Below are 136,058 nucleotides of genomic sequence, written 5' to 3'. Positions count from 1 at the left end.
AATTTAAATCTATTGAAAATATCGCAGTGTTAATTTTGACAGCAAATTCTGATTCAGTCTTTTGAATAACACCATTTAGCTTGAGTCCTATTTAGTCACCAGAAATAGTTTGTTTAGTCTTAGCCTAGTCTTAGTTGACTAAATATCATATCTTAGTCTTTTACTCTTTTAGTCTTTTTTTCTCTTAGTCTTTGCATGTTTTAGTCTTAGTCATGCCAGTGTTCATCTTGACAGCAAATTCTGATTTATTCTTTTGAATAACACACCATTTAGTTTAGTTTCCTATTTAATCATAATGAATATGAATTGTTTAGTTTTGGTCAACACAATTCACACCGAAGTATTGAAATGTATTGAAATCTGTCTTCAAAGCCACTGAAAGTATCACTGTACTGAAATAAAGTATTGGCATCTATTGAAAACTATTGCAATGTACTCTATTCAAATCTACTGCAATTTATTGATGCTTTGAATATGACTGGAATCTATTTAAAGTATTGAAATCTACACACTTCTATTTAAAAGTAGTCAAATCTCTAGATGCATTTGAAGTCAACTTAAATCTATTCAAATCTATCTCCAAATGTCCGCCTATCATGACGTGCCGAGAGTTGGGACTTAAGGGTTTAGGGTTCAAGAAGTGTTTCATTGTACTTTAAAGGACAACTTTTGTTTTGTTCAACCACGGTTAATGTTTTAGGTTCCTATTAGAGAAAGTAAAAGATGAGGCCAGATGTAATTTCATGGGGTCTAGTAGGACTATAGACTAGTAAATATTAATAAAGAAATCGCCGTAAAATGTTGTAAAAAAATTACATATTCAGCCCCATGTTTGAATGTCCCCGGCCCACCTGTCAAAAATAGCTAAAATCGCTAAAACGAAAGAAAGCAGCAAATGAAAAAAAAATAACACTCACCTGAACCTTGGTTGAAAAAAAGTCCAGATGTTGATTGAAACATGAGTCCAGATGTTGATTGAAACGTGAGTCCAAGATGTTGATTGAAACGTGAGTCCAGATGTTGATCGAAAGATGTCTCTGTAGGAGGAAGAGGGGCCTGAAGGAGAGGAAGAGTGCAGGAAGCTGGAAGACCTTCTTCGCCATCGGGAGGTCGACCCGTAAGCCAATGAGGATCAGCTCCCTGTTCCAGCCCACCATGTCCAACGCTGGTACGTAACGCAAACCCAGGGACGTGCAGAGAGTGTTACACAGAGGCAGGGGCTGAAATCCCGTAAGAGGGCACTTTTGGACAAAAATATCTAAAATCAGCTTGTATAGATCAGCTATTTTCGGTGCGCAAACCCAGCAGAGATGCAGGGCGTACGACATGGATTTAGAAACAATTTAGTTTCAACGCGAAATGCTGCTTATGTGCGTTCAAGTTCAGGAGACTTGGGGCTGTATAAAGCAATTCTCCTGCTGCCTTCTTCCAGTATGGTGTGGCATTTGCATTTCTTTCACCATCAGTAAATGCTGCCTTCGTGGTCTGGAAAGGGCAGTTGTTTTACAGACGGGTAAAAAGGGCAGGGGCTGAAGCCCCCTTTGATGTCTTATGTGTTCACGTGCCTGGCGTAATCTGTTCTGTTCGCGTGTCAAGTCACATGTCGCTAACCTGTATTCCATACCGTTGCTGTCTGAGCTGAAATCTCGTACCTCGTATCTCGTATCTCGTTTTTTTTTAAATAAATTACATAAATGCATTCCCTACTACTTCGTCATACTAACACTACAGTGTCAAAAGTCCCAGTTTCGGTTTCCATTTCAGAGAATGTTGAAATGAATCTCTTTTTCTTAACCAAGTTTCTGCTCTATTACAACTTAAAAGTTGAATTTCGAATCAAAACCCTTCTGGGTTCATTTTTACATCGCACGTCGCGTTGTCTTTTGAGCCTGTAGATCTGGTACGTTTGCATCTAATGCATTTTTATCCTGAAAAGTAACATTTTCCACCTGAACAAATATAACATAAATAACTCCTTATCTCCCTTTCCCGCTTGTGTGTGTGTGCCAGGTTGTCACGTGGACAGTGTGACTCTCAGGTCAGCTAAGAGTGAGGAGAGTTTGTCTTCTCAGCACAGTGGGCCAGGTTAGTATCACATTACCATAATCTAATGATGACATGTCATAAATCAACGATCATTATTATCACCCAGTTATTCGTTGTCGGGTTATCCCATCGCGGACCCAGGGTTGCTACAGAGCTATGATGAATCTCCAAGTGATAATGTGTTCTTCACAAACCCAAAGCTACAACCACATGAGCCTTCAGTAGACAAGCAGTGTTTTTGCGCCAGCTTGCTTGGAACCTTGCCAGAGATATATATAATAATAATACAAAATAAGTCCACCAGAGGTGGAGAAACCAAAGTAGGCGAAAAGACAACAAGAAAATAGTATAGATGCACAATATAATCGGTGGCGTATCGAAACCGGACGAAAAATGCCATATAACGGCATCGAACCGATCTCAAAATGATCCTGGTTATTTTCACCGATATTGATAATGTAGTGATAATGTGACCGTCAATGGCTTTGTACTCGCAGAGCAGCCAGTCAGCTGTCTACTTTCACCAGCAAAACAAAACATTCATATAAATATAACACGAGTTCAATATGAATATAATATACCGGTAATAATATAATATATAATATAAATATAGTCATATATCGGCATCGGCCAATATGACCCTGCAAATAATCGGAGATCGGGTTTCAGTCATAATTTCAAATCCGTGCACCTCTAGAAGAAAATCGAACACATTGCAGCACATGGTGTCACATTAACATACTGTTACCGGCCCTAGGGCTGATATGGCTTGTCGCCCTCTCTGTCATTGTATCACGCTCCCCAACCAGGGCAAATATGTGTGTGTGATTATATTGAATAACACACAGCTATATGATTACAGAATATATTTGGCTTACTGCTCCCTTCTTCGGTCTCTCCTCTCTCTCTCTCTCTCTCTCTCTCTCTCTCTCTCTCTCTCTCTCTGTGTCTCTCTCTGTGTCTCTCTAGCACCAGGGGAGGTCCAGCGGTTGCGCCGGCCTCGATCCAGTAGCGATGGCCTGTCATTGGCTGCTGCCATGGAAACCCATCTCCACGCGCACCGCCCCCCGTCGCGCCTGCCCTCCTCCCGCTCCTATGACAGCCTGTTGCCAGGGGAACAGCGCCACGACAACCGCGACGAGGAGGTAAACCACGTTTTTTAAATCTTGTGTTCCTTCTTCGTCGAGATGAAATTGTCGAGTTCAACGTCTTCCGACTCTGAGAGAATGTCTCTTTTGAATTTCTCTGTACACTCTCTAAAACACATGAACCGTTTGAACACACTTGTTTAATGTAGTTAAACAAGTTAATGTTGTTAAAATTAGGGATGCACCGATGTGTTTTAGTTTTTGAGTGGTGCAACCACTCCAAGGAACAGCAATGTCCGTGTACACACCTACCTATGTGGCCATGAGCACGAGAATGACTATTAGTACCAGTAGGGGCGCTGTTTGCCAGAAACGGAGAGAGAGATAGTGCTGCACTGTTGCCTGCTAATGAGACAGAGAGAGAGAGAGGAGGGGGAGAAGGGAGTTGCACCACTCAGTTCACACGGGTGTGATTTCATTTTATTTTTTACTCTATGGCTTACCATAAGCTTACCATAATCACGGTAAACATTATCATGTCATTTTTTACTAACTTTCAGTTCAGCACAGCTGAGGTGTGTGTGTGTGTGTGTGTGTGTGTGTGTGTGTGTGTGTAACTGGCACACCCTATGCCAGTATGCATGCACATGCTCAACCGTTTCTTAATGTGCTGCAGTGCTGCTGATCCTAGGTCAGCGTATATATCCTCACACGAGTTACACAGCACTTCGTGCTCCTCTCTCCCGATCAGCAGTGCTTCTCTGAGTCTTCTCGGATCCACTCTCTATCCGCTCTACTCTGCTAGCGATTCGATAAATAGACCCAGAACTCGAGGTATTAGGATATAACCCGATTGACCGTAATGAAACAGACCCGACCTGTGCGGCTCTCGGATATGTTCGGTTCGGGGAGACCCGGGAAGACCTCTTGAGCAAGAAGAATGAGGAAGTAACGCGTTTTCCACTATTGGTTGCCATGCGGGCAAGCAATAGTTCCAAACACTATTGTATAGTTCCAAACACTACTGTATAGTTCCAAACACTACTGTATAGTTCCAAACACTACTGTATAGTTCCAAACACTACTGTATAGTTCCAAACACTACTGTATAGTTCCAAACACTACTGTATAGTTCCAAACACTATTGTATAGTTCCAAACACTACTGTATAGTTCCAAACACTATTGTATAGTTCCAAACACTACTGTATAGTTCCAAACACTACTGTATAGTTCCAAACACTACTGTATAGTTCCAAACACTACTGTATAGTTCCAAACACTACTGTATAGTTCCAAACACTACTGTATAGTTCCAAACACACACTACTGTATAGTTCCAAACACTACTGTATAGTTCCAAACACTACTGTATAGTTCCAAACACACACTACTGTATAGTTCCAAACACTACTGTATAGTTCCAAACACACACTACTGTATAGTTCCAAACACTACTGTATAGTTCCAAACACTACTGTATAGTTCCAAACACACACTACTGTATAGTTCCAAACACTACTGTATAGTTCCAAACACACACTACTGTATAGTTCCAAACACTACTGTATAGTTCCAAACACTACTGTATAGTTCCAAACACTACTGTATAGTTCCAAACACTACTGTATAGTTCCAAACACTATTGTATAGTTCCAAACACTACTGTATAGTTCCAAACACTACTGTATAGTTCCAAACACTACTGTATAGTTCCAAACACTACTGTATAGTTCCAAACACTATTGTATAGTTCCAAACACTACTGTATAGTTCCAAACACTACTGTATAGTTCCAAACACTATTGTATAGTTCCAAACACTACTGTATAGTTCCAAACACTACTGTATAGTTCCAAACACAAACACTACTGTATAGTTCCAAACACTATTGCATAGTTCCAAACACTACTGTATAGTTCCAAACACTATTGTATAGTTCCAAACACTACTGTATAGTTCCAAACACTACTGTATAGTTCCAAACACTACTGTATAGTTCCAAACAGTGAATGCTCGTAATGGGTGTTGATTAAGGGTTCTCCAACCTGCAGAGGTAGTTGGGTGAACTGTTTAAATGTGTTTGTTGCGGCTCAGGAGGATGACGGCGATGGAGATGAGGAAGACGAGGACGAGGATGGAGACGGCGTTTACATGATGCCAGATTTCTCCAATCAGGAGCCAGCGTCTTCCTGGATGGCCGAGGACGTCATCGACTTTAGCCCCACCTTCCTGGAGGACGGGCCAATCGGACTGGGCAGTGCTCGGGACTCTCCTCCCGCGGGCAGCCCTCCGGCCTATCACTGCCTCAACCACCAAGTCCAGCGTCCAATCACGGAGGATCCAGACTCGGTGCTCAACCAGTCGGAAGCTGTTGCCCGGCGGAGTTTGATCCTGGCTGCCACGGCGCCGCCACAGCAGGTGTTCTGTCAGCACCGGCCATCCAATAGCAGCCCAGAGCAAGGCGAGGCAGCGAGTCAGAATGCTTCTCAAATTGCTTTCCCCGCCCCGGAGAGGCGGTCCTTCACTAAGAAGGTGGGACTTCTTTAACGTGTTTGGAATATATATTATACTGTATATATGCACATACAATATACAGTATATACTTATACTATTTCCGCTGGCTTACAGTATGTCATGTTGTCTCCTATGTAGATGGTCCATGCTTTGTCTTCTAAACCTCCACCCAAGGCACCAACAATGGACATCTCTCAACCAATCGCCATCAGCGTCCCTGCCAAGGTCAGTATGCAACATGTGTTTGTCAATGGGTTAATCACTAATTGCATTGTATTGAAATTAAACTGTGACAACAATGTTGACTTCCACACGTTTATTACTGCTTATTAGTCAATATTATGGTGTTAAACCACTCGTCTAGATCCTGTAAACTCACTCTGACCTCTCAGTTGATTTCTCTACACTCTCCCATAATATCCATAATAGCTCTCCATTTCTGCCCCGGCCAATCAACTTGTCTTCCTTTCGCGTCCTGTCAGGTTTTAGAGATGATTGGCCGACCGTCGGGCGAATCGCAGCAGCCCGCTGCCCATGGTGGCTCGGGCCCGCCCCCTCAGATGATCTCCATGTTGCTGAGGTCATGTGACTTCCAGCTGAGTGACAGCTGCCAGCAGGAGCTCCACAGCAAACTGGGGACGTCCGTGCCCGGGTCTGTCAAAGGTGAGAGAGAATGGCCTGGCGTTGCCAGACTGATATCACTGCATAGATATTAGTCTGGAAGCTCTGTGTATAACCTGCAGTTCCAAGGGGGCGAATTAAAAACATACCTCTGGTGGTTTGCTTACTGGGTCCTGATTGGTGCCCCGCAACTTCGAGCGCAGGCAAATCCAATCACAACCAAGCAATCCAATCACAACCACGCAGGGCTCAGACCAAATCGGCAGAGGACAATTTTGTTTTGCACTGACCGATTCGTCTGGTTTCCAGGCTAAGCAATTGCAGGAGACAAAATATTACATTTTGCTTGTGTTGATCTTATTTTTCTCTAGTCTCAGTGTTTTCTGTTGAACGTTTCAGTACAACATTTTTGGATCTCATTATTGTGTGTGAATAAATCACCGTAATACACGCCACACAGTTCCTGCCGAAGCTCAGCCACACGCGCTACTTTTAAATGGTTTTGAATATTGGGAAGAAGTAGTAGCTGGAGACGGTCTAACAAAACACGGAGGAAAATGTGAAAAGAAAGAGAATGTTTTACAACGAAGGTATTGTAAATAACACCTGTGACACTATAATAAGTGTTACGTATAGTTACATGATGCACTGTTGTGACGAGAAGAGAGTTGAGCCAGAAGGCAAAGCTCTCTGTCTACCGAGCAATCTTCGTTCCTACTCTCACCTATATGGTCATGAAGTGTGGGTTCATGAGAATAAGGCCGCGAATACAAGCGGCCAAAATGAGTTTTCTTTCGACGGGCGGCCGGCATCTCCCTTTCAAGTTCAGTCACGAGAGAGACTCGGAGTAGAGTCGCTGCTTTTTTCGCCTGGAAAAGGAGCCAGCTTAGGTGGTTCGGGGCATCTGGTTTTAGGATGCCTCTCGGGCGTCTCCCTAGGGAGGTCCTCGAGGCACGTCCCACTGGGAGGAGTCCCCGGGGGCAGAGACCAAGGCGCAGTTGGAGGAAACGCATCCACTCACTGGCCTTGGAGTGTCTCTGTTCAGCCTGTCTAAACGTGTTATTTAACGTGCTGTGGTAAGTGTCAGTAGTCATGTATGTCTGTCCATGTCTGTCTGTTTTGTCAAAGTATATATTCCTTGTGTTTATGAACTGTCTCTCCCTCTCTCTGTCTCGCTGTCTGTCTGTCTCTCTCTCTCTCTCTCTCTCCAGGTATACCAGGACCCACCGGAGCCCCTCTGCCCCCCCAGCAGCCACCCCCACCCCCTCCTAAAAACCCTGCCCGCCTCATGGCTCTGGTCCTGGCAGAAAGCGCCAACCGTGCCCTCCGTCAGGGCTCCTCCCCGCCCTACCACCCCAGCAGCAAGGTAACGTTCCCCCCCTCCCTCCCTCCCTCCATGACATATTCAATTCAAACCTCCATTGTCCCACAGGAAACTAGAGTTCTCAACGGGTCCGGAAATGTAGGCTCTAGTCCCTCATCAAACCCTGTACACTCAAGACACTGCCTCCCTTAGATCTCTATATATGCAGCTGACCTGTTCTGACATTCCATATGTTGATCTGACCACATCAAACCCTGTACACTCAAGACACGCTCCATGCAGTATATGGCCAGTAAAGAATTCATTCCATATGTCGATCTGACCCCCCCCCCCCCCCATGCGTCTCGTTCTGCCATCCTCAGGCCGACAGAGACTCTCTCCACCAGCTCTCTCTGTCAGCTGATGCTGAACCCACCGTGTACTCCTCTGTGGTGCAGCGCCCCCTCTCTGCCTGGATGAGCAATAACGCTGCAGAAAGCACGCCGCCGGGCCAGGCCACCAGGACACACACACAGGTGTGTTAAATAATAGGAAATTACATCTCGATTGTGCAAATTTACCAGGTGTTAAGTTATGTTAAGATATTATAAAATGTGTTTTTTGAGGGGGCGCTAGACCTTTCCGACGTCTGGCTTTCGGGAAATCACGTCTTATGGCAGCCAAGTCTATGGACTTTTAATGAAGTAAAGAAAAAAAACAGATGTCATGTGGCAGAGAAATCGATGGAGTTTTATCGAGTGTGATTTATTTTTGAGCAGTGCCTCCACTCCAATACGCAGCAATGCGTGTCCCCCTATGTTTGTCTGTATGTCTGAGCACGGACAGCAGCAACACCTAAAGTGGCCAGTAGAGTACAGCACAGAGTAAAGTGGCACAGAGTACACTACTATACAGTCCGGGGAACCCCACACGGACCGCCACACCGTTTCGGACGCCGGGCGGCTCGCCGGAACCGGTCCGGCCCCCTGGGGTCGCCCCGTACACTACAATGCCGTACAGAGCACAGTACAGTACAGTAACTATATAACATTAAATGTATAGTTGCACCACTCAGTTCACACTAGGTGTGATTGTTTGTTTGATGAGGGAGTGTAGGCTTGATTCAGTGGTTTCTGAGACGGTAACTTTGCGTTAACACCGTGAGACCATCAGGAGACAATAAATTCAGCACTTGGGTGGCGCAGTGGTAAAGTGCCTGGCTTTGGCTTTGTCAAGTGTCCATACAAACACAATTGGCCTGTGTTTGGGGGAGGGTCATATTTGTCACTGCACTGTATTGACCCAAAGTGTTTTCACACATAAGCCTCTAGTTTGAGGAGGAACCTACTTTAGATGTATATAGGCCTATGCCAAGTTTAAAAAAATGTGGTAAAGTCACACACACACACACACACACACACACACACACACACACACACATACACTGTGGAGTCTCAGTGGTCAAGGAGCAGGCGGAACAGGGGATTGCAGCAGTTTCAAACGGCTCTTTATTTGTTTAGCAGCAAAGTATACAGAATGCATGCAGGAGAAACCCCACGTAGGTTCAGCATAAATTATATTCCATACAATTTAAGTTTCACAGGCGTCGTCGCCAGCCTGGAGAGGATGAGAACAGAAGATTAGATTTCAACTCAGGTTTGTACAGTCTCTGATAGCTCGCTCCTCACTGGAGGGCTGTGGTTTTAATAACGATAAGAGGTGACGGCGCTGCCTTGCTTCGTGACGTCATCGGTCTTTATCTTTAACTGTAGCGGGTCTTCTCCCCTAGCGGGTTCCAGCTCCAAGAGAGCACTAGCCGTTTTGCCACCCTGGCGTATATAATGAGCGCCTGTTCGCTAGACAGGCCTCAATAGTAGACTCAAGAATTATAGGTTTCTTTCCGACCTTATTTTGGGTAGTGTCCTTGTCGCTGTCACTGTGGCGGGGCTGCCACCCTCCCGCCGCGCGATATGCGGACTTGGAACTCCCGTCTCTATATTTTACTCATACAGTCCGAGTGTCTCTGTCCCTCGGACATTCCCTGGACCGTTCCTAAAAGCCTGTGATGAGAGGAGAATGACAGTTAAGACATGCAGAGCTATTCACATGAATGTGTGTTCGGTGGAGGTGTGTGTGTCGTCTTACCCCCCGACGGTGTGCCGTGCGTGCCTCCGTGAGCATGTGTGTGTGAACCAGCCGCTGTCAGACGTAGACTGAGTCTTCCTTTTTATATGACGGGTGTGGCCGCTTGCTGATTTGGGTGCGGTCGATCCATCAGCTCCAGCTGGCGGAGGAGGAGATTCGGGACGTATATATTCCCTATCACACGGCCGAGGGCGTTCCTAACGGCCCGAGGCTTCTTCTGTCTGACAGCGTGTCTGGTTGCCCTGGCAACGCACTTACCATCGCGGGGTGTCGCTCTCGAGACCCCACAACACACACACACACATACACACACACACACACACATACACACACACACACACACACACACACACACACACACACACACACACTTATTTAAAGGGTGACTTTGTCAAGTCACCCTTTAAATAGCGCGCCACCGAGTGGCGCGCTACGAGCTTGTAGGTCTGCTGTTTTTGAAAAATCGAAGAACGACTGACATTTTTTTAAATCTGATCTCAGGTCAGAATGGGTTAATCAGACCAGTGTGTGTCCAGTGGAAACCTGGTATGAATCTGATCTCAGGTCAGAATGGGTTAAAGCCAGAGAGCATTCCGTTGCACTTTTCGCGAGGTGCGCTAGCAATTTCCGGCAAGTGACGCCAACCTTACCATTACAACGGGGGGTATAAATTGACAGCTATAGGAAGCATCCCCTAATCAAAGAATCCATAAAGTTTGAATAAATAGCACTTTCATTTAAAAGCACCAATGAGAACGGTATAGATTAAAGGACCACGTTGTTTTTGTTTTTCAACCGAGATTCGTGTTTTTGGTTGTTATTGGTTGTTAATTTCGATTTTAGCTATTTTTGAAAGGGGGGGCATGGGGGGGGCATTCGAACAATTGCATAGCGCCTGTCACAGACGTGCGCAGAGCAAGTTCTCAGTCCAGGAAACTCAGTGCAGTTTGCCGGCGGCCGTTCATTGCGGGGACGCCTGACCTCGGCGTCACGTTCTCGCTCACATGATTCACCTCATTCAATCACACCATCTTCATATTACCGGCTGGTATCATCCTGCTTGCTTGCTGCTCACCCTCCTCCACCCCAGCTACCACCTGTCTCACCCTCCTCCACCCCAGCTACCACCTGTCGTTTTGGATCTGCTGTTTCGGTACGCGGGGGATTCGGAGTCCCTATATGGTTGGGGGACTGATGCGCTTGATCAGAGTACCTAAAAAAGCAGATCCAATTTATCGCCAAACCATAATAAATATATATATATATGGTCATTTTATATTCAATAAATCTATATTCCATTCATGAGTTGTCCTGACTGAAGTGGCAAAATATGTCTTTTTTTTGTTTGATCTCAGATTTGTTTCCTTACTGTTTTCTTATTTTTGCCATGGCACCGTTGAAATGACATGTAAATCCAAATGTACCTCATTCCCACTCTTAATACTGTTTAGTAGCCAAAAACGTCAAGACGTCAATCAGACGTCTTGACGTAATGGATGCCACGGGCGTCAAGACGTCTCTCCCTTGGGAATTAAAAAAATATATATTAAAAAAAATATTTAGAAAATTCCTCTAATCTGGTGTACAGGTGATGACATGCACATTACATGCATAATAGAATTACAAATTCTTTCTTTCTTTATAATGGGCACTCGGAGCCTAAACTGGTGACCACCAGGTGGCGCTTAAAGAGTTTTAACACGTGCGTTTGTTTACGTGCATCTTCCAGGACACCGGCACCCTGTCCTCCGAGACGTCCGTCTCCGACTCCGTGGCCACCGACCAGTCGGGCGGCAGCTGCTCCTCGGGAGACGAACACACCCCCAGCCCCGTCTACACCAATCAGAGCCACCACGGGGGGGGCGGCTCCAGGCGAAGCCCCCCCTCCTCCGACGCGCCGCGGCCGGACAGGCGGAAGCCTCCCGCGTACGGCCGCCAGCTCTCCGCCCCTCACCTGCACCAGAAGACCACCACGACCACGACGACCACAACCGCCTCTTCTCACGCCTCCTCCGCCGCCCTCACCACGGTGTCTGCCTCCGTCTCCACCCAGAACATCTCGGTGTTGGCGCTGGCGGCCCAGCAGCCTCAGCTGCAGCACTCCCAGCACTCCCAGTCGCAGTCCATGGCGTATCCCCAGTCCTCCCAGTCCTCCCAGCTCCACATGCACCACTCCAGGTTAGTCACCGTCATACACATTTAGTGTATTCTAGGGAATTAAGCAAACTAGTCGTCGACTAGTAAATCCACTAGTCGACCTTGTTGGTACGAGTTGCCTAGTTGATAAGAAAAATAAATAAAAAGTTTATTTCACCGATTTTGTAGGCCTCAAGATCAGATAGTCACCAATGTACACATTTTTTAAATGTACAAATATATATATATTTTTTTAATTTTTACATAATAGGTAGTTGACTAGAAGTGAATGCCCTAGTGTAGTCTGTAGTGGTTCTATTAATGTACTTAAAATATCAAATATTATTTTCTGAAAAACCCATGTTTTTCTATGTCGAGGACCCCCAGAATTATCTCTATTGGGCCACGGACGTCGGACGCCCATCTCAAAATATGTAGTTCCAGGCAGGCCCCCCCCCCCCCAGAAGCCAATATTTTAGTTAAAAAAACATTTTCGGTAGCATAATCGGAATAGGCCATATCGGCCATAAAAATGCCATATCGGTATGAATGGTCTCAAAATGATAGATTATGTGATCGTTTTTTTACCAGCAAAAAATAAATAAAAAAATCTACATTTAATTTGTGTACTTGTCTCATTCAGTAGGCATTCAGTTGTGAAAACAGACACAGTGCAGTATTATGCTATTTATCAATTGATTGAATACTTTATTTTACAGGCTTCGGGCCCTATAGGGCCTAGACTTGTTTCCATTGTGGTCCTCTGTATAATATCGGATTCGGTCAGAATCGGTATCAGCAGATATGACCCTGCAAATAACCGGATATCGGTCATAATTTCATAATTGTGCCCCCCTAATTATGACAATAATAAATGTGATTCTCTCTCTCTCTCAAATAACAACTGTGACAACCCTCAACTCCAGGTCCGAGAGCTCTCCGCTGTCCCAGGCCATCGCTCATCAGCCCGGGAGACCCAAGGTGCCGCCCAAACCCCTGGACCTGGTGGCGCCGCCCCAGCGGGACCGAGACGTCCCCCTGACGACGTCCCAGAGGAACAGAGACTCCCTGGCTCTCCAGGTGGCCCCCGGGGGGCCCCCCAGGGGGGAGCATCATAGCCGCGACCACCACCACAACCCTCTGACCCGGTCGGAGCTGCGGCGCTCCCTGGACGCCGACAGGGTGCGTCGCCTGGTGGGGGAGCCGCCGGGCGGCGGCGGCGGCCAGCAGCAGCCGCCCCCGCTGGCCCGGGCCTTCTCCGAGCGTCTGAGCGGAGCTCCGGACAGGCTGGCGCGGTACCACGCTGCCCGGGCCGCTAGCCAGCCGGTCCCCGCCTGCCCTCCGCCGCCCGCCTCCGCCATGGTACAGTGTATACACACAGTACATATACAACAATCAATTTGAAGCTATGATTCCCTTTGTTTTCAAATGACATGAAAAAACGAAAATTAAAGGTATATTCAGTGATTTCACTTAATTCAAATATCACTTTATTTTTTTGTTTTGTTGTGATAATCCTCTCTACTACCATATAAGGAGTTCCTCCCTGTCCCCAGTTAACCCCTGGGGGGGTCAAAAAACCTTAGGTTTCGTTTTTTTGGTTCTCTATCCTGATTGGATGAAAGCTTGGGTCCCAAGGCAAAAACGAAACCTACGGTTTTTTTGAGTGAAATCACTGAATATACCTTTAAAAAAACCCCAATGGCAGTCACCTCAGTCAAATGTAGTCACATATTGTAACGTTCCAATGTTCATTTTTGTATAACGGTGACCTCCTGTTCCTCTTCTCCCCCCGTGTAGGCTCACCCCCTGGCCTCCTCCTTCCCCGCTGACGACCAGGGGAAGATGGAGAACTTCTACTACGAGATCGGGGCCCCCCGGGGGGGGGGCGACCCCCACCCCTCCCCCTCCGGCCCGCCCAGCTACGCCCGCCACGCCTACCTCAACATGAGGTCAGAGGACTTCCTGTGCGGCGAGCGCCCCGGCGGCAGACCCCTGTCCCGCGGCGGCGGCGGACCGGCTTACCATGGCTACCCGGGGGGCGGGGCGGACGGCGGCGGCGGGAGGCGGGGCGGCCAGCTGTGGTCGTCGGACGCCACCAGAGCCTGGGCCGCCTCCCGCTCCCTGCGTTGCCACGACGACGGCGGCGGCGGCGGCAACAACAGGCCCCGCCTCCAGCGGCTGCCGCCGGCGGCGCGCAACGAGATGCACCCGCTGGCCAACGCCTCCTTCTCCCCGCTCGTCTCCAACAACAACAACGCCGCCGCGCTGCTGGCCCCCCCCGGGGGCAACGCCGCCGTTGCGCCCCCCCCGGCCCACCCCGCCCCCCTCCACCCGTACTTCCAGAACGGCCGGGTGTACTACCGCTCGCAGCCGGACGAGGCGCCCGCCGCCTCTGCCGCCGCCGCCGCCGCGGGGGGGCAGCACGGCGGCGGCAGCGACCGCCCGGAACCCGTCTACGTCAACTACCCGTTCGCCTCCTCCTCCTCCGCCCCTCTCCCTCCCCCTCCCCCGTACGTCTCCTCCTCCTCCTCCTCCTCTGCTCCCGCGAGTCGCGGCTGGGCCACCAGCGACCTGGACCCTCCCCCTCCCCCTCCCCATCCCCCGTCCTCCCCTCTCCTCCTCTCCCCGCTGCTCCTCACGCCCCCCGGCGGCGACCACCGGGACCACCCGAGGAGAGACTCCTCCTCCTCCTCCTCCTCTCCCTCGCCGCCGTCTCTCAGCCCCTCCCCCACGGCTCCCGAACCACCCGCCACCACGCCGGACTCGGACGGAGGAGACGCGGCCGCCGGCCGCCGCAGCGGCCACGGAACGGACGGCGGGACGGACGAACGAGAACGAGGAGAGAGGAGGGAGGACGGAGGAGGAGGAGGAGGAGGAGGAGGAGGAGGAGGAGGAGCCATGGACGGGAGAGGAGAGTGGCGGTCGGGGGAAAAAAGCCCCCCCGAGGGGTCGTCGCGGGGTCGCGACGTCACCCCTCCCCCCCCTCCTCCCCCTCCCCCCGCCGTCATGTCCGGCCACGACATCGCCGCTCTGCTGATGGAGAAGATGACGCAGGAGGAGAGAGAGGAGACCGCCGCCGCCGCCTCCCCGCCGCACGCACTGCACCCCCCCAACCCCTACGCCCCCGCTCCCCCTCCCCCGCCCTACCACCACCAGGCGGCGCAGCGCGGGGAGGCGTGGTGGCGCGCCGCCTCGGCGGGCGGCCAGCGCTACCGGCAGGTACGGGCGCTAGCTGCTTGTGTGTGTGTGTGTGTGTGTTTGTGTGTGTGTGTGTGCGTGTGTGCGTGTGTGCGTGTGTGTGCGTGTGCGCGTGTGTGATATGAAGTGTGAGCTTACCATAATCACAGTAATCCCATATTCCATCATATTCAAGGGCTTTTGGTTAGAAAGTAGACAGACTCCATAAAGCACGGCAGAGGGGAGGTGTGTGTGTGTGTGTGTGTGTGCTTATCGATTATTAATCGATAATGTTGTCACCTAATCAATTGTTGAATTAATGGTCCCTCCTCCCGGCAGGTGTTTGACGTCCTGCCCTCCGGCGACCAGGTCCTGAGGTTCCACCGCTCGGAGGAGGAGGCGTCCACCGCCCCCGCCGCCGCTGCCGAGCACAGCCCCTTCCCGGCCCGCTCCGGGTACCAGGAACCCCCCTACCCCCACCACCGCTCCTCGTACCCCTCCCACCAGCCCTCCTCGGCTCCCTTCGGGGGTCCCATGAGGGGGAACGTATACCCGCCGCCGCCCGGCGCTCAGAGCCAACCGCAGCACCACACGAGTCACGTATACCCTCCGCCGCCACCGCAGCCCCTCTACCCGCCCCGGAGGGAGATGATCCCCGACCCCGGGGCGGCCATGAGGGGTCAGAGAGGCCTGGTCCGACAGGGCAGTCTGCCCGGAGCCCCCTGGAGCCAAACCAGGTCCTACTGCTAAGGACCACGACTCCTTTAAAAAAAACTAAATCTAAACGTAAAAAAGAAACGAGGCAGGTCTTTTTTTTTAAAGGCGTTCCGGCATTGTTAAGACGGCACAGTTGAGAGACGGGGGGGGGGACGGGGGACGGGGGACGTCAAAAGCCCAGATTTTGAACCCGCGATGTTTTTTACGACGATGTCTGTGCCTGCGGAGATACAGTCTGAGCCCATCAGGGAACTGATCTCAGATCAGTATAGGAGGGGCGTGGAGTGCTAATGCCCTGCTCTCCCCTGTTGCTCTATAGTTAGTTTGATAACACAACCTTATACCCCTGTACAAACGCACTGCATCGACGATAGCTAGTATGTTGCACCTTCGACTGTGTCGTCGCGGGACCGATATAAACATGTTCATATCGTACATCGGCGGTGTCCAAACGACGTGTCATGAAGGGACCGAGGTTTTACAGTGAAACAAAACACTTAACGCGATATCATTTCACAAAAAAACTTTAACCAACGACGCTGTGGGGGGGGGGATAATTATTAGTGAATTAATCAGCTGATATGTAGTGTTTGATTGGGATTTTAAAAAACCTGTACGCACCCTCCATGGCATAATGAGTGGACACCACCACAGCCTTAGACTGATAGCTCAGAGCGGAGTGGGGTATATGTTCAGCGGGGGGATTCATGGAACACACTGCAGCACGTCACAGGCATATAGTTCTGTGTCTGTATAGTTCCCATGCCAAACCTCAGTTTATACCCCACATGAGGGAGAAGGCTGCAGGGTGGGGAGGAGACGTTAGTGGTTCTGTAGTGCAGAACAGCCCCTCGGAGAAGAGTGTGACACTTCGACCGAATCCGCTCAGTCTGCAGTGCTGCTGTAATTCGCTCTGGAAATTAGACCCTGAAATGTTCATCGCGGAGATACGGTATAGAGCTTCATCGGGAAGGTGTATACACTCTCTTTGAGACGGAGCATTCTCGAGGCTTACCCGTCACCCGTCTCGACTCTGTTGTTACTTTAGCTGCCGCTCGCCGTCGCTCGAAACGACGATTTTGCGAAGTGTCAAACGAGCCTGTAAAGAGGCTGTTGTGGGGCTTCTGCTATACAGGGAGACTATGATTATCAACACAAGCACATGTATACTGGTTGTAGTCGGCGACCGCCAAGGGACCAGGCTGTCAACCAGCCAATCAACTCAGCACACCACTAACAGCTGGACCAATGAGGAGACGGAGAGAGAGCCAGACGAGGGCGGTACAATCACGGAGAAGGAGGAAGTGTCTTATGGGAGAACGGAACCGGCTTTGGTTTGACTTATAATGGGCTGGTTTTGACCGATACCATTTGCGATCCACATGGAATGTCCAGGATAAAGGACGTGGAATGCAATTGCGGATGGGAGCTCTGAGGACTGGGTAGAGAACAGGGCTGTAAGGACCTAGTGGACTGGATTTAACTGGAATGGACCAGAACAGGACTGCCTCAGTAGTATGTGTACATAGAGTGTGTGTGTGTGTGTGTGTGTGTGTGTGTGTGTGTGTGTGTGTGTGTGTGTGTGTGTGTGAGAGAGAGAGTGTGTGAGAGAGAGAGACTACAAAAAGTGTCTGGCTCACCTATGACGTATTAGTGAGGAGACGGACATGTAGAGTTTAAAATTAGCAAAGGCATCATTTTTAAGTTTAAGTTTAGTTTTTTGTTGGATTAATTCTTTGTATTTATTTAGTTTGAGCCCTGTTTTCCAGCAATGTCGGGACGGATACAACAGTATAGCTGGGTTTCTTTAGTCTGAGCTGCCAATGATTGTGCTGGTGTGTGTGTGTGTGTGTGTGTGCGTGCATGCGTGTTTGCACGTTGTGAGGTGTACAGTAACACTGCCTTCTCATTTAATAAGTGGCCTGTCTGTCTGTACCTGTCCCTCTGTGTGTGTGTGTGTGTGTGTGTGTGTGTGTGTGCGCGCGCGCGCGCGCGCACGTGAGTGTGTGCATGTGTGTGTGTGTCAGGCTGTTCTGCTCAGATATTAGCCATAAGGATTATTATGCCTCTATGCAACGTAATATATTCGTGTTAGGCTCCGCAGATGTATACTTCGATGACCTGTCGTCGTTTCAGTCACACAGATACATAATACTGTAATCTTGTCTTCTCTCCATAAACACTTGAGGAGGTCTGAAAGGTGTCGACTCACAGGGAGAACCGTTGCTCCTCCTCGGAGGCACGGTTCTGGAGTGTCGACTGACCGGTGACGAGAGGAGAAACAAAAAAAACAAAAAACTCTCAAAGTCCCAGACAGACAGCAGCTCGGTAAAATACCGACTGTGTGTCACTTAATGGCAACGACAAGAACAGATTTTCAGGCTTCAAGATTGAAAATCGTGTCTTTTTTTTTCTCCATGTGACTCCAGGCCTTTCAGACCCCCCCTCCCCTGTGATCGGAAAACAATGTAACCGCTATACATTCCACTCCATGCTGATATAAAAGCACATTATACAGTAGGCACTGGTCCTGCACTACAGTCTGTATGTATGTATTAAGCTGTGAAGTTTGTCCACAGCGACATTCCCCCTACTTTCACCATTGTGTCTTAATGCTTATACCTCTGTTCTATAACCTGCTAGACTCACATACGTACACAACGGTCTGTCTGTCTGTCTGTCTGTCTGTCTGTGTGTGTGTGTGTGTTTTAGTGTGCAGTCTGTCTAACTGGACTCATAGTTGACAGTTTAGTCGTATACAGTATGCCTCAAGCATTTGAGATGATCAGTCAGGATGCCATGGAACTACTAAATGGTGCATTTAGAATGTAGTGTAAACGGCTTCGACAGAGGTATACAGTTCTGTGTTGTTCAAAATGTAATACTGGGAGTCCATGACGTCACGGTCAACGTATAAACCCCAGTATAGGCCTATACTCCCAGTGTGATGAAACCACTAGAGAAGTACTGCATGCCTGCCTGCCGGTGGCATTCTGACCTCTACGGCGGGACGGGGGGAGTATAGCTCGTCTTCGCCTCGATTTAAGTCGCCGTGCGACGGGTGTCGCGCGCCGAAAATAACCGACCTATAAGCTCGCAAAACGCAAAGCATCCGCGATGTGTTGAGAGCGTATCATGGTTTGCCTGTTTTCGGCGCGCGGACCCCGCGACACGCGACGGAGCATGCGTTAAGCGTTACAAGGTACGTTTGGTTAAAACGAATAGCGGCCGCATGTTTCGATGTTTAATCGGTACACATTTTATTTGACATAGTTTCTTTTGTCGTCTTCCTGTACTCCACCTCAGTTTTCAGTACATGTAAGAGACTTTTTCTGTTTTAACGTTTATAACTGGACTGTTAACTAAGCCAAACATAATTCTATTCCGTGTGAGCTGAGCCGTGGATGTCGGAGCTATAAACGCGCCACCCATGAGCCATAGCTTGGCTCACACTGCGATAAATTAGGCTTTTAGAAACTTTTAATTTGATCCTGCATCAGTTCATATCATTTTTTTTATAGAGCAGCCAGCTGTGATGCGCGGCAGAGGTCGTTCCACTTTTTACACACAAAATGGGGAATTCAGTGTGACACCCACCCCGGGTTAGGGTCAACACAATTATGCTTCTATGATGATGTTTTACACTATATGTTTACATTGTGTGTGTGTGTGTGTGTGTGTGTGTGTGTGTGTGTGTGTGTGTGAGTGAGAGAGATACCTGTTCTTTTCATATCTATGCAGTGACATATAAGTCAGTGAAAGTTAGAAACACTTCGTGACTGTAGGCCTACTCTGTGTGTGTGTGTGTGTGTGTGTGTGTGTGTGTGTGTGTGTTAACCCCAGTGTATGATAGACTTTGGATCTTGCAGCATTTGTGTTCAGGCAGTGGTGTTGATATTTTGTCAGAATTCTGAGGTGTGAATAAAAGATGCTGGCTCAACAGGAAACAACGAGTGCTGCTTTAACCCATTTTTTACCTGAGATCAGATTCTAAAAAATGTTCTTCTACATCCTGACAGTTTTCTGGAAAAGCTATGTTTCTATATGTCGGTCATTCTTCGATTTTTCAAAAATAGCAGACCTACAAGCTCGTATAGCTCGCCGCTCGTCTGGCGCGCTATGAGCTTGTAGATCTTCTATTTTTCAATAGCTAAAGCATAACATGATGCTAATACCAAAATGGGTAAAAAAAACAAACATTAGTGTCCACTTATATGTAGGCCTACCATATATTTCAACCAAACACTGACTAATACTATCCTGGCCTGGGCCGGCATAGCGGTCCAGGCACCTAGCCAGAGTGAGTGTCGCGTGTTCGAGTCCCAATCCCGATGAACTTTTCTGTGTGTCCCCATCTCTCTCCCTGTTTCCTGTCAACTTATTGTGTATATATTATCAATAAAGGCAAAATACTAACCTACACCTAATTAAACTACCCCCTTTATCTGGCTGAAGGTCATAACTAGCCCCAGGTTTCCTTTATCTGGTTGAAGGTCAGAACTACATATTTGAAGGAATCAAGTAATAAAACAAGTCCCTTGTCATCCTTATTGACATTGTTATGTTTATCCATTATCAACCAAAGAGTTTGTCATCCTCATTGCCTATATATAAAACCAGGTATATTTCTCTTATCTGGAACAAGTGCAAAAACAACACATCTTTTGAATTCCATTCCTTAGTCCTAACAGGAAATGTGACTTGTTGAATAACTATGTTGCTCATCAGGACATGAATGAGTGCAGTTTCTCTTTCAGGCCACCAGGTGGTGGAAATAACAGCCATAAAACAGTGAACATTCACCAACAAAGAAGAATATGTATGCCACCGGAATCTACGTAAGATATTATAAAAAAAAATCACACACACACACCAAAAGGGTTCTGGATAATTATATAACAGGTCCTCAACTACCAGACGTCGTCAACTACGCCATATAATGCATTCTTGTGAATGTTTATGTATCAGTCACAAAGCTTAGCCATAACTCTATGAGCTTAGCCCCCGAGGCAGTTTTAGTGAACGATGAGAGAAGCTTTTATTTTGGAAACTGTACCGGAAGTCTTATTTTTTATTGTGGAGCACTTGACAGAACGCTAGTTTTGTAACTGGCTTCTGTCAGTGTCCTGTCAGACATCATGATATGATATTAAACCCACTAAGGTAAGGTCACCTCTTATCATTATTATGTGTGCCGTTTAAAAAGACACCGTTCTTATTGGCGTTTGTAGCGTTTGTTCATGTAATACGTCTTAAGAATAATTAAGAATAGTCCTTCAGTGTTGTCGCCGTAACCATTTCACTTTAGAGAGTAGGTCGGCGGGGGTTTCAAATGATGAGCTGTGGTGTGTGGACTGTTGACATGATCACTGATCATGTCAACAGACAGTCCACACATCATTGATCAGGGTGGAAACTGGAAAGTAGGCTAACTACATACCCTTTTAAAGATGGTCTGTAACTCTGAGTGGTCCATTTGGTTCCATTTGGTATACCTAAGGTTACATAGCCTTCTACTACCCTCAGTCAGAGTTATATGAGGGTCCTTGAAATTTAAGAAGTTGAATTGATTGATGTATTTATTAACAGACTGGAGAATTACAGTACATGTCAAGCACAACTCAATACAAAACTGTTACCTGTGGACGACACCATAAGCATTAGACTTGTTTACAATAGGGCCCACCATGTTCAATTCATCATAACATTTAGAGACGTACAAATATACACTTCTATATAGCCAAAAACAGGAAATCATCATAGTAAAAAGGGAAGACAACATATACAGGGGGGGGGGGGGGGGGGGGGGGATTCAGATTTTACGGTGGGCCAGTTTCGAATTGCAGCCGTCCGTAGGTGCCCTTTGAGAGCGGTTTTGAAGGAGTCAAGGGATTCACATGTCTTAATGACTGTTGGTAGGGCCTTCCACATTTTGGTGGCATAGGAGCGAAATTAATTTAGTCCCTTGGTTGTGCCAAATCTGGGTTGCACATGGTTTGTTGAGCTCCCTCTGGCGTCGTGGGTGTGGACTGTGAATGAGAACCACTGCCTGCTCAGCGGTTTGTTTCATGTCTTTATGATGGTGCTTAAAGAGGAAACAGTCACACTACTATGTGGCTCGGGAGGTAGACCAGGTCGTCCAATGATCCCTGGGTCGGCGGTTCGAATCCCGGCTCCTCCTCCTGTCCACATGTCGAAGTGTCCTTGGGCACGACACTGAACCCTACATTGCCTCCAATGAGTTGGTCGGTGTGAGCTTGCCAGTTGCCACCATTGGTTTGGGGAGTGAGGACTCTGGCGTCGACTGTTCGCCACTTCACCTCCCAATGTATGAATGAATGAACTTTGAGCACTTGGAAAAGCGCTATAAAAATGCAATTCATCGAGGGTTCTGATTCTATTCCAAACCCTGGTCACTTCTATCAGGGTGTCGCTCTCTCCCTAACTTTAATATTTCCATAAACATGCTTATCTGAGCCATCATGTTTTACACTGCAGTACAGTTTAGTACTACAGTACAGAGACGGAATAAAACAGATAAAATAACTGCCTGCCTCTTATCAACAGACCTCGCCCCCACAGCACACACAACCCAGCCCTACCCCAGCACACACTCACACACACACACACACACACACACACAAAAACAAGGCGTCTAAATAATAAACACTCTTCTTCGTGTGTAAAGTTGGTTTCACATGTTCTGGGGGTCCCCAAATATTGTGTTTTGTATTTGTTTTGAGCGGGATATCTCACAACATATTGTAATAATAATAATATCTGGGACTTATATAGCGCTTTTCTAATACCCAAAGATGCTTTACATGTGTGGGAGGCGGGGGGGCATATAAGAAAAGGACTTTCAGTGATGTAAATAGGTTTTCAATGTAATGAGTCCCGGGATGCAGGGATGGTCTTTTAGATGAGTCCCAGGGACATATTCTGAGTCCCTCTCCAACGAGATTAGGGGAATAGGAGTCATGTTCTTTTTACATATTGCAGCATTTAACTCCCATTTCATTTTATATGGTTATAATGTGGTTATATTAATGTAGAAAACAGAATAAGAAATTATTATTATAACTAAAGCTAGCAAAATAAACTGAAATAAAATGACAGCTGAGGGTGTCAGGGAGGGGCGGAGACCAGCGATGTTTTTGAGGTGAAAGAATGCCGTTTTTGTGATGTGGTTTACATGGGGGAGGTACATGGGGGAGGAATGAGAGGGTAGGGTCAAAGATGACACCTAGGTTGCGGATGCGTGTGGAGGTTGTGATTGTGCTGGGAATTGAGATAATCCTCTGCACTACAGTACTTGGCACTTATAGTGTGTGTGTGTGTTTGTGTGTGTGTGTAGTGAATGAAGACAGTAGCTGTGTTAGGAGGGGGGATCGGGGGGTTGGCGGCATCTTACTACCTCACCAAGAGCCCCCACGTTACCAAGGTAACACACACACACACACACACACCCACAGACTTTGCTGATACATTTTTGTTAACTTGTTTGTACTGATGTTTTTTCAAGTACAGCCATACAGTTGTACAGTCTTCTTGTTCCAACGTATAGTAGACTACTGCTAAAAAATGGCGTTTGTTTCTCCTGCCAGGTCATCCTGTGTGAGTCCAGCGGGCGATTCGGGGGCTGGTTGTGGTCGACCCGGAGGTCAGATGGGGCGGTGTTTGAACATGGACCCAGAGGGATACGACCCGCGGGGGCGGTGGGACAGAACACGCTCAACATGGTACTGTTAGTCAGCGTTGTTGTTGTTGTTGTTGTTGATTCTTTGGCACAGCACATTTTGATTTTAGTCATAGTCTCTTCAATTGTTTTCATTTGGTTTCGGTCACATTTTAGTCACCTGGGATGTTAGTCTAGTTTTAGTCGACTAAATATCTTAAGATTATAGTCGACTAAATCCACGGTTGATTTAGTCGACTAAGATGTATTTAAAGGTAGAGTAAGTGATTTCACTCAAAAAACCTTAGGTTTCGTTTTTTGGCTGTGGGACCTAAGCCTTCGTCCAATCAGGATAGAGAGTCAAAAATGAAACCTAAGGTTCTTTGACCCCCCCAGGGGTTAACTGGGGACAGGGAGGAACTCCTTATATGGTCAGCACACTCTATAGTAGAGAGGATTATCACAACAAAACAAAAAAAGAAGTGATATTTGAATTAAGTGAAATCACTTACTCTACCTTTAATGCCGTCGTGATGGCTGGTTTTACAACGCGACGCATTGTGAGCTTGTACGTAGATCGGCTATTTCCACCATGCAACCAAGTGTAAAATGACTTATACTGGATCTCTTGTCCACTACTAGTCCCTTCCTAACATTTTTGTCTAGTTTTTATTTGCTGACAGAATTGTCAGTATATTTAGTCTCAGTTTTAGTCATCGTAGCTTAGTTTTCATTTAGTTTTCGCCAGTGATATTGTGAATCATGTGAAATATTATTATTTTGTTACCACATTTTTGTGGGGGGATTGTGCAGCTTGTTACTATGTCACTGCAACATTTTGTTAATATATTATTACTCCTACAAATTTTGTCCAAACATGACGCAAATAGGTACACATTATCTAATTCATTATTTTTTACACACACTGACACACACACACACACACACATTATCTCTATAGTCAAGTCAAGTGATCAAGACGGATCCGTTAGATTTTTTATATTCCAACCTGAATATCAATGAACCTCATTGACAAATAAACCAGTCATGACATGACTCTAACGTCAGAAGAGAACTTATTAAATGGTAGCATTATTCCCGTCTGTCTGTCTTCCTTTTGCAGGTGGAGGACCTGGGTCTCCAGGGGGAGGTGTTGCCGGTCACCTACAGTCACGTTGCCTCCAAGAACAGGTATCTGTACGTGGGTGGAGAACTGCACCGCATGCCGTCTGGGATCAGGTGAGACAGCCTTGGGCCGTGGAGGAGGTTCAACTCACTGTTTGTTTGTTTGTTAAGCGTTATTCATAGTCTGGATCTTCGGGGGTGAGGTGACCGACCGAACTATGACATGATGTCACGAGCCGCGGTGAAGAGCAAACCACCGCCCACAGCCCTATCTCTCTGTTTTCACTCACCACCGCTCAACGTTACTTCAGCTCCGGTGGTCACCTCACCACCGGAGCGGTGGTCACCTCACCACCGAAGATCCAGACTATGAATGAGCCTTTATACAGTACAGTGGTAGTTTGAATTGGAATTGAACCACCCCCCCTCTCTCTCTCTCTCTCTCTCCCTCCCTCCCTCCAGTGGAGTGGTCCAGACGGTTCCTCCCTTCTCTCGTCCCATCCTGCTCAGTGTGGCCAGGGAGCTGCTGGTGAGGAGGGGCAAGGAGGAAGACGAGTCCATTCACTCCTTCGTCTCCAGGAGGCTGGGGGAGGAGGTGTGTGTGTGTGTGTGTGTGTGTGTGTGTGTGTGTGTGTGTCTCTTTACCAAAAATAGCTGATCTGCAAGCTCACAACGTGTTGCAACACTACATGTTGTGAGCTTTTGAATTGGCTACTTCAAAGAATGCTTGCTGTGAATGTTCTTCTAGCACTGTCTATACCATACAAATAAATTAACCGGTTTTTTCCCCTTTTAATTGTGCGTGCGCGTGTGTGTGTGTGCGTGTGTGTGTGTGTGTGTGTGTGTGCGTCCGTGTGTGCGTGCGTGTGCGCGCAGCTGGCAAACATAGCCATTGACAGTTTATGCCGTGGTGTGTTCGCGGGGGACTGCAGGAAGTTGAGCGTGCGCTCCTGTTTCCCTGTCCTGTACAACGCTGAGCAGCAAAGAGGTTCCATAGTGCTGGGCATGCTGCTGGGAACGCCGGGTAATGGTAATTACATGAAAGATACACCCCTTTTATCAGTGTTATAGCGACATTAAACGTTATACTGTAAACACTTGGAATGACAAAAAACAGCCTCCCCCTGTCGTCTTCCTCCAGACTCTGGTCCCCAGGTCGTTGTTCCAGGTGAACTGGCCCAGAGGTCCAGGCGGGAGGCGTGGGCTCAGTGGTCGCTACGGAGAGGCATGGAGTCTCTCCCCGAGGCCATGGCTGATTGGCTGAGGGCACAGAGCGGGAGGGGGGTCCAGCTCCACCCGCATGCCTCTGTCAAACAGATCCGCCCCTCGGCGTCAGGCTGGGAGGTCAGTGAGTGAAACGATAATCGGAACGCACCCAACCTGGTTTTTAACCCATTTTGGGAGGGAACCCCTTTTGGTGTTAGCATCATGCTATGCTTTAGCTATTGAAAAATAGCAGAGTGGCGCGCTACGAGCTTGTAGGTCTGCTATTTTTGAAAGATCGAAGAACGACTGACATAGAAACATAGCTTTTCGACTGACATAGAAACATAGCTTTTTCAGAAAACTGTCAGGATGTAGAAGACACTTTTAGAATCTGATCTCAGGTCAAAATGGTTAATTCTCTTGGCATTTCCCCCCTACACCCCCAGGCTTAATCTGTACACATACAGTACTAATGTAACACATGTGTAACCCGACTCTGTAAAGCAGCTCATCTTGCATATGACTTGACAGTTGAGGAGAATTAATAGAGTGGATATATAATATCCAATATAATATAATATATAATAGTATTGATAAGCCAGTAGAGAAAACTGTGTGTGTGTGTGTGTGTGTGTGTGTGTGTGTGTGTGTGTGTGTGTGTGTGTGTGTGTGTGTGTGTGTGTGTGTGTGTGTGTGTGTGTGTGTGTGTGTGTGTGTGTGTGTGTGTGTGTGTGTGTGTGTGTGTGTGTGTGTGTGTGTGTGTGTGTGTGTGTGCGCGCGCATGTAGATCCAGTTGGAGGACGGAACCATATCTGCTGACCACATAATCTCTGCTCTGCCGGCCAAAGGTAAATACTGTCCGGGGACCCAAAACCAGTGAAAATAGCAGATCTACAAGCACACGACGCCACCCTTTTGCGCTGCGTTGCGAGCTTGTAGATCGGCTATTTTGACTTAGACCACTGTGACCTCACCTTTTAACCCATTTTGGGGCGGAAACCCCTTTTGGTGTTATAGCATTATGTTATGCTTTAGCTATTGGAAAAATAGCAGATCTACAAGCTCGTAGCGCGGCACCGAGTGCCGCGCTACGAGCTTGTAGGTCTGTGTTTGAAGACAGAAGTCTGTCTCTCTCGGCAGCTCTGTCGGCCGTCCTTCCGTCCTCACTGCAGACGCTCGCCCAGCAGCTCCAGGACATCGTCACGGTAACGGTCGCCGTGGTCAACCTGGAGTACAGAGGTTCCGTCCTCCCTGTGACGGTAAGGGGGCTTTAACCCATTCTGACCTGAGATCAGATTCACACGAGGACACACACTGGTCTGATTATAACCCATTCTGACCCGAGATCAGATTCTAAAAAATGTCAGTCGTTCTTCGATTTTTCAAAAAATAGCAGACCTACAAGCTCGTAGCGCACCACTCGGTGGCGCGCTATGAGCTTGTAGATCTGCTATTTTTCAATAGCTAAAGCATAAGCTTAGTTAAACAACTAGTCGACTAGTAAACTAGGCGACTAGTAAAAAATCACTAGAAGTGAAAGCCCTATATAGTCTCCATAGAAAACCTAGACGACTCATTCGCCATTCCTGTTCATTGGAGCGATCTGTATCGCGGGGGAATAAGGCGGAAGGAAGTGCGGAAGGCATGCTGCCACTCAAGTGGCTACTGGCTACTATACTGGCCAATCACAGCGTGTCTTTTCCGGGACGTATACATTTCAATTGAGAGGTGCTTTAATCATGGCATGAGGAACCAAACATTTACATTGCCAAATGCCAAAGTGCCTCTGGGAAAGAGGGAGTCCAGCCTCTGTTTTGGCCTAACCGAACGTCCACTCTGGCCCCTTTTTTCCACCGGGGTTGAACCGGTTCGGTTCTTTCTTCCCGCTAAATATTGAACCAGTTCAGAGTGTTTCCACTGAAAATGAGTTGGTTCCGAACCATAAACGTTCGTTCCCAATGTGAACCACAAAACGGTGGTTCAGCTTTGTAATTGCACGCAGCGCTTTGTGAACCGAGACGATATAAGTGGGTGTGTCAGTAGGTTGGAACTTGTCAGTGGGTTGGAACTTGGGAGGTTGCAGACACAGTGACACACGCAACAGATATTCGATGCGATCAACCATCTTTGAACAAAAATACGTTTACATTAATTGCCAACGAAAACATGAAACGATCCAAACGTATTACGGATGCATCGCGATCCAGAATCCAGCTGAGACTTGCGGGGCGTTATAATAACTTGTAACCTTGACATCACGACCTCGTGGATACTGTTTACATCGGTTTGTGTTGTGCAACACCCTCGGGGGCCGGGGCGTCTGCGGGCATGCCAGATCCTTCTTTTTCAACATTTTGTGTTTAGGTTATAGGTATAATAGCGCCACCAAATGAACCGGCCGTCAATCTGGTGGAAATGCAGCCGGTTCGCGACCGGTTCGCAAAAAGCACCAAGGTTCGGAACGGCACTGGTTCTGAACCGAAGTTATTTTGGTCGAAAAGGGGCCTCTGTGACGCACACGAATGCTGCCTTCCCTGTCTGATGGCGCCTGAGATACAGTCGCCCCAGAGCCGAAGGAGGCGTCTAGACACCTTTCTACGTCTATGGTAGTCTCTAACCACTGTTGGGACTACTGGAGTTGGTAACAGGAGGAGATAAAAAAGTACGGTCGTTTCTGTTGAATTCATTAACATTCACACAATCGTGCGAGGGGTCGGTTCTGTGTGGCATTTCTCTGCTTCTAAAAATGCAGGTTGAAAATGAGAACGGGTCAGGCGCTTGTATTCAAAGGAAGGTCCCCCGTGGAGATGACGCTAATAAAGGTTTCGCTCAATTGTTCATTTATATTCGAATAATTAAACTTCTGGTCTACTTATTCATCGAAGTAGTCCATGTGGTCTGGATGAAAATATCACAGAACGGCTGTTCCAGATGATTAGATTGTTCCTCGCACCCAGCCAAAATATTTAATGCACCACACAAAAGGTATACAGTATACTGTACTTTATAGTGAAAATAGCCCATCTCCAAGTTGATAACGTGTCTCAATGCAACACGCAGTGAACTTGTAGACCCTCTATTTTCTCTATTGCTTTTGAACATTTTTGAAAATGTTCACCTGTGTGTGTGTGTGTGTGTGTGTGTGTGTGTGTGTGTGTGTGTGTGTGTGTGTGTGTGTGTGTGTGTGTGTGTGTGTGTGTGTGTGTGTGTGTGTGTGTGTGTGTCCGTCCCTTCCTCCCTCCCCAGGGTTTCGGTCACCTCGTGCCATCGTCAGAAGATCGAGGTGTATTAGGAGTCGTGTATGACTCAGTTCCCTTCCCTGAACACAACAGTTCCAATGGAGATACAACACGACTGACGGTACGCACATACTCGCATGCACACACACACACACACACACACACACACACACACATTTTGTTCTGTGATCCACAGGACCTGCAAATACACAGATGGTAGTTATCATACATCCAAAACAGCTACTTAACTTAATATAATTATAGTTGGGGATGGAGCTCGTTAATTTCGTCCGAGGAAGGCCTTCGGAAGGAAACGTCCGTATGTTTGCCTGCTGCTGGCGGAACGCTGAGAAAATAAAAACAATAATCCTACTGCTGGATACGACGTGAGTGCTGCTGGTATTCTTTTCTATGGACTGATTCTACAAATGCCTTCTAAATTTGTAGTTCCCAAACTTTTTGGGAACTTTGGATACGGAATATGCACAAGCTCGCGGCGTGGCACGATCTGCTATTTCAAAAATAATCTAGAATGACGCAGATGCTTTCCCGGTTTTAAAATACAAAATTGAGCGCTCCGGTTCTCGTCGTGGGTCTTTCAGAAGTGGCGTCATCTCTTTTTTATGAATGGATCATTAACCCATTCTGACCTGAGATCAGATTCATACGAGGTTTCCACTGGACACACACTGGTCTGATGAACCCATTCTGACCTGAGATCAGATTCTAAAAATGTCAGTCGTTCTTCGATTTTTCAAAAATAGCAGACCTACAAGCTCGTAGCGCGCCACTCGGTGGCGTGCTATGAGCTTGTAGATCTGCTATTTTTCAATAGCTAAAGCATGACATGATGCTAACACCAAAACGGGTTCCCGTTCAGAATGGGTTAAAACATAATTAGATATCCTACGCTACCGAGTATCTTCTTGAGTGCTGTCGTATTCCAAATCTATCCGTGATTATTAATCTCCAATGTCACCCATGGTGTCACTCGCCCTCTACAAACCCTCTGCATTGCACTGTGTTAAAGAAAAACCCCCACAGAACACACATTTCTTTAGCTGGTGTGTTGGAGTTGAACTTCATCTCGGAAAATATGAAATAATTGACGCACACTGCTCTTTGAAGTTAACGAGGCACTTTTATTAAATCTAACATTCTGGTCCAATGGTCCATACATCAGGTGGTGCTTATCGGTTTATTTGTTGTTATACCACAGGTCGTTTCGAGGACGCAATCCGATTGGTTGAAACGGCCTTCTAGCCGTGGGTTAAACCTCGTTCACCGCCTAATCAAAACAAAGAATTCAGCTGCTCTGTTCTCCCAGAGCGCTAGCAAACTCGGTGGCTAGGCTAGCTATTTTCTTGGGACATTTGTGGTCCTAGTGACTACATCTGTCATTAAAAATATATATTCTTTCGGCGATTTTCTTAGTTTTAAGGGTAACTGTTGTACAATTGCAATATTACACTTGAGGGTGTGGGTTAACGTGATTATTGCCACGACAGGGATGCGGTCAGGAACGAGACGAAGTCGAGTTCCGCAGGCATCACTGAAGTGTAATATTGCTTAAGTATCCCCATTAGCAGTGACATACAGTAAGCTGCTCCACCTCCTGGGATCTACATATAAATACAATGTTTTTATTTATTTCATTACATTTAAAAACATGTTTTTTCCAACGCAACACCGATTGATTAAGTGCTTACCGACACCCAGTTCAAGGTGCATGCCTCACCTCATCAATGACTTATTATTTATTGTTGTGTAAAGATTCAAATACAATTTCACTGAATAGACATTCAAAACTGAGCAGTGTGGGTTTGAAGCTCATGGCCCCCCCGCTCATCGTCGTGATTGGTTGCGTCTGCTTAGGTGATGATGGGCGGGGCCTGGTTCCAGGAAGTGTTTGGGAATCCAGAGGAAGTGACAGAGGGGCGTCTCCTAGCAACGGCCACTGAGGCCGTCCGCAGCCACCTAGGAGTTACCGTAGAGCCCAGCTGGAGCTGGGTGGCTCTGCACAGGGTAGGACACTGTGTGTGTGTGTGTGTGTGTGTGTGTGTGTGTGTGTGTGTGTGTGTGTGTGTGTGTAGCAGTGGCTGGGGGGGGGGAGGCGTTTCCAAGAACCCGAATCCGCGGAAGAAACCCTTTTAGCATGTGTCAGTGTCTGCAATAATTGGCAGTCGCCATATATGGAGAAGGCGATGCTTTCTGTACCCGTGTGTGTGTGTGTTGACCTGTTTGCACTGTCCTAGTATTCACATGAGTGATGTTGTGAATGAAATCAAATAATCTCATGTGTTTTTGTGTGTTTGTGTTGTCCCTAAGAAGATCTGCAGCCCGTAGCCACACATAGTAGTCTATTAATAATGTGTAATAAGCACAGAGAGCTCACACACAGAGATGACTAGTCTCTAGTCTGTTGTGTGCAGCAAATAACCGATCATTGCATCCGGTGAGAGTTAGTATTGGATATTCATGATATGCTGTCTTTTGTCTTCAGGACTGTATACCCCAGTACTATCTGGGACACTGGAGAAGGGTCGGTGAGTTTCCATGGATTCAGTGTTATATCAGTGTCATACTTTTGTAGTGATGTGAATGCGTATATAATATATCTGACTGTTTATCTTATAGATGTACATGTGTGATACCTTTTTTTTTTAATAGAAAATATTAAAAATCCAGGGCTTCTTCTTCTTGTGTAATGGAAACAAGCCACCCAGGGCTTTTATTGTGTAACACAATAAAAGCTCCTAACCGTTAGGGGCAGGGGTGCCCACACTTTGTACCTGGGGGGGCAATTTGTAATGCTACAGACGTTTGCGCACAGCAACAAAATTCTTGAAAACAAAATATTGCATTGCGAGTTTGAGCTTACACAGGCCCCTTTTGCCAATCAATCAATCAAGTCACCTTAAACTCAAGTGAAGTGGCAGATGCCAGAAATAGTTTTTTTTTATATATTTAAATTAAATATTCTTTAGGTATACAGTACATCTACCTCAGTGCACAGCCTTTGTGATCTACTGATTTTGGGCACCCCTGGACCGTTAAGGGTTAGCGGGACCCTTTTCTTCTCATCCTTTTAGCATAACATTTGACTGCACTACAGACTACATGTACTGTTATCAATCTTGTTAATGAACAATCAATCCATCAATCAATCAAACTGTGTGCGTGTGTCCCTCCCTATCCAGAGTCCATGCGTCGGTACATAAAGGAAAGGAACCTCCCCTTGTCCCTGATTGGCTCCTCCTACGACGGCGTCTCCGTCAACGATGTCATCTTCGGCGGACGCTCTTCTGCAGAGGCGCTGCTGGGAACTGGAGTATGACCGTATATATACCGACCAATCAGGACAGCCGGCCGGGGGGCTCTGACTGACAGACGGCCTGGGAAACGACCTGAACGGCTGATTTCTGCTCGTCCTCCAGTTTTCTGAAATACACATTTTTTTCACGACTTTTCAAAAAATAGCAGACCTACAAGCTCGTAGCGCGCCACTCGGTGGCGCGCCATGAGCTTGTAGATCTGCTATTTTTCAATTGACTGTGTCGCTGAGGACGGAGAGGGTCTGAAATTTGTCCTGAACCGCAACGGCCCGTTTACAACATGATGTATGCTCTATATACAGAACCAACTGGGTTCATTTTGTTGGTTTCGCTAAATGGGACTATAGGATCACAGATTTGAACAGTTCCCTGTGTGGCGCGTTAGGACACAGAAGCAGGTCACAAGATGTTCTGTGAACAACTTCAATATTGTTTTATTTAACATATTATTTGCTTAATGTCGTGGAAGATCGTTACAATAACACTGGCTGTTGTGCTTGTAAGTAAAAAATCCTCCATGTGTATTGCCTTTAAATGATGTCACTGACACCGGTGTTGGTAGTATTGGTACAATACTGTGTGTCCTTATACACCATATTAGCCTCAATCTGACACATGAATTCTCTGTCACTCTAAAAGCTTCCTGATTTGAACTACATGGTTACAGGGTTGTTTATGTGCCATCTGTAACGCCCAGGATTCTAACACGGGTCTGCCGCGTGGAAAAACCAAACGCGCACAAACACAGCCCACAAAGGGCTTTGACCAGGCCTAATAATAGGTTTATGAGAACCAAGCAGGGCTTACAGTTTGATAGAGTCTTCATGCAAGGAAGATTTCTGAACTGAAAAAAGATCTCGTTTTCCAGTGAACCTGCACAAGACCTTTATTGCATTTTTAAAAGTGTTTGTTTAACATTACAGGTCAGACATTTTCTAAACCCTATACAATATACTCGTTGACCAGAGTTAGCCTGGCATGGTATATGCCACTGGGTTGTTTCTTTTCTCCTTGGTTTCCAGGCTAGACACGAATCGCCGAGGGGTCAATACTATGCCCCACATAATGCATTGTGAGCTTTATAGATTTGTTATTTATGCTGGGTGTTCGCCCCCAAAATATGGGTTCAGGCGGTTAAAATGAAGCACACCAGCCCATATCAGTTTTAACTCATTTGCAGTAGCAGCTGCCTGCTGTCTGATTGGCCTATAGTCGACTCATAGTAGTCGAATCATGCACACAAAAAAAAACTTTTTTGTTTTGCATGATTTGACTGAGATTTGCAGTTGAATGAGTCTGATTGCATAACATAGGGGGTGCACTGCTCAATGTCTGCTTATTTGATTGGTTGCTTGGTTTCCTCAGCTTTCCGGCAGATTGCTAATGTTAGCTCAGAGCTGGGTGAGGTGTGGGACAGAATATCACTGGGAACTGTCTTCATAGCGTCGCCATGTACAGTATATGCTGGTGTATCACCATAACGAATACATTTTCCATTTAAACATGTTGTCTTCTAGTGTAACTGTTATATGAGCTTATGGGAATTTTGGTTTGTTTAACCAATTAAACCTTATTGTTGAGCAATGTTCTCTAGACAAGGCAGTTTTATTTGTAAAGCACATTTCAACAACGAGGCAATTCAAAGTGCGCTACACACAGAACAACATACAATTGCAGTGCAGAACGGCATGAAAAAAGAAAAGTACCTCAATCAAAAGGCAGCGCAAACAGAAGGTTGTGTTGTAGGGCTGATGGGATTCTCAGATTGTGTTGTAGGTCAGTAGTTCCCAAAGTGGGGTCCTTGAGGGAGGGAGTTCCAGGGGGTCCCCAGTCCATTTGTACACTCAGAGTTAAATTAACATTGATTTGACAATATAAATGTGGGGTCCCAGAGATAGAAATGCCATTAAATGGGGGTCCGTACTCCGTAGACTAATACATGTCAAACTGGGGGTCCTTGAAATTAAACGGGTTGAGAATCACTGCTAGAGCCGTACAAATATTCTCGTATGGGGGTCACTGGCACTGGCATATCTTTTTAAACACTTTGTTGTGTCAAATTCGGGAGTCCTTGGCAGGAAAAAGTTTGGGAACCACTGAACATATTGGTTTTTGGCGCTCTCTGGTGGCCACATAGGAGGTGGACATAAATGATGAATAGCAACGAGCAAAGCATCATGGGAACTTTCTCTACGGCCACATGGGCAGCCCGTGCGCATGCGCCGATCGAAGCTCCGGCTCTAACCCAGAAGAAGAAGTCGCAGAAACTACAGACGACACGACACACGAGCAGCGTGAAGAAGAGACGCTTCAGCAAAAACAAGAAATAATACTTTTCAACCCGCTTTGAACATGGTGCCAGGTACTGTTTAATTTATAATTACTCCTCGGTTGTTGTTATTCGCGCGTCTTTAATACGCTTGCAACAGTTCATTTTAGCGTTAACATTCGAAACGTTCTAAAACTCGGCCTGCTGCGCCATTGCTGCCCGACGGCAGCGTGTTTTCAAACTCCATTAAAGTGTTGCTCAGCTGTTTAGTGTTTATATAATAATTGTACCACACCGACCATATGCACTGTTGAATTGGACATGTTTGGTAGATGAAATTATCATATGACACCATTAAAGTCGTCTCTTGTTGGCTGCTAAGTGTTTCACTAATAGTAGTACTGTAACTCCACATGGTCGCACTGAACGCGACGACACACGTGTTGAGGTGGATGGTGGACTGACTCCATAGGTGCTCTTCCTGATCGGAGGAAATGCACAATTTTTATACCAATAGTCTTAAAGCATATTTGTATTGGTGTAGTTATACAGTTATCGATATCGTGGTTGCGGATAATGTACTTTTTTAATATGTGGGCAATAAGATAATTTTATGTTGTAGCGCCCACGCAGTGTTGGTTCCAACCTCATGTTGGAGCAAAGCTCAGCTTCCCAAGCCTTTAAATCTCGTATGTATTGTTTTGCTCTTGGTTTTTTTAGTTGAGCACTTTAATACAATGGATTGGAGTTTAATCTACTCGTCCTTTTGGGGGGGAATGTCTTGTGTATTCCAAAGCCCAAGATGAGTCAACTCTGTCCACAACCAAATGAACCCAAATACATTGAGTTTTAATACCATCGTAAAGGATCCAAGAAACCAGAAACGATACACATTTTCATTTAAGTCGACATTGGTATACTTTATCAGATCATTTTAAATTTGATTCAGAAAGAATTAATATATTATGAAAATAGTTGGTAATTACATCTCTACTTTAGACATGCCACCAGAAGCAACGGTTTTTATTAGAAACATTAACATTGCAACATGATATTGTTTGTCATGCCACACAAATGAAGCCATTTACAATGCCCATTTTTGGTTTAAACAGTGGTGTAGGTGCAATGCACGAAGAATCCACGGGGTGGCCTTTATTTATTTTAAAGATCTGTGTGCCTGAGTGTTGCATTTCCTTTGCTACACACAGAACAGAATGCAATCAGAGCTCTTGTAGTAAATACATGGTCATTATTTGAAATCAACGTTTAATGTCATATATATTGTATCGTGGTACATATCTATCGTGAGGTTGCAGGCAATACCCACCACATATACATACAAAGTCATCTTGGCCTCAAATGATTTGGGAACTCTGACCTCTCGACAATAATGTGAGTCACTAGCAACAAGTTCCAAGATGGTAAAATGTTAATTTAAATGGAGGGTATGCGCATGCATAAAGTGAGTGGCAAAGTGAGTTGTTAACATTGTTAGTACTTAAAATTAAAGAACTTTTCTCAGTAGGCATAACTTGCAAACTTCCTTTTATGATATCGTGTCACGTGCATACCCTCTCAGAGATTAAAATAGGGTGCATTTTGCATCCCAAAACGCCGTTTATAGTTGAGTGACGCAATAAAACAACGACCTCTGCATCCCAGGGATGCACTACTGTACTACTTCTATGCTAGTTTATTTCGATAGCTTTAGTTATAGTAATCATTTCTTCTTCTGCTTTCTACATGAACATAACCACATTGTACCATATAAGATTTAAATGCTGCAATTTGTAAAATTGCAAAATATGACTCCTAACGTCATTGAAGTGGGACTCATAACTCATCTTCTAAAAGACTATACCGGGACATTGAAATTTACAACTCTGTGGTATTTCAATCTAATCTAGTTTCTTATTCACCTGTCAGCAACAAGAGATGCATTTAAAGGCATGTTGACTTGAAAAAAAGACCTGGTGTTACTTACCTATACATTGTTTTACCTTAAATGCCGGCTGTGCCCTCTGTATTAAGCATCGACTGTAGAGCTATGTAAAGTATTTTTTTATAACGTCTACCATTGTTTCTCTGTTTGTCCTACAGGCTTTAGTCCCCGTGGAGGTGGGGATCGGGGGGGAAGAGGAGGATTCCGTGGAGGAAGAGGTGGTTTTGGTGGTGACCGGGGAGGAAGAGGAGGTTTTGGTGACCGGGGCGGAGGAAGAGGGGGCTTTGGTGGAGGAGGTGGCTTTGGTGACCGTGGAAGAGGGGGTTTCAGAGGACGAGGTGAGGACATGTACATCTGATGGCTGTTTAAAGTTTGATCTGTGATCACCTGATGGATGATGGTATTTTCACCCACGTTCCATTATCATCTGTCCATTATCAATATTCGTAATCAGATGTGTTTTTCAAACGGGTTGACTCCTTTATCTTCATAAGATGGAAATGGCTGTCTGAGTTTTTTTGGTCCATTATTAAGCTTTTGGCAGCTATTCTGCTGAGTAGAAATTCACAAACGCAAATATATGGTCAAAAATAAATTGTAAGTGATGCATTTTAGGATTAGGTAAACTACTGTAAATGGGAGATTGTTTGTGATATCAGTATTTCTATTTATGTATGTAGTCAAATGGCGTAAACGGTACTTTAACAGTGGTTTTGAATCTGTTCTTCCAGGTGGCGGAAGTTTCAGGTCACCAGAGGGTGGACGTGGGGGTTTTAGGGGACGTGGAGGTGATCGGGGGGGAAGGGGTACACCGAGGGGCAGAGGAGGAGGCAGGGGGGGCTTTGGTGCAGGAAGGAAGGTCATGGTGGAGCCACACAGACATGAAGGTTGGTATTGTCATTAATATCACCATTTGTGTTTTATACAAGAAATATATGTTCAGAATCTACAGCTTGGTAGGCTGCAAATAACCAACATAGCCAATGCAAAATGTATGCTTATCAACAGCATCCACACTGCATTGTGTGCTTGTTGATCAGCCATTTACAGAATATTCATAATTTGTTGCTCGATGGTTTCTTGTGTCTAAAGTGTTGGACCACGATTGTTACATTTACCATTCTCCTTTAGTAGGATTTTGGGGGGGGGGGTTCCTACCTGATTTAGTCTTGAGATTCTACCTATACAATATTCTGTTTAGGTAGTTATCTGAAACATTTTGGGTCCTGTACAAATAATAATAAAATATTGCATTGTACTGATTAATATTGTGGTATGGATATCATTCAGATTCAATGTATTGTCACTTAAATGCTCTTTATAGGTTGTGTGGAAAATATAAAGTTCCAATATAATAAAAGATGATGTATTGCTTCTTTCAGGAGTGTTCATCTGCAGAGGGAAGGAGGATGCTCTGGTCACGAGGAACATGGTGGTGGGAGAGTCCGTCTATGGAGAGAAGAGAATGAGTGTAGAGGTAAGATTACATAAAGGATAATGACCGCTGCTTCACAATCCATTTTCAATTTGGTGAAAATACTCTACAAGGTCGTGGCGAGGCATTGCGACCTTGTAGATTTTGTGTGGGATAATGGGAGGCCTATTATTGGGGCTGGGACTCAAAACTGGTTCTGTTTCAGACCCAAACTTGGAGTGAGACGGCCGGGCGTAGACAAGTGTAATAGCGAAAACGGCAGCATATCGAACAACCGCAGAAGTCCTCAGAAGTGTTGTTGGACTTTACCAGTGGGCGTAAAGGTGGTAGCATGTTGACTTTAAGGAAACCTCACCACAGAAACGCACGGTTACTCTTATCTAATCAATGTATCGTGTGTGTCAAGTCTCTGAAACTCTGTACCACCGCTGCTGCATCAGCAGCGTCGCACACTATCGAGCTGCTGTGGTGGGCACGAGCAAAAATGTGCTATAAGTTGCGTCCCAGATATAGCCAAAGGAACTGAAGTGCTGCCTGGGCTCGAGCTTTGCTCGGATGGGGATTAATGAAAAGAAACCCTGATGGTGAAAGGGCATGTGACATCAGTTGATTTACAGTGGCTTAATTTCCTGTCTTTTTTGTCTCAGGAGGGAGAAACGAAGATCGAGTACAGGGCATGGAACCCCTTCCGGTCCAAACTAGCGGCGGCCATCTTGGGAGGAGTAGACCAGATTCACATCAAGCCGGGTTCCAAAGTCATGTACCTGGGTGCAGCGTCTGGGACCACCGTGTCTCACGTCTCGGACATAGTTGGACCGGTCAGTACCATGTCAGTCCTAAGGGACATACAAGAAGGTGTTAAATTGAACCACTTTCAACCTGGAATCCCTATTTTGATGACACGTGATTGATTTATTCCAGACACAGTTGGTCCATAAGACTCCATATACCTTATACAGAAACAAGACACAATAAAAAACTAGTTTATGTAACTCCAAAAAGTATCAATTAAAAACGTATAAACACTGCCTCCAGTGTTTCCAGAAGCATGAGGAAAAGATTGTATCTCTCTGTGTGATCCCTGTTAAGGCCATAATTAATACATTAATTCCTCCCAGAACTCATAAACATTATTTTTCTGTAGCTTTTCAGCCAGAGTTTGCCCTCATGGCCTGTTCATTTATTTTGATATAGCGTAGAGAGCATATTTAAATCTAGCATTTGCATGCTTCTTGTGGTCACACAGGGCCATGCCTAAGTTTTCCTGCTGAGACCCAACATTTTAGAGCATCTTTAGCCTCTACATGTAGATCATGAACTTAAACATTCCATCCAGGTCTTTGTTAATGTAAGGATTGCTTCCATTAATTAAGTGAGCTTGTAGAAAATGTCTATTTTCACTGCCTGACAAGCATTTACACACAGCTTTTTCTACCAGCATCAAATGTAAAAAGTGAAATTAGAATTGCACATGTAACTAAGCTGACCTGAGATCTGAGCCTTCAACAAGGAGTTGAATGGTGAATCATAAGTGCTATGATTCACCATTCGGCTCCTTGCAACCAAATGATTGCGTGTAGCATGAAACCATTATCCCCAATGGCAGTTGCAAGGAGTTGCGTTGGTGTCCTTAAAACTGTTTCAAGGAAGGAGTTGGTGCGGTTTGGGTCTAAAAAGTAAACTTTGAGTTTCTACCTATTCTCCATTTATCTACAAGCCTCTGTAGTACGACACAAAAGGGTATATTAAGAATAAGATTCACTTCCTGTGTGTCCCTCCTTTGCTGTTTGTCTCAAATGGAGGCTTTAAACACTTGAGTATGCCTTTTTTGTGTATGTGTATACATTTGTTGTTCTATGTGTACAGGAAGGGCTGGTCTATGCCGTGGAGTTCTCGCATCGGTCGGGTCGTGATCTCCTCAACGTGGCAAAGAAACGAACAAACATCATCCCCATCATTGAAGATGCCCGACACCCACACAAATACCGCATGCTGGTTGGTATGTACAATCGCGTCACAGTAAAAGCACCCAATGCTTCACCCTGCTAGTAGTACTGTGTTAAATGCAAGGTTAAGAGATTTTCATTTATAGCACTGTTATCAATATATAACATTACAGTACACTTCAAATGTGTTGTGAGCGGCCTGTATGTACAGTATAATATTTTGCCTGCAATCCTAATCAGAACCTTCTACAGGTTGTTTATTCACGGCAATTTGTTTAAAAAAAAAAAAAATCTTTCATATGAACCACAACACTGCCTACAACATGCCCAAAAATAAGGACACAAAGTTGAAAGTGATTCATACAGCTTCCCTGGTGAATTTAGTATTACATTTTCTTGCATAAAAATGTGTTCGTTCTGCTCTGCTGTCCAATAAATGACAGATGTCTTAACAGTCTTCATTCAGAGGCTTACATGAATACTTATGGGTCTCTTTTCAGGCATGGTGGATGTAATATTTGCTGATGTGGCCCAGCCTGACCAGACCAGAATCGTTGCTCTGAATGCTCACAATTTCCTGAAGAATGGAGGACATTTCGTTATCTCCATCAAGGTATGACGTAATAAAGTAAAGTACCAGTAATGCATTGAAAATAATTAACGGACACTAAAACGAACAATAACATAAATGCCATATAATGAATGGTCTGTATATATGTACCTGCGACTGTGGGTATAGTCACTCACTGTCACCCACAGTCACAGGTACATATACACATAGTCACCCACTGTCACCCACAGTCACAGGTACATATACACGGACTATTACAAACTCACGGCCAACGTAACACTTTAATACCGACTGTCTCTCTCTCTCTCTCTCTCTCCAGGCGAACTGCATAGACTCCACGGCAGCTCCAGAAGCTGTGTTTGCAGCTGAGGTGAAGAAGATGAGCTCAGAGAACATGAAACCACAGGAGCAGCTCACGTTGGAGCCCTATGAGAGAGACCACGCAATCGTGGTGGGGATCTACAGGTGGGTGGACGGCACGTCATTGAGCACACCACAACCACAGTGCGTTTTAACAACGGGTCAAACAACGGCCCGACAAGATGAGCGTTCCTTTGCCCACTTTTCGACCATTGCCTGCTATCGCCCGTAGTTGCCCATAGACAAATAATGCACTTCCGGAAAATTAATCTGGCTGTCTCGCCCGCTGTTAAAACGTACTGTTGGCTGACCGACCCAGGGCTCTGCTGGGTCTGCTAGTTTTTCCCTTTACACCAAATGTCTTCGCCGAAAATATCTACAAGCTCACACTGTTCGCCCCCGCTGCGGTTCATGATGTGGTTAACCACTTTCAACCTTGTTTGGGAAAATAGGCAAACATTTTCAAAAAGGTTGACATTTTTTCAAAAATAGATCTACCAAGGTCACAGTGCACTGAGCTTGTGGATACGCTGTTTCTTTCATGACAAAGTATAAAAAGGCTTATAACTTTATTTTAACATGGTATTTGCTTCCCTGAGGGTGTAGTGCGGTGCTGTAAAAAAGATTAAGTATGTTAAATGTCTGTATGTACAGTAGTCCATGCCACCTTCCAAAGATTCTTGATCAACAAAACGGACTCATTCCATGACATCCTTTTTTCTCCTGTATGATGTTCTGAACAGTCTTCTCTCTCTCATTTCAGACCGCCTGCTAAACAGAAGAAATGAGACCTGTACACCACCTTGATCACAACATCTGTATATGTAAATTACTAGACTTGACGTCCATGGTAAACGGAACCATGAGTGTATATTAAGGGTCATTCAGACCACTGCCATTTTTCTCCCCAACGTTCCAATGCTTCATTTATGCTCCATTGTACGAGGGTGTTGCACACCGAAATGGCTGCTGTACAAGCTCACGGCACGTCACATCTGCAATGCATTGTGTATTTTCAGTGCTGCACACCATCGTACGATAAGAATAAATCGGGCTTAAGATGGGCTTGTCTCTCGACAAAATCTTTTGGTCTGAACTGTGCTTTATACAAGATTTATTGAATTTTATCGTTTTATTTTTTTTTGTTATCTTGTAATTTGCTTTCATGGTTAGTTTTTCTGTTTAAGTCGAAAGCGGAAGAAAAAAAGATTATAAAAAGTGCCCAATGTGTATTTGACAGCTGAGTAGATGCGTACAGTAGACAGAATGTCATTGTTTTGTAGATTGGGCCTTGAACTTTACTTGGGCATAATGCCATGTTATTTGTTTTTTAATAAAAGATATTATAACTGTCTTCTGGGTTTGTTTGTAGACTACATGACTATCCCTGCAGAAATATAATGGCCTTAATGACCCATACATGTACCCATACATTGGAAAATAGTTTAATGGAAAACTTTGAAATGGACTATAAGCAATTCCCATTTGTCCAACCAGTATGATGCTAGTGGATGTGTTTGTCCATGTGTTAATGAGATATGCTTTATTAATCCCAGAGGGGAAATTGAAGCGTTACAACAGCATAATGTGACACACGGAAGCTAAAACAACTGCAGACAGAACACAAATGGACATAACCACACAAGACCAGGACCATATGCCATTTGGGCGGAGGCAGTTCTTATGCATTCGCATTGTATAGTTAAATATTGGCACTGAGCAGTTTTGAAGGTTTTTAGATTACAAAGAGCCTTGGCTCATAGGGATATTAAAAGATGCCAGATTCAGTGGTTCATTTTGCAATCTCAAAGTACTGGCTGTAAACCCCCACCCCAGGTAAGTACATTTAAATATCACCGCCTGGCCTGGAGTCTGGAGTAAATATTTAAAGTTCTGCACAAAAAATGAGACAAACAGGCGGTCTTGAAGTGAAGTCCCACTTAAGTGCCACTTGATGTCGCTACTGGGTTGAATCTCAGCTCTCCAGATGAGGTTTCAATATAAATTAACATCAATAAATCGTTATTTCATTAAGATTATGATAGTGTCTGATCTACAGTACAACTATATCTAAGGTTCACCTTCACCTCTATCTCGTTATTGTAGCTGAAACACGGCCGTATCATCTGCTAGAGATCTCGATTCTCGAATCAACCTGTTAAGATGCTTTTATTTCAAATGCGAAATGTTTCGCTTACGGAAAAGTACGCGGTTTGAATTATGAAAAGCGCGTTTTAGATTTCACGATAATCTGACTTGTGTGACTGAATTATACTTGTCCTGAACTCTTTTTGACAGGTGCCTGCAGAGTGCCGTGGGTTTGTTTTGGCCGCCATTTTGTGGGGATATTTCACTGGAGCGCGCGGGGCCGTTCTTGCCTTGGTAGAGGTGTTATAGAGAAACGAGTGGACTATCACATTTCGTGACTCTAGAAGACGCTGTTTTACGGCCTTCGCCAATGAGCAGGGGTGCGAAAATGATTGATTGAAAATTGATCGATTGAAAATGTTATTCACAGCATGAAGTAGAATGGGCAAATTTCAAACGAAAGCACAATCAATACAAAAACTGATACGAGGACGAAACTATGAAAAGCACTAACTTGTTTACATTAGGGTCTCCTCCATTTTCAATTAATCAGATTAAAATAATTTAAACACAACCAACCAAACACTACATTACGCCCATGTGTGACAACTTAAGTAAATTACCTGATCTTTTTTAAGTTTTTGATTTAAAGAGTCACTTTGACACTTTTCAAGTTTAAAATGTAATTTTTCTCACTCGAAAGGGTTGCGGCGTTGCGCACAAATGTCAGAGTTTTAACTACCGTTATGTTAATCGCATGCAATTATTTTAATCGCAATTAATTGCACACTTTATTTATTTTAGCCATTTGGAGAGTGGGTGGGTCCCCAAATTATTTTGGGAGGTCCCCAGGCAGATGTTTATTAATGTGCAAGATTGTTTTCTCAACAGTAAACAAACCAATATAGAATACAGTAACTAAAACATATATCAAATGGATGCACCTGGGACGTATCCTCAGTGATGTATCCTGAGGTCAACAGGGTTTCGGGTCTACCAACATCATACCCCTCACTCAGGCGACCCAGCCGGGGTGATCAAGTCCCGAATTACGTCCCAGCTACCCTCAATCAGTCCCACTAGGGAAAAACCAGGGCCACACAATCCGTTGGGACTACTCAGAACTATACTCTGCCAGGGCTGGGACTGGAGGTACGCTCCTCTGGCGCGTGGAAGGATAGGCTCTGTGGGTTGACTCATGTCCGGGCCCCCTCCTATGTCTCACCAGGTCCACTCCTGCTCTCACCAGGAGTACAGCGAGGACCTGTGCGTTGCACCAGACTCCCAGCACCAGACACTTCATTCAGGAGTGGTGGATTCTTGAGCCGCAATGGTTCTGCAGGCTCCACCTGGGCAACCGTATAGCACTGCAGGCTCCACTTGCGGCTCGAATGGCCCTCCTAAAGGCCTCATCGAAGGTTTTTGGGCTTCCTCCTCACGGAGGATGCAGGCTGGAGCGCTAACCCATACTGCTCCCAGGGTGCCGTCTACATTCCAGCTGTCACCCTGGCCGTCTCTCCCCGGTGGTCACCAGACTATACCTGGTTGTCACATAGACATAGTCTATATGAGTCACTATAAATAGAATACCTCAGAACGAAAATAAATACATTGCATGGATGCAACTGGGACAGTGATGTATCCCAAGGTCATCAGGGTTTCAAGGCCTCGCGAACATCATAACCCTCACTCAGATTCAGATTTTACGGGGGCCAGTTTCGAATTGCAGCTGTCCGTCGGCCGTCGCTGCCCTTTGAGAGCGGTTTTTGAAGGAGTCAAGGGATTCAAATCTCTTAATGACTGTAGGTAGGGTAGGGCATTCCACATTTTGGTGGCATAGGAGTGAAGATAATTTGTTTGTGCCGAATCTGGGTTGCACATAGTTTGTTGCACTCCCTCTGGTGTTGTGGTTGCGGACCTCGTTAACATTAAGGAAGTATTCAGACAGGTACATGGGTATATCTTGGTGGTGTATCGAATCTTGTGGAACAGACCCATTGCAAGATGCTGTACTCTGTCGTCGACCCTAAGCCATTCTAGCCTGTCAAAGTGGGCATGGGTGAGGTGTGTTCGGGGGGTGAGGCCAAGTAGGAGCCTGACCAGTTTGTTTTGGGAAGTCTGGAGCCTTGTTTTAAGGGCCTTTGAGGTGCTGTGGTACCAAGAGGTGCATGCGTAGTCGAAGATACCTTGTACGAGGGCTCCTGTTCTCCTGTTAAGGTCTTCAAGGTGTTTTTGTTGACCAATGAGGAGATCCTGTAAAGGAATCTTGTTCTTTGGTTGACTTTTTGATTACGTTGGTGGCCATTTTATCACCGGAAAGAATATCCTCCGGGATGGAACCTAGGTCATTTAATCTTTTCGTGTGATAATATTGTCACCCACTCTAACCAAGAAGCCATCTGCCTTGCTGAGATTACTATTTGATCCAAAGAGAATGGATTCAGTTTTTCCCCAGGTGTAAAGATAGTTTGTTATCAGTGAGTCGAGTGCATATTCTACCGAGCTCAGAGCTGAGGGCCTTTTCAACCTGTAGTTTGTTCCTGTCTGAGACCAGCAGTGCTGAGTCATCTGCGTGCAAACAGGAACAAGTTGCAATCACAAGCTGATGTCATGTCGTTTACATATATTAGGAACACAAGGAAGCATACTAGGGCCTTTAGCCCTAGTATGCTTCCTTGTGGAACGCCACAGCTCACTGGGAGAGGGGGCAGTGTTCCGTTCACCTCCACCATCTGTTCTCTCCCCTCCAGGTAGGATTGCATCCAGCTCACTGATGTGCTATCAAAACCAATTGCTTTTAGCTTGTTAACCAGTATGGAGCGGTTCACTGTGTCAAAAGCCTTTTGGAGGTCCAGCTTGACCATGCCGCAGTATTTGCCAGCATCCACCTCGTGTTTGATGTGGTCGCTCAAATAGAGGAGGCATGTGTCTGTTATTTGTCAGTGTCCATGTTAATAATAGGGGTATAAATACTTTGTGAACAGATACAAAACTAGATAAATCATGCGATTAATCACAATTAAAATATGTAAAATATGTAATTGGACAGCACTATTTTTATACAGTAATATTATTCATAATTTCTGCTGTTCATTGAAATGAACCACCTGCTGCTCTCACCAAATTGAACTCTCTTGTGCAAATAATACTTGGGAATACCAACATTTAGATTTTCTAGTCTGTCTCTGGTCTAGTCTCAGAATTCGGCGGGTCACTGAATCCCGTGTAACCGGCAGGAACGCGCTTTCCGACCGCTCCGCTTCTCTCCTCTGCTGTGTGTGTGACCGAGATTAACGGCACAGAGGGGGGGTAACCCTGACCAACGCACACACACATCACTTCCAGCTTCAGCTCTGAAACGCACACTGAACCCAGCGGTAGTGTGTGTGGTTTTGTACCGGTGCACAGCGGCCCCCCGGCCCGCCGTTCGGCCGTCCAGAACCAGAACCCTGCAGTGGGCGGACTCATTTTTCTCTCTCAGTCTCCACAAACGCGAATGGCAGCGTTTTAGTCAGCTAGCATGCTAGCTGGCAGCTAGCTAACGTTTTTTGCATTACATTCTGTTCTATTCGAGCTAGCTGACACGGCTAGCTAGCTAGCTCCCGGGTCGCAGCCGTTAAAGGGGTCTTGGGAGATCGATCGACACAAATCTGTGCTCGAGAAGAACCACCGACCAGGGCGGACATCTGACTGGGGTTTCGGCGTGCGCTGGTGGTGTCCATGGTTATGGTGGCGGGCTGCCATCCTGCCCTGAGCCGCGGCTAGGCTGCACTGCGCCGGGATCCCACCCGACCCCCGTCCCGCAACCCGCTGCTGTCTGTCTGGAAGAGCGAATCACCTCCATCTGCTGCTCAATCTGACGGGGATTTATTGTTATCGTTGTTTAAAAAAACGACCTCTCTGTTGGGATTTCTGTCCCAGAAGAGGGTCGACAGACCGGGGAGGAGGGGGCTCGGTTCGTTTGGAAGGTGGTAGAGAGACATAGAGAGAGACAGAGCGAGAGAGAGAGAGGGGATCTGAACATGGCTGCTTCGGGGAGCTTGGATCGACACGCCGCCTGAGGTAAGCTCTTCCCCGGCCGGGTGGATGTGTTTTCTGACGGGGTGGATGCTGAGCTTCTGGCTTCATGTTCTGCATCAACTCGTGTGTGTGTGTGTGTGTGTGTGTGGGAGGGAGAGGTGGTGGTGGCTCGGAGGCCGTGTGGCGTTAGACTGCCTATCCCTCCCCTTCTCTTCGCACATCATCCCCACCCCTGTTCCTATACCCCAGCAGCACCCGGCTGCTGGTCCCCCGGCACCCGGCTGCAGAACAGGCGCGATGCACCCGGGCCGTTGGAAAATAGATGGTGTGTTCAATCGGGTACTGATCGATGGATGGCCGGTAATGTTTAGCCCATTAGCAGACTCCCATGGCGTTAGATGGCATGATGGTGATGATGGAGGGAGGAGGATGCTGCTGCTGTTGCCCCTGCTTCAGCATCAGCAGCCCTCCAGTGGTCCACCACCACTGACTCCATCCTTGGGGGGTTTTTTTTTGGAGGAAGATTGAACGCCCAGCTATCTGACTGTGGTGTGACTGGTTTGTGGCATGGGATGGGATGGGATGTAGAGGCCACTTAATGAGCCCGCTGTGGCGGCGATCAGTCATGTTTGAGGCGGTACGTGCTGTGGGTATCTAGGCAGGTTTTAGCACCACCTGCCTACACACGCACGCACGCACACACAAACACGCACACGCGCACACAGACTGGGTAAAGGATGCAGGCGGATGAAGATGGATGGGTGAATGAATGAAGGGATGGATGTATATAGACATGGACGGCTTTCTCGACTAGCCTCTTGTTTTAATGCACCGGAGTCCTGTGTCACTGTATATGTACTATGGTGATGGCTTTAGCTATCATAGCGGCCATGTCCCCTCCCTGCCCACCCACCCCCCCCCCCCCTCTCTCTCTCCCTCTCTGTGTATCTGCAGCGTTTCATCTGCTGTGGCAGCTAACACTGCTTAGCTACTGCATCAGCCCCAGCCCCAACCCAGCCCCATGGAGGAGGGGGGGGGGGGGGGGGGGGGGGGGGAGAGAGAGGGGCAGATAGGCTGCCCGGCAACGGGTGGGAGAGGTCAGGGGAAAGATACGACGAGAGACCCATTGGGTGTTTCACAGCCAGAGGCAGGGTGACTTTATTGGGCTCTCTCTCTCTCTCTCGCTCCTCTCTTTTCCTGTCTCTCTCTCTCCCTCTCTTTCATTCTCTCGCTCTCTCCCTCTTTCTCTCGGTCGTGCTGATCCTCTGTATTATCAAGTGATGCTCTGGATCAGATGATGTACTGGTCTGAATCTGTTGGCCACCTTTCTCCAGTTTGAATAACCTTTGTCACAAAGTCGTGTCTCTCTCTCTCTCTCTCTCTCTCTCTGTCTCCATCTCTGCTGCTTCTGGTGCTTTTGGATAATGAAGACTGCTGGTTTAAAATGGACCCTCCTCTTCTCCCTGCTCCTGTCGTTTTCCCCTCACTCTCTCAGCATCCTCCTCTCCACTCGTTCGCTCCTCTCCTCTGTTCAGGGTTTTGACGATCATTTCACCAGCAGAATACTGTATCTGTATGGACCGATTCTCTGAGACTCTGAGTGTGTATTTAGAATCGTATTGGTGTGTTCCTCAAATGTAGGGTCCATAATATGACCAGGTGTTTTTGTGTTGCGGATTCATCTCCCCCAGATAAAGGACTGTTGTATCATTTGGATTGACGTCCAAAGGCCCAGTGCCACAATGGAACATGCGAGATATGACAGTAAAGGCCTTCCCATATAGGTATACAATTATATTCTAATAGGTTTTTACTGTACATTGAAAGACATGCTGAGTAAATGTGACCACTGAGGGAGTCGTGCCATCAACGACTTGCAGTGTTTCGACAATGCATTCCATCCTTTAACAATACATTCTTCTGTACAATGACACAGGATTCAGTTGGACACGCGTTATAACATAGGATAACTCCAGAAGGTGGACAAAAGGGCAGAGCATCGCAAAACACTAATTATAAAGGTCTAAGTTAACACCTTACCACTTATAATGTTAATATCCTCTTAGGATTGTTTGTCTTGTCTTGGGAAGACAAGATTTGTTTCTAGCATTTCTTACCTTGTTATAACTTAGCAAAGTCCACACTCCACAGCACAATCTATTTATTTACATCCAAATTTGAGCAAGTACATGAATCACACACTTTCATTGACATGGCAGAGTCTTCAGAAACAGTCAGAAATAAAGATGATCTCTCTGTAAAACCCCCTTGAGGGGTTGATGATAGTTATCAACTATCCATCATCTCTCAGTTAAATTAATTATTGTAGTGTCACGTGGCACAAATGTATCAAACGGGGGTCCTTGAAATTTAAAAGTTTGACTGAGAATCACTAATTTAGGTCAACACAACCTCACAGTGGACGAGATATGTACTTTGCCGGTAGCTATACAAACCCCATATAGGTTTTTGATTGAAGTATTTATTAACAGTTTGCAGAATTACAGTACATTTCAAGCACAACGCAATACCTTTTGTGTTTGACATGTGTTCATGTTTGATATGTGTTCATGCACTACCGTACCTCTGGTCAACCATTTAGTGGTCCTACCTGGGCCGACCACAGTATCTGATCTCTCAACAGAGGAGCAGATTGACCGCCAGCTACAACCACTGCAGTCGTGTTGGTTACATTGTGTTAACTTTTTAAGGAGGGAAAAAAAGCTCCAAGACGCTTTACACTGGCCTTTTATTCAGGCATGGAGCTGTAGCAGATAGCATGTTGCATTTGCAGGTAAATGGTGCATTTATATAGCGCCTTTTATCCAAGGCACTTTACAAAGATTGTGCATTACATTCACCCATTCATTCATACACAGATGGCGGCGGAAACCATGCAGGGCGCCAACCAGCACATCAGGAGCAATTCGGGGGGGGGGGGGGGTTCAGTGTCTTTGCTCAAGGACACTTCGACACTAACTCTGGCGGAGCCCGGGTTCGAACTGGCAACCTTGTGGTTTCCATCCGGCCACTCTACCCCTGACCACCGCCACCCAAATGGGCGCCTAAATCAAATGGGCGCCTAAATCAAATGGGCGCCTAAATCAAATGGGCTTCTCCACTAGATAAAAAAAACAAGCAAGCAACAGCAGTGCACTCTTATATACCCTTGCACACACAGGCAGAGGTTGTGTTCTGTGTGGTGGGATGCGTGTGCGCCTGTGCTTGCTGTTAAAGTCAAGCGTCACAGTGTTGTTACAGTATGTGTCCTTGTGCATGGAGGAAATGAGCATTTCTTGTACAATTGATATTTGCAGTTTGTGGACTGAAGCTCTCCTTGTAAATATTTCCGTTACTTCCGATATTTTGTGTTGAAAAGTCCTGTTATAACAACTCACTCATTCTCTCTTAACTCGTGTAGAGACGCATGCATGCATGCATGCATGCATGCATGCATGCACGCATGCACGCACTCACTCACGCACACACGCACGCACACACACACACACACACCCTGCTAATTGATGAGGCTCAATTGCTCTGTATGTAAAATAGTGGAAATATCTACAAGCTCACGGCACATGACATTGTGGCATGTTGTGAGCTATAGATCTGCTATTTATAAAAATAAAAAATACTGTAAAACTCTTTGTTTTTTGAAAGTTTTCAGATAAAAATAGCGACACGGATCCCCAGATGACAGTGAAGTGAGTAAAACCTAATGCGTAAGAAATTAAATTAAATTAAACAAGCACAAAATGACGTAGTCATATTTTACCAGTTGCGCGCGCACACACACACACACACTCACTCACTCACTCACTCACTCACTCTCACTCTCTCGAGTTGTTGCTGGCTGCAATGGTATCCCATTGGCTGAGAGGTCGGCTAGAGGCAAAAAGTATCTGGTTGCCTAGAGACGTGGCAGCCAATCAGAAAGATAGGTGACTACAGCAGCCAATGCAATGATAAGTTGCCACTACTACCAACCTGATAGATTGTAGAACAGCCTGCTTCGCATGCTGGTAAAAAAGATCATTGACCAGATCACTTAATTCCTTTTTTTTGGTATTATTTTTTCTCTAAGCAGGTCGCCTAGATAACCAATAATGTTGTAGATTTTTTTTTTTTTTTTAATTCTGAAATCATGTTCAGGTTCTCAATGTTTTTTTTTATTATATCTTACATAGTTAGAGGCCTCGTATAAATAAGCCCCTTGTGCTTCTTGCCTCAACCCGGCACTTGCCCTCCATTTGTTTTATGTTTTATTGTATTGTTTTAATGCAGTGCTAAATATAAATCAAATCAAATCAGTGCTAATATTTCAACTAGTGTGAAGACGGTGTGAAGTTGATCGACAGCAGGTCCAGCATAAACACAGTGAAAAGCATGAATCACAAACTCAGAGCATCACATCACCTGACAGTACAGCCTACTGCACACTATCAAGTGCTGGTGTTGATGAAAGTCACATACTATACCCGTCAGGTTCGTCCTCACATTGCACATTAACCATGCATACTCCAAATGTACGTATGTGCAAAGATAGTGACAAACAACACCCCAAGGAGTGGGGACTAATTCTGGTCAATCCCTGCCGGCCTGCATTTAGCTACTGTCTGAAGTAATCTGTTAGTAACTATTGGTAGGGTCCTTAGTGTTGGTAAAGTTAGGGTCCTAACGATTAGTGTTGGTAAAGTTAGGGTGCTAATCATTAGTGTTAGTAAAGTTAGGGTGCTAATCATTAGTGTTAGTAAAGTTAGGGTGCTAATCATTAGTGTTAGTAAAGTTAGTGTGCTAATCATTAGTGTTGGTAAAGTTAGGGTCCTAACGATTAGTGTTGGTAAAGTTAGGGTGCTAATCATTAGTGTTGGTGAAGTTATGGTCTCAATCATTAGTGTTGGTAAAGTTAGTGTGCTAATCATTAGTGTTGGTAAAGTTAGGGTCTCAATCATTAGTGTTGGTAAATGTAGGGTGCTAATCATTAGTGTTGGTAAAGTTAGGGTCTCTATCATTAGTGTTTGTAAAGTTAGGATCCTAATCATTAGTGTTGGTAAAGTTAGTGTGCTAATCATTAGTGTTGGTAAAGTTAGGGTCTCTATCATTAGTGTTTGTAAAGTTAGGATCCTAATCATTAGTGTTAATTGGTAAAGTTAGTGTGCTAATCATTAGTGTTGGTAAAGTTAGGGTCTCTATCATTAGTGTTTATAAAGTTAGGGTCCTAATTGATTAGTGTTGGTAATTGTAGGGTGCTAATAATTAGTGTTGGTAAAGTTAGGGGGCTAATCATTAGTGTTGATACATTTAGGGTGCTAATCGTTAGTGTTGGACTGTGATTGGGTCCTCCTAATCACAATGGTACATCCTAGGAATGGGAAAGATTAGGGTTTTTACGAATCGATTATTTGACGGCAGTTATTGGAAAAAAAGGAAAGGCTTTATTTAAATTGACATTGACAATTCCTAATAATTTCCGTTCATAGCTATAATAATAATATAATTTGTTGTCTTACGTGTTGCCGAAACGTCGGCGGGAGGGAGAGCAGACGACCCCCCCCCCCTCCTGGACTGCATTAGTAAATGTTTTGCTATAAACCCCCCCCCCCCCCTAATGTTTTAGTAATGTTTGATCTGTTTGAACTATGAATCTGCATACTGCGAGAAGGAGGTGCGTCAGAAACGCAAGGGAGAGGGCATGTCTTCATAAATGGGTCGTCACTTGTCACATTGGAGGACCATAATCCAAGTGTTGTTACAGTGACTGTATACACAGTCTGCGTCTTATTATCCACCACGTTGTTATTGTGCTGTCATGATGGGTGTAACGACACCAAATCCGTAAAGCCCGATTTTATATGACGTTTGCAGATCGAGATCAATGCGTGGCATTCATTTAGCGTCACGGGCATGAGATGTATATGCAAACTTTGCGCTGCGTGTTTGGCACTGCACTGTTTTGTTTTTTTATCTTGTTTGTTGAAATCATCCACATTAAGTTAAGTTAACACTGTAAGTGGCCAGCAGCAGAGATTTGAGGAAAGCAAAGCTCCTGAAGGGCGCGAGATCGACTGACATTAGAAACATAGGTTTTTTTTAATCAGAAAACGGTCAGGATTTAGATTTGAAAGCATTTTGTAGAATCGTCCTCGGGTCTAAATGAGTTAAAAAAATTATAGGAAAGGAAATTGAAAATAGAAAAAAAAATAGAAAGAAAGCTAATATTAGATTCTGAAGATTAGTATTTTAGAAATGCACAAGTGCAGTAACCTATAATCACATAGATGTTTTTTAGTTTAGTTTAGTCACATACCTACTTACCTCGTTGGTGGTGGTAGTACAGGTATGGTCCCAATCATTTACTATAAAGCCAGGTTGCGTAATAATCTGTTGCTGTTTGCTAATGAGTGACTGACTGACTGACTGACTGACTGGGGAGGTCGTTGACTTTAACACTGTGCCGACTTGCCTTGGCTATCTGCCTCACTAGTGTCCGTCTGTCCGAGTGAGTGATGGGCTCGCCTGCTATTAGTTGCTAAACGACTTTCTAACTGGCCCACCAGTCCATTACTGACCGACTGGATGGCTAGAGCAAACGTGTCTCTGGTTAACCTGTTGGCTAGTATAGCTACCGTCATGGTTCCTGTGTCGTCATGACCCTTATAGCGTGGGGGGACGAGTAGGACTGTCACAATTACACATTTAAGTTGACGATTAGTTATTTGTCACACAAATAGTTTGCCGGTTGACGATTTTATTGTGTTTTTTTTTTGGGCATTGGAAATTGGAACATCATGAATAGAAATTGCATTTCTGTCCTGGCTTTTTTACGCTTTGTAATAAAAGATAGATATGACGGATATACTGAAATATATATGTCCAGAAATTACTGGCATTTTTTATAATTGTTATGCTTTTCCAAAAATAGCAGAAATGGCTGATCTACAAGCTTACAACAAGCTTGTACGTTTGTAGAGCTGCTGTTTCAGGTTTCAATTCATGTATGAAAATATTTATAACATGGACACGATTATGACAAAAATAATTGCGAATAAACGATTATGTAATAATTGTGACAACCCGAGGTTACGAGTGGCGTTGGCGTCGCGTAACCCCCCATAGGCTATACATAAAGGACCCCGCAGACCGACCGATAGACCCCTGCTTTGCTCGCTCGTATGAGATCGTATAGTTCAAGACGCATTTAAGGGACGCAGTTAATCAGTCGCAGACCCAATCTATCCGTTTGCCAAAGTCACAGTCTTCGTCTGTGCTCACCCATTGATCCGTCTGCCAATTGGCCCGCCTGTCTTCCTGCCCCCATCTGTCTGACTCCCCCTGTTTGTCTGCCTGGCCTGCTTGACCCATCCCGGGGCTAGTCTCTGTACACTCGGGTCCACCTGCCAGCCCTTAAAACCCATTTAGGCCTGACCTCAAAATAAAAATAAAAAAATCTTCTAAATCCTCCAGTTTTCTCTGAAATAAATACTTTCACGACGTTTAAAAAATAGCAGACCTCGAGTGGCGCGCTATGCGCTCGTAGATCTGCTATTTTTCAATAGCTAAATTATAATGTTTAAAACGTCAAAAGGGGTTCCCGCCCCCAAAATGGGTTAACGGCTACCTGTAAGCGGACTATAGCTGAGTGCTGGTTAGCAGTGGTTGCACGATTAATCTGCGGAAAATATTGCGATATGCGACACATACCTATGCAATCGTCTCATTTCTGCATTTGACCAAGAATCGTGCAGCACTAGTTGGCCGCCCGATTCATTTTTGTTACTCTTTTGTTTTTGCTACAAGAGAGAGAGAGACTTTAACCCATTTTGGGGCAGGACCCCCTTTTGGTGTTTTAAACATTATGTCGTAATTTAGCTGTTGATAAATAGCTCATAGAGCTTGTAGGTCTGCTATTTTTGAAAAATCGTAAAAATGTGGCGCAAATCTTTGAATAATATATTCTTTCAAAGTGAACTCGGGTCTAAATGGGTTAACACATTCCCTCCCGTTACACTAGGCCGGGATCGTGAGGCCAGTCAAATGCGTGAAATACCAATGTAGAAGAAGAAGAGTGTGTGGCTTCACTGTAGGCAGCGGAGGACCCGCGATGGAATTGTTCTGGTCCGCGCGACGTAAGAACACTGGATTTTGTCTCATTTTGAGCAGAAAATGGGAGTAATAAGCGCGCGTGCGCGTAAAATAATTGAATTGAATAATTGTGTCAGAATCGTGACCTCAAATCTTGTGGAGGAAAATTGAGATGCACTTTTTTAGCAAGAACCGTGCAGCACTACTCATTAACTAGATACTTGAGTGGCACGCACGCACGCACGCACAGACAGACAGACAGACAGACAGACAGACAGACACAGAGGCCACGCATTCACGGGTAGAGGACCTGGCCGACCCATCTTTAAAAACCACCCCAAGGGGGCTTTAAAAGGTTTGGGTAGATGGAGCGGAGTCTCGCGTAATGTTATAGCTAAAATTCTCACCTCATGCCCTGAAAAGGTTTTAGAGAAGTCCCGCCCATGCTCAACACAGGCATGTCCACACAGGCCTGCGGCAAGTGGATTGAACCAACTGTCAATCAAACAATCATTGCTGTATACAGTATGTCTGTTGCTTTGTCCCTTTAGGCTAAACCTTCAACACCATTGGGATGTAACGGAGTGTGATTTGTTTTGTGTGTGTTTGAAGATGCTTAAAACCTGACCCAGGAATTATAGAAAGGAAAAACAAGGGGCGAGGAGTTAGAGAGAGGAGAGCAGAGCACAGCACAGCGTTGTTTCATTATTTATGAATATTATTTAAACTTTTTGAAACTTCTCATCTGTATTCTGTGACATGCCCAAAACAGGGATCGATTACTAATTTGCTCATTTAATTGAATTAACCATTATTGATTATTTTTGATTGATTGATTATTACAACTGTTTAATTGGAGTTACTCTGTATATAGCGTGTTTTTTTCTTCTTCGAATAAAGTTGATTTTCTTTTGTTTTTCCTATTGAATAAATCCATCGAATTGAAATGAAACTAGTACAGATGCTCATTCTCTTGATTACACTTTACAGGTGTACACACCTGATTTCGCGACAATGTTTGAATAGATTCAATAGGGTATGCGCATGCATAAAGTGAATAGATTCAATAGGGTATGCGCATGCATAAAGTGAATAGATTCAATAGGGTATGCGCATGCATAAAGTGAATAGATTCAATAGGGTATGCGGACTATGCGCATGCATAAAGTGAGTGGGAAAGCGAGTGGCAAAGTGACTTGACGAAGTGAGTTTAATGTCGTTTAACGTCGTTTAATAATGCAATCGGACAGGACTTTTCTCTTTGGATGTATATGGGCTGTCAAAGGCCAGAAATGTAGTCTTTCGCCACTCAGTATAGGCGTTCCCGCATAACTTCCGGGCATGACGATGATGTCACACGCATACCCTCTATCTTCACTCCTTGGGCTCAACCACAAGAGTCAACGGGGTCAACAAATGTTGACCCCATGTCAACATTTTGACAGGGTGGTGAAGGATTAGAAATAATGGAAAAGGTGTATTGGTTCAGTTTTCACGGGGAACAAGTCCTCAAGCTATACTTGCAGAACTTCCCTAACGAATATAGCCGATCTACAAACTCACTCATTGTGCGCCGCACTCTCGGGAATCATTCGTTGATTTGTACCCCCCCGATCCAACCCACTGAGGCTGAGTGCCAAGCAGGGAGGCTTTGGGTCCCATTTTTCAAGAATCCACGGGTCCGCCTGCAGTCCTTCCTCTTACCACTAGAGCCCAGCGCTTCAACATTGGAGTGCATATAGCTGGCCCCTTGGCGGACACTCTAACCACAAGGCCACTGTCTGGTGTCACTGCGATGCACTTTGAGCTAGCTGCTAGATCTCTAATGCTAGTCATTTACTATGTGCACTAACTAGTCAATACAGTATACTATGTATGTACAACTAGCAACGTAGTCCACTTTTTATGTCACTACTGTGATGTTACTATGTCAGTGATGACTAAGGGCCGATTCATACTCCTATTTTAGAGCCGAATAAAAGTCGGCGCCTACAATTTGACGTCATTTGAGGTTCGGGGGGGCGGGTAGTCGGGTACCGTCCTAAAGTCGGCTCTTCGGTGCTACTGAAAGTTTCCGACGAGCCGAAATCATTTCGGCACTACAGCGCCGAAACAGCGGTAAAATAGGAGTATGAATCGGCCCGTAGCCAGAAAACTCTTCCACACTCTCCGAATGCTATATGGAGTCCGGGTAACGGAAGCTGCCATTTCCGTTCACGAAAATAAATATATATATATATATATATATATTCTTTTTCTGCTGAGCAACAAGCTATATATGCTTAGATGTTTTCTATTTTTATTAGGATAAATGTGCGCGACTGTAAAAAGACGAAACGGAAGTGGGCGAAGAGGCTCCACTTACCGCTTTATTGCTTACTCTTGGCCCAGACTGTACGATGAAGCGTTTTTTGAAATCGCGGAGGCAACAGTCTGGTAACGCGAGACCATGTGATGACTAAGTATTCTGTATAGTGTGAAGCTGCTGCTGTTGCCCTGCCTGTAACTAATTAAACCATATATACACCATGGGGGTCCCACAGGGGCCTGTCCTGAGTCCCCTAATCTTTTCCGTTTATACAAACATCTTATCCGATCTACAAGCTCACCGCTATATGTGAGCTTGATGTAGACCTGCTATGTCTGCCACACGTTCTCCTATTTTTGGAGAATGTTCACCCATTATGTTGACATGCTCAGAATAGGGCAGGCTATATAGCGGTTCACATGGTTATGTGGTTTAAACCTCTTAACCCATTCTGAACGGGAACCCGTTTTGGTGTCGGCATCATGTCGTGCTTTAGCTATTGAAAAATAGCAGATTTACAAGCTCATAGCGCGCCACCGAGTGGCGCGCTACGAGCCTGTAGGTCTGCTATTTTTTGAAAAATCGAAGAACGACTGACATTTTTCGAATCTGATCTCGGGTCAGAATGGGTTCATCAGACCAGTGTGTGTCCTAGTGGAAACCTCGTATGAATCTGATCTCAGGTCAGAATGGGTTAAGTGTCTATTCTGAGCAGAAACTAAAGAAGTAATACTATGGAGTATATATCAGGCAGCGGCATGTTGCTGGGGAGAAACTGTTTTAAGGCGACACCCAGCTGAAATACGCTGCACTGATCTGTGCCACCGCCGTTTACTTAATAATAGGAATATGTGTTGTTGGGAAAAAAAAGGTTGACGTTCTCTTCAGCAGTCGTGTCTGTATGTTGAGCATTGACTTAACCCTAACTGTTTGTGCGTGCGTGCGTGCGGTAGTTAACCTCCTTCTGCCACAGGGTGCAGCGGATGAGTTTCTAGCACATCTTCTACACAGCACCATCTTCCCCTTCTTCACCCCCCCACCCCCTCTCAATTCTCCATCTTTGACCTCATCATCTCATATTTGTCCTCGCTCCAGAGTTGTGCGTGCATGTGCGCACGTGTGTGTGTGTGTGTGTGTGTGTGTGTGTGTGTGTGTGTCCTGGCTGGGACCGCATGTGTGGTGGTAGTCATTTGGATGTTTCCAGGTGCCCTTAATTTTACAGTGTATTGCTTAAGAAAGTGTGTGTGTGTGTGTGTGTGTGTGTGTGTGTGTGTGTGTGCGCGTGCGCGTGCACTGTTAACTGTTTTCATTTCTGTTCCAGAGCTGGAGCCGAACCTCTAATCTCAAAACCCTGTGTACTCTTGAGCAAGCCTCGTCTTGACCCCCATACACTCCAGAAGTAGAACACTCTATAGTTGTACTGGGAAGCTCACAGTGGCTAACGCTAACCATGCAAGACTGGTTACACTGGGCAGCTCCCAGTGGCTAACGCTAACCATGCAAGACTGGTTACACTGGGCAGCTCCCAGTGGCTAACGCTAACCATGCAAGACTGGTTACACTGGGCAGCTCCCAGTGGCTAACGCTAACCATGCAAGACTGGTTACACTGGGAGGCTCCCAGTGGCTAACGCTAACCATGCAAGACTGGTTACACTGGGAGGCTCCCAGTGGCTAACCATGCAAGACTGGTTACACTGGGCAGCTCCCAGTGGCTAACGCTAACCATGCAAGACTGGTTACACTGGGCAGCTCCCAGTGGCTAACGCTAACCATGCAAGACTGGTTACACTGGGCAGCTCCCAGTGGCTAACGCTAACCATGCAAGACTGGTTACACTGGGCAGCTCCCAGTGGCTAACGCTAACCATGCAAGACTGGTTACACTGGGCAGCTCCCAGTGGCTAACGCTAACCATGCAAGACTGGTTACACTGGGAGGCTCCCAGTGGCTAACCATGCAAGACTGGTTACACTGGGCAGCTCCCAGTGGCTAACGCTAACCATGCAAGACTGGTTACAGTGGGCAGCTCCCAGTGGCTAAGCATGCAAGACTGGTGGTTACACTGGGCAGCTCCCAGTGACCAACACTAGAAGACTGATTGATTGATTTTTTTTGGCTCTGCTGTATATCTTGGTCACTTGGACTCATTGTTTTTTTTTTACTTAAATTAGTTTTTTATTGACCACAAAATATATTATGTTATTTGGATATTGTTTAGACGGATGTTAGGTTAATTTATTTTTCACCCAGTACCCTAGTTTTTCTGATGCACTATATTGTTGTCTGTATACTTATGTGAATATTTACCTTGTTTGTTGACTGGAGCTCATGCTACTCTTCTTATTCTGATCTCGCTCTTGTAGATCACTCTGGATACTAGGTGTGCTAAATGCCTAAATTGTAATAATGTATTGACTGTGGTTGTGCTGGTCGGCTCCCAGTGTCCAACAACAGTAGAAGGCTGTGGTTGTACTGCAGTGGTCAGCTCCCAGTGTCCAACATGTGGTTGTACTGGCCTGGTCAGCTCCCAGTGTCCAACAGTAGAAGGCTGTGGTTGTACTGGTCAGCTCCCAGTGTCCCAACAGTAGAAGACTGTGGTTGTACTGGTCAGCTCCCAGTGGTCAACAGTAGAAGGCTGTGGTTGTACTGGTCAGCTCCCAGTGTCCCAACAGTAGAAGGCTGTGGTTGTACTGGTCAGCTCCCAGTGTCCCAACAGTAGAAGGCTGTGGTTGTACTGGTCAGCTCCCAGTGTCCCAACAGTAGAAGGCTGTGGTTGTACTGGTCAGCTCCCAGTGTCCCAACAGTAGAAGACTGTGGTTGTACTGGTCAGCCCCCCGTGGTCAACAGTAGAAGACTGTGGTTGTACTGGTCAGCTCCCAGTGTCCCAACAGTAGAAGACTGTGGTTGTACTTTTACATCCAGGCCCCACCAGTGACCAGCAATGGGAGACTGTGGCTATGCACGGGGCAGCAGAAGCAGGTATAGCATCATGAGCGATCATAAGAGCATGTTTCACACGGTGTCTGTCAATCTAACCTAACCTGTTATGTATATTAGTTTTCTAACTGGTGCTGTTGCATAATGATGGGCCTTGTAAGGAGCAACCCAGCAGAGCTTGATGATGTATAGTATATGTGTTAGCACTGTAACCTAGCCTGCTATAGCATGGAGCATGCACAGCGCAACACAGCAGACGCTATTAGGACCAGTGGACCTCGGGCAACAGCTGATGTCCGTCCGGACAAAGAGACAGACCTAGTGGGAAGTCTTGTTGTTGTCCTTAAATAAATCCACGCTTTACGGACGGTGGTCCTTTTGAAAGCAGAGACACACACGCTCTCATTCAGTCTCATCCGGCACTCAAAACCATCTGCAAAAACACAGTCCAGTGCCCTCTCTGAGTCCGAGTGGCTAGCTTGCTTTTGTTTGCTTTAGCCATGTTTCTCAACCCGGCCGTCGTCCCTATTTTGGGCATGTCGGTATCTGCGACATGCAAAAAAATAGCAGATCTACAAGCTCACAGTGTGTCCTCCTGATGTGATGCTGATGTAGATAGACTTTGCTTCTCTGTTGTGCTATACCAGTGGGAGAGATTATTAGACGTTTGCCTGGGACACAAACTAGTGAAAATGACAGATCTATAAGCAAACAACGTGTCGCTTCGCGCCATGTTCTGAGCTTGTAGATCGGCTATTTTCACTACTTCTTAATTATTATCATCTTTTTTATTAATGGAATTTCTTAGATTTGTTTTTGTTTTTACAATGTATGTATAGCATCCTTTTCATTGTCTTTATTTAAAAAAAAAACGTCTTTTAATATATAATTATATTTTAAATGTAGCTAAAGAAAATGGGATTTTTACTCGAGCCGTGATTGACCCTGTCTGTCTGTCTGTCTGTCTGTCTGCCTGCCTGCCTGCCTGTCTGTCTGTCTGTCTGTCTGTCTGTCTGTCTGTCTGTCTGTCTGTCTGTCTGACTGATTTTCTGTCTTGTCTGATCTCTCTGTGTTAATTTGACCTTTCCAGGTGAAAGGTCATGGCTGATATTCGAAAGGAGGGGGAGGGGTGTCTGTCTGGTTAGAGGGGATTATGACCGTTTACTCTCCATTTATGGGTTGAGCAAAGCTCTGGTCCATAGCTCTAATGTCGTCGCGTTTAGAGCTATATGTTACCGATGACTTCCGGGGCTCGCAATAAAAATGCAGACCAGCCTCTCGTCTTTAGCGTAAATAAGAATAACGTTTTTGCTTCTCACCAATACAAAAGGCGGGTTGTGTCGTTATAGAAAGCCTACTTTCCTTAGTGGAAGCACTTTAGTAATGTCCGACTATAACAACAAACTCAGGTTGAAAGTTGTTAACTAATGGACAAATTTGCTGTGTAGATGAAAGGCAGTAAGATCAGTAATGATACCAAATTATTAACTTAGAATAAAATAAAGTATGCACATCTGTCCACAGAAATTAAAACGGTGAACAGCACAGCACGCACACTTGTAGATCGGTCATTTTTGTAAAAGGAAAAGATTAGGGGTCCCAGACAGGCTCCTGGGGACCCCAGGTATATATGGTTTAATTAGTTAAGGGCAGGGTTTTTGATTGATTGATTGAAATATTTATTAAGAGTTTGTAGAATTACAGTACATTTCAAGCACAAACTCAATACAGAGACTGTTAACTGTGAGTGGACGACCCACTTAAGCATTACACTTGTTTACAACAGGGTCCACATTGTTCAATTCATCAAAACATATAGAGAGACATACAAATAGACACTTCTATGTAGTTAAAGAACAGAACAGGAATTCATCATAAGGGCAACAGATAAGGGGCAGCTTCACACTATACAGAATACTTAGTCATCACTAAAAAAAAAAGCTTAAAGATTTACTGGTTCATTTTACACCATCATTGGACCAAATATACTTAATAGTTGACAGACCCATTACGTATCGGGTTCAAATCTGGTTCATCCGTATCACATGTCAGTCCCAAGTTTCTATATCACCTCTGTCTCTTTCTATACAGATCCAACTAATACAATCTGTTGATGTTTCAGGAAGAGACGGATGCACGGAGACGAATGGGCCCAATCAAAACAAATTAGACTAAAGTCTGCCAGTAAAAAAAAAAAAAGAACAGAAAGTGTTTTTCCGTCCTAAGTTCTTCAGGAAAGCCATTCGAAAAGCCTCAAGTCTCAATAACATTTAGTCCTCCCTCAGCCGAGACTTTGAAATGAGCTGGAGCGGTGCCACGGTTTGTTAATGTAGAAGACGGTATACGAGAGCAGGACATTAGAGCGGTCAAGGTGAAGGGATGGACCCCTCCGTCCTTTTTCTACTGGTAAACAACAGACTGATCTATAAGGGAGCGCTCTTAACCCATTCTGACCTGAGATCAGATTCTAAAAATGTCCTATTTACATCCTGACAGTTTAATTATTAACCCATTCTGACCTGAGATCAGATTCTAAAAAATGTCTTCGATTTTCCAAAAATAGCAGACCCTATACAAGCTCGTAGCGCGCCACTCGGTGGCGTGCTACGAGCTTGTAGATCTGCTATTTTTCAATAGCTAAAGCATAACATAATGCTTGAATGATGAAAGATGGTATACTGTATGACGAGTTGACAACGCTCAATCTTTAGTTACTTTATGTTATGAGAACAATGCCAAGAGCCAAAACATTCTTTATATATCGCACTTTGTATTACTCAAACGTGCTTAGTTATACACTGTACTGTACTGTACTGTACTGTACAGTACTGTACAAGGTAATAGGTCTGCTCACTATGAAGATAATTCACAAGCAACAAATCCACAAGTGCAATCACCTTTAAAATAGAAGATAAAATTCGTATTGACATTGTGGTTACTACATTAATAGTAAAAATACATTACATTGAAATAATCTATCTTAATCTAATGGGCCTGATCTGACCTCACAACACTCCATATTTGGTCATGCCTGACACAGAACTCCATAAACTGGCCTGTTCTGACATCCCAACACTCCATTTTTGGGCATGGCTGACACAGAACTCCATAAACTGGCCTGTTCTGACATCCCGACACTCCATATTTGGACATGGCTGACACAGAACTCCATAAACTGGCCTGTTCTGACATCCCAACACTCCATATTTGGACATAGCTGACACAGAACTCCATAAACTGGCCTGTTCTGACATCCCAACACTCCATATTTGGACATAGCTGACACAGAACTCCATAAACTGGCCTGTTCTGACATCCCAACACTCCATATTTGGACATCGCTGACACAGAACGGTATAAATGTATAGGAATAAAGGGACACTGAGAGAGACATTCTGACGTCGTCAGGCATGAGAGGGACACAGACAAAACATCCGGGTGTATTTCCAACTTTCATCGTTCCAAGTAAGCCAGTGCCCAATGGGCGCCGCTCCATTTAAATGAATAATTTAACTGTATTGTCCTATTCGAAGCGTACATATTTTTAATAACTTCAAATTGGATTTGAATCTTTACATTAGATCTGACATCCTCTGTGTGTACTGTGTAGGCCTACTGTGGGTTGATCACATAGAGTTGTATATGAATAGAGAAGACAGCCGAGTTCTCCTCCCATCCACTTAAGTTGGATGGGAGCATTAAGTTGCTCAAAAGCGCATGAGGCGATTTCACTCCTCCTTCCTGGTAGGAACAGAGTGCATTCTGGGATGGATTTGCCTCAAACACATGGAACGCGCTGCCGTTTCTGTGGGTTGATCACATAGAGTTGTATATGAATAGAGAAGACACCAGAGTTCTCCTCCCATCCACTTGCATTAAGTTGCTCAAAAGCGCATGAGGCGATTTCACTCCTCCTTCCTGGTAGGAACAGAGTGCATTCTGGGATGGATTTGCCTCAAACACATGGAACGCGCTGCCGTTGACTATCATTGTGCCGTCTGTGCGCGTTCACGTATGAAACATTCGTTCACGTGTCATGGCCTCAATCACATGAACGTGCGCAATGATAGTCAACGGAGCAGCGCGGGCCTCGAGCTGCAATGACAAATTCGGCCACTATGTCCATTTCGACCTCAGGGTTTCCTCTGGGTGCCTTCTCTATTGTGTACATATACTCTTAAGGTTGATCAGCATTATGTAACGGGGCATAAAAAGGCTGGCTAAACATGAATCAGAAAAGCAATGGCATCGGCTGATCTCAGGACTTCCCTGCGGGGGTGTGATGGGTGCTTCCCTGCAGGCATTTATCAATACCAATGGTGTTCAGGTCTCTTGGGTTTTTAAGGGACCAAACGGGTCAGAAGAAGAACTACCTGTGGTAATATAAATATTTCATTCCACTTTTGTCTTTTTTTTGTGGCGACTCCTCTGAGTACCACCAGAGGGGGGGGCTCAAGTCCCACCAGTGGTACTAGTACCAGTGTTTGGGAACGACTGTGGTAGAAGGTCACGCCAAATAGCACTGAAACCAGTCTTACTCCAATTGGCCAAAAAGGGGCGCTATAGCAATTTTTTGGAAAACCTTTGAACAGGCATACTGTAACTCATGCCTCGTTTGGCCCAAAAGCCGTGGCACTTGTTTCCACATGTTTCCTTGGCTCATGACCAGTAAGCTCCGCCCTCAGATATTCCGCCATTTTGAGCAGTCTTGAAAAATACTTATACCTGATTTTTCTGCCTGAATTTTCTGCGTGAAACGTTCTACACACAATCTATGGACCATTATCTGAATTGTGAAAATGTGAAAACATGAACAGCGAACACACACTATTAATGCATAATGACATGACCCAAAAAACCAGGACACACGATTGTCATCCAATACACTGAATGATTTTTACCGTTTACAATAAAACAACTGATTGCGTTTGGATAGCTATATCCAGATAGCCATGGATAGTCGGTAGAGCTCTCGCCTTTGGACCACAAGGTCATGGGTTCAAATCCGTCTTTTTGTCAAGTTCAGTCTTCCACGTTTCTGTGGCTTATTGTTGTGCACATTGTTTTCATTGTTTATTGCCTTCCTGCTTGGTCCCGCCTTATTGCTACTTGCAGCTATATTATTTCTTTCTTTCTTTTTCTTCCAATGTAGTCGCTATGCCAATTCCCTGTGTATTCTAGTCCCATGTGACTAGTGCTAACTCCTACGGTTGGTCCTGGTGACAGCACAGACAACCACTTGTCTCCTCTTGATACGCGTGATATCAAGGCCGCCTATATTTTCACAAGACAGTGAGGAGTTTAACCAGCACTTAACGAGCTTGAAGGTATACATGGTATCCCGCCTAGTTTCCGACTCCCCACTGAACAGGCGCCCTGACATACTGTAGTACCCGCCTTTCTTCCCTCCCACAAACATGGCCAATAGGCTCTATGCACCGCAGAATGACTCTTCCTATACTTCCGGGGGCCCCTTCCCTATATACTTCCTTGTGTTACTGTTACCGATGATACTAATGAAGGCTCTGTTCCATTCTGGTCAGACGGAGTCAGGGTGCCGTTATTGTGCATGCCGTGTTGGCTCACTGTGGAAACACTCTGCTACACCAGTGGGTCTCAAAGTGTCCCACTAAAGTGTCCTTCAGTGGGTTCCAAATGGGAGTGCAACTCTGAGAGTGTATAAACTCCTGAGAGTGTATAAATGGAACCAAATGGACCCGTATAAGGAAATTAAAATGTCTGAGAACCAGTGTACACTAAACGGAACAGAGCCTTATTACTAGTATCATCGGTAACACCTGTGAAGGAAGTATATAGGGAAGGGCTCCCCGAAGTAGTCCAATGATTATTCTGCGTGCATATAGAGCCTATTGTGGTCACTGGAGGGGCCCAGCCAAGCTGGAGGCACAACGGAGGGTTCAAACCCCTTAGTCCCTGCGATGGTCTGAGGCACCACGGAGGGTTCAAACCCCTAGTCCCTGCGATGGAGGCACCATGGAGGGTTCAAACCCCTAGTTCCCTGCGATGGTCTGCTGCACCAGGAACTACACCCATGCACCTCCCGTCCCCAGTCCGGGTGGGTGACCCCCCCCCCCCCCCCCCCCCCATTTCAGTATAGGGTCGTGAAGGCTGACGGCAGACAAGTGAGGCCACACACACACACAGGAGGGATAACGTCCTTAAGGCCGGGTTGAAGCTACAATATTATGGTTACGTGGCTGGTTTGAGCTAGGACTGAGCAATATCCTATTTCGATATTGGTTTGTCAAAACTATCATGGGTTGGGCAATACATATATCTATATATTATATGAGCCTCGTAATATGAGACTAGATAGATATATCGTCCATGTTCTACAAGCTGTGCAACAAAGTGTTAGCTTGTAGATCTGTTCTTACTGCGGGCAACATTGTGGCACGATGGAGCTTAAAGGGACACTTCACCCTTTTTTGCAAACAAATATAATGTTAATGACGTTAAGAAGATTTAGAACACTTTCCTCGGGGTCTTTATGTGTGTTTTAGATATTTTAGATTTTAGCAGTGAGCCTGTTGTCTCTGATGTCATGGACACTGGGCTCACTTCCTTCCTGGACTACAATTCCCATAATGCTTTGGTGCACTGCTTCTCGTTGTGGATAGGGGGAGGGCTGTCTTACTGAGACAACATGTAGTCCAGGAAGTAAGTGGGCCCAGTGCCCCATGTCCATGACATCAGAGACACTGAGCTCACTGCTAAAATCCAAAATATCTAAAACCACATTTTACACACACACACACACACACACACACACACACACACAAAGACCCCCCAGGAAAGTGTTCTAAATCTTCTAAAAGTCATTAACATATATGTTTTGGTGGCGGAAGGTGTGTTAATCAGTGAAATCCGCTGGTGTCGTGTTTAGCTGGAATAAAAATACACATGACTGGACATATAATAAATGTCTCAGTCGGCCTCGTGGGTTGCCAGGTTGGGAGGCGAGTTTGTTTTTAAGTTGAAAGTTGGTCATGGTCTCACGCTGGAGCTTCCACTGTCCTGCGTGCATTTGCGTGTGGACGTGTTGGCATGCGTGCAAACATCTGTGCGTTTGTCTGTATGTACGTATGTAATATGTATGTATCATCTGTCTCGCTCTGTGTGTGTGTGTGTGTGTGTGTGTGTGTGCGCGTGACCGTGCGTGTGTGCGTGTGACTGTATGTGTGTGACTGTGTGTGTGTGTGTGTGTGTGTGTGTGTGTGTGTGTGTATATGCGTTTGTGTGTCTCCTCCACCTGTCCTTGTTGGGTCTCTATTTCTGGTTGTTACACTGAACCTGACTCCATCTCGCCTGGCAACAGTACCACTGTGTGCGTGTGCACGTGCGTGTGTGCGTGTGTGTGTGCGCGCTCCATGTCGTCTATATGTCTTCCAGCTGGTTCAGAGTCGTATATGTATGACACAGTTGTACCACCAGAATAGTCACTAAGCCCCACCTATTTCCCTGTGACACCTCCAAGAACATAATGTTGCCTGGCAACAATGTTTCAGGAAGTGTTATGAAATAAAATAATGTAACGTCAGGAGAGAGCCGCACAGACCGCCTCGGGCCAGTGTTCGAGCCTAAACAAAAACACGTCACGTTTTTATTTGATTTGTTTCGCAAACTTATCTGTTGTTTATCCTGGCTTAACCCATTCTGGACGGGAACGCCATTTGGTGTTTTTTTAAGCATTATGTTATACTTTAGCTATTGAAGAATAGCAGATCTACAAGCTTGTAGGTCTGCTATTTTTGAAAAATCGTGGAAATGTGGCGCAAATCTTTTAATATATATTCTTTCACAGCGAATGTTTTTAACTCAAATCTTTGCTTCTGGGTGGGGGGGGGGGGGGGGTCCCTGGAACAACATATTTTCAGATGGGGGTTTTTCAGGAAACTGTCATGATTTAGAAGACATTTGTAGAATCGTCCTCAGGTCGAAATGGATTAAAGACGGGGTGCCGGGATTCCCCCCCCCCCTCCTACAGAAAGTGTTAAAATTATGTTTTTATGTGGCCACACCCACCAGTTCATTAAGTACACCTGGTTTCCACCACCCACCTGAACTGTGTCACTATAAAGTGGTGTATTTCGATTGGGCCTTTTGACTCAAAGGCTTTCAGGAAGAAACCAAAAATACACAGGGAAGACATATTTGAATATTCTAACCACACCCGCAGGGGTCTATTAGAGTAATGTTAACTCCATAGACACATACAAAACTGAAAAAGTAAAAGAAAAAAACTACGGCACCCCATCTTTAAGGTTCAAATCAAATCAGACCCAACACCTATAGGACAGTGTATGTCTTCCTCCTCATCTCTCTTTCCTGTGTCTCTCTCTCTCTCTCTACTGGCAAAAAAAAAGAAGCTTTAAACAAACAAAAAAAACAAAAAATCTGAATCATTTTAATACATCTATCGTGACAAAAGGGCATAGTCATTCTATTAATAATCCCATCGTGGTGGTTGTCTTCATAAACGATTTCCTCTGTTGTATACAGTATCTATTCCATACAGCTACAGGTGTGAAAGCAATCGTGGTGTTTGTTTTTGTCTTATGTCAGGATGTTTATCCCATGGGGAGCTGGTGGTGTGAAGTTTGTAACCTGTTGGTCACGCAGACAAACAGCACGGGGTTAGGGTACTGTTTTTGGAACCAAGGGGTGGGGTGGGGGGTCTCCAGTGACAGCTTAGTTAACTTTATGTAGCAGACGGATGTGGCGGGGTTGCTGGGTAGATTCCTGTGTGTGTGTGTGTGTGTGTGTGTGTGTGTGTGTGTGTGTGTGTGTGTGTGTGTGTGTGTGTGTGTGTGTGTGTGTGTGTGTGTGCGTGTGCGTGTGCGTGTGCGTGCGCATGCCCGCCCATGTATGTGTGTGTGTTACCTCTGAGTGACTCATTGCTGGATGAAGGACATGAATCATGATGCAGTAATGGATTCCTCAACACAACTGGGAAATGACACAAAACTAGTGAGGCTCGTGCTCCTGTCCGGAACACACAACGACAACAAAAAGAGGGCGCACACACACAACAACATGATCAAAACATCACACCACAAAGGTCCCACTACTAGTTTGTTGCACTATAGTGACGTTTTGTATAGCTATAGGCTTGAAATGCAACAGTTGCTCTGAAAACAATGATTACATTTAGACAGGTCAGATCGGTCCATTTATGTTACAGCTTTGTAGGTTTGCAACTGTGCACGATAACTTTCGCAGAGATTGTTATAATGCTATCGATTATTACTTTTTTTTGATTAAATAAATTAATCGAGAAATGCCTTTTTATCATTAGCTTTTTTAAATTTGTACTTTTTATCCCACGATTTTGTAACCCATTTTTCACCCCTGTGTCAATTATCTAATGTGATCCTGGGCTTTCAACCTGGGGAGAGCAACTGATGTTTCCTTCTTAAATGTGTGTGTGGCACGCACGCACGCACACACGCTCGTGCACACACACACACACACACACACACACACACACACACACACACACACACACACACACACAGCCAAGTGGAAGTTGGGTGTGTGGGTTCTAGGTTAAAGTAGTAGTTCACCCAAAGAAATACATATTATTACACACCCCATGAAGCCTTGAATGAATCCCTGAGCCAACAATTTGATGACCGGCGGGAAGATGCTAATAGCCATACTGACCGATGACCTGGTCATCAAATTATTGGCTTAGGAAATAGGAATGCGACATAGACAAACAAATCTCCATGAATTCAAGACTCTATGGGGTGTGTAATTGATGGGAAATAAGTCATATTTCTAAGGTTTGTTCTTGCCACATTGCCACCAGGACTTCTATCAGGTTTCTGAAGCAGAAGAATTGACACTTGTGCATCGATGGCGTGCTGTGAGCTTGTAGATCGTCTATTATCTTCAAGAGATATGTCTGTTTAAGAATATATAGGGAATAACCACCGTAAGTGGTTGAGGTATAATATTAGATTTGATATATGATATGAGTCATCACTGTGGAAGTAGAAGTGACTGATGTGGCTGCTTTTACTTCTGTTTGAAGGATTGCTTGCTAATATAATGCACTTTCTGAATGGTCGAGTTTGCTGTTTTTAGGCTAGGAGGGTCAGGTTTATTTTCTCCTTCTCTTTTTTAAGCCTATAGTTGTTGCCTCAATGTGCTTTTTGAACTGCGTTCAATTCAGAAGAGAGTCAGTTGTCCATTTAGACTGGTGCTCAGTACAGCCAAGATGGGCAGCCGTTAGGTTAGCCTGTTGCTAAGACTAGTAGCCTACTAGAGAGTGTGTGCGTGTGCTTGCGTGTGTGCATGTGCGCGTGCGCGCGCTCGCTCTGGGGTGTTTGAATTCACAGTTAATCCTGTTGGTAAGTGTTGTGGATCTAATTGAACCAAACATTAGGCATGGGAGGTCACACGAGTTGATAATCTGCTCTCAACGACAGCCCCCTCTCCTTTTAATTAGCCCAGTTACGTTGCTGTGTTGTCACTCACTCGTAAAAATCACAAGAATAGTTGCATCATCAGTCTCTTTTATTCTTTTTTTCTCATGAAATTCTTCCCTGTGTATGAAATACACCATTAACGGTTGACTTTGACTTTTGTCTGGGTGTATTGGTGAAGTAGAGAGGCCAGACATGTGACTTCTTTTAATAGTAAGGGGCTGCCTGAAGGTCCATTGCGCTAGAGAGAGGCCAGCAAAAATACTCACCTGTTGACTCTGACCAATAAGGTGTCACTGAGCAAGACATGCCCAGTGGCCCTCAAGTGCCCAGCTGTAACCACTTTAAACCTGGCATGAGCCTGGCATATTGGACATAAATTCTACTTTTTTAAATTTACAAAAACATCATGTGACCAACATCTGACGGAGTTGACAAACATCTGACGGAGTTGACAAGTTGAACTGATTTAGGTTCTAGACCACCTACCTACCTGTAGGATCTTGATTTCTGGTAACTAATCCCACATTTTCAAGGATGAGGAAGACAGTGGTACTATTTAGATTCGCCCTGTGACCATGGCAGCCATTTTTCAAAATGGCCGCCACCTGCTGTCATTTTACAATAACTCAAGTTCTACACCACCTATAGGATCTTGATTCTGGTGACTAATCATACGCTGTCAGAAGTTCAGAACGCAACGTGTCCTGACAGCACCAAAAACAGTCAGCGCGGCTTCGCCATTAAGTACCAGGTCTTGTGACTTAACTTAAGACCTGGTACTTAAAATAGGGTCCCTAGTCTTGTTATAGTGACTTTAGGGAATCTATGTATGAGGTTAGATAGATTTCTGTAGCACAGCCAGCACAGAGTTAAACATATGATATAACTAACAGCTGCGGAGAGGTAAGCAGAACAAAGTTTGTTATTCACCACTGATAGTGACATAGGCTTTTTGTCTGCTATAGCAAAGTTGCTGCATGTATAGGCCGGTTGTCTTATCCTATCAGACAGGCATCATGCCTGCAATGGTAGTTATTTGCAGGCCTTGATACGTCCAATGAGAATGAGTTAATTAACATTTATATCAGTCCCACATTATGGTGAACTAGACCACAAAGGCCCAGCTCTGCACTTTTATATTTAGGTTGGGTGATATCAAAGACAATATACTAGACTAGACAGAGAACTATCAGTTCAGAATGGGAAAAGTGTTGGATATATTGGATATATTAGGTAATATATTAACTATTACTTACTTTAAAAAGTAGTATTATTAAACTTTACATATTTCTCCCTGTCAAAATAACAAATTACTTATTACTTTTTGTCCCCAAAAGTCTCACACTACCCAGTTTTTTTCTGGACGATTTAAGGCCAGCCCTTCCAGATAATTCAACGTACAGACAAGTTTACGCATCGTTTCCGTATCCTCTCCAGAGTCTAGTTCCAGACTGGATCAGCAGCCTGGCAAAGCAACTTGATCCCAACCAGTCTACCATTAATAAACTCAATCCCACAGTACCACCAAAGCTCGAGTTAGTTTTGGAAAATTGTAACGAGTAAAGATTAATTAGTTACCAGTCTAGTCCTTATACCACCACACACACACACACTCGCGCGCGACCCAGTCTGCGACCCGTCGTTGCAAGACACACAGAAGCAATGTGTGTGCAGACGTTCGCTTCATCGCGGTCAGTACAGGAGGTGAAATGGCGCAATGTAGAGACGTTGGCATCCAAAAACATCCGTCTGTGAGTGCGGTAATAAGATGCTTTAGTTACTTTCCAACACTGTGCACCAACAGCATAACCTAAGGCCGCCAACAAAGCTGGACGATCTTGTAACGTCTGTCAGAATATCATGAAGAACATCCGCCAATCTTGTAGAATGTTTAAAAGGTTTAAAAGGTTCATCTGTGCAAGCATATTATTCTTCAAAATCTGTAAAAATCCACCTGTTGGTGGCGCTATAACAGGCCGATGTGAAAAGCGTGGGATATATTCCTCAGCCTAGTAGGAAAGTCTGTGAAAGATCTCACGTAAATTGCACGCTGCGTTCATGATTTGAGGCTTTTTGTTCAAAACGGGGCAAACTTTGAAAAGCCAAAGTTAGCCAATTAGCCAAGCTGTGCACAGACAGACTGACGGACACACGGACGGTCGGACACACGGATGGACGGAGTGCAAAACATACTCTCTCGTCTCTCCCCATGCCTTCGGCCTGGTGGAGACAGTACATTTTTAGGTGTTTACATTTGCTATTATTGCGACCGCAGGTCGCATTTACTATGAAAACCTGCATTTCCGTGTGTCACGTCCCACCTCCATGTATGGTCACACCTCGTGACATCACGCCTCCATATATGGTCACGCCTCATGACATCACGCCTCCATCTCCATATATGGAGCTGACCTGTGCTGACATTCCACATGTTGATCCCTCCCCACCCGTCCTTCCTCTTCGACGTCTGTTTTGTTATTAGTGCAGCCGGCGAAAACTAAGAGTTCTCAACAGGCCCTCTCAAGTCTCAACAACCCTGTACACCCGAGACACTTCCCTTAGATCTCCATATATGGAGCTGACCTGTTATGACATTCCATTATGTTGATCTGACCTCCTCAAACCCTGTACACTCAAGACACGTTCCATATATGGTTATGGCCAGTACAGAATACATTCCATATGTTGATCTGACCTCCTCAATCCCTGTACACTCAAGACACGCTCCATATATGGTTATGGCCAGTACAGAATTCATTCCATATGTTGATCTGACCCCCCCATGCCAAAGCGCCAGCACTCGCCCAGCAGTCTGCCGTGACCCAGGTGGATGCGTGCAGTGCCATGCACGCGACCTCAGGGGTGTTGTACTGGTTATATTTACACATGAACAGGCACATATTCTAAATTGTTAATTTCTACAACCTGTTCTGAGCCTTTAGAGTTTAGAAGACACACATGGTAGTCTGATAATAATTTTAAATCACAATCACAATGACTTAATAAGTAATAATTTTAAATCATAATGACTTAATAAGTTAATACACACAAGTCGATTGAACTTAAGTGTTAAGCACATAGAGTAGGCACATGACAAGAACATAGATTAGAAGTTGTAAAATGTAAAGTAAATACAAATTTAATAAATCAAATGATTGACGAACAGAAACAGGAAATGTCACTTTTGTACAACACGTGGTCTCTAGAATAGATAATAGTGCTGATATTAAAGTCAAAAGTTTATTTGAATGTATTTGACTACAAAGTAGTCTTTCAAAGCAAATTCTACCTATTTTAAATGGCTATTGGATTGCAAATTGTTAAGAACTTTGTGAGTCTTGTGAAGAATGCTGAACAATGCAAATAGTTTTATCTTCTTAGGATCTTAATGTTAAAACTGTTGAGTGTTCCCCCGGATATCCCAGTGTTATTTATTGATTAGCGTTTGAAGCATGGGTTGCTGTATATGAGGAGGATTATATTTTTGAAAGCAACTTCCCCAGCTCGGGTTGTTGCCTGTGTCTCTTATATGTATATTTGGCTGTTCTGCCTGTAGATAGCAGTGAAACCACAGCCTATCTCTGAGCAGCACTAGCTGTAAAGCAACATTCCTGCCTGTATACCCAGTCCAAACTGGGAAGACGAAACGGGAAGAGTTGGCGATACATACATTCCCACCTTCCCTTCCCTTCCCCTCCCCTTGCTCTTTGTCTCTGTCCCCTCTTTCTACTTTCTCTGTATCTCTGTCTGTCTTTCTCTCTCTCTTTCTCTCTCTCTCTGGCTCCGCTGAGTGGCGAAAAGGAGCAGTCCCCCCTACTTCTGCCGGTTAGCCGAAGACACCTTCTCCAACACTCCTGCCTGTTTCTCTCTCCTCTCTTTCTCTCTCTCTCTCTCCCCCTCTCCCTCCCTCTCCCTCCCTCCCTTCCTCTCTCTCTCTCTCTCTGTCTCTCTCTCCGCCTTGCTGTAAGCACCCTGCAGTGGCAGCATGGTAATTCGGCTCCCCTATCTTCCCACCGCATCATGTTTACCTAGCAACAAGCATCACCCGCGGCCGGCCCTCCCATTGGTCATTTGAAAACGCACCCGGGACCAATGGCAGGGCTGTTGCCATGGTACAGTGTGTAGTTGCCGGGTGGAATTTTGCTGCAAGGCACGTGAGTCCTGGAGTCTGTTCGCCTCCTCGCGCTGCCGTTGTAATCTCCGCTGTCTGGGCGCGAGCTAAACGTGATTTACTGGAACACAGTCACTTTCTCTCTCTCCAGAGAGAGAGAGATGGTTGGTATTTATTCCCATTTATCCATACGTTTGTGCGTTTGAACACAATAACAATAGAGTGTTTCCTATGTGAGCAGAGAAGCTGCTCAGTGGCAGAGGAAGGGAACTAGAAAGAGGGGCTGCGTCTCTAACGAGGCCAGTCTTAAACCATGCAGCGTTTGAAGCCGCTATTCTGAATTTACAATATGCTGTGTCACTATAGAACATAAGCTATGGAATCTTTATTGTAGGCGTGCTTTAAAAGCTGGAAGCCAAATCCCAGGCATTTTACAACTAAAATGTCTTCAGTTGAACAAGCCAAGTGAATAAACAGTGAGCTGTTAAGTGCTGTAAATTGTGTGTTTCCCAGGCAGCTGACACCGATTGTCAGCGTAATGTTGTTAGCGTCCCTGTTTTTTAATGTGGATTGTTGAGGAACATTTTATGTGCAACACATTTTAAAATGTGACCAAGAAGAGGTGAGAATCATGGTAAACTTTAAATTACTGTCAACCATTCTCCAAAGTATACCAGTGATTCTTGGTATAGTCTGCATTTATTTTTTATTTTATTGTTGTTTCAGTACTTTTTTCCCTGTCAACTTGTGTTGCATTATATATCTAGGTTTATTAAATAATATGCAAGGATTTATTTTGCGACATTGATTCAAGTATTGAGGCATGTTCTGTAACATTTGAATGATGGGACACTCTAACAGGAAACTTGTCTTTTTATGTACAGTATGTGTACAGTATGATTGAAAAGGTGTGAATAGAAGATTATTGTCAGGAAATTCACCTATTAGAAAACGAACCCACATGTTGTTACATGCATTTGTTACAATAATAAAGAGTTGGGGTTTTTTAATACACACTTTGGTGAGAGTAAACAGGACTTGTGTGTTTGTCTTTCATCTCTTTTGCAGTTTGGACACCATCCATTGTGATCAGTGTTATTTATTAACCCATTTTGGGTGGGAACCCCTTTTGGTGTTTTAACTAAGCATTAGGTTATACTTTAGCTGTTGGAAAAATAGCAGATCTACATGCTCATAGCGCGCCACCGAGTGGCGCGCTACAAGCTTGTAGTTCTGCAATTTTTGAAAAATCGTGAAAATGTGGCACAAATCTTTGAATATATATTCTTTCAGAGGACTTTTGGGCTAAGCTAGTATAGACTATAGCAGAAAAGGTCACGGAAACTACAAACCCGGCCTATAGCCTAGTCCGTTGTACGTTAGGTGCACCAGGTGCAGGGCATGTAATCATAGATCCTTAAGCCTGTCAAATGTCCTACACACGGACATGTGCTGTGCTCTCTCTTAAACTGCTATTAAACATAACCACGTGTATTCATTTGAGTGATTATTTCAGTTACCTGAATAAACTCATGTCATGATACTCCTCCCTCTGCCTCTTACTCAGACAAATATGCTTTCCAATTTAAAGTATAAATGCTAAACATTTTTTTCGTAGATCAAATTTGACCATTCTGAGATTAGACAAATTCTGACGCCGCAACGGATATACCACCATGTTTCAGCCAAAGCATTGGAACAGTGCTCGTGGACTTCTTTTTCTTTTTTTAAATGACAGTGATTTGGCATTCTGCCAAATGCCTTTAAAATGAATGTCATAAGTCACCGTAGATGCAAATAAATGGTGCACTTTGGCTGACTTTGTGTCACTCGGTGCAAACGCTTGTCCGATCTTTGTTACTGAACACCAACGCGCCCGCACTGTGAGAGAAAGTGCAGAGCAATTGTAGGTCAGCCCGGTCCTTTTTGTGTGCTGTACTGTATGCAAATCCCCTGTCACCCTCCTTCTCCCACTGTTCACCTCCTCCCCCCCACCCCTCCTCCCACCTGTTACCTGTAGATCAACTCTCAACTCAACTCAGTCTACGCGCTCTCTTCTAGCAGTCTCTCTCTCTATCTCTCTCTCTCTCTCTCTCTCTCTCTCTCTCTACCCCCCCCCCCCCCCCTGTCTCTTCCTCTCTGGCATAGTTAGGAGCTGAAATATATCTGGGGTTACTTTGCATGATGGCAACAGAAGTTAGATTAACTTGATTTTCCTCAAAGAGAACACACACACACACACACACACACACACGGCCCACGGCGGTGGCTGTGGGCTCCCCCAGAGTTAGTGTCGAAGTGTCCTTGAGCAAAGACACTGAACGGCCTAATCGCTCCTGATGTGCTGGTTGGTGCCTTGGATGGTTTCCGCCGCCATCGGTGTATGACTGTGTGTTTGAATGTGTGTGTGTGTGAATGCACAATCTATGTAAAGCTATATAAATGCATCATTTAACACACACACACACACACACACACACACACACACACCCGATATGTTCAGTGTAGTAGTAACTCATCTCATTATCTGACTGTGTTCAGCATTATGTTGGGGCAACATGGTTATTTTGGCATAGTTCTGCTGCACTATAATACTTTGATTATACTCTCTCTTGTATAATTGATCAGTGATTGACATGTTGGCAGCAATTGGAATACCTACTGTTGTGGTATAGTCAACAACTTTGCCTGACCCAGCGACATAGTTATCCCTGCTCCCTGGGAGAAAACATTTCTAGTTTATCCCATTTTGACCTAAGTCCGATTCCACAAAAAAAAGGCTTCTAAATCCTAACAGTTTTCTGGAAAACCTATGTTTCTATGTCAGTGGTGCTCAACCTTTTTCATGTCACGGACGCCCAGAATTATTTCTATTTGCCTGCAGACCCCCCCCCATCTGAAAATATGTAGTTCCTAGACTACAGTCATTGTTGCCTGACGGCGTGTTTTGCGGGTTCGAGTCTTGATCCCGACGGCTTTTTGCTGCGTGTCACTCCCCGTCTCTCCCCATTTCCTGTCAGCCTACTGTCCTATCAATAATAATAAAGGCATGAAAGCCCACAATAATTACCCAAAAAAAAGATAATTATAATATCATCATAGTTGGATGAACCTTTGGATTGGGTAGTGATTCACCCTCCACTATGGGTGGGACGGTTATGGGTTTTTATGGTACAATTGTACTAGTGAGAAAACTGTTTCATGATTATCACTTATTATTCCACAAAGCTATAGATTTATATAAAAAAATATATCACTTTGAGGATTTGTAATTTAATTTTCCCCATAAAATGTATTTTTTTGTTTTGGCTTTTTAACAAATAATACAGTCTCCAAAATAACACGGACAAAATAATAATAATATAATTTAAACAAAAGGTATCTATCTCTTTGGAAGTAAATATTAGCTACATCTTCAAGCAGGACATCTGTCTGCGAGGCTCTTCAACATTACCAATAGTAGCCAGCAACTATTTTATTCCAAATTTAGTTTTGGACCCAGGTAGATATAGTTCCTTTTATTTCCCCACGTTTATACTGTGTCCCTATACAATGCATTAATTAAAAGTAGCTAAAGACAGATAATAGTCCTATCCCGATACCTTCGACTCGTGGCTTCTCCTGGTTCTCTCCGCGACGTTGTTGACTCTGCACACACACACACACACTTATCGATGCATCTGCTCGCTCGCTTTATCGATGGACGTGTAATGATGACGGTCTGCCTAAGGTTACATTATTTGCATCATATATATATAAGATGACATCACCACGATGTCAGTCTTCTTCACACCGTCACATGGAAGAGACCTCATCCTTCTGTTTGGACACTGTGCCAGACACGGCACGGTGCAATCAATTTTAATAGGTTTGTTGTAATGTTAAGTTGTTTTATTGTCTACACTTCTAGTGTCTGTGTGTGTGTGTGTGTGTGTGTGTGGGGGGGGGGGGGTGAGAGAGAGAGAGAGAGAAAGAGTCCATCACTCAAAGCGATGGGCCGATCAACGCCATACGTTGTGTGTACTCTGCCTGAGTCTGCCAGTATAGGCCACGGAAGGAATGGCAATTTTTCAAATGGCCTTCGTGACCGCGCAAAGCAGGCTGGTCGCTTCATGTTTTGGCCCATATCAGTGGGTCATATAATCACATTTTCCCCTCCCGGATTCCTTGGATCACGATGCAACTCTGCATATATAGGAGTCTAGTTAGTTTTGACCTATAACTACTGTAGATTGTCTGCCATTTTGCGTTTTCTTCAAAACTAATTTTAAGTACCGGTATACGCACATCTCTGGAGTCATGATGATGTGATGAACATGTATCATACAGATGTCTTATATTCCATATCAATTGGCTATAATTGGCTTCCAAGGTTTGCCGGAGGGCCCATCTTAAAAGGAAATGCCAGGAATCATGAACGCAGCGGCCCCGCAAATTTGAATCGCACAACGCAGAGCCAAAAGCTATTTCACTTCTAGGTGGGTCAAGGGCAAGACCAGCGGAATTCTGAACAGCTTCCGTCCGAGTACCATCAAACTGTTGACCAAGGCCTGACCACCGCCTGTCACCAGACTGGCCCGTCAACGGGAACACCGTCCTTGAAACAGACTGTTCTGTTCCACTGTACTGCATGTGGACTTTACTTTCCATGTGGACCTGCCATGTGCATTTTTACCTGGAAAATGTCTGCTGTCTGCGTGCGTGTGTGTGTGTGTGTGTGTGTGTGTGTGTGCGTGCGTGTGACCAACATAGTGTTGGTGTCTAATGTCATGCACATACTGTTGTGTTTTTGGTTGACCACCCGGGTGGTGTCTCATGAGGCAGACAGTCTTGCACGACACATTCTACTTTATTACAGACAACAGATATATACTATATATATATATATATATATATATATACACACACACACACACACACACACACACACACAGAGAGAGTATTGGACACAATGGATACATGACGTGCCTAGAATATATATGTAAACAAGGATAGCGACAAATGAACAGAAACGGAGCACATCTCATATCATTGGGACGCAGACGTTAAGTCTCTGATATATAGTAGTTTATGGTCATCATAATCATGTATATCAATATGCTTACACAGATGATTGTTTCACACTGGGTCAAGCAGACGAGGTCGTAAATCAAGACACATACCTGCCGCTGCCGCCCGGCCACACTATATACATGTGGACCTGTATACCAAGGTGTGTTCGTTCAGTTGATAAACCTTTTGTTATACCACAGTGCTCTGGCTCCTCTGGTACGACATCCGACTTAGAACAATGACATTTTAAAACGAGTTATGCGTCGCACTCAGAGTGACGAGTGAGTTAACGTCGTTCATTTCTCCCATGTCCTCAGAGTCTTTGTAAAGACACGGAGAGAGAGAAAAGAGACTAACTCACTCTCGTCACTCTGAGCCCTATACCAATATGATACCACTTTCGCACCTATATGTTTAATCTCACGACATACTGTATATGTTGGCATTTTCAGTGTAACCTTTATATGTATAGATTTGCACAAAATATATGGAGCTTGCACAAAAAAAAACGAATTTCACCCTTTTCACACCTGCAAAAACCTCTGATGTGAAAATGTTCACCCTTGATTCTGTTACAGTCGTGTGACGATGAGTATCAAACAGGGCTTTGAGATTCCATACTGTTTGCCTATATAATTGGCGTTCGAAATTGTGTTGAGGGCCCATTTCTTACCAAACAAACTTAAGCACCCTGTCAACCTCAAACTGTTATGGAGCCTCTATAGACTATGCACCTGGAAAGCATTTTCACTTGAGCCCACATAGGGGGCCGGCACAAATGCGAAAAGTTGCACTGTATGTCATATAAATGCTATGTCCCCCTGTGGCTTCCTCAGGTTCGACTATACAGACGGCTCCGATACACAATTTTACGCAGCCTTGGTTCATGGCAGCCCAGCCTGACAGAGCTATGTATTATTATTATTATTATTACATACCTATGTAATAGAACTATATTTGTTACTAGGCTGGTTTATTTGACGCTGACACATTAGTTCATTTGAAATGGGGAGTAATTGAGCCTAATGATCATATTATTACAGTCTTTGTAAACAGTGATAGTATATCAGTGTGACCACGCATGCACTGCTGTATTTACATCAGTCGGTGTGACACGCAAGGCTGGCAACACTCAATTATGTTGAAACTCCTGTCTCCTATATGTGACACAGTATACGTGGTTAATATGGGATACTGCGTTAGAAGCAGTTCACAACGTGCCGGAGGAAAATATAGAAACAAGAAATTGTATCCTGTGGAATAATGCACAGCTTCAGTATTATGATGTCCTGCATTAACAATGGTAAAACAGTCTACTTGTTTCTAAGAAGGCAATCAGGAGGATTGCGTTAGATTAGGATTCTCAGGGGACTAAAAACGGTATAAGGTAAAAAAAAATTCACCTTGCAAATGATAGACGTGATGACAAGTTTGCATTGGATTAAACCCCTGACAACCATGGCAACACATGCCCAACCCCCAGCTAATATTAACCCCGTGCAACTCTATAGGGCTTAATAAGTATGAGTAGGGGGTTTGTGCTTTTTTTTTTTTTTGCTTAGTTACAGTGTGGATTCAGATAGTAGCATGAACGGCGCTATATATTTTTTTGCTTTCTTCCTTTAAGTTGGAACGAGCTGCCCACTGGTTTATATCTGTGCGCGCGAGGGCGCGTGTGCCGAGCTGTTCCCAGGCAGCCTTGTTCCTGATTTAGCCCAGTAACGGTCGGATAGCAACAGCCGAACAACTTTTCTCTCTCTCTGTGTGTGTGTGTGTGTGTGTGTGTGTGTGTGTGTGTGTGTGTGTGTGTCACCCATCTCAGCTGTGGAATGCCACTCTATAGGCATGTGCTTATGGAAGCCCTTTTCCTTCTCTCTCTCCGTCCATCTTTCTCTCTGTCCTCTCCCTCTCCTTTCTTTCTCTATCTCTCTCTCTCTCTTTCTGCTCGTCCCTCCCACCCTCCTCTATCTCTCTGCCCTCCTCTCTCTTCTCTCTATACCTACCTGACATCTTCAAACTATTTCCGCGTCATTCCTGCCTCGCGCCGTTTGAAGAGACACGGGGAAACCAACCCAGAGCCCCGCCTTTGGACCCGGCCCCCTGGCCAATCACAGTGAGGGACGGGGACGGGCTCTGGCCAATCGCGCGGCGGCTGCCGTGGCGTTGGATAGCAACAGAGTGTAGGAGCGCGGCAGGCAGGCAGCGCGCGCATGCTGGGGGAGGATAGAGTGAAAGAGAGAGGCGCTCACGACAAGGAGAAGACAGGAGGGAGGAGAGGAGGAGGAGGTGGTGTGTGTGTGCGTGTGCGTGTGTGCGCGTGTGCACGCTTTAGCACAGAAAAGTTGAAATAATTTTCAAGGACTGAAGGAGTGAAATGAACCTCACTGTGTCTGTTGGGAGGGCTGCAGAAAGAAACTGGTTTTAAACTGCAAATAACAAAACCCTCTGCCTATATGGAAGCACATATACGTTCAGATGCAAGTTGAACAAAAACAATGCGCTGCATGTGACTGATTTGAGTGACGTTTCTGATGCATTGATTCAGTCTTTTATGTGAAAGCATGTAAACCCAATGCTGTGTGCTGTTGTTGGGTTGGGGGTGTGTGTGTGGCTGTGCAGCCATTTAGTTGCCACAGTGACCTCAAACATTGGCACAGACGATAATAGACGTTATGTCCGGTGCCTCCACGTCTCTCTCTCGTCTTTGTTTGCTTTGATTAGGGGGCCGGGGAGATTAGATTGTGTCGATTTCATTGGTCATCATGACAGTTTCACTTCAAAGCCTGCATTTTATTTGCGGGATGTAAACATATACACATTAATTCATTCAATCCTATACTGTTCTCTACAACATCTTACAGCTTTCTGGAATGCATGCATTTGTATATACATGTCATTGCGTTTAATAAATTACATTAATACAGATACATTTTTTTTTCCAGAAAAAATAAGATGGTGTTTTATCAGAAGCTGTTGTTATAAACAATCAGGTCCTTATCCTATAATTAGTAATTACAATAACATTTAGAACGAAATAGTAATAACAATATGTCTGTTAATCTTGTTCAATATATCCCTTCTGTCTTGTGTGATGTAGCTATCAATTACACATGCATTACACTGTGCTATGAATAACCATTGACCTATAAAGTTGTCACTTGTCAGTGTACCTAAATATATATTTCTATATAAGTTTTTTAGCATATACGTAATTTGAATAGTTTAAAAGTACGTCTTGTGTGTCTATTTATGCGTGTGTATAAAGTTCCAGTATATTATATATATATCCTGCTGTTACTATAAATGGACAGGACAGGGGCGGCCTGCTTGGGCCAAACCACTCCAACCAGAGGAGAGGGGGGGTGCAGTGCAGTTTAGCATTTCGCTAAATTTCACATACCCCCCTCCTTATTGTTTTATACCAGTGCACTAAAAGACAGCCATACGGAGGGGCTGCGATTTTTATATGCTTCTCCGAGGCGTGTGTGTGCGCGTGTGTGTTTTAAATGTGACGTGCAGCAGCATTCTGATTGTATTCATCGGGGCTGGGAGGAGTGGGACACCCCCGGCCCGGGCTGAATGGTACAGTCCTGTAGGGCAGGGTGGGGAGAGGAGCTCTCCTGCTAGGCAGAGAAACCAGTGAATAACGGGGAACTACCGACAGGGGATACGGGCGAGAAACATGAGCTGAAGTCGCCCCTGCGAAGGTTTCCACCTCGGAGGATTAATATTAAAAAAACTACAAAAAAAAAACTGAAGAGAAAGGAGGAAGGAAGAGACGAAGGAAGAGAGAAAGAAACGGGGAAGGTTGAGACTTTTGGCGGAAGCTTTCAGGGAGTCGTCCGTCCGTCCCTCTTGACAGGCAGTTCACAAAACTTCCAACGGGATTTCTTGCTTTTATTGTGGACAACGCCGTCAATTGTTGTTGGTTTCATGAATGTTTTTGAATCGTCGGGTTCGTGTTCTTTTTTTTTTCTTCCCCTTCCTATTCTTTTTCTTTTGTAGTTTTGGTCGGACTCGCGACCAAACGGCGATTCTCCTACGTGCCGCGGAGGAGCGACTGAATATATTTTTTTGATAAACAGTGAAGCGAAAGTGTCAGTTGAGTTGGAAAGTGGGAATTACTGCTGCTGCTTTGTTGTCAACCTGCAACGGGGGAGGAAAAAAAAGCAACATTCACCCGGAGACTACACCTGAAAATAGCTCGGATGGGATACAAAACACACGTGATAAGGTTTATTTTGTCCTCTTATTAACGGACGAAAGAGGCGGCTCGTCGAGTTGCGGTGTAACTGCGTGTGTGCGCACGTCGCCGTTGCTCCTGCATAAAGCCTTCTCTGTGACAGTCAGACGGAGACTTTTTGGATACCCAACCGGAGGAACTAGTTTAATTCCCAACTATCTCGGAAGTCGCGTATTTGGGCTTGGCATTTTGGCACTTTGAACCGGACCCCCCCACCCCTCCCCGCTCAGTGACAGGGCAACACATTTCTCATTGTGAAATCCAGGGTTTGTTGGTTATTATTGTCGGGGCTTTTCTCAACTCTCCGGCCCCCCTCTCCCCCTCCTATAGCGGCAGCTCAGTGTTTAGCTCGGGCCAGCAGCTGACATCTGTAGGCGGGGGAAGGGGAGCTGAACAACAAGAGAGCAGCGGAGAGACAGACGCTCCCACACGGGCCGTGGAACCTCGGGGTGTATAGGTTGTGTGTGTGACGGTGGATTAATACGACGGATCACATTGCTCTCTCTTTACCCTGCCCTACTCTGCCCAGTGCCCAGGCCAGTTCAACCCTCACAGAAAAGCGCCAGTATATTGGATCTATTTTTAGGGTTAGGGATGGGGTAAAGGCAGGCGGCTGGAAACTCTAACCCCCTCCCCCCCCCCTCCTCCTCCTCCTTCTCCTCTACCCCCTTTACCACCACCCGCCTCGCCCAGCCGCCCGCGGTCAGCATGCGTGCACTAGCCTGGTGGTGAGCCGTGCCAGGTTAGCAGTTACTACCCGTCAGTCTCTTCATATACCAACAGCGAGCTAACTTGGACTGAGTGAGCCAGCCGAGGCGGTTGAAGAAGACTAGGCTGGAAGGGAACTGCTCTGAAATCTCTGGCTACCATGGAGTATACTAAATGACTTGAGGAATACTTGCTTGTAGTAGAGCCTACTGTATATGATTACAGTTGACCACTGGGACATCTAAGCCCAGCGCTGGTAATCGGAGCAGCTTCTAGTTAAGAAACTAGGATACTTGTTGTTAGGCCCTAGCTTAGACTACCTAAAACTGAGTCACCAGCGACCTGGAGACCTAGAAACCTCCAGCACTCTTAAAAAAAAACACAAAAAAAAACAATGCATGAAACTACAGAAAGGAACCTAGAAAGAAGCTAACTTAACTAACCAAATATTCTATCCCCCCCCCCCCTACATCCCCCAATACACAGAAACAGAATATATATGTAGAAAGAGAGATCTATATCTATAGTGTTATACCACAGAAAAAAAAAGTTTAAATCCTTTATATTTTTTACTGCAGAAAGAGACAGACAAGCTGCCTGAACGCCGGTCGGTTGCCTTAGAAACCACAGTAATAAAACAAAAAAAAAGAAGAAGCCAGAGGAGAGACGGTGCCTTTCGATTGGTTGGTTTGTTCCCCACCACTTCAGGACTGAGTGATTTGATTGGATGTAAGCTTTGTCAGAGTGTGACTTAAGGATTGCAAAAAAAAACAAAAAAAAAAACGAAACAGAAACGCTTCAGCACGCCTAAAAAAAATGACCCCTACCTGAACCCCCTCGGTTCTGACCCCAAACCCATCAACAACACAGCGCTTTGATTGACAGCATTTCCCTGCCGGAACGACCAACCCGCCAAGCGTTTCCATGGTGATCACGTCGTCGTCGGTGGAGGAGAAGACCACTCCCTCCAGCAGGATGGTCCAATCGGATCTGTGGTCCAGCTCGGCCCTGCTCCGCAAGAACAACAAAAGTCAGTTCATGCGCGTGCACACATTACACACGCACGCACACACACACACACACACGTCCTCATATCTTCACACACAGGTGGTGGTCAGACAGAGGGAGATGGAATCAGAAGCACTTGACTTCACTTAAAGTTTTGTTTTCCTTGCTTTCCCCTTTGCACATGTTGTGGTGAAAGCCAAACACGACACAATTAGCCTAACGCAGAACTACTGCCATCATGCCATGGCACATCAGACGGGTGGGCATACAGGACACCCACCCAAACAGCATAGCAAGATGAAGATGTATATGTTAAATTAATAAAGCATACATTTGGACTTCTAATTGTTGTCGTGGCTGAAGACGGCTTGGAGGGGAATTGATCAGATGGGTGCCTGGTGGTTCACTGGTCAATGTGTCTCTTCCGGAATGGGAGCATTTAGGTGAATTGGTCAGTTCCATGAGCCTCATGGATGGACCCATCGGCACAGCCGGCCTGGATTGATTAGTAGTGTTTTTGGCCACGTCTGTGCATTCACATTGTGTTGGGAGAGTGTTTAGTGTGTGGCAACAGCTGTCAGAGTCACCTTATTCACTTATTGGTCATTCTGTTGGTGAAGGTTTGGCAAATGGAAGTTTTAAATGAATTAGAGGGTTGTTCCCATACAGTTGACCTGTCTGATGAAGTTCCACACAGGATCAAAACAGTGTCATGTTAAAGGGTGGAACAGCAGGTCTAACATGCAGGCGGTTATGTTTGTTGAGCTATAGAAGTGGTGTGTGTGTGTGTGTGTGTGTGTGTGTGTGTGTGTGTGTGTGTTACACAAGTAAAACTGGCTTCTTCAGTGTAGTTAATTGTGTTAATCAGTGGCACCACTATTGTATTCAATACAGCCAATAGTAGCCACAGCAGTACAGTGTCTTTGTGAGTACAGTGCAAGCGTGGTATGTGTCTAAAGACTAGAGAGCTGTCAATATTGGCCAAAACTATGTTTGAATATTATCATAACATTTATGAAAACAACATACTTTTGAGTAATTATATAATTGTTTAATAATTTAATAATTTTGGCAACATTTGGACTATATTAAAATGTCATTCTCTTATCTTGTATTGATTTCCACACACTCAAATATGATGTTCTTTCTCACAATTGTGTTAGCGTTTGAATATCGAACCAAAATTTAACATCCCTAGATTATAAATGTGGTAGTGCGGGCCTGCAGGGTATCATGCGAACAATAGATGTTAATATGGCCGCGCTGTTGCATGGAAGCATTGTGTGCGGCTGTCCGTGTGCAGTGTTTCCCCCATACAGTGCAGGCTATGTGATTCTGTTATTCATCTAGTATCTACTTTTCTTTTCTATGGATGGTTGCGTTTAGCTTAGCTTTCGTCTTCAAAAACGTACTGGCACAGATTGCAATCACTTAAACCAGTGGGGTCCGGGGGGTCCCTGAGGCAGTTCCAGGGGGTCCCCCAGCTAAATGATAGTTTGAAATCAAATGGACCATTATGGGTCTGTAACTCAGAGAGTGTATGGACCCGTTTGGTACCATGTGTACACTGTCCTTGAAATTTAACGGGTTGAGAATCACTGCTAGAACCGTAAAAGTCTTATGGGGGTTCCCTGGCTTATCTCTTCGAATGGGGGTCCACTCCGCAGGCTAATTATTTGGGGGTCCTTGACTCCTTGACATGAAAAAGTTTGGGAACCACTGACTTAAACTGCTGGACTGCCATCTCTGACCATTCAGACATGGAACTGTCAAGTAGTTCTATCTAAGCACCAATGTAAAAAACATGTTACATGGGTGCTTTGCTTTTCCTAAAGAAAAGTATAAAAAATTATTGTTGGTTTGTCCTTTGTCTGGTCTAAAGCCCAACCCAAGCACCTATGATTCGCCATGCGACTTCTTGCAACCATTCTCCCCAATGGCGGTTGCAAGGAGTTGCATTGGTGTGGTTGACCTTAAAACTGTTTTGACACTAGTGTCCACTTGCTAGTTCTTGTCAAAGGACGAGTAGATTATGACCAGGAAAGGTCCTCTCTTTCTGTGCTGTGCACTGGAGATCCTACAAGGGCCATGGAACTAAGGACTAAATTCTCTCAAATCTGTCCAGACAATCAATCAGAGATCTCTGCCCACATTTAAATTCACTCTAAACTAAAGGAGATAAAAAAAAATACAGTGCAGAGCAACTGCAACTGCCCTGCACAAGACTAATTGGTTCTTAACTGGTTTCAGTCAAGATCTACTTGACTGAAACCAGTTGCTGAACTCTGTCAGACTAGCTTTGATAATGATAAACACTGAACAGTATTTGATGAGCCAAACTTAACACTGGTGGCTGTTGAATAAGGAGTGAAACTTATAATCCTCTGGTGTCATGTTTCCGTATCATGTAATACCGTTTGTCTAACAAACCCCGAAAGCATCAATGTGTTTTTAAGCTGAAAACGGTGACCTGAAAGCATCAATGTGTTGTTAAGCCAAAATCTGTGACCCCTGGGCCCTGACCTGTACGACAGGCTTGACACAAAACACACAACTTTACGATGCTATTCGAGAACTACTTGTACTTCAGACTACACTTTTCTGGAACACCAAAGCTGCAAATGATTGACGGTTCCTCGAGAACCTGTGGTCATACTAGTTGGACAGCAATGCTTTTTGGTTTTGGGAGATTCACCCCATATCTAGTAAGCCCCTTATATTCCTACTGCAGTTATACCTTTCATAATTATATCGTATGAAATGGTACATATGCAGAATATATTGTGTTGAGTATAACACACCTTTACAATCTGTCGCCTGTCACATCAGCATCAACCTCTATGGTTTGCTGTCTCATGTACTGTAATAGTCTAGTGAAGTCTACTAACTGAATGAAAGGATTTATAATATACTGAGTCGTGGTCGTGTGTTCATGTAGTCCAGTGTTAACTGTGTAATGTTGAGTTGAGCTTACTTTGACTGCTGCTTTGGCAGTCCATTTGTGAAGGCAGTGCCTGTTAGTTGATGGAGATGGAGAGGCATTTAGCAGACGCTCTTAATCCAGAAGTAAGAAAGAACGAAAACATGGTAATACATCAAATACGTAGGAGAGAAATAGTCATCAAGAGTCATACGTAAAGACAATCTCTGACAGTTCAATAAGAGCTACCTAACGATTATCGCCATTACATGTGGTGCGTGAGTGAGGTGGGGTTGGTGGGTGGGATGGGGGGTTGGGTTACATAAGACAAGTGCTATACATACAGGGAATGGGTTGTGTCAGAGACTTGATGGATTTGAGAGAAGTTCAATGAATAAATAATTGATAATCGGAATGAATGAAGGTTTTCCTAATATTGTAACTTGGACCAAAACAAAAAGCTGCACACATACAGTACTGTATATAGGGAGAGAAAGAGATGGACTTGATCTCTCTTGTCCGGGTTGCAATATTAAACGTGAGCACCAGATGAACATAAATACAAGCTGGAATTGCGTTGTAGAAAGAGTGTGAAGTGCCTGCTCCTCTCTGGTTTCATAGAGCCTGTCGTGTTGGAGAACATGTAGGTTCGCAGGTCCCACCCAGGCCAAGGCTAACCTTTTTTTTTAACAATTTCAATATTGTTATTTACAGCTGAAAATGTTTATAGTACTGCCTGGTACTACCAGGTCAAATGGCTGCAAGAGCAGAGCTGCAGAGCACTGTGAAGGAAAGACAGTCAGACAAACAGACAGACAGACGATTGACACAATCGTCAGTTTTTCGTCTAGTGATGTCTGAAATTGAATGCTGCACGGACAACGTGTCCTTTAAACAGCTTTCCAAGAAGCAGGAGTAAGTGTGTGTGTGTGTGTGTGTGTGTGTGCGTGCTTGTGGGCAGGCGGGTGGGTGAGAGATATGAGACTGATCTTTGCTCCTTCACTGTTGTTCTGGTGGTTTGGTCTGCTCACCCAGTCTGTCTGTCTCTCTGTCTACCTGACTGTCTGTCTGTCTGTCTGCCTTTGTGTCCGTCCGTGTGATCTGTATAGCATGCTGTGTGTGAAAGAGCTTGATGTCAGGTGTTCTATCCCTTTTAGAGCGGCCGGGGCCAAGGTCCAGTCATGTGAAATAGTGCCGTATGTTTGGTATCTCTTACTCGGTCATGTAACCCCCCGGCCGCTCAGTGAATGATACGGGCAACTGAGATGAGGCGTTTTATGAGCAACCTTCAACTCTTCATGGTGTTTGTGTTGCTGAAGTGCCCGATGAGCGTTTGCCAGGTATTCCATGGCAGTGTCGCTCTATTGTCTAATTTGTCTTATCCAGTGAACAAGGCAGTGCTGCTGCTCGATGCAATATTATGGGAAGGATTGTCACCAGAAGGTTGGCAGTCTGCATCCTCCTGCCCAGCATGGGAACATCTGTATGTGGGAAATAAAAGTGAAATCCTGGGGTAAAAGTTCTGTTTAAACCATGCAGATGGTGTGGAGTTAGTTTGAATCTCTGTGTGTGTGTGTGTGTGTGTGTGTGTGTGTGTGTGTGTGTGTGATTCAACGGCTCAATATCAAATCAGCAGAGCACAGTTTATACTAATGACACTAGTATGGACATTCATGACACATTCAAAAAAATCTAAGAAACATTATATAGTCCACTCACAGAAGAAGGAAAGTCTGTAAAAAAAAATGAGGTTCTACCCCCAACCCACCCCTCTCTCTTCTGTATACACACCCTTCCCCGGCCCCTCTCTCCTCCTCCCAAGAAGTTTCCAGGTAGGACGCGTCTTTTTCTTTTTAGTTCCTGAAAACAGAAAGTTGATCAGAAAGTTGAACATCAATCAGTCTATCAACTATGGTCTCTCCTTGATGGCGGCGGCAGCAGTCAGTCCAGCTTTCCAGGAATCGTCCTTAACAGTTTTATAATTGTTGTTTTGGAACCTAAATGCACACGCACGCACGCACGCACACATGTCATGCACGCACGCACGCACACTCACACCACCCAAAGAGAAAGACAGTTCATCAGTGTGTCAATCAGTAGGGTTCTTCTACTGCCATGCCCTCTAATTTCTAACGCGAACGAACGAAACCAGAACGTTGTGGGTCTGAGTCCACTCTCTGTTAGCCTGTTGGGGTTTCCCCAAAATAATATGGTCTAGTATAATGATGTATGATGTCTCTCTCCAAGCGTGTTGGTGGGCGTTACATTATGATATTATTATAAGATGCTGACCGAAGCCTGACTGCCAAGACATGGATAGACTTTTAGCACCACTATGATAGACACCACAGGTTTCACAGCTCTCGCTCGCTCTGTGTGTGTGTGTGTGTGTGTGTGTGTGTGTGTGTGTGTGTGTGTTTGTGTGACCCACATGATGATTATTAATAGATTTGATCTGACCCAGCCTGGTGGGTTCACTGGGGGCGTTGGCATGAGTGTGTGTGTGCACATATGTGTCTGCAGGGAACAAACTTTTTGGCTTGCCGGGCCAAAAAGTGACTGCATGGTGTATTTAAAACGAGAAAAAAAATTACCAGCCAGGTTTTGTTTTATTGCTCTGTGTTTGTTGATATTACTATATCATATTCTCAAATAACAAATGTCAGAAGATAAGTATAGATATAGTAGATAACATGAGACTGAAAAGGAATATTGTATCCAAAATGTGTCGAGGGGTCCAGGAATGACCTACGCTGGCAAATGTAACGTATAGCGGCCTATCGAAGTGAAACGGTTAACTAACGGTTAATTTAATGCCATACAGTACTGAGAAGCTATAGACACGTCCAGCTTCTCAGCCCAAGGATGAAAAGAAACCGCTTTTCTTTAGGCTACATACATAGGCTATGGTTGATACAGAGCTGACATCTTCTGTTGTATTGTTTACATTTGTAGTAGTCGTGAATAACGTGTTGCGCCGACAGTTCCACGGAGCTCCACAGTTTTCTTTCTTTAAAGATTTAGTTTTTGGCTTTTATTGATAGTATCAAGTGAAGACTGGCAGGGAAGAGGGAGAGAGAGAGAGAAGGGGAGAGACAAGAAGCAAAGGTCGTCATGAACGGGACTCGAACACACGCGACGCGCTGTCAGGCCAAAGCCATGCGCCTGGACCGCTAGGCCCAGCGGGCGCCCAGAGCTGCACAGCTCTATCTATAAGTAAAGTCTACCCATAGTAATAATAATCACATGATTAAAATAATTTGATAAACCTGCCCATATTGTAGGATGTCGACTTCCGCTACATACGTTTAATTTTTTTTTTTATACCTCTATCTCTACTCTATACTCAGAAGTACAACCGTTTCACATTTAAAAAAAAAATAAACTTCTACAAGCTGAGATAGGTCAAGCTTGACCTTACCTGTTTGGTTTGTGCCGACTCCCAATGTGCGTGTATCGCATGCTATGAACCGACATGCGCGTGCACACACACACACACACGCTCACATACACATTGGCACCATATCTTTTAAAAAAATATGGTTTTAGGCAGAATCACAAACCGAAAACAGAAGTTATTTCTCGCAATGGAAAATAATAATTTTACACGCCAGAGTGGCTGCCTGGCTGGTTAGTCTCCATAATTTTCCCAGCCAAAGAGGAAATCTAGACGCCATTGGCGGTTGGCAGGTGCACATTCTGTTCTCTGTGTTTGTAAGGGTACACCGTGTATTATGTGCACTTTATTTATACATTAAATGTATTTTATTTGCATTAACGGTGTGTATGTTTTCACTGTTAATGCTCAGTCTGCTGACGCTATGACATTTGTCATTTAATAAACTGTTTAAATAAGGCTTGAAGGCAAAAATAGGGAGCGTACTGCACACACACACGCATACACACGCACACAGAGCCAAATAAAGTGGTGTCGAGGCTGGTGTTAAAGAGATGCACGTGTGACAGCTGAGACTGTCTCAGAGAGGTGTGTGCGTGCGTGTGCAGTGTGCACGTGTCTGGTACCTGCTGATCGGTTCATTGGTGCTTAAGACGTATATACTTCGTTGTACGACAAATGTCAAAAATACTAAATAGCCAATCTAAAAGCTCACAAAACATTGCATTGTGACACGTGAGTTTATAGATCTGCTATTTTGGTAAATCCAAGAATAACACATTTAGAAGATTTGGCCAAAATAGGGACACCAGGGTTAATGTGGGCAACTATATTGGACAGTCAGAAAAGTTTAGTTGTTCAGGTTTGGGCATTACAGGACTCTGCTTTGAGACTCAAACCAATTATTCAGCACTTTAATTAAAGCGACACTAATACAATTGAGCTTGTACTTAACAAATTGACTCACCGTCAGTCTACTCAATGCACCAAGCATTTCTTTTTTGCTGCAAGACCCTCAAGTGGCCTGGTTTGACCAGCCATCTTGGTCCGGGCTTTATTGACCTGAATTTAGCCTCTCGGGCAAGTTCTTACTCTGAGGTCGTGTATTGCCCTCTCCAATGGAACGGCTGATATGAGGCGAGAGGTTGTTCAGGTCAGGGTTCAGAGCATGGTTGTGGTTACGGTTTACCTAGGCTAGACAGGAAGGAACTACTGCCAAAAGTCTCTAACCGGAAGTTAGTGCGCTTGTCTGGTCTGACACTAGTGACAGACGTTCTTTCCCAGGTTTTTTTTTTTTTTCTCTTTGTTGTGGTAGAACTAGGAACAAGGTTCAGGTTTACCAATCCTAGTCTGTATGAGAGGAAATAATGCCCAAGTTTCCACAGTGCAAAACAGTCTTCTCGTCATATTATCACCTACTCGGTGGCAACTTCCAGTAGCCCATCACTTTTAAGTCTGTTTTAAATCACTTAAAGCCTTGCTGTGGTTTTCCGATGATGGAGTTGTGTTGATTTTGTTTCCTTGCACCGTTGTTGTTGTTGCTGCGATGGAAGGCGATTGATTGGAATTAGACTGAAAGCTGAATGAAACCACAGAGGAAGTATAGCCTACTTGCTCGTGGGCCAACACTATACGCTATACTGCCACACTTTTATTGTATTGTATCGACTTCCTTTCAACAATCTCAAACTTCTTTTTAAATTTCTTATTGTTTATTATTTTTGTTATTATTTCCCCCATGATGAAATGTCCAAAGACAGTCATGCCAGGGTCAAATTTAACTATGCCGTGGAATAGACAACGGCGCTATAAAAGACCTACGGAAGATTCTACGCCAATGCCGTAGATTCTACGGCATTGGCGTTAAGCGTAGCATTTCCCCCACCAGTCAGGGACTGATGTTCTGACATGGAACAACTCTATCGACCCCATAAGGAATAGTGGAAAAAATCTACAAGCTCAAAAACGTGTCTGATCACAGTGCATCGTGAGCTCGTACAAGTATTGGAACTGTTTTATTCATTGTAATTGTTATGAACACTATTGAAAATAGTGTTAACAGTATGTTCAACAATTATGATGGGAGAACTTTGGGACTTTTTGCCCAAAACAAGGTATTCCGGCAGGGTTAGAGCAGTCAATGTAGGATAAGGATTACTCCACACGACTGCAAAACTATTGCAATCGTAATATTAACTAATTCAGATTCCATATCACAAAAACAGTGTTTTATAGAAGAAACAATTTGCGTATGCGTTGGGTGTGTGGCTAAAAGTGTCCGTATGTGTCAACTAGTAAAATGATCCTCGAGCTTTGAATTTCAAGGATCCCATCCCAGTTTGACTCGATTTGCATTAAAACACTTTGAGGGCTTTATATTAAAAGACGACACATACCGAGGCTTCCGGGATTGTTGAATTACCTTTGGAGCATAACCGCCAAAGTATTTTGAGTAGTACTTTGATCCATGAAAATCCCCCTGAAAATATAGTCCCATGGCTTGTTGTCGAACCGAAAAATAGTCCACCGTGGTGATGCGGAAGAACAACAAGCCGTAAGGGGCTCCGAGAACCCAGTCAAAACCACACCGTTCACTTGCATTGAACTCATTTTCCCAGAAGCCCTTGCAGCTCCAGTGCACGGGGTCAATTTCCGGTTACGTCGTCATAATAACGCGACGGGCCTCGTCGCCCGGGGTCCGCGACAAATCCGCTATTTATTTTTAATTAATAAGAAAACGGTGAATTAAAGTTAAACACATCAAACAAATAGAAGGGTTTAGCGTATTACGCAGGGGAAGACGATGGATTAAATAGCGTGGAACGCGGGTTATGTTAATAAGCCGCGTCCATTTGGTTCCTATAGCTATCAGTCATTTATAGCCCGGGGGACACCCTGGAAAAACCCCCAACGTCCCTTGGGGAGAGGGGATGAACTACCACCATGTTGACAACCCAACCGCAGACCTATAGCCGGTCTCAGGGATGGACGGGCTATACAGTATGTGAAGACTGACTGGTGGTTTGCTGTGGTTTTGGATCGGAGCTTTATTTATTCTCGAAATTACACTGAGCAATTTAACTCATTTTCAGTGTCGTCGAGTAATACAATATATATATATATTAAAAAAAAACATCACAATACATCAGAAGATCAGGAAAAAGGAAAACAAAAGGAATAGGCCTACATATGAATTACATATAGGTTACAAATAGAAGCTAAGACAAATTTCAAAACGATCTAGAGAGTTACATATTGTCTGGGGATCTGTGTTGCTCACCAAGGTTTTAAAACGACTCGGAGGTACCAATGTGGTCAATTCTAATGTAGTGTGCAGGTCATTCCATGCATGTATTGGGGCCACAGAAGCTAAAAGCAGATCTACCAAGTTCAGAGTTAACTTTTAGTTCTAGGGGGTCGGTCGGTGGCCCCCCCCCCAGCCTCCTCCCTCTTTTACTAGCTTTTAGAGAGAGACGGACAAATGGCACAGCTGTTGCTATAGTGACGGGAGTTATTGGCTGAGGTACTTGATGATGAGCTGTAATGTTTGTATATATCTCGTTGTAAATGCAGTGATTTCAATAGTTTCCTCATACATTGGGCCCGAGGGGGCTCAAAGGAGGTGTCCGTCCTGGCTCCTTCAGGGTACATTGAGGGGGTTTTAAATGGACTCCTACAGGTCTGTAACTCTGAGAGTGTACGGACCACATATAACGGAACCGTTATAGGGGTCTTTGAAATGACGACGGTTTTAGAACAACTGCGTTAGGCAACGGTTTTCAAATTTCAAATGGTTTTCAAAATTGGCTTATTTTTATATTATTTTTCAATTAATTGGTCCCCAGTCTCCCGAGTGTTTGTTTATTTAACTCTGACCATGTACAAAATGCAGGTCCCCCAGACCTGACACTGAGAAGCTATTCTTATTGTTATTATCAGTTAGTTGTGTCGTTATATAGTTATTTGGCAGTTAAACTGACATATTATAAACCACTACATGGATATTAATACAAACTCCTTTGCATCGTAAAACAACATCAGAACATCCTGTGTAAATGCTAGAGTGAACAACAACAAAAAATACACAATGGAGAAAGCCATTGTCTGGGGGTACGTATAGCCTGTGATATAGACAGGGGCAGATTAGACGCACATGTACGCACGCATGCACGTGCACGCGCGCACATACATGTGAATTTGTTAACCCACAGAGATGACTCATCATTGTTGCGTTAACCACTTAAGTTCCTATATACACTACACTTTGTCATACAATGTACAGTATACAGTAAATGTTTGTAGTTTTTGAAAAAATTGGAACATTTCTTAAAATTTTTGAAAACGTACACGTCCAAAATAGGGATGCCAGGTTGGAAGTGTCTGGTCCTGGACCAGGCAGCAACAGATGATTTAACCCATTCTGTCCGGGAACCCATTTTGGTGTTATAGCATCATGTTATGCTTTAGCTATTGAAAAATAGCAGATCTACAAGCTCATAGCGCGCCACCGAGTGGCGCGCTATGAGCTTGTAGGTCTGCTATTTTTGAAAATTCGAAGAACGACTGACATTTTTTAGAATCTGATCTCAGGTCAGAATGGGGTTAATCAGACCAGTGTGTGTCCAGTGGAAACCTCGTATGAATCTGATCTCAGGTCAGAATGGGTTAATTCATGCTTTCTTCTGGTTGAGGGCGTGCTCCCTATTTCCCATAATTGGACGCCAATGGTTTGTGACTGGGTTTTGTCACCTGTTGCTGGGACCAGTGGATCTTTAAGGTAGACCACCGGACCCATTCCCAGTGGACTGGGAATGGAGCAGAGAGATGGCGAGAGACGGGAAGGAAGGAAGAAAGAGAGACTGTACTTTGGGGGCAAGAAGACAAGAGAGAAAAGAGGACCGATGGTAAATAACCAACTGAATGGCTAGAAAAGAGAGCTGTGTGGAAGAGAAGAGGCCTGGTGCCTGGTGGTGAGGTGGACAGAAGCCGAAAGAGGAACAAGGCGCAAAGGAAAAGAAAGGACATATGAAGGGAGAACAAATGCAGGTACAGCGTGATGATGCAGAATGAATGGAGGAACGGACAGGTTTGAGAGAAGAGGAGAGGTTAGGCAGACGGAGAGGTGCTCTTCATTCATATACCGCAATGGATACTTAGCAGCATTTATCAAACAATATCGCGCATGGAAGCAGGGTGTCTCCTGAGGGCCCCCATGGATTCTCTTTAACCTTTGACCCCTGCTCGGTGCCATTGGACGGAGATGTGTCTGGCCTGGGATTGGTGGTGGAGCTGGCTTGTGTTGCTGAGGGAGAGAAACGGGGAGAGGGAGAAAGAGTATTTTGGGCTGGTTGCTGAGAGATAGAGTATTGTAGGCCAGCTGCTGAGAGCTCGATAGAGCGAAGGAGAGAGAGAGAGAAAGAGAGGGAAGAAGGAGAGGGCGAGAGGGAGAGAGAAGTAGCTGTATCTAACTAGTATTGTGGGCTGGTTGCTGAGAGAGAGGGGGGTAGACAGAGAGAGAGGGAGCAGGGCTGGTTGCTGAGACAGCACAGGTTTATTTATAGAGCGCTGGCCGGCCAGCCCTTGGATACCGGCAGCCAATCAGCTGATGAAGAGGGAGGGGCCCTGGCCAATGGCAGTGCAGGAAAGGGGGTGTCAGAGTGAGGAAGTGCTGTGAGTGCCTCTCAGCCTCTTAAAGAGACGGCGGTGCATTTCTCAGTGCCAGGCAAATATTCTCTTTCTCTCTCCCTTGCTCTGACTCTCTCTTCCCCTATCTCTCTCTCTCCATTTTTCTCTCTCCCTCTTCCCCTCTCTCTCACCCCACCTCTCTCTCTCTCTCTCTCTCTCTCTCGGTTTCTCTCTCTCTGTTTCTCTCTCTAGCAGTGTCATCTCTCTGAGCAGGGCAGAACTCAGTGCCTCATAACAACAGAGTCCTCAGACACACACACACACACACACACCCGCGTGCACGCGCTCACTCACACGCACAAGCACACGCACACACAGTGACAGAGTGACTAGCCTCTGCTCTAGTTTCCATCCTATCTTGTTGCTGTCCTCGCTGGGAGAACACGCAGTATGAAAGCAGTAGATGCCAGCAGCAGAATCCAGTTCAGTGGCTTCTTGCGCCACCAGTAGAGCCACAAAGAGGGCCCCTAGGGACACCAGTAGAGCCAGTAAAGAGGGCCCCTAGGGACACCAGTAGAGCCACAACGAGGGCCCCTAGGGACACCAGTAGAGCCAGTAGGAGACCCCCTCCCCTGACCCCGCTTCAGACACAGCCACGTATTAGGCAGGTGGACCAATTATTAAATGACATATTCAAATTCAACTTGTCGGTCATTGTCGGCAGGAATCCTGGTTAATTCTGGTTTATTCTCCCCTATTGATTTGGATAAATCACAAACGGGACACGAGTTCAATTGCCGCAGGTATGAAATATGGCTCGGTATAACTCGATGCAAAGCGGTAAGTGAACGAGACTTCTGACAAAGCACACAGCGAGTGACAGACGGAAGTCCCGCCCTATAGATATACTTTCTAGTATCAAAAGGTCCGACATGTGGAAACGGCGGTCGAGTATATGCGCTGCTCCCGTGCTTGCGGTTATATGGTTATGGGTTTGAGGTCGGTTGTCGGTCTAACGACAGACCAATAGTATGTCGGAACTAAAGCGTGCTGCCACTTTCTAGGCTTTTCTCCTCGTGAGATGAGAAAAGTATGGGGAAAGAGCTTAACGGGACTCGAATAAACACAGGCCATAATGTCCAGGACTCGCATACAGGACTCGTATACAGAGCACACAACACATCCAGGACTCTCACATGAGTCACATCCAGAACTCACATTTGTTGCTCACGTATAGAACTCGCAGTTCGTTGGAATGTCAAGAGAGCTTTTATGTATGTATGTATTGTTTTGCAAAATAACTTTTTGATGAGAATTGACATTGTCATTTCTCTTACTTAAATTAAATTTACAGTTTTGAAATTTATATTGGGGCCCAATATCAATTCTAAAAAGGCTGGGCTGCCTCTCCAAGACCCCTCCCTGGTCCACCTTTACAGGTAATTAATATCACTTCCTCAAAACCTGTCTCAACGAGAGCATTTATTTAACAATGAACACATTTTTGCCGCTCTAGTCGAGCTACAGAAACAATACGACCACGTCAAGTTGGATAATACAATATATGAAAACAAGAGTGTTGCCACTAAAGCAACATAGTTGCAGATTTCTTTAAACCATTTAACAAAGTCATAGAATAATTACACAATGAGCAGAAAATGAAGAAGCTTTACTTGCTCCATGCTTTTACAAACTGAACTCCCGTTTTTTTGTCCTGCAACCTCTAGCACAATACTGTACTGTACTGTATGTGCTACGAAAGAACAGGGACCGGAGGGTTAGGTGCGATCTTCCACTAGTTAATCGATCTTGACGGGCGTCATCTTCAGCCCTAACCCAGGAAAACTGTTCAAATGTGTCTCCAAACGGATATACCAGCCAGGGCAACCCCCATACAATTGAGCATTTATGTAAAGTTGGAGTTTTAAGACTGACACAATTTAAACGTCAGCACTTCAAAACGATCATATCTTCACTTCAGCTCCATGGCCGTGGCAAAGACAATTCACAAGACATGTCGGTTGTGTCGGGGCAGTAAACGGAGGAACATTCCGTATTTGCGTGGATTGTGTGCATCATTTCCATCTCTAGTCACCCCGACATCAACACGGTATTCATCCATCGCTGCTTCAACTCGCCCCGGCGCCGGAGTATGACACTATTTAGATGGAGGGATATTTGCCAGCATCTATACCACTGCTACTAGCCTGCACGTTCCATTGGAATGCCAATACCTGTGCATCTCAAATAGACTTCCTCTCACGGTTTGTTGTGTTCCGTTAACGTCGTGACACAGATTGATTGGAAATAATGGCTTCTGTCTGTTCACGGAAGAGAGCTGCGTTGATTCTACATTGACGGCGTCTTATCCGTCTGTCTGTCTGTCTGTCTGACTTCTGGGACAGGAAACCAGGGCTTGGCTGTGTTGCCACGGATACAGAGGTTGCTACAGCCTGTTACCATGGTGACTGGGCTAGACTGTATGTTGCTGTGTATAGTGTGATGTGATGTGATCCCTCTCTTGCCACTGGTTCAGCAGCTCATGTGAACAGCTGGATGTAGTGCTTTTTTTTTTTTTGTACGGCTGCTGTCGGGTGGAAAACTCACACGAGTCCAAAACTCTCCCTTTTTATATATTTTTTTATTTATTTTTTATGCAGAGTATAGCCGATCTTGTAGATTGGCTATTGTCACTGTTGATGTATACTGTGATGTATTGTAGTAGGGCATTGATTTATGAAAAAAAAGAATAAGAAAGTTGAAATATGAATAAGATATGAGGTTTCGGCCCCGGCAGTACCCGATATATGTTCTTATGGTGTCTTGTTGTGCAGTTGTGGAATGTAGAATTTCGAGGCCCTTTTTACGTTAGCCTGCAAACCGACCCCCCCCCCCTAGATTGTGGGGCGCCAACAATCAGGGCATAGTTTGTAAATGTGGGGTGGGCTTATCACCAGAGTATTTTTTTTTTTATATCAGCCCCTTGGAAATGCAGGTCCCACTCCGATATTACAGACTAATATCCACGCAATTACATTATTATGGCCTTGCCAGGCTACTTTCACTTTACTTAAGTATTTAAAAATGTCAACGCTTAATATAATACTTCTACCGGTACTCCTCTACACAACAGAAGCACACATTGTAATTTACTCCGCTGCAGATATTAAGTAATATAAAGTTACTAGATTTAGATTGTTAATACGATCAACCAATTATACTTTGTGAGTTGAAAAAATAGCTGATCTACAAGCTCACACTGTGTCGTGCCGCGATTCGCTGTGACTTTGTTTTGATGACCTTTGAAAAAAAAACGTTATATGGGGCAATCATTACCTTTTACTTTTGGTTAAGTAAAAAAAAAAAAACATCCGATTACTTTTTTTTAATTTGTTTTAACTAATATTTAACCAGTAAAAACACATGGAGACTGAGTCTCTTTTGCAAGTGGGAACTGGCCAAGAGGCAGAAACAAAATGACACTTCAAATTCAATGCTACATCGTATACATGTCAAATTCACACAGCAGCCAAATAATAATTCCATGACATACCTCAAGAGACCTATACAAAGTATACAACAAATCTCCCAACAGTGGTACACTAACAGTGACCGGGCGCAAAGAAATTGTGCACAGTCGAGCAGAGAGCACATACACAATGTACCTTTTTATTAAAACGGAAAAGGATAAATGTATGGGCCTATGCAAAGGCTTAGTATACACATTCCCAACATGTGCAGGTGTTGGACTGTGCATTTGAGATGATCCTTTTGAAACTTCTCAAAGGAACTTTCAAGGCCCATTTTAGTCTTGAGCTGCAGGTCATTCCACGACCAAGGGGCCAAAGAAAGCAAGACACTTTTTTACCCCCCTCAGTTTTGAAGGCTGGCACCTACACACTGACCGTAGCCAGGCATTTCATCTGAGATTTAGACCATTTTTTTTAACAAATTAAATTAGGAGGAGATGTAAAGGGGAAGGTCACCTAGAATGGCTTTATAAATGGAAATATACCAATGATACTTCTTGCAGCCACTGCTGTGTGTGCATGTGTGTGTGGGCAGCTGTCCGGTCCGGGGTCATACCTATGTTCCCTCAGCCCTATGTTCCCTCAGCCCTATGTTCCCTCAGAAGGAGCATTGGTCCGAGGTGCGCTGGGGGTCGGGAGAGGGTGGGTGGTTAGGTTTAGGTGTCTGCCCCGGGGGAGGTTAGGGTTAGGGTGAGGGTTTGAGGTAGGTTGTCGATCGGACCGTCGGCATATTGACGCGGACCCGAGGGAACATAGGGCTGAGGGAACATAGGTACGGTCCCTCTGGTCCAACTGGAAGGTAGATACTTTAGGCTAGCTAATACTCAATGACACCTGGCTAGTTCTTAGAAAGACAACGTGCAGTGACCGCTAACGTTACATGACGTTTACATTTAAAGGTGCAGCCAGTAAGTCCTATTAGTTTGTTTAACCCATTTAGAGATCAGATTCTAAAAAAAATGTCTTCTACATCCTGACAGTTTTCTGAAAAAGCTATGTTTCTATGTCAGTGGTTCTTCGATTTTTCAATAGCTAAAATTATAACATGTTTAAAACACCAAAAGGGGTTTCCCGGCCCCAAAATGGGTTTAAAAAGAAATCGCTCTGTATAGTCTGTATTCTGCAATGTTCGCTGTGGTGTTTGTTCAGTAACAACAGGGGCTCTCCCTGTCTTCTCCTGCGCTTTAGAAATACCATTTTTCTTATCCAATCAGGAGAGAGAACTCATCCAGGACATGGGATGATAAAACACGTGGAAGTAGGAAGTGATGACACAGAGATTGTGAGCGGACACAATTTGAACTGGAACACTATAAAACTGAAAGCTGATGAATGGCTGCTCTCTCTTGATTGGCTGAAATTGGCAACCCACCTGAAAATGCACTTTCGTGTTCATTAATGAGCTGGAGAGCGAGAGAGAGAGAGAGACGGGGGAAACCCCCTGTTATTGAGCAAACTCTATATACGCTAGTATACAGGCAGCAGTGGTCCCCAAAGTGGGGTCTGGGGACCCCCAGGTGGTCCTTGAAGGAGTTCCAGGGTTGTACTCTGCTAAATGATGGTTTGGAAACAAATGGACCCTTATGTGGGTCTGTACCTCTGAGAGTGTACGAATGGAACGGGTTCCATTTGTACACTCTCAGAGTTAAATTAGCATTGACTTTACAATATAAATTGGGGGTCCTAGAGATAGAAATGCCATTTAAACGGGGGTCGGTAGAATAACATGCATGTCAAAGTGGGGGTCCTAAATCTTCTCTTATGGGGGTCCCTGGCATATCTCTTCAAATGGGGGCTAATTAGTGTCATTCTGAGGGTCGTTAACATGAAAAGAATTTGGGAAGTCACTGCTACTGACTACTATCGGAAATACAGAGCTGCAAATTTATTTATTTTTGGTTTTAACCATAACGTTCAGTGTCACTTAAACTGTCTTTAAGTCGCTCAACTGGGGAGGAGACGAGTGTTGTATTTGGACAGAAAATCATGTTAAATGCTCATCGTGCATATTTAATATTCCCTCTACACGTTTTATCGTCCGTTGGAATAGAATAAAGGTACAGTATATTTCTGATTCATGTGTCATTGACACGCAAATGCAATAAGGTTCTACTTAAACCATTAGAGTGCTGATTGTTCAGAAACCTCTTCAAACTTTTATTGCGAAGACATTATTTCCCTACAGAGGAGAAATGACAACACACACACACACACGCACGCACACAGAAGGATTTGAACCATTGACGTTCATTGCAGTCAGGTGTGTCTTATATGTCACTCAAAGTGGGGTTTCTTGGGGGGGGGCATTTTATGCTACAACAACCTGAAATCACATTATGAGACGTTCCTTCACTCTCCGTTGGCAAAAAAAACAAAAGTTCAGACAAAGTCCAGCGAGGTTGAACTCCAGTCGCTAAAAAAGAACAAAATCAATTTGCAACTGCTAGCGATCGTTTTTAGTTAGTTTGTCCTTAAGCGAGGGGTTCCAACTAAATGTGCACGGTTAGCTTTGTGACAATGTGGCCGCCGCTCCGCCTCTGCGCTAAGCCCGCCGTAATGATTCTCCCTCGGGCTAGATATCAGGTGTACGTGTGGAGCCGAGCGACACCTTTTGTTCTCAAAGCGGGGGGGGGGGGGGGGTCTTCCAAATGGACCCTTACAGGTCTGTATAACTCCTCACACGGGGTGCAGTTGGTTCCATTTCGCACACTCTTTCAGTTATCCTTGGAGTCAACAAGTTTGAGAAACGCCTGTTTCTCGAACTTAGTAGAGAGGGTTTTCCTGTGAAAAGTGAGTGTTGAGTTGTGGTGGTCCTATAAGCTGTTTGGAGGTTGCTGACTGTGGACCTAAATGGTTTGCGGCCATGAGCGACGGTCGATGAGAAGCTGGTTGACTGGTTGAGTAGGTGTGGGTCTCTATAGGACAGAGTTGAGAACACTAGACTAAACCAGCTGGTCTCTATAGGACAGAGTTGAGAACACTAGACTAAACCAGCTGGTCTCTATACTAGGACAGAGTTGAGAACACTAGACTAAACCAGCTGGTCTCTATAGGACAGAGTTGAGAACACTAGACTAAACCAGCTGGTCTCTATACTAGGACAGAGTTGAGAACACTAGACTAAACCAGCTGGTCTCTATAGGACAGAGTTGAGAACACTAGACTAAACCAGCTGGTCTCTATAGGACAGAGTTGAGAACACTAGACTAAACCAGCTGGTCTCTATACTAGGACAGAGTTGAGAACACTAGACTAAACCAGCTGGTCTCTATACTAGGACAGAGTTGAGAACACTAGACTAAACCAGCTAGTCTCTATACTAGGACAGAGTTGAGAACACTAGACTAAACCAGCTGGTCTCTATACTAGGACAGAGTTGAGAACACTAGACTAAACCAGCTGGTCTCTATACTAGGACAGAGTTGAGAACACTAGACTAAACCAGCTGGTCTCTATACTAGGACAGAGTTGAGAACACTAGACTAAACCAGCTGGTAAGTCACCTAGTTAACCAGCAGTGTGAACATGATCACAACCAGCCAATCAGTGAGTCTTGCAACATGATTTGCAAATCTCTCTCTCTCCCTCTCCCTCTCTCTCTCTCTCTCTCTCTCTCATTGCTCACTTCCGTTAGTTGTGGGACAACAATCCCCTTTCTTTGCTTCTCTCTCTCTCTCTCTCTCTCTCTCTCTCTCTCTCTCTCTCTCTCCCTTCCGCTCTCTTCCTGCCAGTTAAATTCAAATCAAAGGGTGCTTTATTGACGACGCAAAATTTGCTGACACCACGACCAAACCATTACTCATTTCCTGTATTGTCCTGTACAACAATTGACTTTTTCTCTTCTCCTCTCTCCTTCCTCCCTCTCTCTCTCTCTCTCTCTCTCTATCTCCCTCTCCCCCTCTCTAGGTGGAAGTAGCTCAGGATGCCCCCCCTCCACCTCCTCCTCTTCCTCTGCTGCCCAGGGCTTCTCCCCCGCTGAGCCAGCCATGACCAGCCAGCACACACACTCACACACACACCCCTCCTTCAGCTCCATCCACTCCATGGCCGAGCAGCAGCAGGTAAACGGGCGTGTGCACGCACGCACACACACACACACACGCACGCACGCACGCACGCACGCACGCACGCACGCACTGTACATTACACACACACACACACACATACGATTGTTTGCAGTAGGAGGGTCGCAGGTGAATGTGCTTTAACCACTCAAGCCCTATTTATTACTGCTAGTTATTAACTATATATGGCACAAACCCCCCCCCCCAACATAACGTTATACTATTTTATATTATCAAATATTGGCCCGAGCAGCCATCTCCTTGAGACTTTCCTTGAGTTCGTTGTTAGTAAGCTGTCTACAGCGACCTCTAGCTGTGGGCGGTGTGTAACGCGTCCCCTAAACCACCCACCCACCCTATACCAAATAATAATGGTCACTGAATGTTTTAAAACACTTGAGTTGCACTGAATGAATTCAACAAACCTGGCTGAAAGTGCAGGCGTTTTTAACTGTGTAGACTGACCTTTTTATTAGTTTAACCATAACGGTCCAGTTAACTCTGAATTTGTATTCATTTAACCCATGTAACAGCCTGGCTAGGTATTCATTTATATATATATACCGTATATAAAACGAATCTGCAGATCTACAAACTCGCCAACGTGCCATGAGAGTTGTGAGCTCATAGTCTATAGATCAACTGTTTTCGCTATTTGCCGTGTGACAAAGTATATAGGGCTTAACCCATTCTGGGCGGGAACCCATTTTGGTGTTGGCACTATGTTATGCTTTAGCTATTGAAAAATAGCAGATCTACAAGCTCATAGCGCGCCACTGAGTGGCGCGCTACGAGCTTGTAGGTCTGCTATTTTTTGAAAAATCGAAGAACGACTGATTTTTAGAATCTGATCTCAGGTCAGAATGGGTTCATCAGACCAGTGTGTTGTCCGGTGGAAACCTCGTATGAACCTGATCTCAGGTCAGAATGGGTTAAGTGATTAACCCACTAGGAAGTGTCTGGTTAGGTCTGAATTCTGTTTGATCTGTCAATGTCCATCTGCTTAACGGCCCTTCATTTCACGTTCCACTACAATAGACCGCCTAACGATGTCACGATGACCTCAAATTGAGGCTGAAAAAACCTAGATATGAATGTGACGGTGACTCTTTAAAGGCGCTGTTTCATTTGCATGGATCTTTTCCTACTGTACATATAGGGAGCGTGTTTAGGAAATATGATAGTAAGTAACTGCTAAAAAGGACAGGCTACATCCTAGCGATGCATCCTTTAATCCTGTGTGGCCGTGTAAGATATCCCAAAAGGCCATCGAGGGTGAGGCCGACAACATTTTGGCCATTTTCACAGTTTCTCTCTCCATTTGTACGTCCTCGTCCTCTCCGCTTCGTCTTCTAAATAAAACACTAATCGCACGACGCCGCCTGTCTACGTAGTCTCAATACCCGTTGCCCTTTGGAGAGACTACGAATATAAGGTGGCCTTCCACATGAGACAAAGCATGGCTTTCCGCCTTTAGTTTTATCCTCATGAACTATCGGTAGTCCTGTGTTCCCAGACCACATGGAAAACCCTAAATGCTTGTGTCTTTCCGCGTGTGTGTGTGTGTGTGTGTGTGTGTGTGTTGTGCGCGTAGGTGCTGTCTGATATGACCATACTCCAGCGGAGGATTCCCCCTAGTTTCAGAGACCCGGCCAGCGCTCCACTGAGGAAACTCTCTGTAGACCTCATCAAGACTTACAAGCACATCAATGAGGTAAGAATGCACGCACCGCACGCGCGCCCCCCCCCCCCCCCCCCCCCCCCCCCACACACACACACACACATTGTAAATAACATTGTGCGCTTGTTTACATGGCTGCCATGTTGCATACGGCACAAAATCGAGCAGCGCCGCAGGTGCTCTGAGCCTTTGATTAGACAGCCGCCTGTTATTGAGCTAACACACCACTGAATTCAGTGATTGAAAACTCAGAATCAGGCATTCAACCAAGCTGTGTAATAAAGTAATATTAAAAACTCTGTCCCTACCAGGTGTATCATACTAAATATAACGACATGAGCCTCTGTCTCCACCAGGTGTATAATACAAAATATGACGACATGAGCCTCTGTCTCCACCAGGTGTATCATACTAAATATAATGACATGGGCCTCTTTCTCCACCAGGTGTATCATACTAAATATAACGACATGGGCCTCTTTCTCCACCAGGTGTATCATACTAAATATAACGACATGGGCCTCTTTCTCCACCAGGTGTATCATACTAAATATAACGACATGGGCCTCTTTCTCCACCAGGTGTATCATACTAAATATAACGACATGGGCCTCTTTCTCCACCAGGTGTATCATACTAAATATAACGACATGGGCCTCTTTCTCCACCAGGTGTATTATACTAAGAAGAAGCGGCGGGCGCAGCAGGTTCCTCCAGAGGACAGCAGTACCAAGAAGGAGAGGAAGGTTTACAACGATGGATACGATGATGACAACTACGACTACATCGTCAAGAACGGAGAGAAGTGGCTGGACCGCTACGAGATCGACTCTCTGATCGGAAAGGGCTCATTCGGACAGGTGGGCAGAGAGAGAGAGAGAGAGAGACACACACAGAGAGACAGACAGAGACAGAGGAGTAGGAGGGTGCAGAGGTGCGGGAGGGAAGAAAGAGGACAATGGAGATGAAGTGAAAATGAAATGGTAGAAGAATAGAAGTGTGAACTGTGTGGGACAGACGGCGCCATTATCCACTTCAGTCCTATATACTTCGCTGTACGACGAGCTAGTAGGAGGCATTATGAGCTTCTCGATACCCCTTTGTCACTATTTTCAAAAAGGTTGATAGTTTTTATATTTTTTAAATGGAGGCACCGGGGTAAAAAGGTTTTAACTCGATAGGTTTGCATTGAAGGCTCGGCATCAACAGGCTAGACGGTTTTAAGTTACATTCAATAAATGCGATAAGATCTCCATATTGTTCACTGGCTAAAAGGAAACCTGGTGGCTCAACGTGAGGTAAGGGGGGCGAGAGTTGTGACCTTTTGACGTGCGTTTTACCTGCAGGTGGTGAAGGCCTACGACCATCATGAACAGGAATGGGTGGCCATTAAGATCATCAAGAACAAGAAGGCCTTTCTGAACCAGGCGCAGATCGAACTACGACTGCTGGAACTCATGAACAAGCACGACACCGAGATGAAATATTATATAGGTGAGACACACGCACACGCACACACACACACACACACACACACACACACACACACACACAGCAAGTGCCGTGTAAACGAAGCTTACACGGGTTCTCTCCTCTTATAGCTCACTGCTAATATAGGCCATCGACCTACTTCAAGAGCATTTTGATGTGACACATGGCTGTAGTGGGGATCAAACCTTTCTATATTACAGAATGGGAGTTCAACTATTTAAAACGTGTCTATACACCCCTAATAATAATGATTATAATAATACACTATTACCCTGCATGCATGGCAGGGCATTGTATTGTCCAAAATAACGCGACAATGAACACGTGGGTTTTCTTTGTGTGGGATTGACCAGTATGCCTCCCCGAAGTGTTACTTCTCTTCAGAGGTGAAAAGGTCAAAGGCACAATGAATAAGAACGAATGGACAAGATAATTGAATTGTCACACAACACTGTCCCAAAGACATCATGAACTTTTTTAGTCCAAAAGGTCAGAAGCCAAGGTCACACATTACATAATAACTGAGGTTTCGGTGAGAGGTTGGTGCAGATACATACTAGGAGTCTAGGACTAAATGTTGTACTAAATGTTGAAGCAAACGTATTGTAACATTTAGGGATGTTCCAAAGATACTTGTTCTTTATCGCCCTGATTCAAGGTAATGCAACATGTGAGTATTTGCCAAATACCTAGTCCAAATCCAATATTCATATTTATCGTAGATTATACAACAGCACACTGCAAGCACATTACAGTGAGTAAAAATCACTCACCAGATGCACACTCGCAGTGTGGCTTCTAGAATGCTTTTTTATTCTTGATCGCTATTATCACCAAAACATATTATTTTAAAACCGGGCATGCTCCTTGTGTCATTGTAAGTAAGATGCTGTATTTGAAGCCGTTTGTTTTATCTATGGAATACCAGATCGACGGCACTCTAAACTGGTTATGGTTTCCCGAGGATGATAGGAATGTTTCATTATGATAGCCTTTACAGACCGAGTGCATTGGGGTAAATAAAATACAAAGGAATTTAAATGTGTCAATTAAAATATGCCATACTCATGATCCAGACCCCTTTGGATTCTTGGATCACGACATCCCTATGGCTGGAGTTAAAATTGCATTGAGACAGACAACCATATATTCCTAACCCTACCCTATTTGGACATATTTGTTTTTCAAAACCCTTTCCTATAATGACATTCCTAATGCCAGGTTGAAAGGGTTTAATTGGAGTCAGATGTACACTGGGCTTGCGGGACACTCTTTACTCACGTCCTTCTCTCTCTCTCTCTCTCTCTCTCTCTCTCTCTCTCTCTCTCTAGTCCACCTGAAGCGTCACTTTATGTTCAGGAACCACCTGTGTTTGGTGTTTGAGTTGTTGAGTTACAACCTGTACGATCTGCTGAGGAACACCAACTTCAGAGGGGTCTCCCTTAACCTAACCAGGAAATTTGCACAGCAGCTCTGCACAGGTAAGCCAGCAGCAGCAGCAGCACACTGCTCCTAGACCTACGCCTACAGCCGCCATACTCCCCTCTCCTATACTCGGTGCGCGCCTGTTGCCTCTCCACCGAATGTCTTTGCCAAAAAACGTAGCCACATCTACAAGGTCACACAACATGTCGTATAGCGACGAGTTAGCTTGTTGTATTGTCTTATTTTTGCCTAAAACGTTTCCTCCAGAATTATGACGCTGGGGTTCAAGTTGGTTACGCGCCAGCCCGACGTATACTTTGTCGTTACGACGTTGTTATTTTCGGCACACCGTCCTGCAGTGCGGTAGGACGCCAGATTTTGGAATGACCAATTTTGCCCCAGAAAGTGGCAGTGGAGACTGAGCAAGAGGCCCTTTCGGGTGACTTACCATACAATGAGCCTCGATTCAGACATGAGCTATACGTTCCAAGCCAAGCAATACAAGGCCCAATGCACAGATCATGGAGAAGTGACAGTAAAATAACAGGGTTAGGATCTGTGAGAAGAAGGTACAAGGATTTGTTTGTTTATTCAGAGGTTTGGAGCGCCATCTCCTGGACAGACTTTTGTCTGACGACAATTAAAAATGTCCTTTATAGTCCCCAATCCCATGAAGTCTCACTTTCAGGGAATCTTGACTACGAGACTATGAGTTTACAGCGCAGTATTGTGCTAGTGTGTGAACTGTTATGTTAGTCGTTTCAATAAAACTATGAAGTATGAAGTAAATAAATGTTTGTGTTCAGATGTTTACATGGAAGTGTTAAGAAAATGTGTTAAACGTTTAATGTTTAGAGTTTGTAGAAATTGGCTATTGGTCCAGTACCGGCTCAGATGCCATGACGTGTTAATAATAATAATAATTATTATTATTATAATTGTAATAATAATCGTTTTGGTTTCTGCCCACAGCATTATTATTCCTGGCCACTCCAGAGCTGTCAATAATCCACTGCGATCTGAAACCAGAGAACATCTTACTGTGTAACCCTAAAAGATCTGCCATCAAAATAGTTGACTTTGGGTCATCCTGTCAGCTGGGACAGAGGGTGAGCAACACACACACACACACACACACACACACCCACACACACACACACCCACACACACACACACCACGGAATACAAACATTTTGTGCACGCCATATACCTGCGGAACACAACACACACTGCTTAGTACAAATTGATGTGACGCACTGTCTTCCCTGTGTGTGCGCACACATTCACACACCTGTGTGTGCATGTGCTTGTGCCAAACAATATTCTCATTCTGAATTTAAACTGTCGGGCCACAGCACCTCACTGTGGTCAACAGCTTACATTGCAGCAATGTTGACTCACTCCAGGGTGAATTCACGCTTTCACTCTACAGTCGTCAGTCAATACATCTATCTTTTAAGGCCATTCTATGATATCATTTAATAGTTCATATTGGTAATTAAAACATTGTATGTGTGTACAGTAGGGCTGCACGATATTACATGCAATTATTACATTGTTGAATACTGTGACGACGATATGCCTCGCGATAAGTACACAACTATCGGAAGTATACCATTTTCTGTATTTATTTTTTGCCTTGCCTTGCCTTTATTTGGATCGTACAGTCGAGTACAGTAGTGGAGTACAGTAGATGGTACTGGAAACGGGAGAATGCCACTGAAGTACACACTTTATCCTTAGGTTTGCTGCTAAGAACCCAACCAATGATAAATAAATGGATTACTATATATATATATATTTCCATTCTCTAACAGCATGGTTTCACTGGAAACATTCCTGACCACAGCTGCTATTGATCATGAAGCCAGAACCCCTTCACAATGCAGTCTCTCACTGCTCCCCTTAAATCAATGTCCTCTATTCTAAACACATTTCTAGATATTTTGCAGCCATAGTGTGCAGTACAGTATATATCTGTGCATGTATACACACGCATGCATGCACAGACACACACGCATTCAAGGTCCCAGTAATCATGTAACACTCCTTAGCCGTCCTGCATGCTAAAGATAGCAGATGTACAAAGCTCACAAGGTGTCGCTTCACGGTGTGGTGTGAGCTTGTGGATCTGCTATTTTGGGGAAGGCGGCAACACCACCGGCACACACAAGTGTTATTGTGTTAATTAATACAGGTGTTTTTAACTCTGAACAAATGTACAAATGGAACCAAATGGACTCTTTGCTTCAATTTGCACACACTCTGCGTTTAATGAACACTGAGGATTTTACAGTGGAGAGATACAAATAAAACGTTTGTCTCATGTGTACTTGAAATTAACAAGGTTGAGAATCACTGGTAAAAATGAAGGCTCTCTCTCTCTCTCTCTCTCTCTCTCTCTCTCCCTCTCTCCCACACACACACACAGATCTACCAGTACATCCAGAGCAGGTTCTATCGTTCTCCTGAGGTTCTGTTGGGCATGCCGTATGACCTGGCCATCGACATGTGGTCACTGGGTTGTATCCTGGTGGAGATGCACACTGGAGAGCCCCTCTTCAGTGGGTCCAATGAGGTACCCACTACCCATGCCACCACACACACACACACACACACACACACACACACACACACACACACACAAAAGCAAGTTTCGAGCTTGTGGATCTGTCATTGATACTTTTGTTTGACCCTGTAGCATGTATGATCAAGTAGGACGTAAATTTACGAATGAACACACATAGTTAAAATAGCGGTTTCTGCCCGACAACAAAGATATTCTCATCATCTGGTTGAGTTAGAGTAAAACATACTCTCTCTCCCCATGACAATTATCACTGAGTGCCACCTGGTGGACAAAAGTGTTGGCGCTTGGGTGCCACTTGATGAGAAGCAATTCCACTATGGTTTCCACTCCGGGTTTGTTGCCATCTTGGATGCTAATAGCAATAGCGCCTATGCTAGCGAGCTGAGGCGAGGACCATCCTTGCTCCAGAAAACGCCAATGTTCCAATCGTGATCACCGGAAAATCTGAATTGACCTCCGAACAACTACTAAATACTATCAAATACAGAAGCTAATGTGCAGACGAGGCCCTAGCAACCTTGCCTAGCAACCGTAGCGCTTTAAAAAAAAAAAGAAGGAAAATAGCGAGGCATTCTTATATCCATATTATGCGCCTTAGGACGAGTATACTCTCTAGAGCACCTCGCGTATTTATTTAATTGGACGAGTATACCCGTCCTTAGCATCAAATAAGAAAGTAGAATTATCTGGTGCGCTATTAAACGTCCTTGTCTTTCCGCGTGCGTGTGTGTGTGTGTGTGTGTGCGTGTGTGTGTGTGTGTGCGTGCGCGTGCGTGCAGGTGGACCAGATGAATAAGATCGTAGAGGTTCTGGGCGTTCCTCCGAGTCACATGTTGGACGCTGCTCCTAAAGCCAGGAAGTATTTTGACAAGTTGTCAGACGGGCTGTGGACGGTGAAGAAGAACAAGGACGTTAAGAAGGTACCTTCACCTCAACAACAACACACACACACACACACACACACACACACACACACACACACACACAATCATGTGGAGACTCCCCTGGGGTGGTGAGAATTAACTGCAGTAGATCTGCATAACTAGCGTCTAATAAAAAAGGTGACCCTCAACAGGAAGTCGAGACAACTTAATACGTTGTCATCTATTGACATTAAGTGTGTGTGTGTGTGTGTGTGTGTGTGTGTGTGTGTGTGTGTGTGTGTGTGGCAGGAGTACAAGCCCCCAGCCACGCGGCGTCTCCATGAGATCCTGGGGGTGGAGACAGGGGGGCCAGGGGGGAGGCGGGCAGGTGAAGCAGGCCACGCCCCCTGTGACTATCTGAAGTTCAAAGGTAAGTTGTACGGAATTAGTGACAATTGTTTGGGGGGGGGGGGGGGGTTTTACCCCCCTTTTCTCCCCAATTTAGTCGTTATATGCCAATTATTTCCTCCCCCACACACATTTGTGTCGTCACTGCTGTCGCTTCCCACTGACCAAGGACCGTCTAAAGAGGACGAGACGCAAAGGCCGCTCGGGCGACGCCATGTTTGTCGTCCTCTTTAGACAGTCCTTGCCTACTGACTCGCCTGCCAGTGAGGAGCCCCCGCACCGGGAGGACGTATAGGGCCTTCGTCCTACTCCTCCCGCCCAACACTCCCCGGTGGGACGCACGCGCAGATTAGACACACACCGACTGACCGACATGCGGAAACAACGGGCGGACATGCGGTCGAACATGTGCTGCATGTCAAACTGGGGGGGGGGGGGGGGGGGGTTGAGAATCACTGCTAGAGCCTAAAGATCTTCTCTTATGGGTGTCCCTGCCGTATCTCTTCAAATGGGGGGGGGGGGGTCCTTGACATGAAAAGGTTTGGGGAAACGCTGCATTAGACGACATTATTGGGTGCCTCCCTGGAAATGTGCCCATGTGACGCCATGTGAGCTTGTAGATCTGCTGTATCCGGTTGAACAACACCGTTGTGCGAGGGTATACGATACGTCACAACACTTGAACACCAGCAGCATGGATTGATTTAACGGAGGGAACTTTGGCCAAATATAGCAGATCTATGCCACATTTTCTAAAATAGCAGATCTACAACCTTGTAGCTATACGAGGTCTTTGAATACGGTATATATATATTCTTTCAGAGCCAACATTTTTAACTCACATCTTTTGCTTCTGAAGATATTTTCAGATGGGGGTCCTTGACATAAAGAACGTTGAGCACCACTGACATAGAAACATACTTTAGGTTTTTCAGAAAACTAGTTAGAAGACTTTTTTTTTTTATCGGCCTCAGGTCTAAATCATAGAGTAATAAAAGGATAGAGACCGAACCGGAGCGCTAGCCCCCCCGCTATTAACCCATTCTGACCTGAGATCAGATTCATACTAGGTTTCCACTGGACACACACTGGTCTGATGAACCCATTCTGACCTGAGATCAGATTTTCAAAAATGTCAGATTTTTCAAAAATAGCAGACCTACAAGCTCGTAGCGCGCCACTCGGTGGCGCGCTATGAGCTTGTAGATCTGCTATTTTTCAATAGCTAAAGCATAACATGATGCCAACTCCAAAACGGGTTCCCGGTCAGAATGGGTTAATTTCGATGGAAGTTGCTCAGTGGCATTTTGAAGCACCCAGAAGAATTACAGAAGAAGTACAATTTATAACTCAATGGCTCGAGCGAGCGGAAGTTAAGCCCGGAAGACCTAAAATTTCCCTGGGGTTGACGCAACGTTACGCACATGACGTCAATGAACGTCCGTCCGTCCACCTCCATGAACGTGCTGCAAGTTCCACTTTTCGCCAGTAGGTGGTGGCAGCGTCAACGTTGGATATAATATAGCCTTACTGGGGGGGGGGGGGGGCTTGCTCTAAATGCGTTAACATGAGTGTGTCTTTTGTGTGTGTCCCTCCCAGACCTGATCCTGCGCATGCTGGACTACGACCCCAAGAGCCGCATCACGCCCTTCTATGCTCTGCAGCACAACTTCTTTAAAAAGACAACCGATGAAGGAACCAACACCAGTTCATCCACATCCACCTCTCCTGCCATGGACCACTCCCACTCCACGTCCACCACCAGCTCTGTGTCCAGCTCTGGTACATACGCACGCACACACACACACACACACACACACACACACACACACCATACTTATTTACGCTATTATTGGTGCACAAAACCGGCGCCCAACTAAGTATAAATCAGACATAATTAGTAACACCGGCGTGCAGACGTTAGTTAGACATATACCCACACACAGTCCTACAGTCATTATTAGTCAGACAAACCCGTGCTATACGGGTTAAAAATCACCTGTAAATGCCTGTTGTTAATAACCTCAATCTGATTGTAGTCTTTAAAGTATTCTTCCCCAACATAAAAGAGCCATTTCTCTTGTGAGGAGGACCAGTATTTTCCTCACAATGTCTATTTCTCAGATTGTGTCATAATATACAAAGTATAGTAGCACGCCCTCTCTCTCTCTCTCTCTCTCTCTCTCTCTCTCTCTCTCTCTCTCTCTCTCTCTCAGTTCAGCAGCCAGTTCTCTCTCCTCCTCTACAGTTAAACAACAGTTACCATGGCAACAGCTACAGCAGCAGCTAGTCACCCTGGCAACAGCTGACTAGGAGCGGTCGCTGTGGTAACGGCACAGTGTAGGTAGTGTAGGGTAGAGTGATCTTGTCAGCTCGCCGCCAGCGGTGGAAAAAGTACCAGTACTGCAATATAGAAATGCGCTGTTGCAAGTAAAATGACCGGGATTCAAAATGTACTTGAGTAAAAGTACAACAATTATAGGCATCAAAATGTAGGTAAAGTACCAAAAGTAAAAGTACTCATTATGCAGAATGTCCCATTTCATGTTTTGAAATGTATAAGAGATCATTTGAAAGCGGCAGATCTACGAGATCACAATGCGCCGCGACGCAGTGGTTCGTGTTAATGATTGATAAGAGACACTACAGATACAATTCTTTATCTATTGCTACAAGACGAACTTGGTTTGTATACAGTATAATATCGTGCTGTCGGGCGGAAGTTACTTAGTATCTGTTACTTTAACTACCGTAAATGAAAGTAGAAAAAGTAGCAAAGTAGCAGAGATAGCCGATCTGCAAGCTCAAAGCTTGTATAGATATGCTATTTTATTGATATAGTTATTTCTTACACTTTGACGTTTTCCACCCCGAAAGCAACGTTAGTTGATACTCGGGAAGTGCATACAAAGATGCCTGAAAATATACAAGAAGTTATTGATTTTTAAGTGGTGCAACCACTTCTACATCCAGCTTTGTCCGTGTACCTGTGTACCTGTGTGTGTGTGTATGAGCACGAGTATGTTACATATTTATACCAGTAGGGGGCGCCAGAAACAGAGAGAGGGGTAGTGCTGTGTCTCTAAGGAGAGAGAGAGAGAGAGAGAGAGAGAGGGAGGGGAGTTGCACCACTTGGTTCACACAGGTGTCACAGGTGTGATCGTTTCATCGTTTCTTTCTTCCAGGTGGTTCCAGCGGTTCTTCCAACGACAACCGAAACTACCGCTACAGTAACCGATACTACAACTCTGCTGTCACACACTCAGACTACGACATGACCAGCCCTCAGGTTAGAAACACACACACTTAACCCATTCTGACCTGAGATCAGATTCATACAAGGTTTCCACTGGACACACACTGGTCTGATGAACCCATTCTGACCTGAGATCAGATTTAAAAAAATGTCAGTCGTTCTTCGATTTTTCAAAAATAGCAGACCTACAAGCTCGTAGCGCGCCACTCGGTGGCGCGCTATGAGCTTGTAGATCTGCTATTTTTCAATAGCTAAAGCATAACATGATGCTAACACGAAAATGGGTTCCCGGTCAGAATGGGTTAATTTACCTGGCCTCTATAGCTCACCGACGGCTCTATACCCGTTCCGTTACAGGACCCCCCAGTGAACTGTGTCGCATGTAACCCAGTGCGTGAACATGTTTCACGGGTTCTGGGGTTTTGTTTTCATACACCACTGGTCCTCAAAGCGCGGTTGCGCGGGTTTCCAAACAGACCTGAGAGTGTATGAGTCATATACGCTACAGCTCGGCTTTAGGCTGCAGGCGTTTTATCCGACATACCGAAGGTCCGACATGCGCAAATTACCCGTTGCTCCCGACATGCGTTGTGTCCGCGACTTGCATTGCGTCTGCATGCGGTTAGGGTTATCTATTTTTGCTTTTTTATTTGTTTATTTTTTGTTGTTTTATAGTATGTAAATTAATATATATATCACAAGTTCTGGAAGGTTTCAGGAAGGTGTAAACTTGTTTACACATTGTGTAATCATTTTTTTTTTTTTTTTTTTTTTTTTTTTTCAACATTACGACGAACATTACAATACGTGTTGCCAACTCAGTAAATAAAAAGTAAAAACAGTAGATAAATGCTTGTAGAGGATCACACACAGACAGGATAATAGTAAAATGAAAACATTTTGTGTAATCATTTTAGTCCAAGTGTTACTGTACTACCGAGCTGTTTGTGCATATTTGACTAATGAAGTCAAATCAATCAATGAATGCCACAAACACACATGACCTGCACTATAACGCTACACTGTGATCGGAGGAAACCTCGAATGTCCAAAACCATTACTTTTGTGGAAATGGAATATACGTACCTGTAGGTCCTTGTTTTCCAACGGACCAGATTCGAACTTTTCATTGGTTCAATATTGATAAGACAGGCGTTGCCACTTTCACTTTCATAGTTTTTCAGAAATAGTGTAAATAGCCAAGCGTTGAGCTTGTAGATCGTCTGTTTTTAGGCTACTTTTAGGGCATTCATTACAATAAAACTATTATTTCAAAAAATAAAATATGGGGACATGACATCTCGTCGCCATATTTGTTGTCATCTCTGTTGTGCAAATCAATGCTTGCAGTGCCACGTGTCAGCATGTCACTTTACTAGGCCTAATATGTACGGTACATGTGCAGTCACTTTTGAAAAAACGGCAACAAACGATAATTGTGTAGCACCATTATAATAGTCAAAGAAAGTATTTTGGTCATTTCAAATTCAAGGATAAACGGCACACCCTCTAATGACCCTAACCTCAGATTGTATTTGGTTTGTTGAGCTTCTATTCAATTTGGTTCGGCAAGCAAATGTCTGTATGCTCACTGCTGTGACTTGAGGTATAAGTGTCCATTTGCCAGCTTACAAATGAAAGGAAATGGCATAAACCAACCGATGGCGTAACTGCAAACAATCGCGTGGCAGGCGGCGGTTTACAGACAGGCTTTGAAAAATTCCGACTAGTTCAGTATAGGCGAGCCTCGCGGCCCCGCTACGGCGACCGAGGCCAAACATAGCGCTCAATTTGGGTTGAACGACGGTATGCTGGGATCTTCAGACCACAATATGAGCATTCCTCAAGTCCAGTGGTTCTCAAAGTGGTGTCCAGGGACCCCCAGTGGTCCCCAGCGAAATGACTTAACAACTGTGAGTGTACAAATTGGTCGGTCCCTTTTTGGTTCCATTTGTAAGGAAGGGAAAGGGTCATGCGGTCAAACTAGGAGTCCTTGAAGTTGAAATGAATGTTTGAGAACCACCGTTCAAGTCAAGGTGGCTCTCTCTCTCTCTCTCTCTCCTTCCTCACTAAACACTCGCATTCCTCTGTCCCACCCCCAGGCTCCCTCTCAGCAGCAGATGAGGTTGTGGACGGGCGGAGAGGGTGGAGGTGGTGGTCAGGACCCAGCGTACACCCAGCTGCTGCTCCACAAGCCGGCCGCCTCCCAGCAGCACCAGCGACACTTCCTGGACGCGCCCCACCACCCGCACCCCGTCTACAGTCACCACGGCAACGGCGGGCGGGGCCTGCGGCAGAGTGGGCAGACCGGCGTCGGAGGGGGCGGGCCCCAGCAGGGAACCTCCCCCCAGATGAGTGACAGCATGGATGTGGGCGTGTCCCTGGGGCTGCACCACCTGGGGGGTGCGGTGTCTTCCATGGAGGCCTCGCAGTTCGGCTCCGCCTCCCTGCCCCTGGCTCTGCCAATCGGACTGTCGGCCTTCCGGACTCGGACGGCCCCCGGCGCCCCGGGGCCGCAAGCCCCGCCCCCCGAGGACTATTACCCCGCCTCCAACAACAACAACCCGGCGGGGGGCGGCAGGGGGAGGCCGGACTCAGACGAAGGGGCGGCCAACTCTTGATAAACCCTGAACCACGCCCTAAAGCCATACGACTTTAACAACGACAACTACTACAGCATACACACCACCTACACGCGCGCGCACACACACACACACACACACACACACAACACGAGTTGGAACAGACATATAGCCCACACACACAGCCAGAGTTCAGAGACTTGAAGAGGTGAACTTTGAGCTGAAGGAGACGGTTTTTTTCTGCATGAGAGGAGGAAGAAGAGGAGGACGAAGAGGAAGGAGGAGGCGAGGGAGGGGAGGGGAGGGGGGTCTCCTTTTTATCCTTTTTCATTGAGTTAGTTTTTTTTTTTTCTTTCTTTGAAGGCAGAGGGAGAGGGGGAGGTGGGGCGTGTGACTGTAATTTGAACAGAACAATTCAAGACAAGTTTGTTTTTATTAATATTATTGTTATTATATTATTATTACTGTTGTTTAATATTATTATTTGATTTGTTTTATTTTTTTGTGGTTTGAGGAGTTGTGTGTTGTACTTGGTTGTTTGTTCACGCCTTGAGAGGAGGAGAGGAGAGAGAGAGGAGGAGGGAGGGAAGGGCTGTGAAGGACAGATTGTGATGAAAGGAGAGAGAGAGAGATGTTTTTAAATTCAGCCAGTAATGGAGTTATTTGGGAGTTTGGACTGAAAATTATTTAATTTATTCACACACACACACACACACACACACACACACATTCTACCATCCTGTTCCTTTGACGGCTATTTATAGCTTTGACTTCTGCGGGGACAAGATGTACAGCTACACACACTCACTCACACACACACACACACACACACACACACACACACGTTTTGTTACATAGTGGTTTTAATGTACTGAGCCTTTTGGGGGACTAGCAGTCAGAGTGGCAGCTAGCCACGGCTAACATATACACACACACACACACACACACTGGAAAGGCAGGAATTATTGGAAGGAAAAACCAAAACACTTCTCTGCTCTTGTTGTCTCCTTATCTCCCTCTGCTCTCTCTGTCTGTCTCTCTCTCTCCCCCCCCCCCCCCCCCCCTCCCCACTCTCTCTCTCTCTCTCTCTCTCTCTCTCTCTCTCTCTCTCTCTCTCTCTCTCTCTGAAACAGGACTGAGGTTTGGATTCAGTCCACTTCCCTCTGTCTCTCGATTTTATTGTTTTTTATTTTATTTTATTTCTCCCTCCCCTCCTTCCCTGTTCAGGAGCACGAAGAGAGGGAAGGATGAAGGAGATGCAGGGGTTTGGTGTGTGTGTGGTGGGGGGGGGGGGGGTGAAGGGACGTGACGGGACACTCTTAAGCCCTCCTGCCCCCCCCCCCTCTCTCTCTCTCTCTCTCTCTCGAAGGGTCCTCTTCATCCTTCTCTCCTCTGCTGTTCTCCAGATATCTCCTCCTCTCTGCGCTGCTAATCACCATGACAACTGGTCCGGATTGCTGCTAAAGAAACCAACACAGATCAATAAAGAGATAAATTAAAAAAAATAAAAAATAAAAAAAAACAAATAAAAAAAACAAAACAAAAACCCAGAAATGAGAACTTTTTAACCCTCCTGCTTCAGAGAAAAAGGATCAAGTTAAGACCCACTGCATCTCCATGTATTTATTACTATTTAACAAGAAAAAGAAAAAAAACAAACTGAAAAATGACCCTCTTTTTTCTGCTCTACTTTGTTCGGTTGCCTTCTCTCAGCAGGTGAGCTCCGATTGGCTATTGTAACAGTGACGGCGACCGGTGGCGGGCAGCATTGACCAATGGCGTCAGTCTGCCACTGGGTTGGGGGGGGGGGGGGGGGGGGGTGGGGGTGCGGGAGGGGGCCGGGGCAAAATAAAAGTTGGATATATAATAAGAATAAAGAATATACTTTTGCACACCAAGGTCAAACAACCATCAGATCTCTGCTTTCCTTCCTGTATATGACCCATGACCCTGCCAGTGGTGGAAAGTAATCAAGTACAGTATTTTTTTTTACCTCGAGTATTTCCAAATTTTCAGTACTTCAGTGCTTTAACAATTATTTGAAAACGTTAGGTTGCTTTGCAGATTTAATTTAATGTGTAATTATATTACAAAACGTACATCAAGTACTTAAACCCTGGCCTGTTTTATAGTTGGGCTATTTCAAAATAGCTGATCTATTAGCAGTGAGCTTGTAGATCGGCTATTTTCGAAAGATTTTGAAACATTATTTTCATATCGATACGTTTGTATTTTTACTCAAGTCAAATTTGAATACAGGACTTGTACTTCTAACAAGAGTACTTTTATACAGGTACTGCATTGGTACTACTTTTACCCAAAAAAAAAAAAATAACAAAACAAAAAAAAAAAGAGTACTTCCACCACTGGACCCTGCCAGTGCTGAAGGTCACACACGGGTCACGTATGACGCTGGGAACGGGTGCTTTATGGCGGCAGGCCCCTTCTGAGTCATTTCCAGGGACGTGCACACATAGACATCAAAGGGGGCTTCAGCCCCTGCCCTTTTACCCGTCTGTAAAACAACTGCCCTCTCCAGACCACGAATGCAGCATTTACTATGGTGAAAGAAATGCAAATGCCACTCCTTTTTCCATGCCATGCCGGAAGTGCAGCATTCAGGAGAATTCCTTTTTTTCCCAAAGTCTCCTGAACTTGAACGCAGCATTTTGCGTTGAACACATTTGTTTCGAAATCCATGTCATATACACAGCATCTCCACTAGCTATTTTTTGTCTAAAAGTGCCCTCTTACGGGATGTCAGCCCCTGCCTCTCTTAACACTCTCTGCACGTCCTTGGTCATTTCTGTATGGAGAACGACTGTAGGGACAGTGTAGTGAAGTGAGAAGGTTCTGGTGGGATTCAAGCCTTTATACCAGCAAGTTTATCTGAATATGGATATTAGGAGTGACCATGTAACACTTGACAGTGAATATGGACCCTGCAGCAGGCACATGTTTCCACGCAGACTGGCTCATTGTATGGGTAAAAGGTCATTTTTTTGCGATGAAGCGGTGTCATATGGTGAAATGTCAAAACAAAATACAGGTTTCAGCACATAAACGCAAACAAAGCAGATATATATTGCCAGAATCAGTTGTTAGTGTTTGCTTGTACTAAGTGTGATTTTGAGACCCACCCAAACACTTTTACACTTGAAGAGTTCAACTAAACACAGGATTGTGTATTGAAGATGGCCTAATATTTTATACTGTGTCAGAGTAGCTGTTACTGTTGAGGGTCAGCCTATGTAAAGCTGTTTCAAGTTAAAAGGCTTGTTTGCACTACATTCACAGACCAAGAGCCCCTTGTCAATTTTTCTCAGTGCAAAATATAACACCATTCACTTGAACCCTTCTCGTTACACCTGCTGGTGTGTGTGTGTGTGTGTGTGTGGGGGGGGGGGGACTGTTAAATGAGTGAGTGTTCTAGCAGGATCATCCAATCATTCATTAATTATGTTAGACTATATACCTTAAGCATTACTGTTGAGAGGCTGTTGGTTTGGAATACAAGGTTAACTTAAAGCATTACTTTTAATAAGTCCTTAAGATTTGCTTCTTAGAGACAGTGGGATAATATTGTATATTGGGATACAGCAGCTAGCAGATGGAATGGAACCTGACTCTGGTAGAATCGTAAATCATGCATGTGATATCCGAATCAATCAGTAATAACTTTACTGTCACCTTAGAAATATAAATACCTTGCAGTTGCAGTAAAAATAATATTGTGTGAGTTAGTTGTTACAATAGGCTTGCCTTATTCCCTACATGTGGTCAATAAGGAAAAAACGCCGATTTACCATCAAATATCTCACCAAAAACCCAAAATGACAACAGCACAGTGTCCCTATAGCTGTGTCAGGTTGACTGAAGAGTCTTGATTGATTGAAATATTTATTAATGTTTGCAGAATTACAGTACATTTCGAGCACAAACTCAATACAAAGACTGTTAACTGTGAGTGGACAACCCAATTAAGCATTACACTTGTTTGCAAGAGGGTCCACCTTGTTCAATTCATCAAAACATTTAGAGGCGTACAAATAGACACTTACTAACGTCCTCAAGAGGCTTCCGTCAGCCTCCGCTGTTAATTGGCCCCACTCCCCCATGCAGCTGTGTCACCTGCGGACGGTTTGACCCACCAGACAGTAGCGGGTCCTCCGTTGCGTTTCCCCCGGCCCGCGGGCAGCACCGTGTGCGGGACTGTCTTCAGGTTCTACACCTCGTCCATCATGGTTCCACTAGTCGCGTGGCTGTTGTTGTTCGTCTCCTTTTGCACCGGTTCTCCTCCTCCTGCCTCTCCTCTGGGGAGAACGGGCGACCCGCCGCATGGGCATGGTGCCATACAACAGCAGCAGACATATGGCCGGCTCCAGGTCCCTCGGTACCAGCCCGTACAAGAACACCGTGTACAACATGAGCAGGACCCTCGGTACCTCTCCGAACACCATGTGCAACAGGAGCAGTACCTTCCTCCTCGGAGTCGGTACCTCCCCCCCGAACACCAGGAACAGGGCCCTCTGTACTTCCCCGAACACCAGGAGCAGGACCCTCGGTACTTCCCCAAACACCATGTGCAACAGGTGCAGGACCCTCGGTACCAACAGCAGGTAGGATGGATGGATTGGATATGGTCCTGTTTGGAACCTCACCCTCATGCTATTCGCTCCGAGAAGAGGTTCAAAATAGGCCTATTTTGCGATGGAAACTAAAGTCAGTGGTTCTCAAACTTTGTTTTATTTCAACGCCCATAATAGTCTACTTGCCAGAATGTGAACCTGGAACATTTTGAGTAGGCCACCCTACGGTTTTTTGTTAAAAGTGTTGAGTAGGCCCTATGGGTCCCACTCCCCAGCATTTAGAAACGGCTGGAATCTGGATGATAACTATATGTTGGGCAATTTTCATAATTAGCATAATAAGGGGTATTAACATCCAATATAAGGCAATATTTTCAAAATTGCATTATGCTATAAGTTATTATTTTGGCCGTTTTTAGCTGAATGAGCTTGCAATGGATTCAGATTTCAGAATCACAAACCCCCTAGCTTTCATGCTGCTTAAAGCATAGCCTAATGACATTTTGAAAATGCTGCCTTATATTATTATTGGACGTTAATGGTACCCCAGCTTATTATGCTTATTATGAAAATTGCCCAACATAATGAAAATTAGCATCCGGCAGTTTCTAAATGCTGGGGACCCAACGACCCATACTCAACATTTCTAACATAAAACTTTAAGGTACTCAAAATGTCCAGGTTCACATTCTGGCAAGTAGTAGACTAACTATGGGAGTAGCCCATAATGCAACCAATAAATGTAGGCTCATTTGTTTGGAGTTACAGATCTGCAATGGGACATTTAGAAATGAATCCCCTCAAGGTGGGTCCCCTGGACCCCACTGATATATTGTTTTGGTTAAAGCAAAGTTTTTAAAGCAGTATCTATATTCTTAGCCTAAGATTTAGACACTCGTAGATTTATATGAGTGACATTTTCAAATGTCAGATTCGATAAATACATCTACGAGAGTCTAAATCGTAGGCTACTACAGTATATTCTGTGATTGTAATTCATTTGCTATTTATATATATATATATATATATATATTTTTTTTTTTTTTTTTTTTTTTTCCTATATAGGGTGTTTGTTCAGTGACATGAGGTCTCCCTTTCTCTCAGCTCTTAAAAAAATCACACCAGTGTGAAGTGAGGGGTGCTCATCCAATAAATATTAAATACTATACTTCTTCATGAATTAATTTGTCAACTTATGTTATCTTTTAACCATGATGCAATGTTTTTAAAAAAAAACTGGTTCTCACCATGATCGTGTAAGATGACAACTGAATGTATGTGATATATAAGCCCCCCGAGCTGAATTAAAACAGTTAGAAAAGCCGATTTGCTCGTCTACATATGACGTAAATTCTTGTCTATGGCATTTAATGTTTCTGTTGCCACAAAAAGCCGTTTTGTTCAGACACGCATGATGTAAATTCTCCTTTCATTGTCAAAGGACAAAAAGCTGTATATAGGGACCCTCAAACATTTTCAGGTGGGTTGCCAGTTTCCGCCATTAAGAGGGTAGCCTACTCGATTATCAGCTTACATTTTGCCTGCTCATTTCTTTGTCATCACTTAAATCCTGTATGAGTTTGATTACTATCTAACTATACTGATTACTTACCCTACCTATAATCGTTTCTCGCATCAAACATTGGAACATTTCAAAGAAAATTTCACTTTAAAAAGTCAAAGGACATTTTAGTGTGTTAGGACTCAGGAGGCAGTGATTTTTCTATTTTTGTAAATGTTTATTTTATTAGAAAGTGAAATGTCAAAATTACATTTCTGTTTGCTATTTGGGCTGTAAACTAAAATTGTACAGGGCAGATATGCCATAAGTTGCATAGCTTATAGTAGACAATGGAGCGATTTGAAATACGAGTGACAACTCCGTTCACTTCATGGGGCCAGTCCAAACTCCAAAGGCTCTTCTACATAGAGTTCTATTGGCGATGTGCTAGGCGAAGAATGAAAAGTTCTGGACTGGAAGTTGGCAGAATACACTGGACTCAGGCAACAGCCCAGCTTTAATGATCTTAAATTCCTTTTTAGTAATGGTACATAAACATTACAGAGACTTTAGTTGTCACTGTGGACTGTGCAATACTTGCACACATGCTTACAATTGCTGATATTTGCGCCGCCCTCGTTGAAAACAATGTATTTCAAACTCCACCTTGTCACACTCCAGGGCTGCATGAACAGCGCTCGAGTGCTGTTTTCTGACCCCTCAATGGCGCAACTCTCTCAGCTATATATTATGGCTCTTGTATGCAAGAAATGAATGGCAAAAATAAATAATGTATGTACTATAATTTGAGTAATTGTGTCCTCAAAATTTGAGGACGGAATGCATTGTCTGGAAGGTGTGCTATTCTCTTTATTCAGACCGCAGCCATCTTGCCAGCAAGGTGATAGTGATACCTAGGTGACACTTCCCATAGACAGCCCATTCATCCAAACAGAAAAGTCCTCTCTAATTATATTAAACGATGTCAAAATCACCAACATTGCAGCTGTAGGGAAAGCTTGAATTATCCTCTTTCAATCTGTAAAGTGTTTGTTTCATAAAAATCCACCGTAGACATTTTATGCTGGAGTTTGGAAGTGCTCGTTGACTATCACTCAACAGCCCATGCGTACCACCTGTTTTGAATGTGCACATAATGCAGGAGGAGGTTGCTCTACTGATAACGAGCGTTCCATACTCTGATACTTAGAAAAGAATCATCTGCAAGGCATTTCTTGACGGGAAGTAGATCATAAAATGTCTACGGTGGAGGCTGTGTGTGTGTGAGAGGGGTAGGGATTGGGTATGCACTACTAGTGTAAGATAATTCAGATTATCTCAAATAATTGCAATAATTGTGACACCAGCAGGTGAATCTGGAGCAGGACGGAGCCCCAGCGGGCGACGGCACCTTCCCGTTCCTCCGGCTCCCCATGTTCCGACACTTCCTCAAGCCGGTGGTTCCGCCTGGCCTGTTCCGTCCGGCCCACGGTAAGGCGCCGTTTCCCGACGCCTTGACCAGCCTGCTGTTCCTGCCAGAGGCACTGCCCCCTCCGCCACCCGCGAGGAAACCTCAGCAGCCCACCGTGGAGGTTTGGTGCGGCGACGACAAGACAGTGTCGGTGCGCGTGGACCGGTTCAGGCTGGGATCGTGGGCCTCGCCGGCCCTGTTCCGTCTGGGCTCGTGCTCGTGCAGTGAGGTCACCCCTCAGTTCCTTTACTTCCACTACAAACTGTCTGAGTGCCAGGGAACGTTCACGGTAGGTCATTCATTATTGTTTATTCATCAATGGTGCTCAAACTTTTACATTTCAAGGACACCTTGTATGTGCATTAGACCACAGTACAAATGAAACCAAATTCTTACAGACACGCAAAGGTCCATTTGGTTACAACCTATTATTTATTTAGCTGGGGACCCCCTGGAAACCCTTCAAGGACCCCTGGGAGGTCGCAGGACCCCACTTCCGCCTCTGACAATACGGAATCCCAGTCTGCCCCCTCTACCTCCTGACCCACTGCCACTCAATGTTTGAAAATGCAATACACTGGTTAGCAATAAACACAGATTTTGTTTAATTAATTATTAGATATTTTTGGGGGATTTTTGCCTTTATTGATAGATATACATTAGGTTGACAGGAGAGAAATTGGTGTGTGGGGGGGGGGGATCGGGACTCGAACCCGCGACACGCTGTCAGGTGTTGCGGCCTACCGCTTACCAGCCTAGGTGCCCGGACCGCTAGGCCGGCCTGGGCGAAATGATTGCATTTCTACAGTGCGTTTGTTAAATTGCTCAGTTAAAAATTGAGCTCCTAGTGTAGTGTAAAGCTTCTCTTAAGTGTGTAGCTCACACTGGTTTTAAAGGACTTGCATCATCTTGCTTCTCTCCCTCTCCCATATTCTGTCTCTCTCTCTCAGACCGTTAATGGTCCGTTGGAATATAGAAACTCTCTGGTCTTCACCCCTCCTCCTCAAGGCCGCGTAGTCAGAGCTGTCCCCCTTGACCTGCCAATCTACTGTCACTACAACAGGTAGGCCTACTGTCCTCTACGTCTAAAGGTATTGTCCCGTGCATAGCCCTACTGATCCAAAACGTGTACGGGTGTTTCATATATCCATGTGTATGGATGTACCTGTCCTGTATGCTCCCTTTTCTGTCATGTGTCTCTTGCATTTCAGGTTCTACTACTCGTACAAAGTGGGTTACAGACCTCAGTCCAACCCCAAAGCCTATCTGAAGAGCATCAGGACCAAACGTAGCTTCAGCCTCACTGTCTGCGATGGTAAAACACACACACACACACACACACACACACACACACACACACACCATGTACTGTACTGTACTGTATGCATGTGCAGAAATGTAACGTCCAGTCTTATGTTCAGCTCAGTGGCGTCCGCTGCTTCCAGGCCAGAGTTTCACCCTGGGGGAAACGGTGAACTTTGTGGCCCGGACTGGACCTCTCTTAGTCGGAGAGAGGTTGTACGTGGACTCCTGCTCCATCACAGCCTCCCAAAACCCAAAGGACATTCCTAGCCTGCAAGTCATTACTCAATTTGGGTGGGTTGTTACACACACGCATACACGCACACGTGAATGGTTCTCACAAAAATAAAAGCATGATTTGTCATTATTATGGGGATGTTATTTTTTTTCTGGGATTGGCACATTTGAACTTGTTTCGTTTTTTACATGAATTTGCCATTTTTAATGATTGTGTGTACTGTGCTCTCTAGCTGCATTGCCGACAGTAAGAGACAGGGCAGTAATTCCCGCTTTTGGCCAGCGGAGTGCAGTGCTGCGGTGTTCTCAGTGGATGCCTTTATGTTCCCTGGATTCACTCAGCAGGTAAGTGTTGATCTATTTCAGCAAAGACCCTCGTGACTGTATTTCAGTATAAAAGAATAGCAGTGGTGTAAAGTAACTAAGTACATTTATTCAAGTACAATTACAAATACAATTTTGAGGTACTTTTACTTCTACTCCACTACAATTATTTGAAAACTTGAGTTACTCCTTAATTTGTAGATTATGATTATTATTACCAAACACTGAGCACTTGCGATTTGCGAATCGGTTTTATACATAGTTTTAAGTGTGTGTGTGTGTGTGTGTGTGTGTGTGTGTGTGTGTGTGTGTGTGTGTGTGTGTGTGTGTGTGTGCGTGCAGCTCCTCTACGTCCACTGCTCCATGTCTGTAGGCTCCGCGCCCTCCAGCAGCTCCAAGTCGTGTACTTTCAACACGTCTGCCAGCAGGTAAACAATCCGTTTTCCTGTACAGGGAAATTATTATTATAAAACAAGCAGAGTCGCCTCCCAATCTTCCGCTGTACTCTGAAAACTCACCCCTTCAGCCCCTCCATCTTAGCCTGTAGGACTTACCGTAGCACTTGCCCTAGCCTCGACGACTTTACAGGCGTATGCAAAGGCTCAACTTATGTAATTTAGATTTTATGTAGACATAGCACTCATAGTGTATACTCGTAGTTTAATTGTACAGATATTCTACTGTTAGATGGATGTTAGGTTCTTAGCTTGCTTATGATGAGTTGACAATGGAATCTTGTGTTTTCCGTCACTCAAAATCCCCATGCATGGGGCGTTTTTCGTCACTCAAAATCCCCATACATGGGGAATGTCCCCATATATTTTGCCCAGGTCTCGTGACCTCACTACATACATCATCAGGGATGATGGTCAATCAGGGATCATATCATATAGTAAATGCGACCTGCTGTCGCAATTAAGCCCATATAATTATGGAGATCCCTGATGTCATCAATATTAGTATACCGTATATGGATATGTCAGAACCATATGTCAGAACCATATGTCAGAACCTTCGCCATCCATCCTTCCTCTTCGATGTCTCCCTTTTGACTGAAACCTGTCCATTTAAACTCTAGACGGGCCTGCCCCAAAGCTCTATGCTTACTAGGGGTAGGTGGGTGGTGGGGAGGACATGACAAACCGGGCCTGTATGTATATATGTGTATCGGCTAAATTAGTGAAATGTAAATTTACTGTAATCGTAATTGATTCAATCTGCTGATTGCCCAGATAATCTGATAAGCCGTCTCTGATTGGCTTGTGTTTAGGTGGGAAGAGCTGGAGGCCCCTCCCTCTGTGTGTTCCTGCTGCGACTCCGTGTGTAGAGAGAAGAAATCCTGTAAGTCCAAAACACACTCAAACTAGCCCAAAGTACACGCAACCTAACAATTGAGCTCTTATATATTGGTGACAACAATTTTTTTTAATGTATTTTATATAATGTGTTAAATGTCATCTTTCTGTGTCTATGATGAATCTACTGGGAATAATGATTCGGATACAATGACTGTATCTCTTTCTTTTGGACAGGGCCATCCTCTGTCTCTCCAGCTGTGAGGAGTCTAATCAGCAGTGTGGGTTGGACAGTCAGGGAGGAGACGCCAGACGGACAGCAGATCGGAGACACAATCTGGACGAAGACGCCGTCTCACCAGGCAGACCATCCCTGGACAGCAGAGAGCAGAGGGGAGCCCTGGACAGTGGACATGGACGTGAGGAAATATGAAGGTCTGAATATTCCCCGGGAGTCGAAGCTCATCCCCGAAGAGGAGGTGCTGTCTGCGGAGAGTTCTCAGCTTTATTCTGCTGGGGAGGAGGAGTGGAAGACGTGGAAGAACATTAGAGGAGGTGTAGAGGAGGAGACGACGACCAGACGGCTTGAAGTCGAGAACGCTGCCCATGTCAAAATGTCCACGATGTCTCGACGAGGAGACAGACACCCATCATGGATGGAACATCATGAAAGGGCTACTGGTAGGAGTGCTGGTCTGTCCAGTCATACCAGCGATGACACTCCAGTTCGATATGCACCTTCTTTTAAGGCTACTGAGTTAGTGTACCGCTTTGACACTAGCAGTGTTAGTAGCTCACCTGGTTTGATTTCTACCAGCACATCTAGTGCAATTCCTACCAGTGCACCTAGTTTTGCCAACCGTAACGTCTCTACAGCCACGACTGCTATTGCTGGACCTAGTTCTACTAGCCACAGCACTCCTACAAGTAAAATGAGTTCCAGTACCAGTGATGGGACAACGGGTTCTAGTAGCGGGGATAGTGATGGTTCCAGGTTTGATAGTGGAGTTGGCATTGGTACTGTTAATGTTGGAAAGACTACCCGTGATACCACTACTGCTAGTGCAGTTCGACATGCACCTGATTATAAGGCCACTGAGTTAGTAAACCGCTCTAACACTAGCAGTGTTGGTAGCTCACCTGGTTTGCTTTCTACCAGCACATCTAGTGTAATTCCTACCAGTGCACCTAGTTTTGCCAACCGTAACGTCTCTACAGCCACGGCTGCTATTGCTGGACCTAGTTCTACTAGCCACAGCACTCCTACAAGTAAAATGAGTTCCAGTACCAGTGATGGGACAACGGGTTCTAGTAGCGGGGATAGTGATGGTTCCAGGTTTGATAGTGGAGTTAGTGGTACTGTTAATGTTGGAAAGACTACCCGTGATGCCACTACTGCTAGTGCAGTTCGACATGCACCTGATTATAAGGCCACTGAGTTAGTAAACCGCTCTAACACTAGCAGTGTTAGTAGCTCACCTGGTTTGCTTTCTACCAGCACATCTAGTGTAATTCCTACCAGTGCACCTAGTTTTGCCAACCGTAACGTCTCTACAGCCACGGCTGCTATTGCTGGACCTAGTTCTACTAGCCACAGCACTCCTACAAGTAAAATTAGTTCCAGTACCAGTGATGGGACAACGGGTTCTAGTAGTGGGGATAGTGATGGTACCAGGTTTGATAGTGGAGTTAGTGGTACTGTTGATGTTGTAAAGACTTTGGTTCCTAATGTCAATCACCAGAGTGACCCGGGTACCACGGTCCTAGGTTCTGATCAGGGCTCAGAGGGCCATATGAGTGAGGCAGTCAGTGGACTGGAGCTGTTGGCTTCCAGTATGGGTTCCAAAGCCATTAAAACTGGTGGGGTAGATGCAGTTGACATCAGAGAACCAGCGGGGACCAGGGAGAGTTCAGGATCTGAGGATTTGGACTGGGCCAGCTTGTTGGAACAGAGCCTATCCGGACCAGACAATGCACCAGGGATACAACTGGGCAGGTCTGGTTCCAGAGCAGGTCCAGATGGTTTTGATTTGTCTGAGAGTCTGTGGACTAAGACATCGGAACTGTCTACTGGTCCAACAGGGACCAGTTCTGATCCCAGTAGATTTGAAGTTGCCAGTTCCGATGGTTCAGTATGGACCAGGTGGCCAGAATCTGATAAGTTCTCTGATCCGTCGAGCAGTGAAGAAGCTGTATCGGAGGTTCTAGTGTCCGGTACAGGACCAGTTCACTCATCTGCCACTGTCATAGTTACCACCAAGGTTTCTGAGACCCAGCAGTCGGCTCGTGGGGAGCGGGCAGCATTTGAGTCAGAGCAGGAATTGCAGCGGGAGGGGTCTGCGGAGGAGAACCCACTGCTCTGGTTGGACGGGGAGTTGTTATGGAACCAATTGAATATGGAGCCATTGGCGGAGGAAAAGATTGGGATAATTGGAGATGTTAGGTTTTCTGATGAAGTTCTGGCCAAGAGAAGGGAAGAATTAGGTGAGCTAATGGACAGTGTTGAGAGGAAAGAAAATGAGTTGGGCAAGGAAGAGAGCAAAGCGACGGAGAAGGAAGACAGGACGGGCAGAGGTTTGTGGTTCAAGGGCATGAGGAGAGGAAGAGCAGAGGTTTTAGAGCAGGAGAGGTTTAGGAGCGCTTCGGAGTCCCAGTGGGGAGGCCACAGGAGACCAGAGCAACAGGAGGAGGTGAGACGGTTCCTCCTGGGAAGCAAGGAGCCAGGAGGAATGCCAGAAAACCAAGACCAAGTGATCTCCGGAGTCCTCCTGGAACACACAGACGACCAAACGGACAAATCCTGGAACCTGGGATGAAGAAAGTAAGAACTCTGAACAATCTGCTGTTCTAGAACTGAAGACTCCTTGCCCCCGGGGAACACCTTGACAGTCAGACCACCAGGAGTTGTCATGGAAGAACCTGGTGAGTACAGATGACATTTTTCAATTATGTTACTTTATTTGGTTTTGCTACAAACATGCCAAGCTTTCGTTTCTGAATAAACAAAGTATCTGCATCTGTCTAGCCTAGCAACATGGCGTATATGAAAAAGGTCTTAACTCTAAAATATACGTTGGATTCTTCTGGAATCCAGAGAAAAGGATTTTGTTCTAATGAACGTCAAAAGTGTTGCATGCTTTGTTAAAGTTAAGTTTATTTGCTACATTATACTGAAATTCGAAAGCAGAAAATACAGTGTGACCATGACCAGACTTCATGCTTGCTGTTGTATTTAGCTCATGTAGTGGGTTGATTTGTAGCTCTGTCAGGGGTCATAGTAAGGGATTATTTTCAGGTATATGTAATCTAAGATTAACCCCATATATTGATGTGTTGACTGTTGTAATTTGGATAATGTGACTGATCCTGGATCTGTTCTTCTCTAGGACAAGCCTGTGGTATGGACCAATGTTTCCTCATTGAATTTGGAGATTTAAATGAAACATTTTGAAGGTGGATATTTCAATAAAATATTTTGATATTTAAACTAGTGAAGTGCATCCTGTTTTATTTCAGGCAGTGACCCGCCCCCTCAATATTCATATTTGAACTGACCAGCACTAGGTATTGGAGTTGAGGCATTTTGTTTAACTCTGTTTCATTGTGAAAATAGCCGCTATTTTCACAATTTCCACCTCCTAAAATTTGACAATTTGGCCAATGTGTAATTTTTCAAGGTATTAAAAAGATCCTACCATACCAAAAGTAAATTAACTTCCAAGCACACAAAACAAACCCCAGCCAGCACAGTCGGGACCTGGACGAGTGACGTCTCAAATGGGGCCAGATAGAGTCAAACCAAGATGGACGTCCACTGAAATATGATCATTGTGAAAAGAGGGACTTTTTGAGGGGAATCATTGTTATATCTTGTCATTATTACGTCAATTGCAATACATAAAAAGTTTGATACAGAGAGATAAAAATAATTAATACAATTAACCAGACCATGAATGGGAAACTAAATGACTGCACAGGTATACAGGTAAACCCTGTACACTCAAGACACGCTCCATATATGGCCATGTACATGTTGATCTGACCCCCATGCCAAAGCGCCAGCTGTCTGTCATTTTCTCCAATGTATCACATTCTGGTGGATTATATTCAGTCAACATTTAAAATATGAAAAAGAGAACCTAAAATATTCTATTCGAGTTACAAGGCCTCCATCACACAAGCTCTCTCTCTTCCACAATTCAACACTAATAACCATGTATTTCATTATTAAACTCACATTTTTTTAAATCTATTCTATTAGTCTACACCTGTATATTATAAATTATTTGCAGTTGGCCCTATCAAGAACGAGACTGAGGACTTTGTTTCGACCTTTTTAACTTGGTAATTGTCCTTTCTGGGTTGCAAGTTAACCTTTATCTAGTTATGAATAATAAGCTCTCAGTGGACTGGCTTGGTTTCCATTTGTCAGTCAACGCCCCTACGCATTTACTATATTTACATGAATAGTTCCTCATACAAGAACCCGTAAGCCAGTTCAGTTGCATTCAGATGACCCCAAAGAAAACAAAAACATCTGAATTAGACATTTAATGGTGCAAAGAAAACCACTATTACAAAACAAATCATGTACAAATAAACACAGAATATAGAGTATCGTTGCTGTCGGGCAGAAAACAGCCATCTCCCTTTTGTACTTTTCTTTAATAAATCAGTGTGGGTTTTAAAAAGCACATTCAAACCCAAAGCATTGGGGTAAAGTGATGACAAGGACACATTCAGTATCTGACAATGTATAAAGTCACCATACCAACTTTGATGAGGCAGTATCGCATTGTTTATCCTTAATAGTTTGGACGTAGCTGGTTTCTGCCCGACAGGAGATATGAAAGAAAAACCTCTGAGTATCGACAAAGAAATCATCTATCAGTTTTTCAACTTTTTCATGCCAAGGACCTCCAAACATTTGGTGTATTTGGCCGTGGACCCCATCTGAAAACGTTTTGTGCTAAGGACCCCCCAGATGAGAAAACACAATTTAAAAGTTTTCTGAAAAACGTCAGTTTTAATGGGTTAAATGTTACATACTTGGCACCCGGGGCTATACTTTGCTCCTTTTTCCCCTCTAAACCAAATCTCACCCCCAAAAATAGGGTAGCTATGATTCATGTGACGAGAAAACAGTATATACTTATTGAAAAAAATAAAAACAGTATTTACAAATACCATACAAATAAAAGAGATTAAGAAAAAAAAACATTTAACAGCACTTGAAAAATGTTGTGTGGATGTTGTGATGTTGTGAATGATCCTTCATTGTCATTTTTTTACTGTTTTATTTTTGTTTAGATGTTGTGCATGCACTGTGAAACTGGGGCAGGTATGTTGTTCCTTTTCGTCATACCTCCTTTTGGTCGAGGGCATATAATGTCTTTTACCTCGTCAGAACAGAATTTTCGGATTTTGCTAAAAAGATAGTGCTGCCTGATCAAACTCACTCCCGGTGGAGTTTGGACAGGAATATCTGCTGAAGGGCGGACATCAGGGTTTAACAGCAGCTGAAAGTAGAATGGCTCTGCGTCAATGTCTTCTTTGGCCACAACCATACCAGGTCTCTGGGCATCAAAGCTGTAACAGAATAGAATCAAGATAGTTAATTTAAGAATTTGT

The 136,058-nt window shown here is 44.8% G+C and overlaps 6 protein-coding genes across 11 annotated transcripts in view; all 6 read left to right on the top strand.

Moving 5' to 3' along the window:
- The window catches only part of arhgap33 (Rho GTPase activating protein 33), a 68,621-nt gene extending 52,589 nt beyond the window's left edge, over positions 1-16,032 (top strand). For 4 of the 5 annotated variants that reach the window (XM_080767202.1, XM_080767201.1, XM_080767200.1 and 1 more), the window contains exons 18-29: positions 1,044-1,168; positions 2,011-2,085; positions 3,016-3,191; positions 5,231-5,668; positions 5,789-5,875; positions 6,133-6,313; positions 7,483-7,637; positions 7,958-8,110; positions 11,449-11,897; positions 12,782-13,217; positions 13,656-15,077; positions 15,375-16,032. In XM_080767202.1, coding sequence (XP_080623328.1) covers positions 1,044-1,168; positions 2,011-2,085; positions 3,016-3,191; positions 5,231-5,668; positions 5,789-5,875; positions 6,133-6,313; positions 7,483-7,637; positions 7,958-8,110; positions 11,449-11,897; positions 12,782-13,217; positions 13,656-15,077; positions 15,375-15,785 — 4,108 coding nt within the window. In that variant the 3' untranslated portion in view covers positions 15,786-16,032. The remainder of the gene's footprint in view (positions 1-1,043; positions 1,169-2,010; positions 2,086-3,015; positions 3,192-5,230; positions 5,669-5,788; positions 5,876-6,132; positions 6,314-7,482; positions 7,638-7,957; positions 8,111-11,448; positions 11,898-12,781; positions 13,218-13,655; positions 15,078-15,374) is intronic. The other variant, XM_080767204.1, reaches the window with a different exon arrangement.
- Positions 16,033-20,803: 4,771 nt separating this feature from the next.
- Positions 20,804-33,060, top strand: ppox (protoporphyrinogen oxidase). Its single transcript, XM_080768025.1, has 13 exons — positions 20,804-20,915; positions 23,110-23,196; positions 23,360-23,494; positions 24,554-24,669; positions 25,018-25,150; positions 25,432-25,585; positions 25,697-25,899; positions 26,549-26,609; positions 26,902-27,020; positions 29,008-29,121; positions 30,876-31,025; positions 31,504-31,546; positions 32,201-33,060. Exons 2-13 carry the CDS (start codon positions 23,113-23,115, stop codon positions 32,335-32,337), a joined length of 1,449 nt encoding a protein of 482 aa, XP_080624151.1. The 5' UTR covers positions 20,804-20,915; positions 23,110-23,112; the 3' UTR covers positions 32,338-33,060.
- A 1,509-nt stretch (positions 33,061-34,569) lies between these two features.
- Positions 34,570-42,212, top strand: fbl (fibrillarin). The gene is made up of 9 exons (XM_080767588.1): positions 34,570-34,697; positions 36,705-36,884; positions 37,278-37,433; positions 37,929-38,023; positions 38,629-38,799; positions 39,848-39,980; positions 40,428-40,540; positions 40,818-40,963; positions 41,622-42,212. Exons 1-9 carry the CDS (start codon positions 34,688-34,690, stop codon positions 41,644-41,646), a joined length of 1,029 nt encoding a protein of 342 aa, XP_080623714.1. The 5' UTR covers positions 34,570-34,687; the 3' UTR covers positions 41,647-42,212.
- A 4,032-nt stretch (positions 42,213-46,244) lies between these two features.
- On the top strand, positions 46,245-120,011 carry dyrk1b (dual-specificity tyrosine-(Y)-phosphorylation regulated kinase 1B). Of its 2 annotated transcripts, none has more exons than XM_080769101.1 (13): positions 46,245-47,008; positions 105,255-105,409; positions 107,007-107,126; positions 107,765-107,953; positions 108,440-108,587; positions 109,916-110,065; positions 110,982-111,118; positions 112,441-112,587; positions 113,379-113,519; positions 113,772-113,892; positions 115,470-115,652; positions 117,056-117,159; positions 119,229-120,011. In XM_080769101.1, the coding sequence occupies exons 2-13, from the start codon at positions 105,335-105,337 to the stop codon at positions 119,745-119,747; spliced, it is 2,034 nt and encodes a 677-aa protein (XP_080625227.1). In that variant the 5' UTR covers positions 46,245-47,008; positions 105,255-105,334; the 3' UTR covers positions 119,748-120,011. The 2 variants fall into 2 exon arrangements, with proteins under 2 accessions (XP_080625227.1, XP_080625226.1); XM_080769100.1 differs by lacking the exon at positions 46,245-47,008 and adding an exon at positions 83,537-85,898 and having other exon boundaries at positions 119,229-120,010.
- Positions 120,012-121,652: 1,641 nt separating this feature from the next.
- Positions 121,653-132,174, top strand: LOC308318715 (uncharacterized protein; the record flags this gene model as incomplete). The annotated part of the gene is made up of 11 exons (XM_080768340.1): positions 121,653-121,674; positions 123,831-124,327; positions 127,169-127,558; positions 128,220-128,332; positions 128,481-128,584; positions 128,691-128,865; positions 129,042-129,153; positions 129,475-129,560; positions 130,403-130,473; positions 130,665-131,783; positions 132,170-132,174. The coding sequence occupies 11 exons, from the start codon at positions 121,653-121,655 to the stop codon at positions 132,172-132,174; spliced, it is 2,694 nt and encodes an 897-aa protein (XP_080624466.1).
- LOC308319190 (uncharacterized protein) lies at positions 131,823-133,913 on the top strand. The gene is made up of 2 exons (XM_080769104.1): positions 131,823-133,349; positions 133,814-133,913. The coding sequence occupies exon 1, from the start codon at positions 132,221-132,223 to the stop codon at positions 133,241-133,243; it is 1,023 nt and encodes a 340-aa protein (XP_080625230.1). The 5' UTR covers positions 131,823-132,220; the 3' UTR covers positions 133,244-133,349; positions 133,814-133,913.
- Positions 133,914-136,058: the final 2,145 nt, after the last annotated feature.

The sequence above is a fragment of the Protomyctophum bolini genome (genome assembly GCF_963924005.1).
Source record: "Protomyctophum bolini genome assembly, chromosome: 7".
Lineage (NCBI taxonomy): Eukaryota > Metazoa > Chordata > Actinopteri > Myctophiformes > Myctophidae > Protomyctophum > Protomyctophum bolini.
Note: the sequence above shows the minus strand (reverse complement) of the source record. Positions and strands in the feature narration are given on the sequence as shown.

What these genes read in the sequence shown, in the direction of transcription:
- ppox (XM_080768025.1), top strand. Translation starts at nt 23,113, where the DNA reads ATGAAGACAGTAGCTGTGTTAGGAGGGGGGATCGGGGGGTTGGCGGCA. An exon ending in GACAGAACACGCTCAACATG is followed by an intron (nt 23,495 to 24,553) that starts GTACTGTTAGTC and finishes TTCCTTTTGCAG; the next exon opens with GTGGAGGACCTGGGTCTCCA. An exon ending in CCTCGGCGTCAGGCTGGGAG is followed by an intron (nt 25,900 to 26,548) that starts GTCAGTGAGTGA and finishes GCGCGCATGTAG; the next exon opens with ATCCAGTTGGAGGACGGAAC.
- fbl (XM_080767588.1), top strand. An exon ending in AGGGGGTTTCAGAGGACGAG is followed by an intron (nt 36,885 to 37,277) that starts GTGAGGACATGT and finishes CTGTTCTTCCAG; the next exon opens with GTGGCGGAAGTTTCAGGTCA. An exon ending in ATTTCGTTATCTCCATCAAG is followed by an intron (nt 40,541 to 40,817) that starts GTATGACGTAAT and finishes CTCTCTCTCCAG; the next exon opens with GCGAACTGCATAGACTCCAC.
- dyrk1b (XM_080769100.1), top strand. Translation starts at nt 85,793, where the DNA reads ATGGTGATCACGTCGTCGTCGGTGGAGGAGAAGACCACTCCCTCCAGC. An exon ending in CTTACAAGCACATCAATGAG is followed by an intron (nt 107,127 to 107,764) that starts GTAAGAATGCAC and finishes TTTCTCCACCAG; the next exon opens with GTGTATTATACTAAGAAGAA. An exon ending in CCTGTCAGCTGGGACAGAGG is followed by an intron (nt 111,119 to 112,440) that starts GTGAGCAACACA and finishes ACACACACACAG; the next exon opens with ATCTACCAGTACATCCAGAG.
- LOC308319190 (XM_080769104.1), top strand. Translation starts at nt 132,221, where the DNA reads ATGAGTGAGGCAGTCAGTGGACTGGAGCTGTTGGCTTCCAGTATGGGT.